General features: G+C 36.9%; 1 protein-coding gene across 3 annotated transcripts; it reads right to left on the bottom strand.

The window, feature by feature from the left end:
* Positions 1-54867: 54867 nt before the first annotated feature.
* On the bottom strand, positions 54868-114489 carry LOC131060162 (uncharacterized). Of its 3 annotated transcripts, none has more exons than XM_057993295.2 (9): positions 114102-114485; positions 95956-96002; positions 95764-95866; positions 94042-94128; positions 91990-92073; positions 90798-90851; positions 56127-56207; positions 55846-55891; positions 54868-55503 (listed from the first exon to the last, which is right to left on the bottom strand). In XM_057993295.2, the coding sequence occupies exons 1-9, from the start codon at positions 114339-114341 to the stop codon at positions 55436-55438; spliced, it is 810 nt and encodes a 269-aa protein (XP_057849278.2). In that variant the 5' UTR covers positions 114342-114485; the 3' UTR covers positions 54868-55435. The 3 variants fall into 3 exon arrangements, with proteins under 3 accessions (XP_057849278.2, XP_057849291.2, XP_057849282.2); XM_057993299.2 differs by having other exon boundaries at positions 55368-55503; positions 55801-55891; positions 114102-114489; XM_057993308.2 differs by lacking the exon at positions 91990-92073 and having other exon boundaries at positions 114102-114487.
* Positions 114490-144179: the final 29690 nt, after the last annotated feature.

Genomic DNA, 144179 nt, shown 5'->3' with positions numbered 1-144179 from the left:
GTGGTCACAATCAGCAGCGTTTTACACTCTGTTAAGGGAGGTCTCCCAGTCTGTAGAGGTTATGCTCTATATATTTTAACGTACTGTATAGGAATTGAGGGAGGCATAACGTCATTGTGACAACATGTAACACTTTTCGCACATGATTTTCATCACATATGCATTTATTTATAGTGGCTTGGATTACTTGGCTTTAGTCGTTGTCACTTAGGTTGTTCCCCTCTCACCGGCCTTAATGGCGCCCTAAGGGAAACTCAGGAGGGTGGGCCTTCTAAAGGTTTTAATGCATGAAATTGAAAGAAAGCATAAAAGAGATGATTCTTACTTTTTGATCACCCATTGAAAGGGAGAGCATATACCTATCACCTCACAAACACACAAAACAATATTCTCTTTAACCTCAATTGCAAAAAAAAATTAGTCTAAATGGAGATATTGCTCCATGAAAACATGGTATTCATTTTATCCTTCATAACAATTGTGAAGCAAAAAGGCAGATTGTTTGTGGTTTATTATAAATGCACCAAAATGAAAGATTTTCTAAGCTACCCATGCAAGGAAACCAAAAAAGGTTAGTTGACACATGGTGGGCTTTCCAGCCTAAATGTCTTCTCAATTACAACTTTTTTGTTTGCAGAAACAGAATGAAATCTGACAAAAAATGACAGAAAAATCAAAACAGAATCTATCTAACCTATTCTAGCAATTATGAATTAACCTTTATTCAAGTGTGAATTACTATCTAATCAAATGTGAATTAACATAATAGCAATTATAAATTTTTGTATAAGCAATTGTGAATTTTTGTATAAGAAATTGTGAATTGTTGTCAGGTCAATTGCGCATTATTTAAACCTGCAACTTTGAAAAAAAATTAAACAATAGAAAAAGATGGAAGAGAGAAGTTTTCGCTTTCAGTGAAGTCATTCCAAATGAGGTTTCCCATTACTTCGATATCATCATAAATGTCGAATTTTTCTAGGATTTTGTTTATGGTTTGATGATACGAAGCCATAGCATCTCCCTCTTCAAATGCTCAAAGTTGTCTTTCTACTTTTGTAAGCCTGTGATAGGCTTTTAGCTGTCTGTTGTGTTGTTTCCTCCTCCTTGCACTTGAAATCTTGAATGTTTCCTTTCTTTCCATGGAGTTAGAAATATTTTATGCCTAAAAATTAACTTTTCTAGAATTAAAATATTTTAATGGGTTAATCTCGCAAACGGAAATAATTGAAAAGCAACAAACAAAATCTAATTTCTAGGATATCCTTGCAATTGTGATCATTTAGTGCAATTGTGAATTATAATGATAGCAATTGTGAATCAAAATGACCTTCTCATATTAGTTGTTCCATCTTCCTGCACCTTGCGAAGATTTTCGCTACTTATTTTGTCTTGCTCCTTGTGAACCTTTTTTTTTAGTTTTTTAGTAATTATTAATAGTTATTTTATTAACAATCCATTTTCGATGAAAACATGGCTTTGCATTTCGACGAACAACATATCCACAGGGGTTTTGACAAACATGATTCAGGGTTTCCCTCAACAACCGGTAGGGCTCCCCCTCTGCAGAATCAACCATGGCATATAGTGAAAAGTAGGCGAGCGTCTAAAGATGAAAGAAGGGAAGCAATGGTTTTTATGGATTTTTCTAAAGTTTGGGCGGTCTCCATTACATCTCGGATCCCAGACTGTGCTACAAAGGCAAATTGCATTCCCTTGAGAACTAGGGATGCTACATTAGATCAATGTCAATCCCTTCAAAGGCCCCTGTGCAATTCACAGTCGCGCTTTAATCATGCAGAGGGTTTTATAAAACCTACCAGAGTTGGAGGAGCAGCCCTGCAACAACAATGCCACAACTTCAGAGTCACCAAACCTGCTCCGGTGATTAGGAGTTCTTATAATTCTATGAATAATTCTACACCCAAGGCAAGAAGGAATCAATATGTCCTAAAGTCGATAATATCCAACCTGGATTGCATCAAAATCTCCACTCCCAGTGTCGCACTAGAGTTGAGGAATTACTGCGAAGAGCATGGGCTTTTTGCAAAATGGGGTGAAAATGGCCAACCCCTTGCAGAGCTTGCTAAATGGTGGAAAGATACATTCCATGGATAGATAAGTATCACTACCTTAGCTAATAATTTTCTGTATATTGAATGCCATAAGAAATTGCTGAAAATGAAGCTATTGTTTAAGGAATTTGTTTTCTACAATGGAGTAAATTTTAAATTCATGGACTAGCATTCTAAATTCGATGCTAATTAATTTGAATTCAAAACATCTTCTAAATGGATTGAAATTCGCAATGTTCCTATTGAGTTAATACATGTCAAAATCCTCATAGAAATTGGGGATAAATTAGGCAAATTCATAGCAGTAGAAGCAAATTGATCGAAAAAATCCTATATCAAAATTTTAATAGAAGTAGATAATAGCATGAAGAATTTAAAAATATATCCCTAGACATAGTATATGACAATTATATCTTATCTCTGGTATGGTATCTTAGTCCGATCTCAGATAAATTATCCTTTTGCAAAAGGATCAACCCTAGCACACAAAAACCTCAAGCCCCAAAACAGGACAAGCCTATAGAGTTGTGCAACAGAGTTAACATCCAACTTAACAACGATATTGGCAGATTCATCATCAATGCTTACCCTCAAGAGGAAAATAATCAAACAACCCCCCTCCTCCCTCGGATCCACAGACCGGAAATAGTCCAAATAAGACATAACAGAATAACAAATGTAGGCATGAGGATCAGATTCGGAGGGAATTAAGAAACGTCATCCATAACTTAATGGGTAAACTAGTAGAAGGAATTGTAGATATATACAACGATACTCCGGTAGATGTGGCAGACAATAATACCAATCTCAATTTAGAGTATGAGAAGACTCCTACCAGAGCCTGGACATTGGGCAATAACTCAACCCAGACGTCACTTGAGGAGAGCGCCTTAGACTCTCCCAATCTGGAGAACTCTTCTCCTACTGTGGAAGGGTTGAATGAAGGAGAGAGAGAATTCATAATCAAAGAACTTATCAATATGCAGGAAGGATAAAATAATTTAGTAATGAACAACAACCAAAATAATATGTGTAACAGAGGCATCCTCTAGGTGGTAGGCGATAAATTGATTCCAGACTGTGGAAAATTCACTGCCAAAAAAAGAGGTCGGAAGTCTTTTTTAGACAACATGAAAATGGATGAGGAAGCGGAGGGGAAGACCAAAATCACAACTCTAATGGGTCCGAGAAAGTCCCTCCCTCTCCCCACAGTGGAATAAACATACTAACGAGGAATGTTAGGGGCCTGGGGGCCCTAACAAACAGCACCTTATTAAGCATAGTATAATGAAATCTGCTATGGACCTAGTAATGCTACAAGAAACAAAATTGGGAAAGGTTGATATGACCAATTTTACTAGAAAATTCACCCAGTGGCAGGTGGAGATGGTGGACTCTATAGGGGCTTTAAGTGGGTTGGCAATAATGTGGAAAAGGAATTCAATCACTTTCACATGCTGCGCCAGAATGCAGAATTGGCTGGCTAGCAAAGTAAGATCTCTCAGCCTAAACCTTGAATTTATCATCCTGAATGTCTATGGCCCAATCCCAATAGACAAGAAAATGGTAGTTTGGCAAGAAATAGAGCACTTCCTAAGAAATCGGGATACTAAGCACATCATCATAGGAGGTGATTTTAACACCATTCTACACACAACAGACAAAAGTGGGGAGATAAGGTCCATTAAACAGCCACAAATAGACTTCGCTAATTGGATAAGTGAAAACAATCTCTTGGAAATCAGGACTGGGTTGGGCTTGCATACATGGAATAATAGAAGAAAAGGATTCTGCAACATTGTTGAAACTCTGGATAGATTTTTTTTCAAAGGAGACCTGTCTTACTTTAACTCCAAGTTAAAAGCCATTGTATTACCATGATCAGACTCTGACCACTACCCGGTGCTATTAGAGTTATTAGGGGAAGCAAATACATCTGGGTACCCATTCAAGTTCGAACTGATGTGGTTTAAACATGAGTTTCTCCCTAATATCCAAAATGGTGGAATGAAGGTGCCTTTGTTGGATCCAAATTGTATTGCCTTGTCTCAAAGTTGAAAGACATTAAACATAAACTGCTAGATTAGAACAAAAAGAAATTCAAAAACATCTTCGAGGAGAAAATAAGATTTGAAAATGAACTGGAACTTGTGAATAATGATGTTATGCAACACGGGATGACCCAAACAACATATGAGGAAGAGAAAAATCTTATATGTGAGTATGAGGATATTTTGACCAAGGAAGAGATATTTTGGAAACAAAAATCTAGAGAAACTTGGCTAAAGGATGGAGACAGAAATACCAAATTTTTCCACAACAGTGTCAAACTGAAAAGGGCAAGAAACGGAATTACTCAGATCATCAACGCCGATGGGAAGACCATTACAGAACAAAATCTAATTATGGAATATGCAACCCAGTATTTTAAAAATATTCTCAACAACTGGGAGCACTCGGACCTCCTTAACAATAGGGCCTTATTGAAAAACATACCTAAACTAATAACAAATGACGACAATCATATGTTGAATTCCAAAATCACTCATGAAGAAGTTAAAACTGCTCTATCCCAATTCCAAGGGGACAAGGCCCCTGGGCCGGATGGTTTCCTCGCAGGTTTTTTTCATAAATGTTGGCACATTTTAGGAGATGAGGTGACCTATGCTCTGGAATATGCCTGAAATGCGGGGAAATTCTTGAAAGAAATCAAAAACACCTTCCTAGACTTTCTCTTGAAGAAGGAGAATCCCTCAAAATGGGAAGAGTTCAGACCCATTTCTTTGTGCAACATGAATTATAAATTATTATCAAAGATCATTGCCAATAGGTTGAAAAAATAACTGTCAGCCATCATCTCAAAAGAGCAAACTAGTTTTGTTCCCAATAGATCAATTTTGGATGGGATAGTCATAGTCTGGGAAGCTCTCCACTCCATTCAGGCCTAGAGCTAGCCAAACATGATGATAAAACTAGATATTAAAAAGGCATATGACAAAGTGGACTGGTATTTCCTTTGTAGTTGCATTAGAGCCTTTGGCTTTAACAAACAATGGGTAAATTGGATCTATTTCTGCATCTCAAACCCAAGGTTTTCAATCCTATTGAATGGGAAGCCAGAAGGGTTTTTTGGAGCAACTAGGGGCCTAAGGCAGGGAGACCCACTCTCCCCATTTTTATTCATTATTATGTGTGAAGCCCTAGGAAGATGCTTTGATGCATCTCGGAGAGCAGGAAGGCATGTGGGTATCCAAATCACAGTAGGTGTAGATCCGTGCACTCACCAACAATTTGTTGATGATACAATGATTCTGGGGAAAGGTAAGTTGAATGAAGCCAAGGAAATAAATAGAATATTGCACTCTTATGGGTTGGCATCTGACAAAAAGGTCAATGGGGAAAAATCTAAAATGTCTTTTTTTAACATGACAGCACAGAAGGAATCTAGAATTGCATCATTTTTAGGTTACAGAATTGGTCAATTACCATTTACATATCTAGGGATGCCTTTGGACAAAGGCATCAGGACTAATAATCTCTGGGATCCCTTGAATGAGAAGGTTAGGAAAAGGTTGTCTTCCTAGAAAGGCTTATAGCTGACTGGGACATGAAGATTAACACTTATTAAGACAGTCTTGGAGATGATGCCCATCTACCTACTTTCATGTATCCCACTTTAGAAAGGAGCCCACAAGAAATTGACTCAAACAATCAAAAATTTATATTGGCAAGGCACAGAGGACAGGAACAAACTTAAATTGATATCATGGGACAAAATATGTCGAGAGAGATGTGATAGGGGTACAGGGATTAGGAAAACTCTTTGGCAAAATAAAGCCTTAGGGGCAAAACTGGTATAGAGGTTATACACCTCCTCAAAAGCCAAGTGGGTCAGAATCCTTAGGAACAAGTATCTTACGAGTAATCATAGGGAGGCATTATTCAAAGATATGGAACCAACCAAGGGTTAGAGAATCTAGAATTTCATAAAGGAATGTCACACACTCATATCCAACTTCCTATCTTGGGACATTCGCGATGGCAAAATTGCTTTGTTCTGGGAAGACTCTTGGGGGGACATCCTCTGATAGACAAGCTTATGAACACTACTAGTATAAAGGAACAATTGAAAAGCCTATGGGGTAATTGTGTAAGGGAATATATAATAATGGAACCAAACTCAGCAATTGGGTGGAAATGGAAAGACATGCATCCTTTCATGATTGATAACAAATTTCAAGAACAACATCAAATACTCATTTGTAGAAGGATAATCTTCAAACATGGGTCAGATGAACTAATATGGTCTAAATATAAGGACGGGCATTACAACTACAGAGATGGATTCAGAACCATATACGATGAGGAAAAGGTCTGCAAGGATTACATCCCGACTATACTATGTTGGGACAAATTTTGTCTCCCAAAAGCCGGTCTCTTTGCCTCGGCTGCAATCCAAGAAAGGGTTCTCACTATAGAACAATTTAAACTTATAGGTTATGAAGGGCCTTCAATCTGTGTAGTACCCCTACCCTAATCAATTTCTAATCTCGGTTTAACCTTGGTTAGCTTATCATAATATAATGATTATAGTCAGATGTTTTGATTTTAGTGCATATCGGTTTATGTGGTCATCACACCAATTTGTATGCAAGTTAATTAATTCTCCTATTTCATGTTATTATCTCAGGCTAACACTTTCATTAAGTTTATATATGTATGCATGTATGACTCTTGGTTGTAGGAGATTACAGGTACAGTACCGCATGAGTGCGAGGTTCATCTTCACCTGGATTCGCAGGTTTGAGTGTACCTCTTTAATCCTTCGAGTTGGATTAGGTGGTCGTGTTATCCTCGTTTGACCATAGTTGTGCTCAAGTGAGCATCATCAGTCGTCATCGGTATTCCCTTGGGTTGGGTTTGCGGGTCGTCTGTTTATGTGGCTTTCTTGGGTTGCATGTTTTGTGTGTATGGTTAAATTGAGCAATTAGTCCTTAGTTTTTAATTTAATTAAATATGTGTTTGTGCATTAAAAACTAATGGACTAAATTAAACAGGATTTCTTTATGTGATTAATCGTTAATTTGAATTGCTCGATTTAAATTGGGAGCCAGTTCAATTAAATGGTTAAATTTAAATATTAAATGCATTATGTTTATGCTTATGAAATGAAAGATCGAAATTTAATTGAAATAGAATTAATTTTATCTTCTTGGCATTTTGGAAATAGAAAGGTTAAATTCAGTTATTTGGAAAAATCGATTTTTAAATTGAAAAGCAAGTTAAATTATTAATATAGTTGGAAAAGAATGATTTTTGTGAATTATTTTAAATAAAAATATTTTAATTCCAAAAATAATATTTTGGTCAACTTCTCCCATTTAACCTGGACTTTTGGAAAATATTGGGGATTGAATTTCTTTTGGGGAAAAATATTTTTGGAAAATATTTTGGATGAAAAATTTGGGGATTTTGGGAGGAGAAGGATTTCTTGAGCTGCAGGTTGGGGGCTCTCCATCATATCCTTTCCAGGAATGCTTATTGAGGTAGGAATTTTGTTTATCAATTTAGTTATTGTTTAAATTCAAAAAAAAAAGGGCTTGAATGTTCTTCATGCAATTTTTTTGATTTCAAATCCTCCATTGATTGCCCAAAGATTAAGAATTAGCGTGGAAATTGGTTAAGATTGGCTGATTGCTTGTTCTTGTATGAAAAATGAGCTTCCTAATGCCCAAAAGATTATTTATTTGGTTGGTTATTCCAACAAATTCTTTCAATTATAGAAAACCTCTTCTTGCTAGAAATTTTTATTTTAAGTCTCATTATGAAACTATTAAAAAAAAAAAAAAATTGGGTTTGTCTTTTTGAAAAGAAAAATATATTTAAATCGAAATTATATCATAAAATCAATTTGTTTTGTTAAAAATCGAATTCAATGTTTTTTTAAAATAAAGATTTGGGGTTGGAGGGCGGGGAGCAGAGCTCTACTCGCGCCTCCTCCCCCTGCGCAGGCCACAGCAAGTTGCGACCCCCGCGGTGGCCGCGTAGGTGTCGCGGGACCTGCGTCCCCTACAGTAGCACCGCCCGCAGTTAGGGCACGGCAGTGGCCGCCCAACCCCCACGTAAGGGAGGTGGGTCCAGCCCTCGCCGCCCCCTTTTTGCTTTTTTATTTTTTATTTTTTAGTTAAAAAAAAATATAAATAAATAAGTTTATTAATTTAAAAGTATTTTTTTAAAAAAAATTTAATTAATTATTAATTAATATTAATATATATTTATTAATAGAAATAAATATATATATGTTAATTAATATTTAATGTGAAAGTTGTACACTATTAAATTATTAATAATATATATTTTATTAATGAAAATTAATATATATATATATATTAATTAATATTTAATTGGATTATTATGCATTATTAATTATTAATTGTGTATATTTTATTAACCATGGGTTAATAATATATATGAATTAATATTTAATCCTTTTGGACCTGTAATATTAGGGAAGCATCTTTTTGGAAAAAGATAGAATATTATTTAAATTGGAAAAAATTTCAAGATAAAATATACATTATTCAGGAGTATATATTATTTGAAGATTTGAATGTTATAGGCCATTTGGAAATGTTAGAAATGAATATTTTATCATTGGACATTATGAATTTAAATGATATGTTTTTGGAAATTTAATTAAGTATCATTTGGAAAAATTGTTAAGTTACAGATATTCTCAATTAGTAAAATAAATGGTTTAATTACATTTTTCCTTTGTTTGAGAAATAGACAATGGTACTGTTGCAATTGTGGTATTGTATTCACCTTGCAATGATGTTTTTCCTGTTAGTGTATTTTGGAAAACTTAGATCATGTAGAAAACTTGATCGACCTTTATTGATTAAATCAATGGGAAAGAAAATTGTCCTTCTTGGTTATTGCCTATGCGAGTTTAATTTCTGTATTCGCTTTTGCTTAAATAATGGCAAGCCTTGCTTTGTTTGATTGGACCCTATCGTATGGTTGATTTGGGTACCTGTTTCTGTCCTCAGACTCGAGTTGACTGTTATTTTGTTGTGGTGTTGTATTGATCATATCCTTTATGTGGGTGTCGAATGATGGTTTGTGGTTGACCATAATTGGTCAAGTCTCTGGTTAGAGTACCGTCAGTAAGTGTACCTCTTTGAGTCGTGTTTGACCAGATGGATGTTCTCTCCTTTTTGAACTCCGTTTGCTTGACCATGTGTATTCCTTGGTTTCTGAGGTCACTTGAGTACAGTCTAGTGCCATATGGGAAGGTGGCTTTCGATTGGGGGTCGCGCCCAAAGTGGTTGCTAGGTAACCCATCGGGAGTGAGTCTAATAAGTGAAAACCTAATAGTAGATTAGAATGTTAATTTCTAAGTAAGATAATTGTGCCTCACACATGGGACAGGTGCTAACACAGACTCGACATGCTATGAGAAGGCCTGAAATTGGCAAACCATCATCCTTGTCTTCACGAAAGGATGTGTGGGTCCACATGAAGTTGGATGGGCCGAAGGTTCGGATTAGGTTGCTAGGGTAACCCAATGTATGGGGTCGGAACCTACGAAGACCTACCATGGTAACCACACCAGGTTGTGTGATGACACTTGTCCCTACGTTCACTAGTGTGTGGTTGTATGGTCTTGATAGGAGCACCATTTATGGATTCGTCCTATTATCTATGCCCTTGTGAGAACCTGATTTCATGCTAGACCTTGGGTTATGATGACTCAGTTTTGTGGATGCTCTAGTGGACCTTTGTATTAGCTTCGATTATGTTTAGCTAGATCCTTTCCTTTTTAGGGATCGTTTATGTATTTATTGACCAATGTGGTCATTTGTATATTGATTATATTTCGCCTTGATGGCAGGATTGTAAATTATGAGAACCTCATGTATTCTTAACTTTATTAATTATCAAAGGGGTCTTGCAATTGAGCAGACCCAGAGATGTAGCCCTTTAGGGGTGAACTCCGAGATCATCTTGGTGTCATGTGATGCTTTTATTCTTATGTTTCATGTTTAGTGTTAGCATGTATGAATTGACATTTTGATAGAATGTATAAGTGGATAAGATGAAATTAATTTTAATGCATGTATGCAGTCCTCTCTTAGATGTTGTAAATTGGATCATGAATGAATGTAGCTTAGTCTAATGGAAAACATTTAGTTATTGTTAAAGAAATTAAGTATGCATGGAAAGAACTCAATAGTTTATGATGAAATTCAAGTGTGTTGTTAAATTAGATCCATGGCTTAAATTCTAAATGAAAAATATGAATGAAGGATATAGATAAATCTTAATGGATGAACCTTATGTTGTGAACTATATTTTCATCTATCTGAAAGAAATTATCCTTGTTTAAGAATTATCTCGTTATAAGATAATCAGCTTATTGGATTTATTAGTATGAGTTAAGTTAAATGTGTAATTAGTAATCACGTTGGGAAACTCTTTAGGTGTTAGTTGATGTCTTCCGCTATGTAATTTGAATCTTTGATATCTTGATGTATCTTAATGTTGTGTATCTTTAAAAAAAAAAATTATTGCACTCTATTCTTGTGTTATGGCTTAATCCCTTCGGGGTTTCCTGGCAAGGCATTACATTTGGTATCAAAGCGCATGTTGCAAACACTGGGATCTCTAATGTCGTGTGTGCCCTTTGTTGGTGTGAGGTGTATCGACCTTAGGTGCATGCTTGTCCTCCTTTTTGTATGTGAGTGATTGAGCAGACCTTAACTTGTGTGTAACGTGTGTGTTCACACCTTGTTTTCACCTTCTTGATGTTGGTGTTTTGAGTGTTTATATGTGCATTATGTGCTTATTGATGTCTTGGTCTATGATTACTTAAATTCTGAAAGAGAGTCATATGTACTTTCCTCATTGAGTGTTGTACTCTTTGGACTAATCCATTTGGGTTGGTCAGTGCTTGTCTGGAATCTAAAAGTAAGATATGTGCTTGTTTAAGATTATGATCTAGTTTAGTGTTGTCCACTTGAAGGACTAGTATGGTAAATATTGAATGCTTATTTTGTAGCAAATTGAATGATTATAACCCTTCCTCCTCTCTCTAGAAATTAAAATGTTTGGGATATGTGTAATTGTCTCTGATTTGAGTTTTCTTTGTGCGAGAGAAAGGTTATGACTTCTTGAACCCTTGTGTGAACCCTATGACGCTTATGTGTTTAGATAATAAAAGGGTTTCGGGTTGAAAGTTCATTTTGGTTATTGGGAGAAAACTGCATGTTTACATTAAAGAATTCTCCATGTATTTTGTAGGAGTAACATAATTAAATTCTATCTTATGTAATGTGCATTAATATACGGATAGTTGTTATGTGAAATTGCTTTGTTTGTAAAAGAAGTATAAAAAGGGGAACATGTTATAGTAGGTTCGAGAATATATTAATGTGTTCCATGAAAGATTGTTTTATGTGTTTCATTAAACGAGTTTGATCGAGAATTTATTTTAGCAATGCTCCATTGAACTTGCTTTTGGGTATATGTAATTACCTTATTATGTTTAGAAAGTGCAAATGAAAAGCTTGTTTGATGTGCATGCATTAACATGTATTATTTTGTTGATAGCTCCTCGCTTACCTTCTGATCATAAATTGGTTTTCAATAATAGGTTGCAAATTATGATATGTGTATGTATTGTATTAGAGTAGTGAGTGTTCTCAAGAGACCTTGCATCATCAAAAAGATTGCCTGTTTTGATCTCTGTTGTTTGGAAAACTAGAACATTCTGTTGCAACCATAATTATTGGAAATGTCTTGTAGGCTGATTGCCATCCTTCTAAAACGATAGCAAAATGATAACCATGCAATTGAAATGATAGGCTTAGAGTGAAAAATTTTAGCATGTAGTGTGATTTTGTTGATCCTGTGTCTTTGTAGGAAATAGTTGGATTATCAAACCCTCTTTTCCTTCTCTTTGCCTAGATTATAAGATTTCTAGAAATGCTACGAAGAATGCTTTGTTTTAAATAGAATGTTTACTAAGCATGTGAATACGGATGCTTAGTGAAATTTGAGAAAGATATAGGAATGATGTTGTTTCCTTATGTAATTGTGAACTATTAATCATTTCAGTACTTGTATCTAGAGTAAAATTTATTCAGTTATTCATGTGGAAAGCATAATTAAAATCTTCCTTGAGTAGATGGCAGCGTACTAAAAAGTACTCCCTGTAAATGTGACTAAACCAGTACTAGTGTATTCGTGTGTATTGTAAGAAACTAGTGCTTATTATATGTGCCCATGGGTTGGTGAAGTAATCAACCATGGAGGATATGTTGCTTATGAGTATGGGAAACCATACTATTTATGTGATGTTGCTTATTTGTTTCCCTACTGAGTACCAAACCTCGGGTTGTGGGTAATTCAGTATATTAAGGGGTAGTATTCGGAGTCACCATTCCTTGAAAAGTATGGATTGGCGTACGAGTAATGTCGGCGCGAAGCAACTTTAGCTTCTCTATTTCGAGGAATGATATAGTTATACTATAAAACTGTATCAATGGTGTACTCAATACTTTCCCTTTTTGATGAATCTAGTTATAGGTTTATGTGTGGCAGCCCATTCCTTCCTTTATTTAAGCATTTTGATGGTGATTCTTGTGTATAGTGATGGTGCATTTTGGAGGATCCTTTGCCTTGTCTTCATGAAAGGTAGGCTTATCCACATGAGCTTCCAGTTAGTATGTGTGGGTGGGCATGTGGGTGGACCTTAGTCATGTATACCTCTGGCTTACGGCGAGTATCCTTCTAGATACGTCGCTATGTGGGACGTGACCTGAGCGTGCTTGTTTCTGCGAGGTACACTACCACGCGGGATACGTCCATTGCATGTCTTCTCCGCTCGGATTCTTGTGTATAGTAATGGTGCATTTTGGAGGATCCTTTGCCTTGTCTTCATGAAAGGTAGGTTTATCCACATGAGCTTCCAGTTAATATGTGTGGGTGGGCATGTGGGTGGACCTTATTCATGTATACCTCTGGCTTACAGCGAGTATCCTTCTAGATACGTCGTTATGTGGGACGTGACCTGAGCGTGCTTGTTTCCGTGAGGTACACTACCATGCGGGATACATCCATTGCATGTCTTCTCCGCTCAGGGTATTGCCATGCCGCGTGATGACGTGATACGGGGTGATGTCGAGGTGCACACCGCCATGCCATGTGGGTAGTGTGACTATGTCACACAACATGATGAGCTACTGCAATAGCTAGACGATTGTTCCTTCCTCATTGGTGGCTAGATGCTAGTCACATAGTGATGTTATGTGCAGTTATGATATTCTTTATATTTCTTTGGGGACCAACAATTTATTTTACTTTGACTTTGAAGGTTTAGCCATGATCTTGTGATCTTTTGCATTCTTGATTTGGTGTTGCAAATTCCAGATTATTTTATTACCTTACTATTGGAATTGATGATTTATTACCTTTATTCATCTATACTTTGGTGGCTAAATTGGTTTATCCTTATTTTTTTCTTATGTTGGTCTTATGTTGAAATGTGAAATTCCTCTCCAAGGACATATGAGACGGTCTTGGTAGAGTGTGTACGAGGAAGTAGACGTAAGGAACCTTGAGGATGGGGGTATGTGAGGTTGTGATGCAGCTAGGATCCACTACCTACCTATGTGTGGTGACTATCTCTTGGAGGCTAACCACCTTACTCAACAAGGGATGTTCACAAAGGTCTTGTATGGAAGGTAGCACCGCTATGGTGTACCTAGCACCATCGAGCCTTTGAGTGAGATATTGGATATTTATGATCATATTGCTATTATGAGATCAGGCATAGAGATGTTGGTCGTGCATGTTATCTTTGACTGAGCATTAGACATTCTCACATGTGGCCTTTTGAGTTATGCATTCCAATTTGTGGATGGTTGTTATGTGTATCATGGAGTAGATTGTGTTAACTTGTCACTATGTTATGGGACATAGTCATTGGAAAGGTTTTCTTATGCCTGGCAATTGTAAACAATTGAGTTATTTATGTTGCTCTTATTTCTTGAAAGTTAACCTAGTTGTAGAAATTGAATTTTGAAGCTAGTTCTATGTGATAAAGTTTTATGAAAAAGATGGATTGGTAAAAGAAATTGATCTCGATGGCATGTTTTCTTGTCATGTTTGATAGATGATTATGGTAATTGTTGCTTACCTCTTTGTAATGCATTAATTTAGTGTAATGAAAGGGAGAAAATTCATGTTTCTCTGCTATGATTGTGGATAATTCCTAGAATGTTAAAAGAAATGTATGGATTTAGATGTATCTTGCCAATGGGTAATGGCATTCGTAAAGGATTTAGTAATAATGTTTCATTTATTTATGGAAAGATTCCTATGTGCAATTTAATATTTGTTGAATGAGTTTCAGGGCTTATGCATGCGACATGTTCTCCATCTAGCCTTATGACTTCCAGCAGTAAGTCGGAACCTAGGAGGGAAGAATGTAGTACCCCTACCCTAATCAATTTCTAATCTCGGTTTAACCTTGGTTAGCTTATCATAATATAATGATTATAGTCAAATGTTTTGATTTTAGTGCATATCGATTTATGTGGTCTTCACACCGATTTGTATGCAAGTTAATTAATTCTCCTATTTCGTGTTATTATCTTGGGCTAACACTTTCATTAAGTTTATATATGTATGCATGTATGACTCTTGGTTGCAGGAGATTACAGGTACAGTACCGCAAGAGTGTGAGGTTTGTCTTCACTTGGATTCACAAGTTTGAGTGTACCTCTTTAATCCTTAGAGTTGGATTAGGTTGTCGTGTTATCCTTGTTTGACCATAGTCGTGCTCAAGTGAGCATCGTCAATCGTCATCGGTATTCCCTTCGGTTGGGTTTGCGGGTCATCTGTCTGTGTGGCTTTCTTGGGTTGTGTGTTTTGTGTGTATGGTTAAATTGAGCAATTAGTCCTTAGTATTTAATTTGATTAAATATGTGTTTGTGTATTAAAGACTAATGGACTAAATTAAACAGGATTTCTTTATGTGATTAATCGTTAATTTGAATTGCTCGATTTAAATTGGGAGCAAGTTCAATTAAATGGTTAAATTTAAATATTAAATGCATTATGTTTATGCTTATGAAATGAAAGATCGAAATTTAATTGAAATAGAATTAATTTTATCTTCTTGGCATTTTGGAAATAGAAAGGTTAAATTCAGTTATTTGGAAAAATCAATTTTTAAATTGAAAAGCAAGTTAAATTATTGATATAGTTGGAAAAGAATGATTTTTGTGAATTATTTTAAATAAAATTTTGGTCAACTTCTCCCATTTAACCTAGACTTTTGGAAAATATTGGGGATTGAATTTCTTTTGGGAAAAAATATTTTTGGAAAATATTTTGGATGAAAAATTTGGGGATTTTGGGAGAAGGATTTCTTGAGCTGTAGGTTGGGGGCTCTCCATTAGATACTTTCGAGGAATGCTTATTGAGGTAGGAATTTTGTTTATCAATTTAGTTATTGTTTAAATTCAAAAAAAAAAAAGGGCTTGAATGTTCTTCATGCAATTTTTTTGGTTTCAAATCCTCCATTGACTGCCCAAAGATTAAGAATTAGTGTGGAAATTGGTTAAGATTGGTTGATTGCTTGTTCTTGTATGAAAAATGAGCTTCCTTATGCCCAAAATATTATTTATTTGGTTGGTTATTCCAACAAATTCTTTCAATTATAGAAAACCTCTTCTTGCTGGAAATTTTTATTTTAAGTCTCATTATGAGACTGTTAAAAAAGACAAAAGAAAATGGGGTTTGTCTTTTTGAAAACAAAAATATATTTAAATCGAAATTATATATCATAAAATCGATTTTTTTGGTTTAAAAATCGAATTGAATGTTAACAAAAAAAAAAAAATTGGTTTGGGGTTGGAGGGCGGGGAGCGGAGCTCTACCCGCGCCTCCTCCCCCTGCGCAGGCTGCAGCAAGCTGCGACCCCCACGGTGGCCGCAGGGTGTTGCGTACCCCGCGGTGGCTGCGGGACCTGCGTCCCCCGCGATGGCACTGCCCATGGTTAGGGCACGGCAATGGCTGCCCAACCCTCGCATAAGGGAGGTGAGTCTGACCCTCACCGCCCCCTTTTTGCTTTTTTATTATTTCTTTTTTAGTTAAAAAAATATATAAATAAATAAGTTTATTAATTTAAAAGCATTTTTTTTATAAAGTTTTAATTAATTATTAATTAATATTAATATATATTTATTAATAGAAATAAATATATATATGTTAATATAATATTTAGTGTGAAAGTTATACATTATTAAATTATTAATAATATATATTTTATTAATGAATATATATATATATATATATATATATATATATATATATATATATATATATATATATATATATATATATATATATATATATATATATATATTAATATTTAATTGGATTATTATGCATTATTAATTATTAATTGTGTATATTTTATTAACCATGGGTTAATAAATATATATGAATTAATATTTAATCCTTTTGGACCTGTAATATTAGGGAAGCATCTTTTTGGAAAAAGATAGAATATTATTTAAATTGGAAAAAATTTCAAGATAAAATATACATTATTCAGGAGTATATATTATTTGAAGATTTGAATGTTATAGGCCATCTGGAAATGTTAGAAATGAATATTTTATCATTGGACATTATGAATTTAAACGATATGTTTTTGGAAATTTAATTAAGTATCATTTGGAAAAATTGTTAAGTTACTGATATTCTCAATTAGTAAAATAAATGGTTTAATTATATTTTTCCTTTGTTTGAGAAATAGACAATGGTACTATTGCAATTGTGGTATTGTATTCACCTTGCAATGATGTTTTTCCTGTTAGTGTATTTTGGAAAACTTAGATCATGTAGAAAACTTGATCAACCTTTATTGATTAAATCAATGGGAAATAAAATTGTCCTTCCTGGAAATTGCCTATGCAAGTTTAATTTTTGTATTAGCTTTTGCTTAAATAATGGCAAGCCTTGCTTTGTTTGATTGGACCCTATCGTATGGTTGATTTGGGTACCTGGTTCTGTCATCGGACTCGAGTTGACTATTATTTTGTTGTGGTGTTGTATTGATCATATCCTTTATGTGGGTGTCGAATGATGGTTTGTGGTTGACCATAATTGGTCAGGTCTCTGGTTAGAGTACCATCAGTAAGTGTACCTCTTTGAGTCGTGTTTGATGAGATGGATGTTCTCTCCTTTTTGAACTCTGTTTGCTTGACCATGTGTATTCCTTGGTTTCTGAGGTCGCTTGAGTACAATCTAGTGTTGTATGGGAAGGTGGCTTTCGATTGGGGGCCGCACCCAAAGTGGTTGTTGGGTAACCCATCGGAAGTGAGTCTAATAAGTGATAACCTCACAGTAGATTAGAATGTTAATCTCTAAGTAAGATAATTGTGCCTCACACATGGGACGAGTGCTAACACAGACTCGACATGATGTGAGAAGGCCTGAAATTGGCAAACCATCATCCTTGTCTTCACGAAAGGATGTGTGGGTCCACATGAAGCTAGATGGGTCGGAGGTTCAGATTAGGTTGTCAGGGTAACCCAGTGTATGGGGCCGGAACCTACGAAGACCTACCATGGTAACCATACTAGGTTGTGTGATGACACTTGTCCCTACATTCGCTAGTGTGTGGTTGTATGGTCTTGCTAGGAGCACCGTTTGTGGATTCGTCCTATTGTCTATGCCCTTGTGAGAACCTGATTTCATGCTAGACCTTGGGTTACGATGACTCAGTTTTGTGGATGCTCTAGTGGACCTTTGTATTAGCTTTGATTATGTTCAGCTGGATCCTTTCCTTTTTAGGGATCGTTTATGTATTTATTGACCGATGTGGTCGTTTGTATATTGATTATGTTTCACCTTGATGGCAGGATTGTAAATTATGAGAACCTCATGTATTCTTAACTTTATTAGTTATCAGAGGGGTCTTGCAGTTGAGAAACCCCGGAGATGTAGCCCTTTAGGGGTGAACTCCGAGATCATCTTGGTGTCATGTGATGCTTTTATTCTTATGTTTCATGTTTAGTGTTAGCATGTATGAATTGACATTTTGATAGAATGTATAAGTGGATAAGATGAAATTAATTTTAATGCATGTATGCAGTCCTCTCTTAGATGTCGTAAATTGGATCATGAATGAATGTAGCTTAGTCTAATGGAAAATATTTAGTTATTGTTAAAGAAATTAAGTATGCATGGAAAGAACTCAATAGTTTATGATGAAATTCAAGTGTGTTGTTAAATTAGATCCATGGCTTAAATTCTAAATGAAAAGTATGAATGAAGGATATAGATAAATCTTAATGGATGAACCTTATGTTGTGAACTATATTTTCATCTATCTGAAAGAAATTATCCTTGTTTAAGAATTATCTCGTTATAAGATAATCAGCTTATTAATCTGAATCTTTGATATCTTGATGTATCTTAATGTTGTGTATCTTTAAAAAATAAATTATTGCACTCTATTCTTGTGTTATGGCTTAATCCCTTCGGGGTTTCCTTGCAGGGCATTACAATCTGCCTCCTATGTAAGGAAAATGAGGAAACATATGACCATATCTTTACAACCTGCAATTACTCACAGAAACGCTGGAACTGGCTGGTCACCCAACTAGGATGGCCAGGTTCTCTTATCCCCTCCCTGATGGAGTGGTTCAAAGGATTGTTGATCATCAATAGAAATAATGTGTTCCACAACTTATGGATTTGCAGTCCAGCCATAGTCGTCTAGTAAATATGGAAGGAGAGGAATAGGAGAATATTTAAGGATACAGAAATGTTGATGGAGAAACTTATAGAAAATATAGAAGCCTCCATCACTGAAATAACCAATAGCAAGAACTTGTCTATCCCACAACATGACAAGATATTTACAGATTAGGACAACTTTATGAGAAAGCAATGGAAGGGGATCAAGATTCTCACCTTTGTCAGGAAGGAAGGCATAGATAAAAGTGTGGTGAGGAGAGCATGTAAATGGTTACCCCTGGGGAATGGGTGGTATATACTCAACTTTGATGGAGCATCTAGAGGAAACCTAGCGTTGGCAGGTGCGGGTTGTATAATGCATTCGGATAATGGTAGTTGCATTGGTTCAAAATCCATACATTTAAGACAATTCACTAACAACATTACAGAAATGTTTGGCCTAATAGAAGGATTAAACCTATGTAGGCAATTGAAAATATCCAAATTAGAAATTGAAGGTGACTTAGCCATTATAATTAATGCAATCAGAACTAGAACAATGCCAAATTGGGAACTTAGAAGCCTTTTGGACATAACTCTATCATTACTAGAAAGCTTCTCAGATTACACAATAAACCATATATACAAGGAAGCTAACTCGATGGTGGATAATCTAGCCAATATAGGAGCAGATGGAATGACTGAAATCATGTCCTTCATCCCCATTCACTCAGATTAGTCAATTCACGGGCAATCAGAGGCATCTTGCAATAACACCCAGGTCTTAGTACTAATTTGTACTCATTCCCTACTCTCATATTTTCATATTTTCAGCCTTATATATATATATATATATATATATATATATATATATATATATATATATATATATATATATATATATATATATATATATATATATACATATATATATATATATACATATATATATATATGCATATACATATACACACTTATATCTGCATATGCATATATACAGATATATATGTGTGTGTGTGTGTGTGTGTGTGTGTGTGTGTACTTATATATTTGCATGTGGATATGTACATATATATACATTTATATACATACATATATATAGATATCTAATTTATATATATATACACACACACACACACATATATAGACATATATGTATATATGTAGACATATTATCTTCTATGATAAACATAGACCCTTAGGATATCCAGATCATATTTTCATATGCTATCCTCAATTGACATAGTATATGAATAAAAAATTGTATTAATTTTTTATTTAAGTTCAATTTAGTTTAATATATATAGATATGTATACATGAGCATATATATATATTCTTTCATAGCCTTCTCTTCTATTTTCATTTAAAACCTCTATTCTAGCAACATCTATGGAGGCATTGGTATGACCTTCCTTGTCTCGTGCGCTAGTTGTGATCAGTACACAGAGAGTTCAATTGAGGTCGTCAATATTAATTACCTTGATCTCAGAGATTGTCCTTCATCATTTTCTTTACATCGTGACCCTTCATCCCTCCCACTCTGACACTCTTAAGCGATTAAATAGGTCCTTTTTCAAGATAGCAAAGTTGTCTTTTACAGTGCTTTTCTAAGCGCGATTACTAAAGTAGTGGTTTCTTATATCTTTCTCTATAGAGCAGTCGGTCCTTCCAGTGTAATCTGGGTTTTCCAATGATCTGAGTGAGTTGCGCTCATTATGGACACACCACTGAGGATAGTTGGGCTTAAGAGAAAAATGGCATTTACAAGGAACATCAAAGAAGATAGATTGAAAGGTATTCTTGTCTTCCCTAATGTCCTGGTTATTCGGGTGGTAAAGAAAATATTAGGGGAAGAGTATATCAAGAATGATGACCAAACTAGGGCCAACTCTGATATAGTTGCAATGTTTCTAGCGGTGGTCGTGCACTTTGAGAAGGATAGGGAGGTGGTTATGAAATTATGCCAAAGTGTCTTCAAGAAGGAACTATTGGGTGAATTGGATAGGGTTTTCAAGAATGTGGATGAGGATTTAACTGTCCCTAAGCCTCGAAACTATGACAGGTTCATACAGAAGAACAGGTCGGTGCCAAGATTTCCAATCTTGGAAATAGAAGATGAGGCTGCCTTTGCGGCCTACAATCCAATGAGGCAGCGAAATTTCTTCTTCTTCATGTGGCTTCTACATGTTAAAAAACCACCTTATAATAGATGGCTTGCTAACTATCTCGAGGCAGAAGACATTGAAGTAGTCCCTGACGATGTAGAGATCCCTTCTGCCCCTACCTCTAGACCAAGAGAATCCTCTGTTAATCCAGGGCCGTCAACAAGCAAGGCTCGGTTGAAAAGGATTCGAACTTCTCCTGAGTCCTAGGACTTACTATCTTTCTGCAAGGCAGTTTTTTGCTTTTCTTTTGGTTTACTCTTGACTATATCGTCTCTCTTGGCTCTGACAGGACACCTTTGATACCTAATGACTACTTTTGCTTTAAGTTTTGTTGAAAGTAATATAGACATATGGATGTTTATGCTAATATTATATTTAGCTTAGTTGTGTTTTTAGTTTGTTTATTGTTCAGCTATGTGTTTCTTCCACCTCAAATTTAATTAATTGTCTTCTCTGATTTGGGTGCATTCTCAAAGTTTTGCATATATATATATGGTTGATATAGCCGGCCCTACTTTTGGGTTTAAGTGGATGTTTTTGTGAATATATAGAGTCATGTAGAGATATTCAAAATGTGGTTTATCCACCCTCTCGGTGCTTTCTCTGGCGTGATCCCCTACATGCATGTCTTTGCTCTTAATCAAGTTCTTTTTCTTATATATATATATATATATCTTTTGTTTTGTATATATATTTGTCTATATCCTCTCGTCCTTGTAGGTAGATGTAGGTTGGAATTCTCGCTTCCTTTATTAATTTTTTGTGGCTAGGTCTCCTAAATGTGTCTACGATTGTCACGACCCTGGACTAGGTTATGCTATGGATACTTAGATTTGGCATGTAAATCTTGCTTTGGGTCTTGCTTACCTTGATTTCTCTTCGATGCATCGGTAAGTTTTTATCAAGCAAGTTTGAGAGTATATTGATCTATCTTGTTTTGAAATCTTCGGGTATGTTCTCACAGTGGAAATCTATGGAAATGTTGGTATTAAGATAAAACAGGGGAATTAATCAATTTTGGGTTACAGTTGCTCGTAATTCTTAATTGAAACTAGCCTAACAGTGTGTAGGAAAAATGTGGTTTATGTTTTGGCAACCTGACTCTGTAGGATTCAGGTGGAGGTCTTTGTCATTTCTTACTCAAAACAACACCATTTCAATATGAGCATAATATGACTCCATTGTAATTAAATATCCATCAGCGATCGAACAAGTATGGTGTTCTCGACAGGAATTATCAATTGTAATTTTTTGTATTGGCATTTGACCATTTATTATATTACCTAATTATTTCCAGGAATTATTTTTCCTTGGGCAAGACCGGAGGTTTTCTTCGCCCGATTCTTTCCTATCGGTGCCCACACTGAACCGGGTTGTAAACTTTCATGTATTTTCATTTTATTAATACAATTATTTGACCACAGCCTATTATCCATCAAAAAAAAAATGTGAATCAAAATGATAGCAATTACGCATCAAAATGTGCAATTGCAAATTTCTATCAAGGCAATTGCACATTCAATTTCCTATACGGCCCTCCAAATCAACCAAAAAAAAAAGTCAAATCAATAAGCGTGTTTCACGTTGGGTTCACCAAATGTTTTCATGCTTGAAATCATCAATCTAATATGCTTAATCAGGAAATAAGGATGATCACATATCCTTAGCTAATTTAAAAAAATCAAATATAAACCAATAGAATGAATGTAAATATGGAAGAATTAAACAATTAAATAATTGAAAAACCCCCTCAATTGCATTGTAGCTTCCATTGTTTTTCTCCAAAATTGCATTTTCCATTATGTGGCAAGTCATTTCATGATACAAAGATATGAAAAATTAGATTTGAGGGATTGATGCATGAAGAACTTATAGCCACCCTAGTCCAACAAATCAATACACTTGAGGTTGGATGCACTGATTAATGTTAGAAACTAGGATCTTAGGATACTAATCATTATAAACAAGATCATAAAGTAAATGAAATGAGAAACATACATGCATAAATGTACACATTACAAGAGATATGCATGGGGAAAACCCTTTCAGGTAAAAAACTCCGTAAAGCATCATTTAATTAAAACACTTACAAATATAGTCTATCATAAAATAGACATGAAGCTAGGGACACTCCTCCAATACTTCCACATGGCCAATAATACCTCATGTGCATAGTGATACAACTCAACATAAAGCTCCAAATTCATACACCTCTCAAACGAGAGAGAACCTCCTTAAATATAGGAGGAAGGGTGACTTCACTAGTCACACCTTTTCAATAAACTCCACTCATAAATAATTAATAATCTAATAATTATTAGATTATAATTATTTCAAATGGGATATGCTTGTAAAGCATATAATATATAAGGTTTTATAACCTTATATTAGAACATTATAGATAAATGTTATAAGGATGTAATCCCTAATATCATTATGTTCTAACACTCCCCTTAATGTTAATAGGGGATCACATGTCAAAGAAAAAAAAGAAAAAAAAAAAGTACCCCAGTAATGTAGGTCTTCTTTGATAGTGATAAACAGGGACACAAATATATGCCGACATGAAGATCATGCATTCCGGACTACATGAAAGTCATCTTGTCATAATTTATAATCCCAATGTTATAAAAATGATGTTGTGAGATCTTAAATAAATTATATTGGAGTTGCAGTCTCCTCAAATTAGCCTCTCCCCACATTCATTACATAGTGCCCATAGGTCTTAATACAATGCTTTTACAAGTGGAAGATTTACAAGGAGAAGAATTTACAATATGCCCATAGGACTTAATACAATGTGCCTGTAGGACTTAAAAACAGTTGCCCGTAGGTCTTATGATAATGTGCCCGTAGGACTTAAAAATAAAGGATTTAGTCACTAGGTGGTGTCATTGACATGCACACTCCCCCTCAATGGCATCACCTAAGGCCAAGCATTATTTGAATTTGGAGCATATAATGCCTAAAGGTCTTATGCCTATTAGGTCTTAAATCTAGGATTTAGCCACTACGTGGTGTCATGTACGCTCCCCCTTAATGGCATCACCTAAAATCAATCACTGCACAAAGGATTTCAAAGTGATGGCTAAAATTCCAATACATATCATGTGCCCATGATCTTCAAAGTGTCTTTATTATAGAATGATTTTACTTGAGTGAGGTTCCCATGATCTTCAATGTTCATTTTGATCTTAGAAATGATATTCTCTAGAAAGGGTAAAGTAACTTCAAGTAAGATGGTACTTTTATATGTATCCAAATGAAACTCTTCCATAAATCTTGAAGGCCATATTGATTCTATGGGAGCTACATTCATATTTTGCCTATTTGATTCAAAGACACATAGAAGATATTCTTCTTATCAAAGTATTGCACCATCCTTGTAATAGCACTTGCACCATATGTTTTGAATAACCTCGCCATAGAAGACACAATATAGTTAGTATCATAGTAATAATTAAACTTGACTTTTGGTGCAAAGAAAGAACATAATATTATGCATTTGTCATTTGCGAAAGATCATATAATATTTCTCATAAATATAAAATATAGTCCAATGATTGATAGAAAGGAGATCAACATATATTTTCATGAAAATAAGAATGAATAATTAGTTGTCTTGTTTAAAATACAAAATAAACATGCTACTACATATAGTAATGATCCATAAAAAATTAGGCAACGGGTGAACTATCCTTTCTAGGTTAGCTCCCCAGACAGTTTATAAGGGTGATAGCCACCCATTATAAGATCAGTATAAGGTGTTTAATTTTTATAATAGAACACTTAAAAAGTATATCTTGAATACAAATTGAAACAACAAAATTTTCTACTCTCCAAAAATAATGGTAAGTAGAAATTTATCAATTTTTTATTCACTTATGAATATTTACTAGACTACATTCCAAAGAGTAAATGTTTTGTCCTCTATTCATGGATAAATATATGCTTTCATGTTTATCATTTTGATAGTAAAACATGTGTTTATCAAATATACTACAATTAGGAATATTCTTAATGCAATATAACACATATCCTCAAAAAAATATCCTTAATGAAATATAAGGCATATTCTCAATGTAATATAAGACATATTCTTAACCAAAAAAATAATTTGAGTAATACATGATGTTCCTTCCCTTTATTCCTACTAGTTCACATGTGACTTTTTGTAATGCAACTCAATGCACTAATATAGATCATAACAATATAAGTAGTTTGGAAGGGCCACTTGAAGATAGGATTTAAGACAGTAAGCAATTCCATTTTATGTATGGATATGTAAGAGCTTAAAAAAAAATCACCTTTTGATTTCCCTTGTCATTCTTTAGGCAACAAATTTATCCATTTCAATATGAAAAATAATGAGAATTCTTTCTAGCTTTCAGTATTGACCCTGAATGGACTTCTCTTTTCTATGACATATAAAATATCTAATATCAAGTTTTTGTCAATCCCTAGCCATGAATACTCATATGAAGTTCCTATTAAATTATTCACATGCAAGGTAATCGCCTAAACTTGGAACCTTTTTCATGAATCAATTAGGAAACAACTCTAATATCATATTTTTTATTTTAGGGTCCAAGTTGTTTCATACTAAAGGAAACTTCATATGTATGATATATGAGTGAAAAAAATGAGTATTTTCTAAAGATGTATGAGATTTTATTGACATTAAAGTCAAGGATTTGAAAGGAATTAAAATCATTTGATTATAAGAATACAAATATTTCAATCTTCAATATTTTTTTGAAAGAGACATGATTATATCGATATCATAAATTATTTGGGACAAAAGAATTTAGAATTCCAATATGTTCCATCAAGAAAGTATAATAGACCCATAAAAATATATCTAAATTTTATACAAGTAGGCTTGTTCTATGAATTCAAAGCTCACATATTGGCCAACCTTCAACCCTAATCAAATCAATAAAAAATTATGAAGCTATGTAGAATGCAACTCTTGAAGGAAATAATACAATTTCCTTATAATTAAGTGTGGGAGTCTAAAGGGAAAAGTAAATGTAAAGCAGTATTACAGTGAAGACGCCAAGATCTTGTATTAATGTGGAACTCATGGAAATGTATATTAATGTAAGGCAATGTCTACCCAGCCCCTACGATGCACCGGCATGCAGGCATGCAGTTATTTAAATATGTAACATGTAAAGTATGGGTAACATGTATTGTATGCATAGGATGTGGTAGACGTTGCCATGTAGTTATATGTATGTGTAACATGTAATGTATGTATAACATGTATTGTATGCATAAGATGTCGGTGCATCGTAGGAGCTAGGTAGACGTTGCCTTAATGTAATAGCTCCTCTTTGACCAGGCTTAATTGTAAGAAATTAGGCTCACTACGGCAAATCTATGCACTGGTCAAGACAAAGCGTGTCGGCTAGCAACAAGGAAAAAACTTATTTGGAAGAGGGGGCCACGACATTGATAAATGATATTCAACGTGTGAATTTAATGATCTTCCTCAAGCAAAGATCAATAATTGCTTGTTTACCTCTAGGGAAAGAGAGATTTAATGAAGATATGACTCCCTGAGTAAGATGTTTGTGAAATTTGTTTGACTTGTTTAGTCCTAAGGGACTGTCACCCTTTTTCCATTCATCTGCCCTACCCTACTTAGCAATATGAAGGTTCAATGCTTGGGCATGTTATGTTTCAGAGATGCCACTCACATAATAGATTTGTTTGATTTAAAAAACTTTCAAGGAAATCCAATTTGTAGGCATAAAGTCAAATGTGATGACCTTTGTCATCACAATCACATGGGAGTTTTGAAGAAGAGTAGGGACAACTTTGAAGCATAAAGGATTGAGAAGTATTTCATATTTTCAAGATACAGGGAAAAATTCCAAGGGTGAAACCTCATATGTGGACCTTTTTACCATTCTATAAATTTATAAGGAAGTCGCTAATAAATGATACGTCCTTTAAGAGTAGGATGTGATCATTTAACACTATTTGGTCGAAGATGTGGAAGGTCGCGACCTTTTTAAAATAACACTTAGTCGAAAAAGAGGTGATTGGTGATTGATATATGGTGAGGATAAGCACAAACATGGTTACATGTCGTCCTTAGTGAAGTAATATGAGGCACTTAAAATGATGTATGGATATAATTTATTAATAAAAAAATCAAAATCTATAATCATTTTTGTAATTTTAGACATATAAAAATTTATTTTAAAAAAAATCAAAATATCACGCGTCTGTATAATGCACGGCTCTTCTAAAAGTAGGTTTTGGTTAAATAATATGGTTATTAATAATAGGTGTGTTATCTTTTGTAGATTTTAGGATTCACAAGCTATTAATTTTTTTACGTCACTTAATAGTTAGATGGTTGGTAAGCATAATCTTATACTACATGAGTATTTAAGAGAAAATGTGAATTTTTTTCAAGATATAACTTTTGTAAAAAAATTGATGGAATCTCCTAACTTGACTTTCATGAAATGATTTTAAAATTCAAGAAAAAGAATATTAGATACATTACAAAAATGGCCTTGCATATGTGTTGATTGAGCATAAGGAGGTTTCTCACAAAGTCCTTTATATATTCTAGTATAACCTATAAAAATGATTAGTATAGCCTAACCTGCTATGATACCATGTTAGAAATTAGGATCTTAGGATACTAATCATTATAAACAAGATCATAAAGTAAATGAAATGAGAATCAAACATGCATAAATGTATACATTACACAAGATATGCATGGGGAAAACCCTTTCAGGTAAAAAACCCCATAAAGCGTCATTTAATTAAAACACTTAAAAATATAGTCTATCGTAAAATAGACATGAACCTGGGGACACTCCTCCAATACTTCCACATGGCCAATAATGCCTCATGTGCATATGATACAACTCATCATAAAGCTCCAAATTCATACACCTCTCAAATGAGAGAGAACCTCCTTAAATATAGGAAGAAGGGTGGCTTCACTAGTCACACCTTTTCAATAACCCCCACTCATAAATAATTAATAATCAAATAATTATTAGATTATAATTATTTCAAATGGGATATGCTTGTAAAGCATATAATATATAAGGTTTTATAACCTTATATTAGAACATTATATATAAATGTTATAAGGATGTGATCCCTAATAACATTATGTCCTAACAATTAATCTCTCCCAAATACAGTCAATGAAAGGCCTAGACCACCAAGGTGGTGGTTACATGCTAACCCATTCACCACCACTATAAATAATCTTGAAGATAGGGAACAACTCAACTACCCCTTACCTCAAATTTTACTTTTGTAATGCAAGAAATGGTGAATTTATGCTTTCTCAATGACAAACATAATTTCCATCCTAGTGAGATGCCTAGTTGATGCAAAAATGTGACACCATTAGGAATGTCACCATTAAACATGCAGCAAGACTATCTAATCATGCCCATATATCAAATTTATGTTTCTTTACATGCCCAATTCAGTTAGTAAGTCCCTCCCATGAGGATTATGTTTGTAGGAACACCCCTCGATATAAAATTATTTGTAAGATGTATCTTAAATACTATTGTGTCCTCTCCAAGATCTTCCAAAATTCAAGGGGCAAGGAGACCAAAATTGTCATATAAAAGCATACACAATAGGTGTGAAGGAACTCCTCCCTTGGGACAAAGATGAAGTCATTGCTAGAATCTTTCCTAAGACCTTAGAGAGGATTATTTAGGTTGATACTATTTTCTTTCCAAAATCTCAATCATTTTGTTTAATAGTTCATCGGTGAGCTACTCATGGACTTTGACATGAGTAAGCTTTCCAAAGTAGTAATTTGGGAATTCCTAAGCACAAAAAATGGTGCCAATGAATCAAGTTCACTCTATCACACATTGGAGGAAAGTCCTCTACTTGTCTACAAGTGCGTCCCATATGGTTCTTATGGAATTATGTGGCATCTTCCTACATACTCTTAATAGGGAAAAGAGAAAGGAGGTCCAAAATTTGCCTTACACGCCTTATGAAGAGGCTTTAGAAAAAAAATTGAGAATTGACCAAGTTGTCATTGATAGAAGGAGAAAGTTTTATAAAGTCAACAAAAGGATTATCACTCAAATGTTATTGTGAAAAATAACACCAATAATGGAAACAATCTATTATCTCTAGAAATTATAAAGAATAATTGAAACATAACAATATACTGGGTCATAGACATTCCCCCACCAAAAAACAATAATAATAATGAGGGGTAGAATAACAACTATGGAAAGAATAATTATCCTATCAAAATAATATAATCGTTAATATTATAGATTATCCTTGCAATAACAATAGTTTTTACCAAAGGAAAAACCAATATCACAAGAGAAGGGGTGTGATACATAGACATGTTATAATTACAACAAAACCATCTCAAAAAGTCCCAAGGAACAACAAAAAATATTCATGGACACTCGTACATTCAAGTGATAAAGAACATAAGCTAGCTAATTATCAACAAAATCATCAAATTCAACACACTTTTGATCAAAATGTGTTAATAATTGTGAAATTGGATAGAGACCAATAAGTTTGCACCACCTATGAAATTGGACAACCTAACCACAACCCTAATGAGTTTCATAACTTATGGAAGTGGTTCTTTGATTCCCTAGGTTTAGGCCCTGTGACACAGAAAAGGGTTTAACCCCTCATGTTAATAATTTTATATGTAACCCTCATCCACCTAGCCTTCCTCACAAAGTAACCACTTTCACATTTGATTTAAACAAATTTCCTTAGATGATGATATAAGTAGGCAAGATAACCCCACTCTTTACCTATAAGCTCAAGTTTATGATTATTGTATTGAGTGTTTCATGATAATGATGGATCCATAATCAATGTTGTCCCTCTTTCCCTCTTCCAAATGATGAGTTATGATGAATCCTACATTACTCAAACTAATAATTACCTCAAAAGTGGTGATAATCTTCAAACCACTATAATTGAAAAGGTTAATCTCCATATTGCTATTTATCCTAATACCCTGCCTAGAATGTTCATAGACAAAGAGACTAGCTACAACATGATTTTGGGATTACCTTGCATTCATAAGGTGAAGGTGATTCCCTCTACCTTATTTCAAGAGACAATTAATCCATCTTGTTCAAGTACACATCATTAAGGGAAATGTCAATCCTTTTAATCTATATAGAGACAAACAAACTAAGAAGAAAGATGAGTTAAATCAAACTAATGAGCACTCTACAAGAAAAATTTAAGCTAGTATAAAACAACCTTAATTCAAAAATTATGAACCTTTTCTTAAATCTAAACATAAGACTAAAACCCGAAGAGTGAAACCCCCTGTTGATGCCTAAAGTTTCTCTTAGGACAACAGCCTTATTGGAAGTTTAGCGAATGGGGAACCTATTGCGCTCCACTGAACAACCTCTGAGGTTTTAGAAGTTGACTCTTTATCGTAAAAGGGAAAAGAGGAAGAGATAAAACTAACAAAACTATCTAAACTAAGGTGATGCACCAAAGATTCAAATATTTAAAACATTTTGAGCACAGAGAATCATACATGAATATATAGATAAAAGGCTCAACAATAGTATGCTAATCAAACATATTTATCTCATAAGTTCATTCATAAGCATAATAGAATTCCAAAACGCCATCATTGATTAGGAGTATCAAACATGATTTTAACCAGTAGAAATTATATTGAAATCTCAAAAGCTATCACAAATTACAAATCTCCAATCCTTACTCAAAATGACATAAAACATAATTCAACATGAAAATAAACACACATAAAGGCCATAAATCGGCAAAGTCTGAGCGCCTATTTGCATAAACTAAGAAATGTGAAAGTCTGAGTAGAACATAAAATTGTTTATGAGAATGAACCCCCTTAAATAAATAACAATTGCCTTTTTATAGCCCCCTTTGTTACAAAATGAGATACCTAAGGAAACATAAACAAATTCCTCCTCACAGCCATGTGGCTACCCACCTTCAAAATGTCATCATTTCTTCTGCACGAAAATTATCGCATCACCCTAGATCATGATTTCAGCTTAACCGCTTCAACAAACTAGTTCTTTGTATCGGCCTGCACAATTTTCCAACCAGACGCTTTCCTTCCTCAAGAAAATTCCGCCAGTGCGGACTCGGCGTGAAGGATTCAATTTGCTCAAGAGCTTGGGCAAGAACGCAGAAAAAGGACACGTGGTGGCATAGCGGAGCTTGGCGAGGCTTAGGCGAGGGCGCAAATCTAAAAAACGTACCTTGTTGAAACGTGGCGCAAGCAAACTAAATCCCTTCAATAAACTGGGGCACCCAAAAGAAAACAAGAGAATGGGCCCGAAGGGAGGCTAAGGATTTTAATCGATTTTAATCCACACCCCCCCAAAAGGTCTTGACACAATTGCTACAATTTCCTATAAGATCTCCACTTCTAAAACTATTTAATTATAAATGGAGGATTAGTCTTTCATCTTTCCTTTTGATCCTCATTTGATAAGAACGCATGCATCTACATGTCTTATGCTATTCCTATCTAGGATACTCAAGGTACTTGTGTAGTTGGGACTTTAACATTTGAGAGCTCTCCCCATCAAAGGGATAATCATCATCTCTCTACAAACCCCACCTTAGATCAATAGGGAAAACATCCTAATGACATGAGATCGACTACTCAAAAATTGTTCCTCAATCTTTTGACCCATGTGGACTTAACTCTAGTCCTAGTTAGATAGGCCCACATAAACTAACAATAAAATAAGAGAAAGTCATCCATAGACCAATCAAGGTCAAAGAACTCATACTTAAAATTGATCATCTCATCTATAAAATTACTGACAAAGCTAAAAGTTTAGATCACATTAGAAAGGTCCATACTTAGTTAAAGATAGTATCATCAACAATGCCTATCTCTTGTGCGTCATGGAGGGAGAAGAGTTTGAAAAAATGGTTGAATTCTTGTATCTTAAAAAATAAAATATCTAGAAAACATAAAAACGAAAACAAACTTAAATTTTTTAAAAATAAATTAAAATATATCAAAAGAATCATAAAGAGTGTATATTTCAAAAGAAAAAAGTGCATTGCATTCTATTCACCTTGTTTGATTTTTGTCCTAGCAAAAAGTATAGAAGTTGTTAGTATGTGTCACCCTTATTCAACCACATATCTCTAAGTCACTATTACTATGTCTTACATACATTCTCAACAATTATAAATATGTTATTAGAATCCATTGGTATCGGTTCATTGATCTTACTTTTGCAAATTATAAATGAGTGATGACAATGAATGAAAAAGGTAGTATTTCTCAAATTTTGTACCAAGCTTAAGTTCTCTTGTCGTTTTTTATTGTCACTTTCTCCATTATCATATTACACTTGATTAACCAATTCATCTTTTAGGTCCAAATGCAAGACAACAATAGAGATACATAAAGTGTGGGCCTCAAAATACCATTTTTTTAGAATAGTACATATCTCCTATGAAGACAATTGTACTCAAGGGAGACAAATATGTAAACATCCAAAATCATACAACCCAACATGATAGTTCAAGAATAACATGTGGTCTAGCACATGATCTATATGACAAGAAATATGACTCTTCTTGACATTTGTTAACTTGATAGCAGTCTTTATATGTTTCCAATGTACTCTCTAGCCTCATTTCCACCTTTTCCAATCACGGGCTTCACTCCCAAGTCTTTACACATATTTGAGAGCATTTTGTAGGCCTTAAGCTATAAGGTCACTTTTGTGACATATTTTTAAGTTATAAGGTTACATGAGTGACTTTCCCTAGAAAAAGGGGTCACCCAAACCCTCAAGAGGTGACCTTATCGTTTCTGGAGGATGCACAATTTATTCATTTTCGACCATTTTTTCATCCTTCTTTGCTTTTGATTATGAGTTGATTCCAATATTGATTGAACCTCTTCTTCGCCTAATAGAATCTAATTTCCTCTTCATCTACAATCATATCTCTTCTCATCTCCCAATCATCTGTCATGTTTGTGAAGCTTCTACACATGTTTGTAATTCTTTGTCCCTGGCATCTAGGAGGTTGTTTATTTATACATTCTTGACAAATTCTCTACAAGAAGCTCTCTCTCCCTCTCTATCAAGGAGTCCTAGGCTGCCCTTTCCTTTAGCAAACCCCACAACCTATTTGTGCTCAATACAAGACATAAGTGCCTTTTCCAATTTTCTATACTTTAAGCTTCAAGGCTTCTATTTGCCTTCTAAGTAATTTTCCAATTTTCCTAGATCCAAAGCATCAATGTTTTCCCATTGTCATCAAGGAGGAGCACCCCATTGTTATATAAGAAGATAGAGGAGTTGGACAACTTGAGGACACATGCCAACAAAAAGCTTCTTCATAGCTTCAAGATTTTTATAGGTTCCACATTTTAAACTCAATTTATTTTTTCCAAAAGCTTTATTTATGGATAATTATCAGTTCCTAGGAGAAGTAACATTCATTTATATTTTCTTGGATTAGATTCAAACATTTTATTTATTTTAGTATGATTAGATTTAGAATAATTGCTTTTCTGGTGCAGGAGGATAAGAAAAAGAAGAGACAAGAAGAAAAAGAGAGGAAGAGGAAAGAGGAAATGATGAGGAAAAAAGAGTTTGAGGAAGAGATAAGAGAAATAAGGCAAGCTATGGAGCAAATGAGAAAAGCCATAGAAGAATTGGACAAAAGAATTGAGATGCAGCAGCAAAGTTGGCATTTGACAGTTAAAAAGAAAGTTGTGTGGCCTATTCAAATGCTAATTAAACAAAGAAGATAAACAAGGACAACAACAATAAAGGAGGTAAGCAATGGAAGGGTAGGTATACCGAGAACTACTTTGGCATCATCAAGCATTGAAGAAGTTAAAAAGGATAAGGTAGATATAGTTGTGGATGAATCCCTATGTCATTTTCAGTTGTTTGAGTCTAATGATTAGATTGAACAAGATTTTGTTGTTGAGGTTGATGATAAGGATGTTGATGTTGTTGATAAAGTTGTTGTTGATCAGTTTGGAGGAGTTTGGAATAAAACTTCCATAGATGTTAATGTTCAAATTGGTATTGATACTCAAGTTATTGAAGAAGAGTTGCAGACCAAAAGGTTTCAATTGGTTGTTGTTATGTTGCAGGGATCACAAAGGGAGTATGAGAAGCAAAGTAAAGAATGCATTGTTGGTATTGGTACTGACCAAGTTGTTTTGGTAAATGAAGTTGTTATTGTCCAAGTGCAAGTATTCATAGATGCAAATTGCAAGAATTTATTTCCATTTGAAAGGCCTAAACATCTTAGCAAGAAGATGGGAAGACCCAAGATCAAGATGAAATCGATCATGAAGGGTAGCAAGGTAGATGGGTGCCAAGTTTGCATGGATAATATGAAGCCAAAGGTGAAAATGAAGTTGCTTCGAAGAAGACATGGAAAAGAACATCAAAGAGGAGCATTCAAAGATGGAGACTTGTTACTTCATTCACTCCAAGAGGACTTGGAGATTTCATTTGGTTGGGTGTATGGTGCAAGAGCACCTAATGCAAAATTGGGTCAATAATGCAAATAAGGGTCTAACCATATGTTTTCAATTTATATCATGCAATAAGGTCATATTATGACCATTTTTTGTGATTTTGTGTCATGTGTAGTCATTTTTTATCAAATATGCAAAATTTGTTAAAATATTGTAAAAAGTTGCTTCAACAACTTTACAACTTTTGGAAGTTGAAGAGTCATGAGTTGTGAATAGGTAGTTGAGTGGTTGCAAGGTGGAAAAACAGTTGGGAAACATTGTAAATGGTATATATAAACCTTGTATGGCCGAACTTTTGGAGGGGGGTTGGAGGGGGGTTGGAGTTTTGAAGATCAAGTCATAAAATAAACTTCACTTTCTTACATTTTTTCCAGAATTTTCTCTATTGCAGCGAATTGTATGTTGTTTTATGAACTGATAAAGGATTGAATCCCATTGAAGATGATAATTAAATGAATATAGTTTTTTTTCCTTTTTTTTGAGTAATTTTTATTGAGATTTGCAAAAGATATGGCCATTTTGGTGAGTGCAAGTCTGAACGCTGCCTAGTGTTCCCAGTCTTAGGAAAAACACCATAACTATTTATTTAACTGTTGGATCTTCATAAAACTTTCAGGAAATGTCTATAACTAAGTTATCTAAACCAAATATCAGCGATTTCGAGCATGCTTTCATTAGCCGGGTAACCTCCACTAAACCAAATTTTTTCATTATGTGTTATGCAAAACTTATGAGTGACTGTTCGTCTGATTTCTTCATGAATTTCAAAAGTTTAGACCAAATTGCATAAGTATAGTCATTATTTGAGAGGTTTGGTCCAAAACAACCCTACCTAATTTTTTGATATGTTTTAAAGAAGACAAATGGGTACTCAAATATGTTTTTACAATTGGTATATCATGTTTTATTTAAAAGTTATGATTGGCAGTCCGAAATGGAAGGGTTACTAGCTTCTAGGACAAGTTATGTGGAAATTGTGACAATTAGAGGAGTATGTGTTTGTGGGAGTTTATAAAGTGTTGAAATTTTGTGTTTTGAAGGACTTGAGGTTTTCCTAAAGTATATTGAGTCTGTGAACATTAAATCCCTCATTTTCTATTTGTAACCTATAGGGCAAGGTGTCTTTGTGAAGAGAAAACATGAAGTTGTGAAGTGTGTCTATATGTTGTTGAGTTGAACCCCACATGTCTTACATCATTTTCATTATTCTTGAATTACATAGAAAACTTGAAACTCGAGAGATCTCAACATTCTTCTTATAAGCTAGTAAACACATCAAGAGATTCTTTCACTCTCACAAGAAAATACAGAAACTAGAACATAGCAAGTGCATCCAGGAAACTTCATTTAGTTGCATTCATCAAAAAACTCAAAAAATAATTTTGCTTGCTAGTATTTTAACTAGATCACATTTGGTTTCTAGAAAATATGAAAAAATTGAGTAGATTTACTTTTCATACATCTAGTTCATTTAGATAAATCTTCATCAAACTATGAAAACACAATAGAATAAAACAAACTAAAGCCCTTGGTAACACCACAAGGCACCCAATGAACATCTAATTGACTAAACCAAATCAAACACCCCTTTTAATTTTCCTTTTTTATCACTAGGCATCTCACACTCGATGTGTCCTAGAATCAAGAAAGATTAGATTGAGGTAAATGTTCAATAAAACAAGAACAAATTTACCAATTCAAGAAGCAACCATTAAAGGGCAAGCTTGAGGACAAAAAGAAATTCTAAAGGATATCCAACAAGTCAAAGAGCAATTATACAAGGAAAGAGTTTTGTGCAAGAGAACTTGCAGTCTTAGAGGAATTAATAGAATTAGAGGAGTGAAGGCTCAATGCCTTTCATCTTTTCGTGGCAAATGAACTTATAGTTAGTGATACACTAGTCACATGAGAATTACAAAGAACTCTTATTCAACAATTCATAAGACAACATCCAAACACACCTCAATGAACAAACACTATACTTAACTAGCAAGATCTCCTCCTTCATCAAATGAGAAAACCTATGAATGCAATTTCCACTCCACAAACCATTTTACTACCATCTACAATATTTTTTCTTCCATGTGAAGAGAATAATCCACTAGTTCCTACATCACTTGATTCAATTTTGCCAAAAAAGTAGTGTTATGCTCTGCATAATCTTCCCCTTCATTTTGGCCTTAGAAATGTGGGTCCCCCTTTCTTTTTCCTTTGTTTTCCTCTTCTTTCCTCTCTTTTGTTTTGCCTCTCCAGGATTTTGGATTATTGAAGTCTCAGAGTTCTCTGTTCTTCCCCAAAACTTTGGAACACTGCATTCTCGGGATCCCGAGGTGCATTGTTTTCCCTTTGTTTGTTTTTCGGTCCGCTTCGAAATTCCATAACCCTAGAATCTCAAAGTTCTCCTCTGGTTTGGCATTTTGATTTCGGAACTCCAGAATCCATGAGTCGCAAGGTCTTTCTCTTTGTCGTGTTCTGGTTTCATAATTTCGGAGTCCCGAAATCCCACCTTTCTGCTTTGTTCCGCTCCGGAACCTCAGAGTCCCGGAGCTGATTTCATTCTTCGTGCCCAGGGAGACAATAAATTGCCTTCTAATGTCGATTTAGGCTCATTTGCATGCAATGTCCTATTGAAATCATCTCTGCTTTTCGGTGATCTAGGCTTCCTTTGGTTCACTTTCATCCTCCATGTTCCTCTTCCTTCAGGTTGGTTTTCCCATTTCTTTTCTTGTTTCTTGTTTTGTTCCTTGTCTTTTCGTTTTTCATGTGCGTGTTTGTGGGTTCTAGGTTTTAGTTTTTCAAAATAATTTGATTTTTCGACATTAGGGTTTTCTTTTCAAATTCGTCGAAGTCCTAAAGCCCCTCCTTTGGCCTTCCTACAAACTTTGGGACCTCGGGTTTTCGAGATCCCGGAGTTTGCCTTGTTATCCTCCTATTTGCCCCGACTTTGAAACTTTGGAACCTTGGAGTCTTGGAGTTGTTTTTATTGCTTTCTCAAGTGTTTCGAGACCTTGGGCTCCCGGAGCCCCGAAACCCTGTCTTTGTTGCCTTATCCTAGCTTCGGGATTTCAAAATCTCAGATTCCCGAAGATTTAATCCCCTTGTTTTTCTCCTACTCTGGGATTTTGGAACCCCAGTATCCCGAACCGTGTTGTCTTGAGTGCTTAATCCATTTTGGGATCCCGGAACTCTGGAACCCCAAAATGTATTCCTTGTGCAAGCTTTCGAGCTCCGAGATTCCAAAGCCTCGGAATTCCAGAGTGCTCCCCCTTTTGAAATTTTAAGCTCCAGAACCCTGGAATCTCGGAATCATGCATAAACTATCTATTAACGTCTTCAGAACCTCAGAATTCTGAAGTATTTGATTTAAATCAATATTTTAAGGTACTAATTGCAGGTATTCTTTCGTGCAGATTAGGCAAACCTTATGGAAGCATCAACCACACCCCAAAAGAAGACGAGAATCAAAATCAAACTTGAGACGAATCCCCCAACCATGAAATACCAGTATCAGGGACAAACTTTGGTTTCAAAGTTTGACAATGAAATCCAATGGGTCATCGACACTGAAATTGGCTACATTGAAATTAAAGAAATCAGAAAAGAGGTAGCTTAGCCAAACCTTGAGGCATCGTACAAAAGAATTAAAAGATCAAGGCTAGTTGAGGCAACCATCTTTCCTCAAGTGTGGCAGTCCCATGAACTAATCCTTACTATAGCACAGAACTATGATAAAAACACCAAACAATGCGAGGATGCTAATGGAAATGTAGTAGCAGACCTATCACCAGATATGTTGGGCATGACTTTTGGGATTCCCCAGTTTGATAAAGTCCTTTAGACCATCGAGAACAAAATTGTCCAAATATTCAATCAAAATGCCACAACTCACAGAAGACACATCAATGAAGCATGGCTCAAGGAGCCCGAGGTATCAGGATTGAAGGCCTCCGACAATATTTTGAGGGCAGATTTTAAGGTTACACAAATGGACCTAATTATTATGCTCAGTCATGCCTTCGAGAAGACAAATTACAGACATTATCACTTATGGATGTACCATTACATTCATACTATATTTATTGGAAAAGAGTACTTTGATTGGGCTCAGATAGTTTCCGATAATATTTATAACCAATTGTGCACAGTTTTAGAAATGAGGAAGTTCTTTATGACTTCTTATATCATATGGGTGGTGGCACAAAGTGGAAAATATCCCAGGTTGAACACAACAGGCAGGTTGGGAGAAGAGCCAAGCCAGAAGAGAGTATGGGAACATTACACCCAGCTTCGGATCCAACATGACAAATTCCATTTCAAAAGAATAAATGATGCTTTCATTTTTGTAGTGATTTGTAAATTAACAGGTGATGTGGGCTACCGCCTCTCTCCAGAGGCCATGAAAGTAGTGCAGGAGTGGGCTACCTGATTCTTACAAAACCAACGCTCTACCTACATCTGAGTAAGTGGGTTCATAGGAAAACCCTTCCTCCTTCCCAGGTATTGCAGTGGTCGGGTTATCATTCTTGAGTATTCAAGGCAAATTGTTGGACTCCAATCTCTTTTAACTCTTAAGAACAAAACTGGAGTTATATTTCCAATTGTCATTGGGCATTACACTTGCCAAAATATACAAGCTACCAAGTCAACCATACATGAATTACAGGATCTCAGCTTAAAAGAATTTGATTATGCTAGGGAGAGATATGATCTGTTTGGCAAGTTGAAGGATATGATACCAGTAGCATTCTTGGGACACATCCCAGCTTTAGAAGACTTTTGCGCAAACATGCAAGACTATTTTGAGGCAAGAGAAAGAGGATATCACAGACTAATGGTTCCTAAAATCAGAAATTTCAAAGTTGAAACAAATCTACCCAATGACCTCAAAGATGATGGAGAAGTACTTGATCCAGTCTACAAGGAAACTAGGATTGATAAGAAGCCTCTTTCTCCGATGAGGTAGTCCAAACAAGAAAAGGTTCATATTAATACAGAAACTGAGGTGGTGGTAGAAAGGACAATGCAATGGCTTAGTTTGAGGATTTGTCCCATTACTGCTAGGGACAAGAAGAAGGCAAAGGCTTCCGACAATCCTCAATCAAGAACCACCAAGGAGTATGTTAGGAGATTTAGATCTGAATCAAGGAAGAATACTCTCGTAGACCCTGAAGCCGCTGCCCTAAACATTGGCAAGGAGGAACTGATGCAGCAACTTTATGCAAAAATGTAGGATCCCAACTCCTAAAAATGGCAGCAGAACATGGAATAACTACTGGATTACAAGCAGTGCTGCAGGCCTCACTCACTCCTATTGTGCCTACTGTAGACATATAAAAATGACCATATTCCTAAATGAATATTTTATGTTCATTTCTCTATTTAACTAAATCCAATTTAATTAAATTACCCGCATTCCTCTATTTAATTAAGTAAATTACTCAATTTATTTAAATTAAATTCACTATACCATTTAATTAATAAATCATTTTATTCAATTAAATCCCCCCTATCCACTTTTAATTAAATTCAAATTTAATTAAATAGTTATCCTAAATTGAATAAATCTAATTTATTTAATTTCCCCAAATAGCAACCAAATTCAATTAAATCCTATTATCCCTCCATCCACTTGCAAAATCCTACATCTCCCACTTGCCTTCCTAAACCCCTTTCTAATCCCTTCTAGACTCTTCTAATCGCTTCTAATTAGCCTAACCCATCTTCTAAACTTTGTCACATCCCTAAGCAAAGGGAAGACACTTCTCAAAGCCTTAAAGTCTTTGATAACCATTAAAGGCTTCAAGCCTTCAACCGCTAAATTCCCCAAAGTCTTCATAACCATTAATGGTTAACTCAAACCCTCTTACATGGTTAAAGAATTTCTTTTAACTCAACCTTTATCCAACCCAAGGGTCTCATCAAGCCTTTAATGCTTTGACCATGATTATCTCTTAATCATTTGCACAAGGGTTTATCCTTGGATTAACTCTTAATCCAATGAGTAATCCTAACTTAAGCTTAACCCTTATCTCTAGATAACCATAAGGTCTTCTCAGGCATTTAATACCTCCAACCCCTTCTCTCAACCCAACCCTATGTTGACATTTGTCACCATTTCATTGGTGCAAATTGCAAACATGGATCCCCAACTTTCAAAACTCAACCCTTGATTGAATCTTTCAATCCTGACCATCCATTGCCCTGTTTTTGTTATAAATAGAGCTCTCATTCCTCCATTTTAGATATCCTCCAAATCTGTAGCATCACACTTATGCTCAAATACATTCAAACTTTCATATCTCATTTTATGCTCATCATTTAGCCTCTCTTTTAACTAAAAATTAGTCTAAATATGCATGTTTAGAATACTTTCTTTATCATTTAGCTCAATCATAGACTAATATAGTATGCTAGGATAGTTTGTTTACTAACCTTGTCATCTTATAGTTAGTTTATTGCATTTCTAGAATCATGCATAGCTTAGGATGCATTTCATTCTAAAATCTATCAAAAGCATCCCTCGTTCTTGCATTTGCCATCCCTAAACCATTTTGCTCAGTGATCTGAGAGCAAAAACATTGGTTTGAGGGACATTGTAAGATAGAGAACCATGGGACCAACCTTGGGAAGCTGAGTAATACTTCATTACTCCATAGCTTGCACCAAGAAGTCTTGTGTGTGTGTGTGGACAAGTCCTTTTAGAATATTTTCACATATTGAGTTCTATCGACCTACTTTTCCCGCATACATTTCTGGCGCCCACCGTGGGGCTAGACCCCATATATCAAATCGGTTTTTGAATTTAACCACTTTTGCAGGTCCGCAGAAAATGAAAATCAGCATGTGGGAAACATTCCCTAGCGCATCCGGTTAACAGTTTAGCGCATCTCGCTTACTGTTTAGCGCGTGGGGTCTATACTCTAGCGTGTGAAGTCCTTTCTTTAGCGCATGACTTCCACTAATCTTTTCCTGTAGGTATCAACGCGGGAGAAAAATAGAGTAGCGCATCTCAAAAATAGTTTGGCGCATCGGGTCTGTCAGATAGCGCATCCGGCTCACTGTTTAGCGCGTGCAATCTATTCTATGGCACATAAAGTCTTTTCCTTAGTGCATCATATTTCTAATAGTTTTCTGTAGGTATCAACACGAGAGAAAAATAGAATAGCGCATCGGGAAAACAGCTTAGCGCATTGGGGGCACATAATAGCACGTAGGTGCTTTTTCTTAGCGCATAGAGTTGGCAGAGCCAAAAATTTATGACAGAGTCAAAAATTAGGCTTGTGTGAGGCATAATATATATGGAATATAACATTCTTTTTTCTCTTTCTTATACTTTAAGTTATATTCCATATATATATTGTCAGGATGTTTGAGAGGGGTTTCGGACCTCTAGGAGTTATAATGCAAAATCTAGTTTTTGGAAGATCTTCCAAATTTCAGACTTAGTCAAATTTCAGGGCATTTCAGGATCAGGATTGTAAAATTTGTAACCAAGATCAGAATTTAGGCTTGTGTAAGCCCACACTAACATTTGATCACTGACTATGTGCAGGTTCTAATCTTTTTTGTGCAGGGGAAGGAGTTAGTTTAGAGGCTTCAAGTTTCTTTTTTTACTTTCTTTCAACAAAAGTTGGTTAAAAAGAACTCACTCTCCTTTTTGCAAAAGTTAAAATAAACTTCATCATTTCATTTGGATGCATAAAATGAACTTCATGCTTTCCTTTTGGGTGTTTTAAAAGAAAATTCATCTTTCTTTATTGCATGGTAAAAAGAACAACAAAGCAAACCTTTCATTCCTGCAAGTTAGGAAAAACACTTCATTTTTGGAAGCTCTAAAAAGAACCAACAATCTTTACTTTGGCAAAAATTTTATAAAGAACCTCACCATCCTTTGGTGTTTAAAAGGATTCACTTCATTTTTCAAAGTAAAAGAACCTCATCTTCATTTTGTACAAGGCAAAGAGGGAAAGTTTTTCCCTATCGACTTTAATTTTGCTAACCAAACATCACGATTTACTTTGTTGACCAGGCTTGTTTTACAAAAGTTTTGGAAATACACACTTTGCTATTAAAGGTTAAAAAGAACATCATGCTTGTTGGAGCAACATCTCCAAATAGAAGTTAGCAAATCATTGTCTTGAAGGCTAAAAAGAACAACTTGATTGCCTTGTCTCGAAAGCGGAAGGTATATGCTCTCCCCATAACTGGGTGACCAAAAAGCCAAACCACTCTTAAGCTTTCTGTACTTCAAGCATTTAAATCCTTTAGCAGGCCTGCCTTCCCGAGGGGTTGAAAAACTCTTAAAGCCATTCCTTGGCCGGTGTTAAGGGAACGACCTAAGTGGGAAACGGCTTTGATGCCAAGTGTTCCAACCCACTATAATCAAAAGTGGAGGGTGACGAAAGTCCCTTTCAACGGTTGCGCGCAGCGATTAGCCTTCCCCCAGTATCTTTACGATACGTAAAGCCTTTGTTCTAAAAGTTAGGAAGCCTCCTGAGGGAGTTTATCACTGACGACCGAACAGGAAGCCTGATTACGAACCTTAGCATTAGAAACTTTGAGCTGAGTCAGTCGCCAAACATTGGCAATATCATAGTGCAAGGGTGGGGAAGAATCCGCCCCCAAGATTACTTACCATGTATCTCCTAAGATAACTACTCAATTGTGAAGCAATTCACTTTGAGTTAATTTCTGGCAAAAGGCAAAAAAATGGGCACCCTCTAGGGGGTGACAAGGTTGTTTGAGCTGACGGAGTATCGAGACTAGTGGGCTATGATATTGTCAATGACCTTTGAATAAAGAGTCTATCTGATGTGTCTTTTGTTGTAAATCAAACCAGTGATAACATCGGGGATTTGAACACATCCTCAAAAGAATATGCACTCAATGTTTAGCATTAGGATGATCATTGTCTTCATGTGTGCTATGTATTCTTGTCACAAATGTTAAAATATCTTGCAAAATATCCAACAATCAAACTCAAAAGTCAGTTCAAACAAGGAAAAATCATAAAGTGGAGAAGATTTCCATATCCAACAAAGCATCTTTTGAGATGGTTATCAACATTTCAACTATCTTTAGGAAAGACTTTCATCCAACAAAATTAGGGGAATACCAAACCAAGTAATCAAGAGTTTATCTATTCGACTTAGTAAGCTTGAGTATCCAAAAAGAAATCATCCATCAAAATCACAAGTGTTAAAAATTCCAAAAATCACAGAAAAACAACCAAGTCAAAATATATCAGAGCAGTTTAGCACGTGAGAGCAACTTCTTAGCGCGTGGGGACCATCTTTTAGAGCATTAGACCTTCACCTTAGCGCATTAAGTCTTAACATTAGCGCTTCATAGATTTCCAATTCTAGCAGTTTCAAGTAGCGCGTTTTGAAAACAGTTTAGCGCGTTGAAGCATCAACTTAGCGTGTGGAAGCCAAACTTGAACGCGTAGGGTTTAACAGTTAGTGCATTGGTGGCCCATATTGGTGCATGAACTTTTTGAACCAAGGCAAAAGCAAAATAAACCAGTTAGCGCATATCAGGGGGCAGTGTAGCGCATGGAGTCTTTTCTCTAGCGCGTTGAGAATTTTTTTAGCGCATCTAGTCTCTAGCTTAGCGCATGGTCAAAACTCAAAAAACCAGAGAACAAAACAAGCCTTTCTAGAAAAAGTTTTCAAACTTCTTGAGTATCCTTTCAGGTCCAATATCAAACATGATCACAAGAAATCAAATCAAAACACCAGAGAAATCATTTCCAAATCAAACAAGTCAGTCTTAAAACAAAAGTTGTCAAATCCAAAACTAGCTAAAGATAAGACTTTATCCTATCAAAATCGGGTATTATCATCACCTTGATCAAAAGGTCCATCATCTAAAGGATTCTATCAAACAACATACCAAGTTTAAACCTTAAGTTGTCAAATCAAGTTTCCATATCGGGAGACTTTATCCATATCGTTTGACACACTTTGTCGTGAGGGGGCATCTAAACCTTCATTTGATAAAAGTTGACTTAAGTTTCCAAACGAAGTATCTCAATCCAATCATCGAAGGAAACCATTGATCATTCGTGTATGACCACTCCTCATATTTTGAGACGAACAAGTCTTTATCAAAAAACTAAGTTAAAGAAGAGACAACCTAGTCCTAGGACCCTTATCAACAGGAGTAAATTTCTGTAAGTCAAACTATCAAAAACATCAACTTTGATCATTCATATGACCATTCATTATCAAACCAAAAAAAAGAAAAAGGAAACTCAGTCAAAGGAAATGAGTCCTAACATAAATCAAGATCACAATATCATGGCTCTCCAATCTAATCCCATTTTTGATCAAGATCCCACCTGTCAAGAATCTTATGATGATCCCCTAAAATTTTGGTATTCCATCCATGATGACCCTCTTTCATCTCAAGAGTAGAGTCCCATTCAACATCCATCTCTTAAGCAAAATCATGATATTCCTTCCATATCCTCCACTATTCTAATTCAAAATCAAGAGAAAAGCACAAACTCAAATGATCCTACTCCAAGTCAAGATCAAGATCAAGGAATCTCTTCATCCTCCAAATCTATCTTAGGTCCTTTCATTCCAAAGTCAATCTCTTCATCCTCCAAATCTATCTTAGGTCCTTTCATTCCAAAGTCAATCTCTTCTTCCAAATCTATCTTAGGTCCTTTCATTCCAAGCTCAATCTCTTCATCCTCCAAATCTTTCATTCCAAAGCCAATCTCTTCTTTCAAATCTAGCTTAGGTCCTTTCATTCCACAATCAAACTCTTCATCCCTTCCATCCATCTTGGGTCCTTACCTCCCTCCATCCACAAATCCATCACCTCAAATGATCCATAAGCAAGATCAACAAAGGCACACATCTTTGAACTTCTTTCAACCCTCTATCTAAACATCTTTCCAAAACTATTCTTCTATCATTTCCTCTATCTATTTTGGGTCCTTCTGTCTCAAAATTCAATTTTCCTCCATCTCTTCATCACTTCTCAAGTACCAACACTCATCCTGAAAACATTTCTATCTATCCTTGCACAAATCTTCAAACATTCTATCTATTATCCAACACCTCTTTTCTATCCTTCCATCCCTTTCATTCAATCCTTTGCATAAATCCTTCATCTGTGAAATAGGAATTTGTGTCATTTTGTCACATACATGCCCATGCTCGAATCTAATGTTCAGTCCTTTTCCTAGATATCTATTCATGAAATGCTTCAGAATCCGAGGTTGTTCCTCTTTAACATTTTCTTTTGGTTGGGATACACACTCAATCCAGAAAAGAACCACTTATCATATCTTGGTACCAACATCTTTTGATTACTATATCTCATACACTTAATCGATTGCTCTAAATCATTATGATCTCTTAAATTGAAGACATGGCAAGTGAAAAATCTAAAATCTTGCTTCAGCGCCACTGTAATTATCAGACCCATGTAAGTTTCATCACTTACAAGCCAATGCAAGAAAAATAAAGAGAAAAAAGAAATATCAAAAGCATGAGCAAGAAAATGAATATCAAGAAAAGCAAAATGCAATGAAATGCAATATCAAAATGATTGGTTATGGGAACATGCAAGTAACTCCATCGGGGCTATGGACGCCTGGCTGGCAATGGAGCAATATTTGTGAGATTACAGCGATAACCTTGTCGGGGCTATGGACGCTCGCTGGCAACGAGGCTCTATCCAGGATGCTTTTGAAGTCAAGGTAACTCATGTAGCTCGCCATGCTGGATTCTGAAGATTACAATGATCATATGAGCCAGAATAAACCCACTTGCACACACATGGGTAATCAAAGACTAAGTACCTTGATCCAGTTTGGGATTCTTCTTCCCTTTTGAGTCTACTTCCTAGTTGCTAGAAATGTTCAGTTGAATTTTCCAGAGGTTCTAAGTGTGGGTTGGGTCTATATCTTTGAAAAGTTCGCGAACACTTATTCAGATGGTGCTAAATACTATGACAATCTTACATATCACCTCTTTGCAAATGGAAACCTCTATGCTTGAGGGCAAAGTTCATCCACTCTATTCTTCCTACCATATCTCCCATGTCCTCTAATCCATATCCCTTATCCTATCTATTCATATCTTCTATCATCCAATTCTTTCTACAATCTTGCTTCACTTTAATCCATATCCCTCATCCTATCTATTCATATCTTCTATCATCCAATTCTTTCTACAATCTTGCTTCACTCTAATTCATATCTATCTATCCTATGTATTCATTGCTTCCATCATCCAGTGCTATCCATATCCTATCTCTATCCAATCCCCTTTTCCATACATGATCTTGATCAAAACTATGGACAATAAAAAAAAAAAAATCTATTTCCACCTCAATGGTTCAATCATCCATTCATCCATTCCTTGTCTTGATATACATTGGGGCAACCAAATACATCTTTCTTCTAATCCAAAAAATCAAAAAAATCAAAATATCCAAAAACTCAAAAAAATCAAAATATCCAAAAACTCAAAAAAAATCAAAATATCCAAAAACTAAAAATCAACAAAATCAAAAAAAATCAAAGCATGAACACATGGACCATCCATCAAATTAGATCAACAACAGGAAAACTCTCAAAGTCTACAATCAAACTTATCACATGTCTTGTTAATCAATTCATTACTTGAAATCAACATCAACATCAAACATGTCTTATATAGGGATAGGTACACTCGAAACCAGACAGATCGGTCTTATACGGGGTACTCACTCTTTGAAACTAGACATTCCTATCAATCATCAAGTCTTGATAATCAATCCATCTATCAACATCAACATCAACATGTCTTATACAAGGATAGGTACACTCGAAACCAGACAGATCGGTCTTATATGGGGTACTCACTCTTTGAAACCAGACATTCTTATCAATCATCAACCAAATCATAACAATGACATCAATTAGTATGACTGCTGGATTTTATTATAGTAAGTCTTATCTTTATCAATTGATGGAAATACATGTTTCACAAATCATATTGTACATATCATATCCACCCATCTGAGGCATCACCAGAAATTCACAAATGCTTATCAATCCTGGACATACTTAGTGTAGTCACTGTCCTTGGTTTATTTGAATCCATTATCCAAATCATATCCCACCATGGCTTGGTGATCAGTGTACATATCCATATCAAAGTAGTATCAATAACAAGAGGCAAAATCTTAGCCTCGCTAGGGGCATCTCGCCTTCAGGGTTTTCAACATTAGACCAAAAATGTAGCAAGACAATAAGGATCAAAACAACCAACAAATACCAAACGACAATGCGAGAAGGTTAAACATCACAGACTTGAACTAATTTCAACTAAACAAAGATCTATTTGCAAGATGTTTTAATTGACAAGAATACATTCCAAATAGCATGCATGCTTACTTATGGTTGTTAATTTTTGCTTATCATATCTCCTAAGTGACTCAAGGATGTCTTACGACTAGAGAAGCAAGGAAGGAATGTGATGTTTTATTTGTCTTCTATCTGTGAGTGAAGTCTTTTACCATGCAAATTTGTCCTATGAAGAAATCAGGTGGCATATCACTAAGGACATTTCGAATTTGTATGGGACAAAGGTTAACTCTTGTATGTTTACGCAATCCGCACTCTGGTCGTCCTGGTTCAATTATACCTTGACGCTTGTGCTATCTTGCAAAATCAAAAATCATGTAAATTTTTCTCAAGTCATTATGGTTCAATTATACCATTGTGCTTGTATAAATTTTCAACATATCCAAAACTCAATAAATGCTCAATGATGATACCTACAAAGAAAGAAAACAACATATGGCTATATCGGATGACAAATGCAGAATGAGGATGCTAAAAAACAAATAGTTACATATCATTTTACAATTAGTTGCATATCATATCATACATCTCATTTTCAAAATATCATTCATCATTCATCATTGCATCCCTCGCATGCATATCTATCACATCATCATGGAATCTTTCTTCACTTTCATATCTCTATCATTCTTCTAAACTATCTTCTATCATTCTTCCAAACTATCTTCTATCATGTCTTATACAGGATGTATCTTTCCTGAAACCAGATGTTTTGATCAGCTCTTATACAGGATATATCGTTCCTAAAACTAGATGTTTTGATCAACTCTTATACAGGATATATCGTTCCTGAAACCAGATGTTTTGATCAGCTCTTATACAGGTGTATCTTTCCTGAAACCAGATGTTTTGATCAACTCTTATACAGGATATATTGTTCCTGAAACCAGGCGTTTTGATCGGTCTTATACAGGATATATCGTTCCTAAAACCAGATGCTCGATCATCCATGTCTTATACAGGCGGTATCATTCTTGAAACCAGACGCTCGATCATCCATGTCTTATACAGGCGGTATCATTCTTGAAACCAGATGCTCAATCATCCATGTCTTATACAGGCGGTATCATTCCTGAAACCAGATGCTCAATCATCCATGTCTTATACAGGAGGTGTCATACCTGAAACCAAACTTGCTCTCATTCCAATCAATCCAATCAATCTTATCAAACCCATGCATGCCATCACTATCTACTCTTCTATCTTTCAAACAACATTCTTCTTCTTTCGAGAGATCATTCATGCCTTGTGTGCACGAACGATCTCCCGAGGGGGCATTACCATATCAAATCTCAACATCAATTTCATATCAGTTTCATATCAAATTTTCATATCAAATCAATTCTTCATATCTGGGGCATCATCAATATCGCTCATCAAATCTGGGGCATCATATCGACTTTTCATATCAAATCAATTTTTCATATCCACGGCATCATATCGACTTTTCATATCAAATCAATTTTTCATATCCACAACATCATATCGATCAAATTTTGACAGCATATCCGACAAATTTTCTTTGAAATAACATGTGCACACACGTCACTGCAAAGAGGGGCAAAATGTAGACGTATAAAAATGACCATATTCTTAAATGAATATTTTATGTTCATTTCTCTATTTAATTAAATTACCCGCATTCCTCTATTTAATTAAGTAAATTACTCAATTTATTTAAATTAAATTCACTATACCATTTAATGAATAAATCATTTTATTCAATTAAATCCCCCCTATCCACTTTTAATTAAATTCAAATTTAATTAAATAGTTATCCTAAATTGAATAAATCTAATTTATTTAATTTCCCCAAATAGCAACCAAATTCAATTAAATCCTATTATCCCTCCATCCACTTGCAAAATCCTACATCTCCCACTTGCCTTCCTAAACCCCTTTCTAATCCCTTCTAGACTCTTCTAATCGCTTCTAATTAGCCTAACCCATCTTCTAAACTTTGTCACATCCCTAAGCAAAGGGAAGTCACTTCTCAAAGCCTTAAAGTCTTTGATAACCATTAAAGGCTTCAAGCCTTCAACCACTAAATTCCCCAAAGTCTTCATAACCATTAATGGTTAACTCAAACCCTCTTACATGGTTAAAGAATTTCTTTTAACTCAACCTTTATCCAACCCAAGGGTCTCATCAAGCCTTTAATGCTTTGACCATGATTATCTCTTAATCATTTGCACAAGGGTTTATCCTTGGATTAACTCTTAATCCAATGAGTAATCCTAACTTAAGCTTAACCCTTATCTCTAGATAACCATAAGGTCTTCTCAGGCATTTAATACCTCCAACCCCTTCTCTCAACCCAACCCTATGTTGACATTTGTCACCATTTCATTGGTGCAAATTGCAAACATGGATCCCCAACTTTCAAAACTCAATCCTTGATTGAATCTTTCAATCCTGACCATCCATTGCCCTGTTTTTGTTATAAATAGAGCTCTCATTCCTCCATTTTAGATATCCTCCAAATCTGTAGCATCACACTTATGCTCAAATACATTCAAACTTTCATATCTCATTTTATGCTCATCATTTAGCCTCTCTTTTAACTAAAAATTAGTCTAAATATGCATGTTTAGAATACTTTCTTTATCATTTAGCTCAATCATAGACTAATATAGTATGCTAGGATAGTTTGTTTACTAACCTTGTCATCTTATAGTTAGTTTATTGCATTTCTAGAATCATGCATAGCTTAGGATGCATTTCATTCTAAAATCTATCAAAAGCATCCCTCGTTCTTGCATTTGCCATCCCTAAACCATTTTGCTCAGTGATCTGAGAGCAAAAACATTGGTTTGAGGGACATTGTAAGATAGAGAACCATGGGACCAACCTTGGGAAGCTGAGTAATACTTCATTACTCCATAGCTTGCACCAAGAAGTCTTGTGTGTGTGTGTGGACAAGTCCTTTTAGAATATTTTCACATATTGAGTTCTATCGACCCACTTTTCCCGCATACACCTACCATTGGGATTGTGTCGGGAGAGGGAACATCACAACCAAAGGAAGTTGAGTAGTGAACCCCTCCTCCCTCTAAAGCACCTACACCAACTATAGCCACACACCAAGAGCAGGTTATCATTCACAATATTCAAACTGGTTCAGATGAGAATGACAAACCTATTGCAGTGATAGCCCATCGGAAGAAAAGTGAACCAATGCAGAAACAACAAGCCTCCAAACAGGATCAAGAAGCACCATTAATGCAGCAAGTAGACCCACCTAAAGACCATGAGGAACATATTGATCGGGAATAAGAAGGCGGCGAACATGATCAAGCTATGGATATAGATGAGCAAGATGAATGCTTGGTATTGACCCCTCAAGATCTAGAGATGCTCCTCAAACAGTTGGAGGGAGATAAGCAGAAGCCAAGAAGGAAGCCTTTGAACATGAAGTTCGCAAAAAATTGGAAGAGTTTGCTCAACAACAAAATATTGAACAAGTACTCTCAGCAAACCTTGCCCAACAAGTCTCTTCAACACATCTACAACAAGAGGATCCTGCATCCCAACAGATACATGAGCGGATTCGTGAGGAGGAGCAACGGGAAGATGATGGGCAAGAGCAACATGTACAATCACACATGGTTACAACCGAAGTAACAACTCAGGCTGAGGATCATGATGAAAGCATGCCCCAATGGTTAACTTTTTTATTTCAAAAGAAGAAGAAGATAGTTCTTCCCAGCATTGCCCTACAAGATGCAGTTATTGAATCACCAAGGCAGGTCAAGAAGGCCAAAAATCTTCATCATTTGTCAAGAAGTGAGTCGAGTGATGTTATAGCTAGTGTTGCAACTCCGGCATAGGAAAAACAGGAAGGCGCTCAAGGATCCCCAAGGTACCACATTTCGCAAGTGAATCTTGGCAAACAAACTAAATGGGGGGAGATAGCCTCTTTGGATGCAGCAACTGCCTCAATCAAGACAAGGATAGAGAAGGAGTATAAATCTAAGAGTGAGGTTAAAGCACAGTTGCAGCTGTATAAGCAACTCCTCATTGAAATGTCTTGGCCCTTGGACTCAAGGTTCGGAGATACTCTTCCTTCCACTTCTTCGCTCCCGCAAGAAGAAGTGAAAACAGTATATGAAATGAGGAGAGTTGTCTCATTTCTCAAGACTTGGACTGCCAAGCAACTTAGTATGGTGAGGGGGTTCCTTCAAGATACCATGGAAATATATGAGGATACTCACCTTCTAGAGAATGCTCTCATCCTCCATAGCAAACAATGGGTAAATGCAGTCAAATTGTTGAAGAAAATCAAAGGATTAGGCGAACATGTGATAAAGCAAGAAGACATACTGGGAGGAGAAGATGTCAGCAACCTGCAAAGGTGCGTTGATATCTTCGAAATGAAAGTGGACACAATAGATCAATGCCAAACAAACATACCGAAAGAGCATCCACCCCTCCTAGATCTGTTGGAGTGTTATGAGTGGTATGTAGTTGAACTATTGGGCAAGTATGGAACGAAGTTAATGCAGGCCAAAACGCTTAAGTCTAAAGAAGTCACCAAGCAATGGGAGGCATATGTTGCAAAATACTTTTCCTCGACAGTTGAGTTCATCACAACAATCATGGATAGGTATATGTACATGATCTTCCAATCCTACCAAGCACCCCAACTAGTTGATAACCTGGTTGACAAAGTGGAGGAAGTGAGGGAAGCACTAAGGGTGGCGAAATTCCGCATTGAGTTCATACTTGACCCACCATTCACTTCCATTGAGTGCTACATAAGCAACCATCGCAGTTATAGGAGAAGCAAGAAACAAACAAGTAGTTGGCATGCAGATGCATGTGTAAGGAGGTGCCACCTAGGGAGATCACTACAGTTCACTCACAGTCTTCCATTACACTTGTCCTGCACCAGCGCCGCCAACAAGAGGTACTGCATACGTGGAGATTGCAAAGTCACAAAACCTGGGAGGCAACTTTTGATGACACTAGTTGAGTAGTAGTAAAGTGGAGTTCTAAAGGCAACGACTTGCATGTCGACTACGGCTCCCACCATTTTTGTAACTAGGTCATAGGCATATTTTGTTTCTAGAAAGCAGGAGGCACTACACTATAAATATAATGAATTGGACCATTTGAAGAGTCTAAAAATTGAAGATTCGAGGCCCTAGCTTAGGATTTATTTTTCAGCATTTACTTTTAGACTTTGTTGAACTTCCTAAGTACCAATGCTCAACGTTACACTTATTCTTTCATAAATAATCATTACAAGCTACTATTTTGGATCCCATGTTCCATGAACAATGTTGAATTGAGATAGTATTTCTTCTATTATGGTGTCTTCTCTCAATTTGAAAGGCATGAATGTTCTAAATATTATGAATTTCATTGCTCTGCACCTAAGATTGCTTAACTAGCTTTTCATGCACGTGAGATCGTAGACCTCACATGTGGATGGAAGTTTTATGTGATGCTATCTGAATTGTTATTGATAATATCTAATTGTTGAAATTCCTTTTCTTTGATGCAACAAGTTTGTGTGGTTATTATCTCTCTTTAACCCTTATATCTTTTGAGTTTTGTTTATAAGTGATTCGTGTGAGCACCTTTTGCAACCAACAATACCGCCTTGACGAACAAGTTGCATAGACCCTAAGTTACCCAGGCATTGTTGTGACCCAACTAACAGGACCTTGGGGAGCACGGTCTTCGTAATCTTTGCTCTTTTCAGGAGAGGTTCCGCATCTGCAAAGCCTGAATGTAGGTGAGAATAAAAGGCCCGTCAACAAGTAGGAGTAGCTTGATTGACGTCATTAGCAAGGATGCAATACATGTGCCATCCTAGGCCTAACTCATTCATGTTGTGTTGTGTCAATTCGAGATATCACATGGAACCATGAAGAGTTTCATTAAGGTGTTTGTGGTCTTGTATATTTGGCAAACAAAACAAGTCTCAAGCCTATTAAAAAAGGAATTGTTTCACCCAAGTTGCCCAAACTTCCAAATTTGTAGTTTATATATTGTATCTTCCTCAATTGTGATGTAACTTGCAACTAGTATTGATTCCACAAGTCCATTTCATTTTATTAGATGGACAAGTGGTAGTCAAAAAGAAATCAAATGATCAAATTGCATTTACTTGTTATTGGAAAGAGAGAAAATTAATAAAACTGAAATATGGTTCTACTATTTCCAAAAGTGTTGCTTATATTATTGAAGAAACTAATCTTTCTATTAGTCTTTTTATGCCATGCAAGATTTGAGCATGTTAATTATGATAGGATTTGAATCATGCAAAAGAATGGTGTTGAAGGTTTGCTCACTTTGCCCAAGATACTTGAAACATGTGAAGCTTGTATTCTAGCAGAATAAAGCAGAGATTCTTTCCCTCACTCAACTTGGCGAGCACAAAGAAAATTACAACTCATCATAATAATTTGTGTGGTTCCTTACTAATAACTTTTGCTTGAGGATGGAACTATTTTATGTTTTTCACTGATGATCATAGTTGAATGACTTGGATTTATTTTCTCACAGAATTGAAGCCTTTGAAACTTTCAGGAAGTTTCCCATTAAGATTGAAAATGAAGCTCAACCTTGAATTGGTACTCTTCGAACAAACAATGGTGGAGAGTTTACATCAGAAGTTTTTGAGGATTACCCCGTCGACATGGTATTGAACATCATCTCACTGTACTAGGAACTTCTCAACAAAATGATGTCAGTTGAAAAAAATGAATAGAACTATCATGCATATAGTTAGGGTGTTTTAGGGCAGAAGCAGCAAAAAACAGCAGTTTATCCACGAAGTATATCTCCTTCCTCCACTCTTCATCATTTCCTCTTTTACTTGATTTTGGCATTTAAGCTGTTCCTTCACTGCCTATAAATCAGAATGTAAAACTTTATTTGTTTAATAATAAAAGTTACACCATTTTGCCTGCATTTAAATCCTGGCGAGAAAACAGTGAATGAAATTAATTCCATTTTCCAATTTTTGAAAGTATATCTTACAGCAAGCCAAAGAAACAGGATTATCACGTCATCTGGGAATCAAGTTGCAAGAAATTCCTCTTCTTAAGAATTGAAGAAAAGCCATCTGTGCCTTCTTGATTAATTTTACAACTCTATATTGTCATGGCCATCTGTCTCGGCAGTCCCAAATATCTTATTTGCTTTAGCAGGGACATGGTCTTCATTTTGCACCTTAATAGCTTTATTGTGCATTTTGAACTAAACTTATTTCATTTTCTAATTGATATTTTATGCCCAGCTTAATTTTAGCCGTTATAATACAGTTTCTTTTGGATAATAGAAGCAGTGACAAGAAAAAATGTATGTCATGTCTTGTCCAGGCATAACAACTGAAGATGCGAAATCACACATCTCTAGGGCAATTTTGGTCATCATCTTGTGGCAATTTGGAGCTTGAATTAATTGTACAAGAGATTGCTCCCCTAGTATCTTCTTATAATCTCAAGATACACTCATTCATTAGAAATATTGTCAGCCATAAACCTCAAGCATACTTTCAGATCAAGTAGCTGGTTGTGTAGTTCCCTCAGATATTAGCCTAACTTCATACAAATTCTCTCCACCTTCTCCTGCACTCAAAAAATATTAATGTAAACATGCAGTAGAGTGTGGATCATATAATCAACAATCAATGCATAGATTTTGATCAATCAAGCTTGCAAAATAGTCAATCAATGCATAGATGTTTGTACCTATGCAAAATATACAACCATCTGTCTTAAGTTCTTATTTTTTACTACATTCAAATTTCCACTAACATTCTCAATTAAAACTGAGTATTGTTGAATCAGATAAAATGAACTTAGATATATGCTAATCCACACATTTTAATAGCGAAATCAAAGAATCTTTTGTGTTCCACTGACCTTTAGGAAATCTAGCTCATGCAGAAAGGGAAGTAGAAAACATACCAACTTGCGCAGTGATACCAGGCCCAAAAAAGGATGCAAATTTGGCCTGCAACAACCATTTTCATTCAGAAACATTTGACTTTCTGCAATCCAAAATAAGAACTTTACTAGAATTTATGTATTCCCAAGGGCATCTTATCACTGAGAGCCAGATGTCATGTTGACCAAAACCCTAAACCCCAAACCCTATATTACGTATATACATATATGTATGTATACTACACACACGCACATAAACTTGCAAGAGAATGTTTTAAATGCTTCAAGTGACAAAAGCATGCCTGTCTTTGCTCAAAATCTGTCAGCTGCAATGCCTTAGACTCAAACACTAGTGCCAGAGAGTAATTTCCTTCTGTGGTCACCTGTGACACTGAAATATTCAGTCAGTAATTTTACATTCTATTAACAGTAATGCAAATATGTTGATAGAAAAGCTAATAAACTCAATGATGATATCCAGGGAACAATACTTAGAATGGCTAGGACTCATAACTTCTGAATATACATTTTTCAATATTTGGAAGTGTAAATCAAGAGAAAATTGAAACCTAATATCTTTGACCTAATAAGGTACATGTTAGTAGTATCCAAATTAAAGAGCTGAGAAATGTAAAAGGAATAACTCAACAAATGATTTTGACAACATCTTGAAAGATCAAAGAAATAACAGAACTTTTGGATACGATGAATGGTTAATTTGCTACAATAAAGAAGATTTTAAATTGTGCAAGAGTCTCTCTTGATAATTGCAATAACCTCAAAAATCCTGGGAATTGATGGTACTGGGTGGCTACCAAACTCAAAATGTTTGTTAATGTGATAAGACAATTTCAGTTTTCTTGTCCATTCTTAGGACTATTATCTGAATTTATGCATAAGAGCCACAACATGTTACATCTTTACTATTTCTCCTTCAAAGCCTTCTTCACATGGAATTCTTTTGTCCTCAGGAATGATCTTTTCTGATCCGTAACACTGAAAGCATCTTTTTCAATTTCCTATTAAATTGAATACCACACGCCAGATAATTGTTTCTAAAGATCCTTCACCCTCTCAAATTTATTGTAATGATTTCTTGAAAGTTCTAACAGTTAGCCAAACTGATGTAAACTAAAACTTCAGCCAGTAATAAGAGAATCATTACTCATTGCAAGGGAAGAAAATTAAAAAGGGGAATAAATGAATTCATTGTACTTGTAGTTGCAGCTGTCTAATTCAGGTACATGACGAACCTGCATATAGACAAACCAGTGGTCAAAATGGAAAGGAGAGAACACATTATTATGTAAACAGCTCAGATTTTATGCATATCCAACTAAGACATCATCAGGCAAGATTCCCTGAGCTAGTTCATAATGCAATGTGGCCTCAGCTCCAATTTCTACATTCAAATTTTAACCTTGGAGTAATGGAAAATTAAGATCAGCTGGACAGTATTTTGTATCAATATTCCATATTGAAGGGGTTGCCATATGCTAGAAATTCTATTGGCCATAGGACCAGAAAGTTGCAAAACTCTAAGTATCGTGTCACCGCATTTGCATTGAGGATCTGCCTAAGCATAAAACTGCAAGGTCAGTCATGAAGAACCTTTGTAGGCATTCTTTCAATGCACAAGTCATAGGAGAAAGCTGCGATGGCATTAATCTGCATATCTATAAATTATGCAACCTTGCAGTAAAGCAAAGAGGCAGTAAGGTCATGAGGATGCAAACAGAGATTACACTTTCTGAATTTATGAGCACAAAAGTGGCAAAGTAGCACACAGAAGCACAATTAATTGAATTTGCAGCTAAAGCATTAAAAAAAGCACAACAACGCTACACAATGAGGCCATAATTTCTAGTCAAGTGACTCCTGAACAGGAACAATCCCCACCACATCATGGTACAGTGCTAGATATTTTGTTTTTATCCAACTCAATGTATTCCACTGAACCTGGAAGGGGTACTGATTACAATTCACCCACAAGAAACAGGGATACCTCTCATGTGTTGAAGTTATAGCTATGGTCGGATCCTTCCCTTGGCCGACATAGCAAACATGATTGTCTAATTGGCCTATCGGCCTTAGACAATCATGAACCCGTGTATACTCTAGAAAAAGCGGATAATATACATTATGAAGCGGTTTTGTTTTTAAGTCCTTAACTAAGCATCGGTTAAGAGACACACCCATCACCCATGGTTAGACATGTCTCCTCATTGATATTGTCCGCCACCCCTTGATGAAGGATCACGTTGCCCTTGAAGAAGCCGACTCTTCATGAAGAGTCACCATGGCATGTATAAGAGGGATGCTACCTCTTTCATTTGGTGAATTTTGGAACATACTTCAATCGTGTGGAAGATTTCCTATATGCAGTTCGTGTTTATCATCAGCAAGTTCGTTCATCTACCACAGCCGATCAACTTTCATAGCAGATCGACTTTCATATATCTCAGATCGAATTAAATTATCATCAGCGAAATCATTCCTTGGGAGAGCAAATACGCTACTTGGCAGATCATATTCTTCCTTGGCTGATCGAACACATTCTTCATAGGTTAGATACATTAATGCAGTGCGGACTGCATACACAGCTGTGCATTGTAAATTGATCTGAGCATATAGCTTCAAGGAGTGAAGCGATTCACATTGGCCTTTGTACTTGATCATTGTAAAAGCATCTTGTTGTTCATATTTGATATATATAGAGAGAGATAATTTCGTGCTCGGGGGAGGCAATAGCCGTATATATCGTCTATGGTTGGGAGGGCAACAATGATCTGAATCATTGCCCATGGTTAATCGAGCACACCCTATGATTATTGTGCATGGTCATCTTCTTGTGACCCTAGTATTGTAATGAAATTCAACATGGTATCAAAGCAGGTTCTTGAAGAGCCATTGCCACAGTTAGTGCATCTCCTCTGTCTTGAGGAGGAGCTTGAGCTTAAGAGTGGAATGATATGACAAGGGATAGAGTTCATCTTTAGATTGAGTAGAGAGAGATTCTTGGATACAGGTTATAATTGAGGACAATGCCAAGAATAATGAGAAGGAAGTTGGGGCCACTTCTTTCCAGCGAGACTTTGATAATTCTCTTCATAGAAGTGACATTTCTATCTTCAGCCTTGGAAACTTTGCAGATCTGCATCTGTCAATGGCGACTGAAATACGAGATCAGGACCTTCATTGGATGATAGGACCAAACTGATCAGATAAGTCTTCTCCCTACTACCACATCTATCTGATAGTATATGGTGCATTGCTTATGCTCGTGTTATTTGTCTATTGTATGCATTGGACTAATGGTTGCCTTCTTGTTCATGAGACTAGAACCGCCCATGTGTAAGGTTGAGTCCTATAGCCCTTAGCTATGATTACATACTATTTAAGACATCTAATTTATCATTATAATTTTTTGTTATGAGCTATGTTTAACAGCAGATTATTACAAGTGTATGTGCAAGTGTATGTGTGATTGCAGGGGACACTTGAAGACCTTAGTAGTTAAGGTTGGCCTGTTGTTATGCTACTTGCAAGGGTTGCAAGTTTATCCAAAGCCAAATGGAGCTTGGATAATGAGATAAGTATTTATCTTGATTATTATCTCTTGAGTTTCTTTTTGCTTGTCGTAGTCAGCCTCTTATTTGTATTCCCATATGTACTATAAGAGTTATTTGCCTCGTTATGCTCTTGTTCTTTTCCTTGGCCCTCGGAATGGGTTTTGCAGGAAAAGAAGTATGATGCATTAGGACTCCTGCCGAGGCATTTGTGCAGGGATCGATCTTATGAGATTGATGATTCGAAAGGGAAGCCTATACAGCTTGTCGGGATGCTCAACCCAAGCATTGATATCTTCTTATGATAGCTCTGACATCGGAAACTTGCCGTTGTGCCCGTCTTGAGGAAGATAGCTACAGATCTTTCTAAGAGCACAAGTGCATTTACAGAAGTTGTGCACTTGACAGGAGTGTCAAGAGTTCCTTGTCGAGTTGTGACAGTAGGTCCAAGGTGGTCTTGAATCTAGCACATTCAGCCATGTGTGGATCATGCCAAATGATGTTATGAGTTGAGATACTCAGAGACATGGGAGTCTCTTGGAGCAATATGTCTTCCATAATTGGGAGCATGTGAGCATGGTATGCTTTTGTGACAGAGGGAGCAGCTAGAGGATCTACTTCAATTGACTTCCGAGGATCTTGGTCATATTTGTTCAGAGGTAGTGGACCATGTCGAGATGATTTCTCTAGTGATCAAGTTGGAAGGTTTTATGTTGTCATCTAGGTTGTGATATTCCTAGATAGATGAATACTCGGTGAGCATGGGATTCACCAAGAATGATGGTGTAAACATAAAGGTGGTTGATAAAGAGGCATTGATTTTGGTCCTTCATGTTGATGACTTATTTCTCACTGGGACAGAGAAGCTCATCACTCAGTGTCAGAGGGAGTTAGCCTCTAAATTTGAGATCTTGGCCTTATGCACTACTTCCTGGGACTGGAAGTTTGGCAAAGACTGCATGAGATATTCTTGAGTCGAGGGAAGTACACTATAGTCATCCTGAAGAGATTTGGCATGATGGACTATAAGTCCATGTCTACGCTGATGGATATATAATCTAGAAAAGTTGAGCGAGTCAGCTTCCAATTCAGATCTGGTAGATCCCACTATGTATTGTCAATTGATTAGATCACTAATGTATTTGGTCAACACCAGACCACATATCTTCTTTGCAATGAGTACTCTCAATCAGTTCATGTGTGAACCGAGACAGATTCATTGGGTTGCAGCAAAGCATGTGCTGAGGTACTTACGTGGCACAGTTGGATATGGCCTGAGATATTCTTCTGATATGAACTTGAAGCTGCATGGATATACTGATTCCGATTGGGTAGGATGTGTCACTGACCGAAAGAGCACCTCTGGTTGTTGTTTCAGTTTGGGTTCAGCTATGATTTCTTGGTGCACCAGAAAACAGTCTTCAGTAGCACTGTAGCACTGAGCTCCACAGAAGCCGAGTATATTGCAACATGTGTGGGAGCATGAGAAGCAATGTGGCTTCGGAAGCTTCTAGCAGGATTGTTTGGATAGTCCTTAGAACCTACAATTATCCATTGTAATAATCAAAGTTGTGTAAAGCCTTCTGTCAATCCTGTATTTCATGACAGAACGAAGCATGTGGAGATCAAGTATCGCTATGTTAGAGACATGGTGGAAAGGAATGCTATTCAGTTGAGATACATTAGTACTGATGAGCAAACAACAGACATTCTCACCAAGACTCTCTCCAGAGTAAAGTTTGTGTACTTTCGAGGTAAGCTTGGTGTGGTGGAGAGTGAAGCCCTAGCCGAGATGGAGTCTCAGCTTCATTGATTTGTTTATATTTGTTTATATATATATTAATGTATTCTTATCTTCAAAAGATGTTTAAAGTGTAAACTCTTGTTAATGCATTTCTCCTTGAGAGAGATTTAAGGTGTAAGCCCTCATCTCCACCCTCTGATATGGTCCATGGTGGATGTCATGTGTGTGATGCCATGACAACACCACGTGAGAGAGTCTGTGGTGATCTTCTTGTACTGTGTGTTTACCCTCTGGATGAGCCATGGTGAATATCATTGTGAGGTGATGATCTCACAATGTTGAACACTTGTGCATCTTACCATCATTGTGAGATGACGATCTCACAATAATGGTTGATATCTCGTGAGGTGATATCTATGGATAAGCCATAATGGTGGATATCATGTGAGGTGATATCTATGGATAAGCCATAATGGTGGATATTAAGTGAGGAGATATCTATATATAAAAGTGGATATCACGTGAGGTGATATCTATGGATAAGCCATGATGGTTGATATCACGGTGAGGTGATATCTATTCTTCACCATCCATGTGAGAAGCCATGATGGTTGATATCACGGTGAGGTGATATCTAGTCTTCACCATCCATGGGAGAAGCCATGATGGTTGATATCATGGTGAGGTGATATCTTTCCGTTCCACATATGGGAGTAGAAATTGTGGTCAAACATCATGATGAGGTGATATGCTATCACAATGAGATGATAAGCTTCTTTCATACACATGAGTGTAGTCATTGTGTTAGTCATCACAATGAGGTGATGTGACTTATAGACATCTAGAAGGATTCCTCCCTAGCTAAGAGGGAGTGTTGAAGATATAGCTATGGTCGGATACTTCCCTTGGCCGACATAGCAAACATGATTGTCTAATTGGCCTATCGGCCTCAGACAATCATGAACCCGTGTATACTCTAGAGAAAGTGGGTAATATACATTATGAAGTGGTTTTGTTTTTAAGTCCTTAACTAAGCATCGGTTAAGACACGGACCCGTCACCCATGGTTAGACACGTCTCCTCGTTGATATTGTCTGCCACCCCTTGATGAAGGATCACGTTGCCCTTGAAGAAGTCGACTCTTCATGAAGAGTCACCATGGTGTGTATAAGAGGGATGCTACCTCTTTCATTTGGTTAATTTTGGAACATACTTCAATCGTGTGGAAGATTTCCTATATGCAGTTAGTGTTTATCATCAGCAAGTTCGTTCATCATCCACAGCAGATTGACTTTCATATGTCTTAGATCGAATTAAATTATCATTAGCGAAATCATTCCTTGGGAGAGCGAATACACTACTTGGCAGATAGTATTCTTCCTTGGCTGATCGAAGATATTCTTCATAGGTTGGATACATTAATGCAGTGCCGACTGCATACACAGCTATGCATTGTAAATTGATCTGAGCATATAGCTTCAAGGAGTGAAGCGATTCACATTGGCCTTTGTACTTGATCATTGTAAAAGCATCTTGTTGTTCATATTTGATATATATATAGAGAAAGATAATTTCGTGCTCGGGGGAGACGATAGCCATATATATCGTCTATGGTTGGGAGGGCAACAATGATCTGAATCATTGCCCGTGGTTAATCGAGCACACCCTATGATTACTGTGCATGGTCATCTTCTTGTGATCCTAGTATTGTAATGAAATTCAACATCACGAACAAGTGCACTTACATGCTTCCTATTGAACCTATCTTACCCCAAGTATCCAAGACGGGGACGGCAAGAGACAGGGGGATGTGTTTCGAAGTCCCAGATTTTTTGGCCCAATTTTGGGGATGGCTAGGAGACGGCAAAGGCGACAGCTATATAAAAAATAGGGAAAGTTTTAAATATATAGGAAATTTTTAAATATTCATATGATAGCATTGATACAGCATTAATTAATACATTACATTTGTGTTAAATTGAGAGTTCACATAAGAGTCAAAGTTAAAAAAAAATAGCAAATGTCAAGCCTTAATTCAAATTGCTTTCATAAGTGATTGTCAATATGCATGTGACATTAGAAAATAACATACAAGTTACAAACTTACAACAAAATTCCCAAAGGCTACAAGTTCCACTTTCAATTACAATATGAAAATACCAAAAAAGAAAGTAAATTGCTGCCCCTTATCTGCATCACTCAACATTGCATCAAAATCGGAATCGTCTGAGTTTTTGCCACTGTGAGGGTCCAACTCATCCAACAAAATCCCAACCAATCCCTCTCTGGTGTAACAACCACTAATCTATATATAAGAAAACAGTGAACTATCTCATAGATTCAAATATGAGTTTGCAACCAACTTACACTTTCAGCTGAAAAGGAAATTAACTAACCATCTAACTGCTTTCATTGAAATATGAAACTAATTATTTCAACTGAAAAGTAGTTAAATTTAAATTAAGCAGTTAAAAGAAACATACATCATTGCTAATAACAAGAAAGAGAATTCAATAAATAATTTTCTTTTTCAAAGGAAAAGATAAAAGTTTAGAGATTACAATCATTTAGCTTTCCTTCTGATTTCTTTGTAACAAGCCTCGGTATAGTCTAGAAGAGGGAGAACATCACAAAGGGCTTTTCCACCCAGCCATAGACCTGGCAGTCTCCCGCACACCTTCCAACTGGAAGAGGCCCTATTTTTCATGAGGGTAGTAGACTAAGGACTAGACCTAGTTGCCATCTTGCCATCTAAGCCTAGTGTTTAGAACCTACACGAACCTAGTTGGTCACACACTATAGGTACCCCCTAACTAGTATGACCATCTAACTAGTAGGTGTATCTGGTTCTTGTGAATTGACGGTCGCATGCTTTAAGCAGTGCCACCTTGGCCAAGGTTTCTTTTAACATGCACACAAGAGCTATGAGACTTCACCACCCTTACTTGACTTGTTCACACTGGAGTTCATTTCCATATATAGGTTTTTCAACAATAGGTACAACTGACCCACAGAATTGCAACAATAAAACCTTTAGTTTCTTGACAGATGTCATTAACATTCCGTATGACATTTAAGGAAAAATGACACATAGCACAACCTCTGCTGTAAATCCGACTCATACTGACCCACGGTCAACAAAGGTTCTACTAAATACTTCTCAATTGAAACAAAGAATCATTTCCCACTGAGTTACTTTTAAACTAAAGAATAGTTCATTAATAATCAAATTAGGCATCTTCATCTTTATACCTTAAGAGCCATACCTACTCAAGCATTCAATTGAACTATACGTAAAGATATTAATGCAACAAATGATCCGCTTAGAAGTTATATAGATATATACTTTTTGAGTAAGTTTTTTTTAATTAATAAAAAGACCACAAATTCACTGCTCTGTCATACCATTAACAGGGTATACAGACAGATCTTCATTCTACTCTCAAAACTTTTCTTAAGAAGATGGAATAATCTCTATCAATGCACTAAACATGATTAAACACATTCAAACATTCACATCATTATTAACCAAATGCTGGAACAAAAACAATGCTAACATATTTATTTAGACTGAAAGGAATTTAACATGCCTAGAGTTCGGCAATGCTAATAATGTATCGCCTCCTCTTAATGGACGGTCCCTTCTACTCTTTGCTTATCACCTCAAAGACAAAGCCACATTTCTTCTAAACCTTGCTGTGATATTTTAATATCGTACTTATATGGAAACAGATGTTGACAGTATTGAGAAGAGAGAGAGTCAATGATTAATGGCACTGAGATGGTATAATATCTTATGAAAGCAAGCAGGGAAAAGCTGATGATACTAGCAAAAAATATTATGATTGAATAGCAGAAAGACTAGTATTTCCCGATCGCAGATATTGCCAATCATTTGATAGTGCTTCCTTGATGCAAGGTATGCAATGAGAATAATGAGGAGCCAAAGTTTTCTTTTCTCCATTAATCAATTCCCTTCAAGATCACCAAAACAAAGAAAACCGCCACAATGAAAATGTGATCCATCTTATCGGTGGTTCATGCATGCCAACCTCAAGTGATGGCGAGAATAAAGTCTCCGCCAAACTCTTATTATCATTAATAAACAAGCTTCGGCTTATTAGCCAATATCATATTTCCTTTTAATGCTTTAAACATAAAGAAATATATATGTAAATATACATTCACATATGAGTATATGTAATGTTCCCAAACTATTCAACACGAGCCGTACGGTGGTGCATCAGCAAGGCCGCACGAAGTCGAGTGGAGGGGGGCTGCTGTACGGTGGAGAGGTCGTACGGTGAAGAGGTCGTACGGTGGTGTGAGGTTGGATGACCGTACGGTGAAGGGAAGTCGTACGGTGGTGTGGAGTGGAGGGCGTACGGTGGAGAGGAAGGAGTGTACGGTGTGAGTGCCGTACGGGGAAGTGAGGGAGGGGCTGTACGATGTAAGGGTCATATGGTGATGCCAAACAGACCGTACGGTGGAACACAAGAGGGTCGTACAGTGGTGGGGAAGGTGTGCGGTGTGGCCAAAAGGAGGCTATACGGAGGTGACAAGAAGGTCTTTCGGTGGTGCAGAGGTACGGTGAGCTTGTGTGGTCACTTCCCGGAGAACCAGATCAACAGAGACGCAGCGGTAGAAGTAAACAATGATAAAATTCTAGATTTGCGAGATCCGGAACGATTACAATGACAAAATAGGGTGTGCGGTGATCCTCACCGAAACTGCAAATACCAAATAGGGAGGATCTTTCACCTCCGAAATGGCGGAAACAGAACTCCAACAGGAATTCGAACAAAAGAGAAAAGATACCAAAAATTTGCCTATCCCCAACAATGACTAACACGGCCAAATATATGGGCTCCGGGAAACTTCCCGAAGGGTTACAAACGGGCCGACATGACCAACCAAAACTTGCCTAATCTAATTAAATAAAAGGGCCCGAAATATTTGTTATTAAATTTGGGCCTTACAACAAAGTAATTAGATTTATTATTTAATTACATCGGGGATATCACAGTCCTCCCGGGCCAAAAATTGCTTGCCCTCAAGCAATTGCAGACTTGGATGCTCCAAAATTTGTTCGCCTTCCCAAGTGGCATCCTCAATGGGTAGATTCTTCCAGCGTATAAGGAACTCTTTGATTGTGCGTGTTCTCAACCTCTTTTCTCTGACATCAACGATCTCCGCTGGTTCCAAAATTAGTTTCCCTTCTTCGTCGATGGGTGGCAGATCCCTGGACACTGTGACGCGCTGCCCGACGGCTTTCTTCAAACATGACACGTGAAAAACATTGTGAATCCGACTTCCCTCAGGAAGCTCCAATTCGTAGGCAACTTCGCCCACTCTCCGAACCACCCTGTAGGGTCCATAGCAACGCGGCTTTAGCTTCTCTTTACCACTTGTCTTCAAGGAGGATTGTCTATGCGGTTGAAGTAGGAGGTAAACCAGATCACCAACTTCAAATTTTCACTCAATCCGGTGTCGGTCAGCATACATCTTTTGTTGGTTTTGTGCCCTCTGCAGGTTTTCTTTGAGAGATCTCAAGATGTCTAAACTCTCCTGAAGCCAATCTTTGGCTATTGGTGCACGACTATCTCCCAATGCCAGGTCAACAAATGAAGAAGGTTCATAACCGTACAGTGCTTTGAAAGGTGGCATGCCTATCGACATGTGATAAGTGGTGTTGTAACAATGTTCACCCAAATGTAACCAACGAACCCAAGCCCTCTGTTGCGTTGAGATGTAGTTCCTGAGATAACCCTCCAGCCATTTGTTCACAATCTCGGTCTGTCTGTCTATCTGCGGATGGTAGCTCGTGCTGGGCGACAGCTCGATTCCAGCCAACCGAAATAACTCCATCCAGAAGGTACTCAGGAAACAGCTATCCCTGTCACTGACTATGTTTCGCGGTAAACCATGTAGGCGGAACACCTCACGGAAGAACAACTCGGCTACTTGAACTGCTTGATATCTTGTGGGGATGGCAAAGAAATGTGCATACTTGGTCAATCGGTCAACTATGACAAAAATGCAATCCTTTCCTTGCACTCTGGGGAGTCCCATAATGAAATCCATCAAGATGCTATCCCATTTCTGGTCAAGAATTGGCAGTGGTTGCAATAGTCTGGCCAGCAGGTTATGCTCAGATTTGTTCTGCTGACAGGTGGAGCATTCCCGCACATACTGCAGAACGTCGTCCTTAAGCCCCTTCCAGGAAAACCTTTCACGGATTTGTCTGTAGGTTTTCAAGTATCCCGGGTGTCCAACCAAGGGGGAGTCGTGCAATTCCTTCAAAACCTTTTCCTTCATCTTGGATTCGGGTACCAAATAAATTTCGTCCTTGTAATAAATGATGTCGTCAACCACCTTCTATCGGTCATCCTGTACTCGACCATCCATCAATTCACAGGCAAAAGTGTTCTTAGAGTATTCAACCAACAAGTATTCCTTCTAGGTCTTGTTGTAGATGAGTATGTCATCGAAGAATACCAATAGGAACTTACACAGTTGCTTGTTGAAGATGTGGTTCATGCAAGACTGAAAAGTGGTCGAAGCATTGGTTAATCCAAACGGCATGACCAAGAACTCATAGTGTCCGTAATGGCAACGAAAGGCCGTCTTTTCCACATGTTGCTCCCTCATACGGATCTGATGGTAGCCAGAACAGAGATCAATCTTGGAGAAATAGATTGCGCCATGTAGTTCGTCCAGTAGCTCATCGATCCTGGGAATGGGGTACCTATTCTTGATAGTCTTCTTGTTTAGTGCACAATAATCGACACACATTCTGAGAGTCCCGTCCTTCTTCTTCACCAGTACCGCCGAGGACGCAAAGGGGCTAGAACTTGGCTTGATCCATCCCTTATCGAGGAGTTCCTGGATCGTTTTCTCTATCTCATCTTTGAACTTCTTCGGGTGGCGATAGGGTGTGGTGATAACGGGTTTTGCTCCCTCCTCCAACTCGATGGTGTGCCCAAGCCCTCTGTGTGGGGGTATACCAGGTGGAATATCAGCGAAGACCAAACTATGCCCATCCAGAACCAACTGAAGTTCCCCATCCTGATAGTGAATCGGTTGCCCTTTCACAGGTTTTGTTGAGATCAAGCAATGTGTTGCCCAGACTACGTCATCATGTCTGAAGATGGCTTCCATCCTTTTGGCAGAAATCTCCCTTGGGCCGCCATTCGACATTCCCCTGAGAACTACCTTCTTGCCATCAACCTCGAATGAGAACTCCATCCGTTTGAAGCTCTGTGTGTACTAGTCGAGGGTCTCCATCCATTGAATGCCCAATATGACATCCGTGTCATCCAGATCCACAACAAAAAAATCATCGGTCACCATGTAATTTCCCATGGTGATACTCAGTTGCAGAACCAGGTGAGTGCATGATAGGAGATTGCCTGCTGCCACCTTGACATTGAACCCTTCATGTTCCTTCGTACACAAGCCCCTACGGTTGACGAGTGACGAGTTTATGAAGTTGAGCGAGGCTCCACTGTCGAGCATAACAAGAACTCGTTGCCCTTGGAGTGTACCACGTACTCTAAATACACTGCACCTCGGGGTACCCGCCAGTGTGGCGATGACGCCCCCCCTCCGAACCAATGTGGAGATTCTCTCCGCCAGGCTGGTTTCTTCGGCCGATTCTTCCCTTGGGGTTTTGCTTTCTTCCTGCTCCTCTTCTCCATCAGACATTACTTCAATATAGTGAATCTTTCCTTTGCCCAAACATCGGTGGCCCGGTTCCCATGGTTCTTTGCAGGTGAAACACAGCTTCTTCCTTCTAAGTTCCTGTCTTGTGGCTTCATCAAGCGATGACCCCTTTGGATAAGGTTTATTATCCTTCTCCTTCGAAACAAAAGGTGGTTTGGTAGGTGCAAAACTTCTGGAAAAAGAGGATGTTGCCATGTTGCGGGCCTTTTTTATTGCTTCTGTGAGCGTGCTGGGGTTGAACCCTTTCACCCAACCTTTCAGTGGTTCCATCAATCCATCTATGAACAAGACCACCAATCTCCGCTCTGAGATGTCAGTCACCAACACAGATAGTCTCTGGAATTCTATGATGTAACTGTCCACAGATCCCGACTGCTTTAGTTGCGCCAACTCCTTGAAATTGAGTTCTGGGTCCTTCCCGTCAAATCGATCTATGAGCTTCTCTGTGAATTCAACATAGGAAGTTATCTGGTCACGGCCAAGAGTGACCATTCCATGATGCCACCATTCATGCGCGACCCCTTCCAGGTGGAGTGCTGCAAACTTGATAGCTTCATCTTCAGGCATCGGGTTGAGTTGGAAGTAAGTATCTGCCATTTGAACCCAGGCACATGCGAAGGTCGCTCCGGCCCCATCAAAGGATGACAGGTTGATCTTGCCAACCTTCCGTTTGATGTCATTGTTATAGTGTCCATAATGACCCCAACTTTTGTCGCCCGAGTATTTCATCTGGAGCTCTACATAATCCTTGAAGGATATGTCCCCTTCGAGATTTGCATCCCTCCAATCTTGACTCAACTGTGCTTGCATCTCCTGAAAGGTGGGTTCTGGCTCCCCCCGTGGTGCTTCGGATTTTTGAGGAAAAGTTGGCATCAGCAGCCGTGAATGTGAGCGTTGGACGTTTGACCTTCCCGTGACCGAATCATCGCCCTGTCCATTCTGTTCTCCATTCATTTTTCCCAAGGCCAATTGTCGTAAGGTTTCCTCCATGATTTGTTGTCGTTGCTCTCCTCTGGTTAGGGTGACGTTGACTTGAGCTTGGCTTTTGGTTAGCTCCCTTAATAGTGCCATGACTTCTCTTGTAGGGTCCTGTGGTTCGCCCATTCAATCGGCTGAAAAGTACCTCCTTCTGGTGTACACTTGCATCCGCTATACAACAGGCTGGCAAGATCACAAGCTCTGATACCACTATAATGTTCCCAAACTATTCAACACAAGCCGTACGGTGGTGCATCAGCAAGGCCGCACGAAGTGGAGTGGAGGGGGGCTGTTGTACGGTGGTGTGAGGTTGGATGACCGTACGGTGAAGGGAAGTCGTACGGTGGTGTGGGGTGGAGGGCGTACGGTGGAGAGGAAGGAGTGTACGGTGTGAGTGTCGTATGGGGAAGTGAGGGAGGGGCCGTACAGTGTAAGGGCCATATGGTGATGCCAAACAGACCGTACGGTGGAACACAAGAGGGTCGTACGGTGGTGGGGAAGGTGTGCGGTGTGGCCAAAAGGAGGCTATACGGAGGTGACAAGGAGGTCTTTCGGTGGTGCAGAGGTACGGTGAGCTTGTGTGGTGACTTCCCGGAGAACCAGATCAACAGAGACGCAGCGGTAGAAGTAAACAATGATAAAATTCTAGATTTGCGAGATCCGGAACGATTACAATGACAAAATAGGGTGTGCGGTGATCCTCACCGAAACTGCAAATACCAAATAGGGAGGATCTTTCACCTCCGAAATGGCGGAAACAGAACTCCAACAGGAATTTGCACAATAGAGAAAAGATACCAAAAATTTGCCTATCCCCAACAATGACTAACACGGCCAAATATATGGGCTCCGGGAAACTTCCCGAAGGGTTACAAACGGGCCGACATGACCAACCAACCAAAACTTGCCTAATCTAATTAAATAAAAGGGCCTGAAATATTTGTTATTAAATTTGGGCCTTACAACAAAGTAATTAGATTTATTATTTAATTACATCGGGGATATCACAGTATATATATCTGTGTGTGTGTGTGTGTGTGTATTGTAGACACCCAAATCTGTCCACTTAATTAAATGAATACTTAGTATTTATTTGACTATAACCATCGTTCAACTATTAATTAAATTAATATTTAATTAATTCACCCAATCCCTCCTCTCCTATTAATTAAATAAATTATTCAATTTATTTGATTTAAATCATTAAACCATATGCTGACAATTAATTAAATAAATAAAGCATATTTATTTAATTAATACCCTCTCTCACATTTAAATAAATTAATATTTATTTAAATCCCTAAAATCCCATCCCTCACATTTAAATAAATAAATATTTATTTAAATTCCTAAATCCCTCACCCACTTGCACTTTCTAGAAAATGCAAGTTGCAAGTTAAACCCTCTTTCTAATCATGTCTAAACCCCTATTATTAGCCTAATAACCCTCTAAGTGTTTGCACATTCCTAAACTAAGGGATTAGTGAATAGTCACTTCTCAAAATACCTAAGGCTCTTACAAAGCATTAAAAGGCCTTCTCCCTTCCACAAGCTAACCCACATGGGTCTTTGACCAGCCTAACCCACCTTTAACCCTTGCACATTCCCCCACTCCTTGGTTAAAGGCTTATTCCTTAACCCAACCATCCATGGTAACCCTCGAGTCCCCTCAAGCCTTAAAGGTTTTGATTAATCTAACCCTTTAACCCTTGCACATTCCTTTACCCTTTGGATAAAAGCTTTATCCATTAACCTAACCATCCATGGTAACCTTTATGTCTCTTCAAGCATTTAATGCTTTGTCCCCTTCTCCTCTCAAGCCTTCCCCTGTTGACACTTGTCAACGTGTGATTGGCTTGAAAGTGAGCACATGGATTGAGGATCAACACTTCCTCAAGCAATCCTAACCCTTCCTCAATCAACTCAATCTCAACCCTTCATTTGCCCTTTTTCTCTATAAAAAGAGCTCATTCCTTAATTGTTGAGGATGACACACACACATACACACAAGAGTTATCCATGCGTTGTTACTTTGCTTAGAATTTGAATGTTTCTTGTAGGAATGAGTCGTATTATGTTTTAGCTCTTCCACTAGTTGGAATTGCTATTTAACCTCTAAACTTCATTTGCATCCTCATTCCACACTTGACATAATCAACCATCTCCCATCCTCCATTTGACATCCTTTGTGCTAGTGCTCAAGCTAAGGGCATACTTCACATAGCAGCCGGATCTTGGAGAGGGAGACAAGGAAGAGTCATGGCATAGGGAGTATCATGAGGGAGTAATATTCATGTTTGTTAATTTATTTCCTAACTAAACCCTTGTGGTAATCTTCTTTGATAATGCTTTGGATGGATTTGTCTTCATGTTTTGCTTATGGTTGAAAGCTTGTTACTAACATGATTTCCTATTGGTTTATGCTAACCTCCATTTCTACAGCATTTCATATATAAATATATAAATGGCTATCCATTAGATAATTAACAACTCAAATTAAATAAATTAAATTTATTAAGCTCAATAAAAACAATACACACACAACTCACAAAGATGATAAAGGATAAGACCGACCGCCTACTGACTAACAAGGCAAGACAACCACCTAAAAAGCCAAGGTGACAGCCAACTTCTAACAACTTATCTTAAGACTCAGGGCTTGAAGGCAAGTTTGGTCTCTTCCAAAGTCTACAATCCTCTCCTTGATGATACCCTCCCTCCTTCCTAAGGCTTATCCTTCATCCACTTGGTTACATGAAAATGGTTAGACCAATCTTATCTTCTCATTATTCATATATATAAAGAAAAAAAATATTAACATTGTCAAAATAATGATTTATGTCTACCTACCAATTTATTCTTATGATTACTCATCCACATATGGTAGAAATAAAATATCAACGATTGGCCATACATTCAATTACATCATCAAAATAAAACCATTGTTGAAAGAGGGGTGTAACATCTGGTGCCTCTTCCTCATCAACCTAGGTGACATATTCAGGATCAATATCCCACTGTAAAGTTGGAGTTTGTCAATACTCTGGACTCTATCGATCTTGGAGTTGAAGTGCAATATGCACGACCACTAGCTTCTCCACTCGTCTAGAGGTAAGTCTATAAGAAATAGCAACTTGTGAAATGAGGCGAATGGAAAGCATCTTTAACTATAGTGTATCCTTCCTATGCCATGTCCACCATCCAATAGGGTCAATTTGAGCTAATGTAGCATTATCTATCTTTGCCTCTAGTTTACTGAATGTTGGAACACAAAGATTTTTGTGAAGGCAAGCCATTGTGTACGAAGTATTGAAGACTCCTCATCTGAATACATCTTTCAAAAGGCCTTCATTAGCCCTACTTTCACCTCTTCATCATCACAGAGAGGCAACCTTCCAGCCTTTGGTGCATGGTGCATACCATTTGGGATTTAGAGCAAAGGTTGTCATATGAACCAAGTTGTTTGTTGTGTTCCACCTTCGCATCACAATGGGCTTAATATGTTGCTCATATAATCCCAAAGTAGGATCTTTAGCCATAATTGTTTGCTTAATCTTTCCAAACATGTTGTCAAATGTCTCATATATCTCTCCAAGACTAGGAGAGTCCATATCAGCACATCTAATGACATCTAAAACATGTGAGATGAAAGAGCAAACATATCTGCAAAGTGCAAACAAAAAGTTCAAAAGAATTAAATGACAAGGTAATAACTTAATTGACATTTTCGAAACTTTGAAAGACGAAACATTGAACAATAAAATTAAAATATTAAAAACCAGAAATTTAATATGAAAATCAGCAATTTAAATTTTAACATTTAATAGAATCAGCAATGTCGTACCTCATAGTGGACCACCAATCGTCATCAAGGATCTTTTGTTTGATGGCTTTTCCTTCAAATGAGTTTGAATTAGGCCATCTACTCCACTTTGAATTTGCCATCATCAATTGTTGAGGCTCATGCACCTCAAGCATCCTCTAACAAAATGAAATAATTGGCATATCTTGTCTCAACAGGTTTGAGGAACTCCTTTGAAAATGTCTTAAGAGAGCAAGTGAGGTGTGGTGCTTGCAAATGAATATTTGAATGTCTTTAGCTTCTGCCACCACTTACTTCACCCAATCTATTTTCCCTATGTCTTTCAATGCATTGTTCAACAAATGAATACAACATAGGGTCCAAAAGATGTGTTTGTAAGCAACCTCCACCATCATACCAGCCAATTTGCACACGTGTAGAATCAATGACCACCTATACAACATTTGAGGCCCCAACCTCCGCTATGGCCTCTCTCAAAATGATAAATTGGGCGTCTACATCCTTACGCTTCCTTGAACAATTCATAGCTCTAAGAAAATAAGAGCCAGCTGAGCATGTGACTATGATATTGATGAGTGGCCGATGTCTAATATCAGTCCACCCATCCATCACAATAGAGCAACCTGTTTTGATCTATAATGTCCCCAAACCGGGATGTACTTCTTTTTGACTAAAATTAACAATTCCAACAATATAATTTAATTACCAATAGCATTCTAGAGTTAACTCATTTAAAGTTATTGAGTTTGAGAGTTAATGAACAATTAACATCATATGAAATGATAAATAAAATTGCTACTAGAACCTAAACCCTAGCTTATTCCCATAATCAACCATAGTAGAATTTGGAAAGGAAAACCTCGAAAGGGCACCCAAAGATTGTTCAGCCCAATTAAACCCAAGAGCATGGCGCATCCAACTATAACAGCCAGTCCCTTGGCCCACAAGTGGCAGAAACATCCAACTAAGACAATTCTATCACTTGGGGTGACCTACTTACTCGAGGGAACTGGTCTACTGCCTCTCCCTAACTTATTTCCTTCCATTCCACGTACAATTGTTTGTGGAAATAAGGAATAGATAAAGCTCATTAAATAAAGAAACATAATAGATTTACAAAGCTTATTAATATTTTAGTCAAATATATATTTAAAAGTATAGATGTCTAACCACATTGCATACCAATATGCATACACATCAAACACATTTACATTTCATGCATAACAATCTAAGTCAGAATTCTGCTATCGATTGTTGTATGTATATATATTTCCAATCTGATCTGGATTCCTTTTTCTTCTTCTCTTTTCAAGTCCTTGTATCAGACTTCTGCCTTGATTCCATTATTTCTCCAAAAGAGGTTCTTCCATATATATAGTCCTCAAGGAGGACGAATAGTCACATTCCTCACCACCTTTCTCAAATGAGGTGTCTTCTTGTTGGTATGCGTTTTATCATATACCGAACATTAGAATAAAATATCTAAGGATACTCTATCGTCTCCTGAACAAAATCACTACTTGTGCCAAGATTGTGAGCAAGACCACAAGGCGACTCCAAGGTCTATATGTGCGAACGGGCGTCTTTGTGTTGGATACCTTGGTTATGTATGCTGAAATACGAGGGGGGCTTACGCTTGGCCAGTTCAATTCACAATGAAGATTTATCGTTTGGGTTTGGATCATAGACTTCAAGGAAACTGAAAAGGAGATAAGGTTTAGAAATTCTAATCTATTCCTAAGAATTCAAGAGACGGTATTGACTAGGTGACTTCAATAACAACACTTTGCTTCGCCACTCTTGGGACAACTACACAAAATGAGTGCGATCTTCAAGGGATGTGCTTATGATTTTCATACTTATGAATAATACCAACAATTGAACAATATTACTCAAAGTAGAAGTTAAACCTCCACAAAATAGGCTCAGACTAACTTTACACAATGAACAAAAATTATCTGTTCATCAAAAGTATGAGCGAAAATTCACCATGAATCAATACTTATCAGATCTTGCATTCTTCTAACATACATGAAATAAAATTTAAACTATGATGAGGGATAAGAACCATGCCAACTCCAAAATAAGAGAGGTAATCACCATCAATTCGAACAATGCATTACTTATTGCTTTAGCAGTTGTAAGAAACAATTACTTATCTCAACATGTTTTGCAATGTGCTCCCATGATTTACAAATGAGGGGTGAGCTCAATTTATAGGCTCCCCAATTACAATTCAATGGCTAGGATTGATTTTCAATCAATGGTCGAGATTACAAAATAAAACCCTAATTAGGGTTTGTTACAACTAGCTACCTCTCGACCAATGAGAAAATTACATTTGAGGACACTTGTCCTTCTTGCTAAATATAAACCAATAGTAAAATAGAAGGTTGTTGCATTGTGAAGTGTGCCTTCTAGAAGCTTCTAGATAAGTCAAGTTCATTGAACCTGGACAAGCTGACTTGGAACAATCTGATTGTTGAATGTCCCCCTTGAATTTTCCAATTTGTGTCGAAAAATTGCCTAAGTATGGAAATTTGTTTGGAATAGTCTTCTTGCCACTATCTAATCTTGATTGGGAGCTTGTCTTTGACTCTTCAAGAGATGAAATCCTTCAAGAAGTCTGGAATTTTCGCCAAGCCTGTGGACTTTTCTTGATGCCTGGAAACTCTTTCAAGTGCCTTGAATTTTGGAGAAGAATTCCCCTATGCCTTCGCCACAATGAAGGAAATTGGAACTTTTTCTGTGAAGTATCCTTAGCCTTTGATTCTTTTGGTTGTGGAAAATTCCACACAACACCATTTTTCATGTGTCAAACTTTTATTTTCCAACCCGTTCGTTTGTTTGACCCTTGATTTTCATGTGCTGCTTTGTCAAATTTGTTTTTCCTCTAGCCGTTTTCTTCCTTTACCATGGCAAGTTGATCATCTTCATGTCTTATCCTTGAGCCATAGGCGAATTTTTATGTCTTGCTCGGGCATCTTCACATATTCCATTTATGCCTAGTCAACTTGTGCTTTATGCAATTTACCTTAGCAAATTTTATTTTCTTTTGTCATGTCAAAATTCTCCACCTTTCCTTGCCTAGGCGGACTTTGTCTTTGTTTGGACAATCTTACTTTCAAAATAATCTTTGCCAACCTTGGGCAGATTTTGAAAGCTCTTTGCCATGCTTTAATACTTTTATCTTTATCTCCTTAGACGTAGTTGGATTCACTTTGGACAAGTAAGAGTGTTTGATCATGCTTTCGTTCTTTTTCCAGCCTATCCTTGCTTTCATCTACTTGGGCGGAGTCTAGGCTTGTTTAGACATTCTTCATCTTGGGGGGAGTTCACCTTCCATTTGTCATCTTTCAATTTGCTTTCTTCTTTGGCGGACTCGGAGGAAGTCTTGCCAACTTTGCTTTGGGCGGAGTCTAGCTTGTGCCTGCCTTGGGCGGAGTTTGAGTTATGTTTACCATCCTCTAACACATGCTAGGCAGACTTTGGCTCTCATTGGACATGTCTCTTAGGCGGACTTGATACATTATTTGCCATCTTTCTCTAGTCCTTCCTTGGCAAACTTTAAGCTTGAGTGGGCATTTCTTCATAGGGCAGAGTTGGAGAGTGCTAGACCAAGGGCGGACTTGAACTTACCTTAGACATGGCGAACTTTGCCAACCTTTTGCCATTCCTCTCTTGCCTAAGTCGGACTTTACATCATGATGGGCAGTGCTGAGAAGGCAGTCTTGGAGGCCAACTTGCCAAGGCAGACTTGGTGCGTGCTTAGACATCTTTTCCATGGCGGAGTTCAAGGTTGTTTTGCCATATTTGTATGTCCTAGGGCGGACTTTGCCATGGTTTAGACGTTCCAACCTTTCATCTTCCTTGGCAGACTTCATACCTCCATTGGCTTGGGCGGACTTGATGATTCATGGGCCATCTACCTCTTGCTTTTTACCATCCAACCTGGGCGGACTTTGGTTCATGCCAACCATGTTTTGGGAGGGCGGACTTTGATGAAGTCATGCCATGAGTGGGCAGGGTTTCAGGTGTCTTGGACATGTTTGCTTGGGCAGAATTCATCCTTGTGCCATGTTCAACTTGTGCCTAGGCGGACTTCAAACAATGTTTGCCATGCCTTTATTCCTTGTTTTTTCAAGTTAGGCGGACTTCTAAGGTGCTTGGACAACTTCTAATATGTTGGGCGGAGTTGATGCTGCTTCGACATTGTCTTCTTATGTGCCTAGGCAGACTTCAAGAGGGTCTTGCCAAGAGTTGGCAGACTTTGCACAACCTTTGCCATCTTATACTAGGCAAGGCGGGGTTGGAAGTTTGTTTGCCAGCTTTGTCTTAGCTTTCACCATGTCATGCCTAGGCGAACTTTGATCATGTTAAGACATGTCCAAGGCGGGACTTAGGCTTCTCTTGCTATCTTTGCTTGCTGCCATTCTTACCTTGCTTTGTGCCATCTTTCCTAGGCAGAGTTTGGAGTGTCTTGGACATGGGCAGAGTTTGAAGACCATCAGCCAAGGGCAGGCTTGACCAATGTTTGGCCATGCTTGGTGTGGGCGAACTTTGTCTTCCGTTAGCCATCTTTGGCTTGGGTGGAGTTTGAAGATGTCTGGACAAGTCTCCTCATGCCTTGGGCGAACTTTACCCTTTGTCTGCCATTCTTTCATGTGCTTGGTTGGTCTTCCCTTGGACAAAATTTCATCTTCATGCCACTTTCCTTCCAAACATCTTCATTCAAATTGCCATGTCCATCTCCAACTTGCCATGTTCATGCCTGGATCATCTGGAACAAAAACCCTAGATTAGGGTTTTCACCCTGCTTTTTACACTTGAAGACATAATCTTTCAATTCTGACAACGTGGACAGTAATGATATGGCATGAGGATCAAAACCCTAATTCCACAAAAAAGCAAAAAAAAACATAACCCTGCTTTTTGTACTTAGAGGCAAAAATATTCGAATCTAAAGACATGGGCAATGACCAAATGACCTGAGGAACGAAACCCAGGTTCTACTTTCAAAAAAGCAGAAAAAAAGCAAAAAAGCAAGCAAAAAAATCTGCTTACCGAATTGTGCCCAAAGTGCCAAAAATAAAACTTTTTTATTTTTAGAAAAAAGCAAAAAAGCAAAAATTTCTAAAAATAGAAAGTTGTCAGAAATGACCCAAAGCAATTGTGATCCTTGTCCTTTAGACCTTCTAAGCATTTTGACAATGTTCAAACACTGATCTGACCATGAATTCTCTATTTGGGTCAGGATGATTTCTCAAAAACTCACTCATTGTAAAAAGACTGGTGATTAGCAATTGACACGCCAAAGCAAAATCCTAAAAAGCAAAAACAGAGGGTCCCCATCTGCAATGGGGCGATGTGTGAAAAAAGGTCACAACACTTCTCTAACCTAGTTGTTGCCTTTCTAAACTAACCACATGTGCTTGTAATCGATGGGAATTAAGGCTTTGTTTAGGTATTATCTTCATGCTCTATAGGTCACTGCTTGACAACGTTGTCCCTTGTGGGAATATTCAGATTGTGTGACATGTATATTTTATTTTATATATTTGCTTCTATGATATACAACTTCCTCATCCCCTTCCCTACTCTAATCAAATGGATCTTCTTTTTATATTCTTCATAGAGGGATGAATAATCACAACCCTTGTTGGCATCTACCCTTTCCAAAGGATGCAACTCTTCAAGGGAATCAATGCCTAAGACTAATTGTTGACCCTTACTTAATTCATGATTAATCCCCAGTCGGCACATAAGCAAATTACCATCATTAATATAGGTCAGCCTAATAATTAATTTAAGTTGGCCTCTTAAATGCCATCATCCAAGTTTAATAGGAAAATAGGTTGCAGTTAGCTTTACTATACGCTATGGATGGTTTTGTAAGGGAATAGTTTGTGATATCCCCATCTAAACAATCAAAATATGATAATGCCCGCTCTAAAATAGAATTTAATAATAAACAAAAATACAATTAAAATATAACAATATATATATATCCAAAGAAATGAATAACAAGAACTAAATAAAATCTTGATAATAATAAATAAACAAGATTTAATATATACCTTATTGGCATAACAATAAAGACTTATCATACGTGAAGGTAATTCCTATTAGGCTACATCCTATCAATTAAGCCATTAGCAAACACATTTAGTGGCAGACCAGATCTGATGCATGTCAGATCTGTCTGCCTTTGTAACCATTAATTATTAATACATGCATTAAAGAAAGACGGTGATTAAGATGCAATAGCAAGACCATATGATTCGACATACTAAGCCATTACCCATCCATTCATATGATTGATGTCATGCAAATATATATCGGCATGAATATTCTTAAATTATTTGAATTCATATATTATACGGAAGACATTCGGGACAGCATATACATTTTAAGGAATGGGATCATTCAAGAAGTCTTTCATCTGTATCCGCCATCAGACTTTTCTTGCAAGGTAATACAGCGATCTATTGTAAGAATTTATATGCAGTGTTGGAAGTGGTAGAAGTTGGTGGCTTATTTTATAATCCAGGTTGATCACTCTTGGTGGGAAATGCCGTAATCACAGTATCGGGTGCACAAGATGAATCATTTCACAAAGGAGACAGCCTCTAACATTGCAAGCATTCAAATTACCATCAGGAAAGGCAACCTTATCACTATCCAGTGATATCGAAGCCCTTATCTGTTTATATCATCGATAACATAGGCAAAACAGCTAATTTGCCAGTTCGGGTTCGGGTTCGAAGAACCAGTACGCCGGTACGGCAAAATTTTGAAAAGGGGTTTGGGTTCGTTAGTACAAAAACATGTAAATTATATATATATATATACATGCAGCCTATAAGCATGAATTAAGATTAGCATGTCACATAGCATCATATAAACAACAAAACCAACATAAATTTGTAATCATAGCATTGTGATCATACCATAACAGCATCATATACATCAAGTTTAATATCAAAATGATAAAATATTCAAGTATCATTGTTTCAACTTTCAACAATTTAAAGTTTGATCATCAAATGGATTCTCTAATTCATCATCCTCATTCTCCTCCTCATCATTGACATTGACATTAAATGAATCAATGCCAATGCCAAGGCCACTTACACTTGCACTTTAAGTTTGCTCGCTATCTGAGTCATAAATGCAACAAGCTGAGAAGTGAAAGCATCCAAATCAGTATGCTCTGGCTCTATATCCCACATCTTCATTTCCCCTTGCTTGTAGTCATGTTGCTTGTGTGAAATGAGCCAAGTTAATGTTTTAAAACTCACTTTTAGGGTTATATTTTAATTTTTTATGTGGTGGAATTCAAAAAAAATTAAATTTTGCAAAAAAAAACCATTTTTGGGCTGTCAAACCCCTGGGTTCGACCTGGGTCCTCTTGGGTTCGACCTGGTCCGAACCAAGCTTGTGAATCACGAACCCTATCCGGACCACAAGTGAACCAGACCAGAACCCCAGACCAGGACCAGACCGGACCAATACCAGGGGTCTAGGTGGCTGAACCCGGTAACCTAGCAAAACAGTGATCCATGATTTCAACGAACTCAAAGAAGAAATGAGACTGACAGGGGAACACTGGTCAACATTCCCCAAGGCATCCCGATTCTCTTAATCAGCGATAAGTTTCATACACAGTGACTTGAATAAAATAATTAATCATGAAGAACGGTAATTAGAACAAATGACAATTAATTATGAAGTAGTGTGATTCAGATTACACGTTGGTTAGCATAAGTAATGGAAGGGTGTGATTTGGAAGGAATATGTCTATCCCAATCAAAGGCTGCAACAATTCCACACCACAGGTATATTAAGGAGTGAAAATCAGAAACAACAGGGAGGTTCACACAGGGACAAAAAGGATCAAAATCGGACACAGTGAATAGGCTGAGGGATATCTATTCATCCACCCATCACATGGTGAAGAGAAACCACTCAGACATAGTAATCTGAGCATTAAAGAACCAAAGGCACATTTTGTATCAACCCTAAAAGGGAGTAAACAAGATAGTTATACATCAAGCTATCAATAAGGAGCATTACACGCAGAGGAGAAGATCCTTGCAAAGTTATAAAGAGAATGCTAGAAGTTCTACAGCAGACTTGTAAGGAGATGGTAATCAGTTTTGGGGGAGATTTATGATCGGCATAAGTTTCGTTATAAAATCAAACAAAACAATCAAGATAAGTTCTTCCTTCCAGAAAACTATTGTTAGCATTAAAATTAAATATTATGGTAAAATGCGTTCAGAATTATATTGGTGAAGGTATTACAATTCTCATAGTTAGAAATCTCGTTCCAGGTCGAAATCACGGTGAATCATGAATGCGGACATCACAGAGTTTTGGCAAAGCATGACATGATCCAGGTTTGCCTCATATCCTCCATTAGCAAATTAACCTTAGAATACTCTTTGTCTAAGAAGGTAGAGTATGGCTTACGATCTTCAAGGGGTACAAATGAGGGACCAATAGAGGCTACATATTTGATGATTTGTTTGAAATAAGAGGTACAGGCCACATGAAATGGGATAGCATGGGCATAAAAGAATTTAGCAATGGAAGACTCTGTTGCATCTCGTACTTGCACATTAAACATACCTTCAACTGTCCCTGGCCTCTAACCACCACTAATCTTCCTCTTTCCTTCTGTGGCAATTTCACTACTACTACTACCAACCATGCATGGCATAGGCATAGATGATTGTCCACTTGCAAAAGAATTTGTCAGCATCGTCACACCTTGCAACCACATTCCGCCTCCATCTCCAATCTATGAGCCTCTACCTTCTCATCCTCTTATTTTTGGACAAACTTTAACTCCATAACTTGTAACACCCAAAAAATGAGACCATACCCTAGTGTAGCTCCCTCTAAATTATTTCTTGCAAATGGGACAACACCATACCCTACTCCCCCCTGTATTTTTTCCTTTGGTATCTAGGGCTATCACAAGTTGGAGAAGAGAATTTTTTTGTTAAAAGGACCCTTTGCATAAGATTTTAAGACTATTAAAGGGCATTCAAATGGATTTGGTGGCTGCCCACCTCCACCCTCAACACTCCCACACTCTAATGAGGCTGAAACTCTTGCATTTGTTTCAATTTCTTCCACTTCATCATCACTAGTATCATTCTCACTGCTGCTCATGTTGGTTTCATGAGATTTAATGAAACTTTAAACTAAAAAATGAAAAAAAAAAATCAGACATTTCTTGCTTTAAGCTTTGAAAAATTTTGAAAAAAACAAAATAAAAGGATAAATGACTTACCTCTTTGAAGATATTATAGTCTCACTACTCATAATCCCTTGGATTCAATCTCTTTTGCAAATGTTCCCTCAATCCCTATTAAAAAAAATGCTCTTCCTTCAAACCCTGCTACAACTTTTTTCACAAACAAAATATGCAAATGAAATTAAATGAGGCACTTTTTCCTCGTCTAGGGTGAGTTGGCGTGTGGGAGCCCACAAATAAATAATATATATTTTTTTTCTTTTTTCTCAAGTGTTTGTATTGTGAAACTCTTAATTTTTGCAGGGGATAGTCGGTCATCCCCTGCAAACTTCTCCACATTTCAGGGACATTTCCTCTGATTTGCAAGATTTTGGGGACAGCCTAGGGATGTCCCCAAGACGTCTCGAAAACAGGGACGCCCCTAAAGTCCAAGGACACATCCCTGAGTTTCCTTGCATTGAACCAATCTACGAAGATAGATGTGATGTATGCTAGATTCAAACCAATAGATTGAGCCAAAGCTACATCTGGTTGTTAAATTCATGTGGAAACAACAGCCCAAATAATCATATATCATAAGCACCCAAGTGAGGTGGAAGCCCAGATTTTGGTTCTGAGAGTTTAAATCTATCTGAATGCAGCTAAACTTGATCGCACCATTGAGAGTGATGGAGAACCCAATGCTGATCATGATATGCTTTATGAACTGTGAGCCTGAGTGAGAATGTATTCAAGCTACTTTTGTATCTACTAAAGTAAATTTTCCTACACTATCTTGCTCTCATTGGAAAGTAGCTGAGACAAGTGTTTGGGTAGTGTAGGTGATGGCAATGGGTGATTGAGGCTAAAGACCAAGATAGATTTCAGAAAGACTGGCCAGTTGAGCTATGTTAGGTGTACTTGTAGTTACATTCTATAAAAGGAAATTTATTTTCCCAAGTGTTTGTAAAGTGTACAACCATGAACGTGCAACAATTAAACTAGAATCTAGCTGACAAATTTAGACACTAATCACTTTTTCAATGGAAAGTTGTGACCTTTCAAATTTGGTGTCAAAGCATTGCCTAAAAGACCTTTGAAAACTCAATGATGAATATGGAATCCTGGCCACTTTGATTAATGCGGCCAAGCCAAAATAACTTAAATGCAAGGTATAATGACTGTCATTTTCTATAATTGATCAATAGCCATGAACACATTATCATGATGCCATTTAGTGTGATTGAATTCATCAAAAGAACAGTGGAGATGGATTTGCAAGGGTGCGATGGAACTACATGAGGAGTGTATAATCTTTGTTTGGGGCTTCTGTGATTAGTTATTGTCCTAACTGCACAGACCTAAACATTAGCTCCAACATCTAATTTCAGTTGGAAAGAAATAATTTCTCAATTGAAACAATTTGTGGATATTAAAATGACCTGATGCCTAGGAGTAACATGCTCTCCAAGACTTTGGCATAGAACTCCCTACAGAACACCAAGGTTTCCACCATGTTAGAGTAAGGTATCCCAAGCATGATAAACTATTCCCTCTTGGTTGCAGAATGCAAGTACATAGGACCAATATGTAGGTCCACAACATAGAAGTCTGAGCAAGAGCAAGTTGCAGTGACTGTAATGGATTGAGCCAAATTGTTCTTATGATGAGCTAAGTATTGAACCTTACTAATATAGTCCTATTATTGGGCTAAACTTTGAGGTCTGCATCAATTTGTACCGAAACAACCATGTACTGCTTTATTGAGTGCTTGCTATGTTGACCACCAAATTCATACAATCCTGATATTGAGCCAAGCTTTGCATTGAACCATATTGATTTGTTATTCTTACTGGGCTAAGCTTTGCATTGAGCCATCCTGATTCAGTTGTGTTATGAGTCATTTGAGTTGTAATGATTTGGTCCTATTATTAGTAAAATGGTTTGCATTGAACTGTATTGATTTAGTTATGTTATTGTGCTAAATTCTGCATTTAGCTACATTAATTCAATCCTATTAGAGAATAAGAACTACATTGGGCAGTATCGTTCCAATATCGTTATGTTGGCAAATCTCTGCACTGAACTTTATTGCCTTGGTCCTACACTTTCCATGGTGTGAGTGGGTGGGTGGAAAAAATTACTTTCTTAAGATTGTTGCTATCATTCCAACTGAACAAAAGCAATATACTAGAGAATAATTATCTGGTGCAGGAGCACCTAAGTTGTCATCAAGCCTCTATGAGGCAAATTATGAAACCTTTGTGTTTTGAAGAGTGAAAAGTGATAAATAAGGTCTTGCAAGGCCATATGTGATGTAATAAGGTCATTAAGACCATTGAATGTTAGATTAAGTCCTAGTAGGGTCATGTTGTCAACATTGCTCAAAAATTGTCAAATTGTCAAAAGTTGTCATCTTGTGCGAAATAGGTCTCAATGGGTCAAAAATTGTTGTTTTATGGTATGTAAGGGTCTTTGTGGACTCTATTTGTACCTATTTGGATCAATATTGAGTCATGGGAGTCATGGATCAAGTCTAGGTGCAATTTGGAGCAAAATTGTCAAAATTGTCAACAAGTTGTCAAAGCAACTTTTGTGTTTGAAAAGGGTAATTAAGCAAAGTTGCATGGACACGGATACGGTATCAGATACGGATACGGTATTGGATACGGATATGGCCATTTTTTAAGACCCCCAATATGGATACGGCTGGATACGGCTGGATACATCATTCATTAAAAAGCAATATAGACACATAATTGCTACATAAATAATGATAAGTTGATTTAACATTTTACAATATGCAAAAATAGTAGAGTTGCATTGGAAGATAACCCAAAAAATGGGTCACTCAAATAGAAAAACATTTCATTTGTCTTTCTCATTGGGTGTAGGTTTTGTTTATACCAATTTTTTTTTTTTTAAAATGCATGAATGAAGTTTTATAAAACTGAATTTAGGAAGATTTCTGTCAATTTTTTAAAAAATCAAATCACATAGTATCTAGCATGATTGGAAATCAAGGTTTTTTGGGCACATGTGGGTACATTATTCAATGTGTATCCGAGCTGTATACGATACGTATTTGTTTCGGATAAGGGAACAAATACGGGGATACACGTTCCCAGGGAGGGACAAAGGAGTTTCCGGCTACTCTGTAATTAAGTGATTGTTAGTGAAGTTGGTTTCCAAGGTGGTTACAACCGATGGGAGGCCTGAAAATTGTTTAAAAAGCCCTTCCCACGTTGAGTTTGGGGTTGGTTGATGATCTCATTGAAGAAAATAATAAAAAGCTTGAAGTTCTCTGCAATTTTCTTGAATTTTCTGAATATTACAGTCTGTTCTCACGTGTTTTTCACCATTAATATTTATTCAACTGCCTTGATCATCCATAGGATATGAAAGAGAAGTGAATCTAGAACATTTCCCTTTTGGTTTCATTTAATTTTGTTTGGTTTTGAGAAAGTTCTAGCAATTTTAGTAAAAACTGTCCAAACCCTACCTAGGGCTGGCAGCAAGCATAAAAAAAATATAAAACTTTATTTCTATTCAATGTCAGACCCCCAAAATGGGTGGAAAACTGTATTATATTATGTTATTTCATGCAAATGCTTTTGCAGGGCTCCCTACTAGTTTTGGCACATGCTAAGGGTGAAAAAAATCTGATTTTTGTGTCTCAGTCTGAAAATGGCAGCAAATTGGTGATGTGTGGGTTGATATACATGCTAGATTGGGCTCCCAAAGGTTGGTTGAAGGCTTGGAGAGGTGTGAGGGGTTAGTGCAGACCCTAATCAAGTGTTTGTGAACCTTGATTGGCCAAAACATTCACCATTTTATGACTGTCCCAAAACTGGGTATGTTGCTGTCCTAAGGAACTAGTGGACTGAGATTTTGAAATTATGATGTAATGAGTGAGTTTGATGAGTGGAGGACAATTGGGGAAGGTGTGTGGGAGTCCTTAGTAACCCTTGGAAGTGTTAGGAAGCCCTGGAGAGAGGTGTTGGCTCAGGTTATTATGACTGTCCCTACACTTTGTATGACTGTCCAAAAAACAGTGAATCCACATTAAACCTTGTGATGTTCTCTTGGGTGGTTGGGGGGTAGAGAACCTTGAGGGAGTGTGTTGAGAAGTCCTCATAAGGATTTCAAGAGGGGTATATGTATTTGGGAGCATCCATTGCATGTTGTGAGTGGAGTTTAGGAATCCTAGAGAGGGATTGTTGTTGAGTAAGTGATTACCAAAAGGGTGTTGGTAGAGGTTAAGTGTTGGAAAGTTGGGATTGAGATCTGATCATGTTGTTTTGCCCTAGTTGAGTGTATGTCAAGGGTTGGAGGTGTGTTGAGAAGCATGGGTGTGTTGCTGGAGTGTTGAAGCCTTGTGAGTAACCTATAGCCTTGTGAGGGGTTTGTGAGTGAGTGAAGAGTTATCACCTAATAGGATAGGTGAGTTGGGAGAAACATTTCCCTAAGTTGATTGGTGTGTGGATGCTCTGCATCATTCTCAAAGATAATGGTGCATACATAATAACCACACAACTATAGTAATCCTATCTGAACCAATCTAAAGATAGATGAATACTATCACCAAACCATGTTCAAAGATAGATGTGCCTTGGCCCTTAACATTCATTTCCAATGTATCATTGAGTTAGGATTCCAACCAAGTTGTCTCCATTTTCTAGCCTGAAAAAATGTATCTCAATAATGTCAATAATTCATAAGTTAATTTCATTAACACATTGTTTTCATAAATGGCTTACAGGTGTCTTTGAGGGGACAATGCATCAAAAGTTCAAAACATCTCCATTAATTAATTGACAGGTGCTCACCTAAACTAGGGCAGCCACATACATACTTCAGAATTCCAGGGGTACATGGGGACGCGTCCTTAGGGGTTTTAGCCCCTCTCCCTATTCCAAGGACATCTTGGGGACAATGGATGCCTTGGGGACGTTTCCAAGGCATCCCTAAAAAAATTGAAAGTGAAATATCCCTGATTAGCAGGGACATCCCAGAAATGCAGTGGGGACAGTTGACCATCCCCAAGATACATTAGGGACGTCTAAACGTCCTGGGGATAGCCAGCCGTCTCCTCTTTTCCAAGTTTTATAAAAATTACATTTTTAAATGATGTATGTAGGCCCCACACCCTTCTAACCCTAACATGACTAAACATAACACTCCATGTATATCATTTGACTTCATTTTTACATTAAGAAAAATTGCACCCAAGTTAGAAAAAAAACAACAAGGTTTGAATGTGCTGTAGAAAAAAACAGCATCAATTAGAGGCAGCAATCATATTTTCCATCATTATGTTTTACAGTTTTTGACATTTGTGACTTAGTCATTTTGACATTTGTAGTGCAAACTTGTAGCCTTTGGGCATTTTGGTGTGTGGAATATTACTATTTTTCAACTTAATATATATGCACATTGACATGAATTATGGAAGCAATTAAATATTAATTTGTTCAACTCTCATGTAAACTCTATTGTTGTGTTTTAAGGATTCTATAATGTATATGTCAATATGATGAATACTTTATCAATGTCCCCTGTCGTCCCCGAAAATGGCCTCAAAAATCCCGTCTCCGAAACGTGTCTCTGCCTCCCGGAAACTTGGTGGAACATAGCAGAATTCTCTATATCCACATCAATATTCCATGCAATTTAGATGCCTTAACTGGATCAACAAAAGAAAATTCCAACTGAGATGAATCAATTAGAATCTCAATGGAACAACTTGAGCATCTTAATCACAATCAAACAAGTTAATATCTCCATAGGACAGCCTACACATCTCTTGAGTGGGGCCAAACCAACTCAAAAAAAGTGACAAATCATTTGTGACAATCAACCACTACATTTATTGCTTGGTCAAATTTATCATTTAATTCTTAGATCAAAGAACAGCAATCAAACTGAGTGGGGCCAAACCAACTCAAAAAAAGTGACAAATCATTTGTGACAATCAACCACTACATTTATTGCTTGGTCAAATTTATCATTTAATTCTTAGATCAAAGAACAGCAATAAAACAAAGGGTGCTGATGAGCTCTGGTGACTCATTTTCCCAGAAATAGTTGCATTGTTTTCAGCAGTATCATCTCCTTCAAAAAAATTTCTTTATCATTAAGTCTTTTCTGGTTCAACAGAGAAAAAAATTCCATTTGTGCCCGTGTTAATTGGCAAGTATTTATATGCATTAAATAAAGGTTTTCCATGTTAACAGGACAAAAGTCTGCCCTGTCAGCCAAACAACTTGAAATAATATTTGTTAATTATACCAGGTCAGCTTAGCGAGAGAGAGAGAGAGAGAGAGAGAGAGAGAGAGAGAGAGAGAGAGAGAGATCACAATAGTAAAAGATGATGTCATGGCAAGATCACGATACTAAATATGATGTAACAGTGAGATCATAATAGTAAATATGAAGTAATCCATGTTTTGTTCTAATTTGTAGATTATGCAATTATAAACCTCTCTTTGTAGTGAAGGCAAGTTTGAGGCTGTAACAGCAAACATATAATTAATATAAATAACTTTAGCAGTCATTATACAAATAGGATCTGGACAGAAACACTTCTAAAATAACCCAACTTGCATATTAGTATCTACAGAATAGAATTTGGCAATGGAAGAAACATCTACACACCATGTAAAGGACTTCCGCATAGATTGGAGATTTTTGGTACATAGCTTAATTCACCCATCGATTTGCATAAATTTTTCTTTGCCAAAACTAAAAGTAACAAAAAACATGTGCTTAATATGCATTGTGCACTAGATTGTCTTCCAAATACATTGATAGAAAAGTCACAAACAAGTCAAAGAAATATAATATTTACTTTGCAACTGTATATAAAAAAGGTCAATGTTTCAAACAACCCAACAAATTATCCTTTGAACAGTGATTTACTGGTAAGTTGAAGTGCTTGCAGCAACCAGAGATCAGGTTCAAGAACTGATGAACATGCTTCCCAAGTTAAGACGGTTGATGTGTACACAGTGGCAGTGCTAGCAATAATAATAATAAATAATGGATGTAGAGCCACCTCCCAAAACAAGGGGCTATTTTCAAATTGAAGTAAAAATAACTATTAAATGCCAAAAGCTAGTAATTAGTTTGCTCTCTTTGCACCCATTGCAACTGAAAAGTCATTTCGAGTTTGATTGTTAAACTTATCCATAACTCCTTGCGCTTATTGTAATGTTTCTTTAAAAGAAAAGGAGTTTTGTACAACTCAATTCGCTTATAGAAGAAAAATATCCCGTATTATTTCCAACACAGACAATTATTTCAATTTTCAAGAATGTATCCATACAGTAACATAAAGATCATAGCTGATTTCTCAACTGATATAAAAAAATCAGTTCACTAGGGGAGAACCAGTTATACAATCTTCTCCTTTCATAAGGTCCAACAATATTAATAAATTAATATGCAGATAATTTTATGAAGGTAGATGTCATCATAATCATTCAAATAATATAGACAACATAATTCTTAATAAATTTTGTGTGATTCTTTCCACATCAAGTATTTTTAAGACTTCAAAGAAAGTAATTGCTAAGTTCTTCTCTATGAAATTCATTATCTTGTCATGGGAAAGAAAAGTGATAATACTTGTTTTATGCTAGAAACTTGTGCTAAAAAAATTGAACAAGGTACTGTGCTCAACAAAAAAAGGGTTAAATTTGCAAACTTCTATTTTTCAACAAGTCTGGCTGATATGCTTAGTTTAATTGACAAGAACATATCTGCTATTTTGAAAAATGATGGATGTTTTCAACCATTGCTAAGAAAATGAAAGATGCAGAAACAGAAAACCATTTTAACAAAATTGAGATTTCCTGACAGGCATTCAATTATAGGGAAACATACTTCTTCACGAATCATATTTAGTCGGGGAGCATTACGCCGTTGGATGCCTCCTGCCTGTAGATGAATAAAATTAGAATATTTATTATTATTTTATAATGCAAACAGAAAACATACAAGACTAATGAGAAGTTCTCAAAAATATAACCACCTAGCTATACTTAACACCATAGCTAAGGGATTTTATGTATTGAATGTGATACAATTTAAGGTCCAACACTTAAACCTTCGTAAAAATTGAAATTAAAGGATGGTGTCTACTAGTTATCCTCTTATGAAATGAAGTTCATAAACATCAGAAGACAAATACATGATATTTTATGATAATGACAAATTGAATGCCTGAAAGTCTCACTGTGTGCTGGTATGCTTAAGAGCATACCATTTCATATTTATCATCCTTAAGTGCTGCAGAGACTACACGTGAAAACACAAATTTTACACCTATGAACACACATATGGACGGGTGTAACGATTTTCACCTCAAAAGTATACAAAATAAGTTGATCAATCACCATTGTGGGCATACATAAAACCTAATTCATTCACAGTATTTGAGCAATCACCAGCTCAGAATGTCTCAACTGTTTATGCATGTGTGCATATGTGCATGTCTACTTGCAAAAATCCATTCCTTAATTGGCTTCAAAAGGATATTTTTGACAGCACACTTTCTTATTTGACAAGGCGTAACAATCAGTGGAGACATTTTTACAAGTGTTTGCAAGACTTTTTACTACTGCAATGCGTTGATTGAAAAGTGAATGCCAGTTTAGTGTAAGGATGTTTATGCATTTCTATAACCAGGAATATATTTATTTCAGCTTATTATGGATAGTTGCAGACCTATTGACTCACAAGACACCATTGGGGTCTTAAGGACACAGATCTCATTCAACCTCATCTTTTCCATCCTGTGATATAATGTGATTTCTACATCTATGTAGAGAAAATTTCAAATCATAATCAAGCAAATTTAAAGACCAGGAAACGCTATAAAACCTACAAACTAAGAAACCTTGCATCATTTAGCATAACATGATACTAAACTGAACTATAAACAGATGTCTCAAGGGTAGTTTTGTGTGAAAATTTCAAAATAGTGATCAAACTGGAAGAAAGCTGTAAAATATTTGTAAAGATAAAAAAAGATACACCAAATGTTTCCTCTATGAGATACATGATCTCCACGTACCTGACCATACCGGAATATTCTTTTTAATGCTTCATCTAAATGTTGTTCATCTCCATATCGGAACCTGGTAACATCTTTTCGTACCTAAGAAATATTAAGGTATTGAGTTTTAGTCATGATGTGTGGTTTAAAAAACAGATCTAATCAACAAAACATTTGGATCTAATGTGTGCATCAAATCTGACTAAGAGATCATCATTTACTTATCAAATTATCCAAGAATTATGGATCTTGCAATTCTTCTTATATCGTATAGCCATTAAAGATTATGACAAAAGAATTATCATTGTCAGTCAGTGTACATTAGAAAAAAAAGAAAGAAAATAAAACATAATGTCCACAAATGAGCAAAAAATGATCAACAGAACTGGAACATACAGAAGGTACAAAAGCAAAGGACTAGGGCAAAAAAAGGATTAGGCTCAATACAATATCAGGAATTCAATGGTACAGTACGGCTATCATTTTAAGAACTGCTATTCTTTAAACAGTACATCAAAAGATCTAGGACAGGTTGATGGGTTCAATGACATCATGCTATATATGACATAGAATTAATAACATCTAACGGTGGTATGCCATCAGCCCAAAATACTTAATTGATCTAGTGAGCCCAATGTATTTCAATAACTCTTAACAAGAGAAAATTGCATGTGATCAAAGCATAATTTTATTCTAAAAAGATATGATATGGCAAAAGCATAATTACATTCTATAAATTTATAATTATAGGATGAAAATATGCATATATCTACTCTAGGAAAGTTTTGAAAGGAAAAAAAGAAATCCATGCAAAAGACAGATTGTTTTAGCCTTAGGAAGATAAGCAAAATTAAGCCATGCAAATACGTAGTTACTAGGAGACTCGTACTCTGACCATTGGTACTTGTCTCCAACATCGAAAATGCATCCCCATCTAGAAGATCCATATGGGAATGTCTCCAAACATTAGGAAACTTCAGATGAAGTTTCTTTGCATCTCTAGTCTTCTAGAAACATCCCCTTAAAATTGGGACACTTCCTACAGAGGATTCTTAGATGTATACTATAAATTACACCAAGTCTTCCAAAAGTGCTGATATGTGGTTGAAAAAAGTTAAACTTTACAAACTTTTTGTGGCAGAAAATTTTCTTATCAAGTCCCAAAGAGGTAATAATGTGAAGAGAAACAATAACAGAGATTAAGATATGTGCATGCATTGAGTGTTTATCAATTGATTGAAAATATAATCATCTCCGATTCTCTACAACCCCTGGACCATGCTACTAAAATAATGGCATTTCCTTACCCATCTCTGTCTGCCATTTCCAGGTAATTATGGTTTAAAACTTAAATCTTAACATCATGATGATGATTATGCAATATAATTAATCTATGCTTTCTTTCACATCGATTGCAAAACTTTAAAATGATAATTTTTGGTTTTTTAGAATCTTTGTATGTTACATCATTATAACTGCTATCCATTATATCATTATCTCTTTCTAAAATTAAATTCTATGTAAATATTCTTTCAATTTTTCCAACTCCAAGTACCCATCTGCAACTTTTTTGAAAATGCCCATCCATGTCTCACGTACCAGTTCCTGTCCCCATCTCCTGATAGCTGTGTGCAAATACAAGAATTCAATTAAAAGAGTTAAGCAATTACAGAGTTGTTTTGAAGAATTCTATGTGCAGGCCTTGTCTAAATATAGGAGAGTAGTTTGCTGTGTATTAGTACAGGACTTCTGTAATCAGGGGTTTTTCTTTATGCAAATTTGTGCAGTCTTTTGGATTAGCACTTGATATATTGAATATTGGTTTGTTTCACAAATGTGAGTGGCTAAATCGAGCACTTAAGCTTTACTGTTTATAAGTGGTCTCTATTAAACAAAGTTTTCTTGTTTTTATGATGAAAAGTTCATTAATCTAAGAGATTATTAGTTATGAGACAATCATATTTCATATTTTTCACATGATTTTTGTTTCCTGAATATTTAGATTATGATTTGATTCATTTAAAGAAATGTTTTCTAGTAGAGACTTGTTCCCCCATTTCTAAGACAAACCTGATTCAGAACTGGAGTGGCCTTTGTTTCACGTAATTTGACAGCATCAGAGTAGGAGATACAAGACACTGGCTTGAGCTCTGCATACTGTAAAACATTAGGAAAATGCAATTGACATTAGATAAATATATATTCTTCAGCCTTGTCACTCAAAAATTTAAGCATGCACATTTATAACACCCAAATGAAACAAATTGTTAAACTCTAGTTAATTAAAAATTTCAAAGGGGTAGAAACAATGCTTTCTGTAAGTATTAACCAGCACTAAGGGCTTAAAAATGAACACATAAACAACGAATTTGAAAATTTATCACAAAACAATACATCTAAATAGTCAGTAATTTCATTAGAATATATTCCTTGCTAATGCTTATCAATACCCAAGTAATTAAATACCCTGCCTCTATTCTCAAGATTGTGAACTTGCCAACTAACATATTTCATAAGATTCTATTGTTATGAATCGAACAATATCAAAGCTCAAGTTTAAAAACCATTGACTTTGGAGACTGGATCAGGGAAAAGATTCAAAAAAATCTTAAGTAAAAATATGCAGAGGAAATTGAACATTTTACAATTTGAAATGATAGAGAAGTATTGAAAACACCATGTATAAAAGATATTCAACAAGGATGTTGCATGAAATTGACAATTTGATGAAAATAAAGACTCCTGAGTATGAAACCATGAACAACATAACACAACCATTATCTATCTACTACTGTCATTGTAGAGTAGAAGAGAAAGATTGCCACTTAGAATAGGAAGACTTTAGAGAGAAACACAAAATTTTGTAAGCATTATGTGTGCCTTCGTAAAAATAGCATTTTCGATACTCCATTTAACAGATGTATATGAAAAAACAAACAAACTGAAAGCATTTTGCATTTCTAGAAGCTAACCATTATACAAAGACGGGAGACAGACCAGTGAATGTCCAACAAGACACATTAGAATGTTAGCCGATGTAGGAAGATAGGGCTTGTATTTAAAGACATGCAATTGATGATTGCTTCTATTTACCGGATTTCATAAGCAATCATTCTGGACAGAATCTAGTATATACACGCATGGTGCATTGTTCAAGTTAATAGCAATTATTTCCATTGAACAGGATAGGATGAATCATGGTTATGAACTTCACAGATTCATATATCAGAATACAATTTCATCTGCTGGTGATTGCAAACAGATTAAAATAACATCTGATTATTAGAAGACTTTTCTCCTAGTCAGGGAAACAGCCAACCAATTAAAAGCATTGTGATAGGCTCAACAATTGTTTGCATGGCATGATAGACTATAGATGTGTGTCTGTACATATATCATATAAGTATATATGTATATGTGCACATATGTGTGTGTGTATATTTGTCTATGTATAACATAGACACGCATTATAATAAAATTGATATTTACATCCAAATTCATGAAAAAATAATGCCCAAGTAAACAATGAATTTTGAGACACCCCATGGTTGAATGAAAAAGATACATGTCAGACAAATGGAGAGGACGAGAATGATTCCAACCAAACAAAGTTCAGTATTTTGTCTGGTCACAAAGTGAAATATCCAAGCTAAAGCGCAAAAGCTAAAAAAAAAAAGCAACAAATTTAGCTATGTTCTATATAGGATGAACAAAGTAAATTGAGATGAAGTAAATCGCTAGTTGCAAGGTTAGCATTGCATAATCATGCACAATCAAGTAAATAAGATCTACCTTTAGAGCCATGCCTATAATTGCCAATGGGAATCCATACGTAAGCATTAGTGCAGACCACTCTGATCCTGGTAATATGTTGAAGTAAGCTCCAAAGCCATACCTGAAATTTAATTTACAAAGTAGAAATGTAAAGCATCAAACACAATAGCATCTAAAAATAAAAGACTGAACTAAGCAAGGAGCACTTACGAAAGTAACGAAGTGCCTGCTATTAATCCAACAACACCAAAAGATACCTAGATATCAGAAAAAACAATTAGAAAATAACTTTGAATCCTTAAAATTGATCATGTCAGAAATCACATCAATTGCTAACTTTAAACACCAAAATAGTCAAAACTCATAGAAGTAGAAGGTAAGCAATGAAATTTGTCTATAGATCCAATTAAATTTGCTATTTATCTGCTATTTCTTTTATAGTTTCACATTGTTATTTATGAAGAAACCTCATATATCTGTGGCACTAATGTGCTATCCAGTTCATACACTGCACAGGCTAGACCTTGTGTAGATGCTACACAAACTAAATCAAGAAAATGCTTCTATTTTTATGGTTTTTCGTCAAGTTGCATGAATCACTACAAAATCTTTTCAGTAGCCTCAGGTTAAATTCATGTAGTTTCCACAGTCCATAAAGATTTGCAAGAAATTTCTGGAATACGCTGTGTAAAAAAATTTCATCCAACATTTTGGATCATACTCTGCTCTCTTCTTTCATCCTGATGATGGATCATGCAGTATGATCCAAAACGTTGATGAAAAAAATTTAAACAGAGCGTATTCCAGAAATCTCTTGCATAGCCTCAGGTTGACATTTTACTTGGTTATTGATATGGCCAGTCTTTAGAATTCAACATCACAAATGTGATATTTTAGTTTTAAATCCCTTGGACAAATAAATATAACGCCCATGATATCTGCAAAGCATAGAAAAGTATATTCTGCATGAAAAATACATAATTTTGCTAGGTCAGTGTACTTGCCTACTGAAGAATTAGTCTTGGACATGATAAGGTAAATGTTGTAATCAGTAAATATTATGTTACAAGGCTAACACCGTGATATAAATCCTACAATGGAAATAATAAAATAAAATTATGGCAAATTAATGCAAACCCTAAATACCCAAGCACAAGTACAACAAAGGACCATGACATAGTAAGTTGGGGAAGAAAATGATGCCACTTGTCTTTCTTTCAGATCAGCTCTTGCATTCAAACCATTATGTTACATGAATCTTTTGTTTTTCGGGATTTCTTGCCATTCTGTCAAGCAAGTATTTCAGGAGATAGAGTTCTGAGAAGAGTTACCAGCAAGTCTAATTCTTAATGTTTGGCTGCCAGTAGTGAACTAAAGAGGTCAAACCAGAGCTCAAGGAAGGAGTCGTGTGTAATGTCCCCTACTAGGAGGCTGCCAATTCCTGTAACTTAATAACAGTTCTGATCTGATTGGATCGATGGTCATGTCCCTGGATGCTTTTGATTCCTTCCATTTATATCTCTCAATGTGAGGAACAGGTAACAACTCTTCATCACGGATGCCCTTTGGCAAGAGACACACCCTTTCACCATTAGCACCCTTTGAAAGAGTGCAACTCTTCTTTATTTCTGTCCTTTGAAAGGGACACAACCTTTAAGTCAAAACTGCACTTCTAATTCCCAAATCATCCCCTCGCAAATGAGATACCCTTCTCCCTTTTATATCTCATGTTTGAGGGAGTCACAACTTTTCATTCCATGTCTTTTGACCATTCATTAACTTAATTAAATTTTAATTATATTTAATTATATTCTCTTATATTTTTATTTTAATTTTATTTTTATTCTTGTGAATTTAAAATTATTATTTGCTAAGTTGCCGGGTCCCCCTGTTTGAGGCCCCTAATACAGACTAGGTCCGTGTGGGTTCGTGCCTGGTCCAGCCGGCCGGCCCCAGGAGAACCCAGGTGCGAACCCAAGTGAACCCAGGCAACCAGCTGGTTAAGTTACATCAAAGTGACTTTTAAATAAAATTTTGCCTTTTTAAAGCAAAAAACCCTAATCCGCCCATTGCTAAATACATTTGAGACCTAAAACAACTTCATTTTCTCATCTATTCTCTCTTGGTTTCGTATTGGTATTTTGAAGGGCAAGGGATTATTTTCGAAGGAGATTGTTCTTGGAGTGCTTGACGAAGGTGGAGAGCTTGCACAAAGAAGATTCAAGCACTTAAGGTAAGCATTTATCCCTATTCTTTGATCTTTTGACGAATTTTTTCAAGTTTTTGAAGAATTTTTAAAAAATTTCAAGTTTTTTTTTTGTAATTCTGAAAAAGATAAACAAGTTCTATTATTTTTTATAATATTTTTTCATACTTATATTAGCTTTTACATTATATAATATTGCATTTTTTTTTTTTCTAATTTAAAAATGTTTAATTCCTTATGATAGTAAAAAAACAAAATGGCAACAAGTTTGAGTTCAGTGGGTGGGGGTTACAAGACTCAAAACCAAAAATTTAAAGTTGATAGAGGATCTCCTTTATGGAATTATATATACTACAATAAATCAACAACTTCCAGGAGGTGGGGGATATGAATGGACTTGTAATTTTTGTAAAACCAATTATAGGTGCTCGTATTATCGAGTGAGACGTCACTTTTGTGGCCCTTCTAGGAAAGGGATTAAAATGTGTGTAGAGCCAGATGAGAAAGGGTTGTCTGCAACACAAATAGCAGCATTAATTAGAGAACGGGTAGATGTTGATCAATCTATAACAAGAAAAAAACTAAGAGCTAATCCATCTGCAAGCAAAACACCAATGACTTTACTTGATGATCATACACTACCAGAAGAGGCCCCCCATCACCCTTTCTTGGAGATACCCGCTATGCAAGATGAAGTAGAAAATTCCTTTCTTTCCCGCAAAAGAGGCCCATTGGACAAAGCATTCAAAATGGAATCAAGAGATATTGCAGAGCAAAATATTGCATGTTGCCTCTATGCCAATGATCTTCCTTTCAACTTGGTAAGATCACCGAATTGGCGAGCGATGTTAACGGCAATCAATAATGCACCTACTAGTTTCACAAGTCCTGGGTATGAAAAGGTGCACACCACCTTATTGGCAAGAGAGGAGAATTTTGTAGACCAATCATTGAAACCGATTAGAGATTCTTGGGTTGAATTGGGTGTTTCTATTGTTTCTGATGGATGGAAGTGTTGATGTGATTTTCATGCACATGTGAACACAGAATAAAATACCCCAAAGTATCTTATCCTCTCTTGATCAAAGTTTCTCAAATGCTGAAGATTTGCATAAGGATCACTTGAGACAACTCCAAGGTTCTTATAAGTCAGGTCACGACGAGTGGATAACCTCGTTGGTTTGATGTGATTATGCTGGAATCACAAGGGAACTTACATTGAATTGTTGAATGCTTGAATCGCTGGAACTTAGATCCTATATACTTGATTGAAAAATAAATGGCAAAAGACATAGGGTTTGAGGGGTCTATTCTAATCCTAAGAATTCAAGAGCAATGAACAATTGGGTGAACTTCAACCAAGCTCTATCTCGCCATCAATGAACAACTCCACAAAGCTAGTGCAATCTTCTAGGGAGAGCGAAATAATGTTCAAATCACTATCACTAACAAGGATACCATCAAGGTGATGCATATCAAGGTACGAATAGCAATTGAATTTAAGCTCATTCAAGGATTCCAGTTGACCACATAAGGCAAACTTACAATCAGCAAATTGCTAGTGGTATGGATATATGAATTCCATCATCAATCATTCACAATTTCTTTCATTCATCTAATCAACACAAAAGCAAATGAGAAGTAGAGACCATGCAACTTGTTGGAATGACACATTAATTCACCATAACTTCAATGAAATCGTATGTTCTTTACAACAAGATCTTGGCAACAATCTTTGCCTTCTTCTAATCTAAACTTCTATTCTAATTGCCAACTAGCTATTATCTATTGACTATTCACCACTAACTATTCTACCATTCTATTCACTATTAACCTTTACAAAAGAGAATATTGAGCCTTATATAGATAGATCTTTACAATGAATGGCTCAAATCGATCTAAGATCAATGGCCGAGATTTTACAATAAAACCCTAATTAGGGTTTGTTACAACAAACTTCCTTCTGGCCAATAAGATTATTACAATGAATTGGACACGTGTCCATCTTGATTTCTTAGTGTTCCACGGAAACGCGTTTCCCCCCCCCCAAGGCCCAAGTCTTCCTGTCCCCAAAACTTTTTCCCTTTGTCCCCCGGTCTCCTCGTCCCCAACAGTCGTGGAACAATGTAAATTCTAACCAATGAGAATTGAGGTTAGGTACATAAAATAGTATTTGATGAGGCGTCATGTGTCACTTGCTCCACCATGAGATGAATCAGGTTCATTGAACTTGGACTTGCTGATGTGGAAGTAAATTGATTGGCTTGAATGCGAATAGGATGCCACCTCAGCTTCTTCTGAAACTATCTTTATTCCTTGATCACGTTCACTAACTTGGAAATTTTCGTCCTTGTGATGCATTCACAATCTCAACCTTAGAATCTTGAAATACTTTGTTCCTTAACCTTCTTTGATCTCGAACTTCTTTGCCTTGGACTTGGAGCATGTTGTTGTCTTGAAATGTGGACTTTATCCTTTGGAAACCATGTGACATGTATCCTCCTTCGTGCATCTTTGAAGTATCTTCTATCATGTTGATGACCTTCATGTTGCAATGTGAAGTACGTGCATCCCTTGGAATGTTGAGCTGGACTTCAATGTGTGGATCTCCTTGTTGACTTAGCTCAAATGTGTTGATGTTGTAGTACTCTTTAAGCTTTCAACCTTCTTTTATGATGACACTTCGCCTTCTCCAAGTTGCCTTGTGTATCTTTCCCTGACATGTTCATGCAAGAATCTTGAAGTTAGAATGCTTTAAAATTGAATTATGCTTATGTTGCTAAGTTCTGATATTTTATCAAATAGTATGAATACTTTTAACTGTATGAAATCAGAACTTAAATTAATCAAATTTTGGAGATATTATGATGATACATACAACTTATACCCCAAGACCTGAATGCTATAATCTTAAATCTGATTAATACTTATAAAATTCTGAGTCTTGCCTCTTGATTATTAAGTTCTGAAATTAGATTTCTGAGCAAAGAGATGACTGAATTTTTATTCAGACTCAGAAATCAAAGTTAAAACCCTTGAGTCTTTGGTCTTTGACCAGCCATTCAGCTCCTTCTTCCACAAGTTGATGTTCGAACTCCCCTCTTCAAGTAATGCTTCCCCAATGTAAATTCGCAACACTTGAAATTTTCAGTTTGTAGTGCATGAATTGCTGATGCTGATGAAGACGAATTTGAGGCCAGCAAACTCTTTTACCTTCAACAATGTTGCTATCTTCAAGCGATTTTCTCCCTTCCAATGTGCTGAGCGAACTTCTTCAAATGGAACCTGCTGGGCGATTTAATGATCAAAAGGTTTATGATTTGTACTTGCATTTGTGTGGTTCACAAAACCTTTCTCCTCTTACTTATACGATTTGGAGTTCAAGAGTCACATCTGTTCATGTTTCTAGGAAGGCCAACTTTGTTAATAAAAATAAAATGTTTTGCCACTTAACAAAGCCGCAATTTTTTTAAGCTTCCTTTGAAGAACGACTTAGCATATTAAAACTTTCAAAATCACCTTTATTCTCCTTCAATTTTGTCTTAATTGTTTAACTTGTATCCTTGGAGGTTTGATTTTTGAAATTAACAATTTCAAACCTCTAGCAATCTAAGTTGAAATTCATTTTATCATTGGGTTCAACTTGTTAGGATAACCGGTGGACAACTGAGAGGGGGGTGGGGACGGGGGGGGTGAATCAGTTGTCAACAGATTATAAAATTTTAAGCTTACAGATTCTTCTACCGGAATGCATAAACCATATACCGGAATAGCAGATGTAACAATTAAGCATAAACATAAATTACAGAATAATTAACCAACCATCCACAACACATGACACCAAGATTTGTACGTGGAAAACCCGATAAAGGGAAAAACCACGGTGGGAAGCCTACCCACAATTAGATAATACTCTTGCAGTAAGTATGTGATTACAATAAGGGCCTGCACATGCAGGAAGGCACACTACCTAGAGCACACTGCTCATCACAAAAGGAGCCTCACTGACTACAAAGAAATCCAGACTACAATCCAGAAATAAGAATGAACTACAAGAATAGCATCTCCTATGCCTGAGTACAGTTCCGGTTAAGCTCAATACCGGAGGTCTTAAACTTCTTTCACAAACCCAATTCAATCACCTATGATCGACCAAAACCTCTGCATATGATTACAACATTATTCGCACATAGATAATCCTCTATCCATAAACCCACATACCATGATCTACAAAGAGATCTTACATTATATTTATACCAACCCGGGACCTAAACAATTAGGTCGGCTGCCTAAAAGATAATACAATGGATCCGTTACATAATCCTACAAACCAATGATAAACCAAGTCGGCCTAAGACCGAAACAACATAATCCAAACAATAAATCCAACCGGTGATGCATCAAGAGCATCAACCAACACATTACCCAAACCAGTCCATAACCTAGCATAACACCGGACCCAAAATAGGTTGCCATAAGCCAAATGAAACGCTACGATCAACTGGAACACGAACATGATAACCATCAGCATCCTGATAACCTTCTAGAAGCCGCACCAACACCACTTATTGGATTCATCAAAAGATGCTTCCGGTAAAACCCTTACCGGTGACCAAAAGGCTTACTAGAACAAATGATAGCATCCAGATCATCAAATCCCGAACCAACTGAATGTGATATGCATCAGGAACACATGAATAACCAATCCAAGCCAATACCACAAACCGGACCACATCGGAGAATACCGGAGATGGTCTCCAGATCAATATCATAGTCCAACCACTCTACCGGAAGCTGGTAGACAGCAAAACTGCTAGTGTTGACATCAATGACAACACATAATCAATTCCTCCAAATTGCCAACAATCTCCCCCTTTGGCATTGATGGCAACACTAGATGTGAAAAACATCCAAGTGCCAAGAAAATGTCAAACAAGTCTCCCCCAATGGAAGACATCCAACAAACTCTTCAAGATGATATGACAATGAAGTTCTTAACCAAAAACCAAACTCCCCCTGAGAATGATATCACAGTAAAGCTCTGTTTTTCACATATATATCTCCCCTTTGACATCAATGCCAGAAATCTAACATAAACATCAAAGAAAAATCATAAAACCTCTGAACCACACAGCTGACTACTCCCCCTGAGTAGTAGCATCAACACATCAATCCGGAATGAATGATAGCACTGATAAATGCATACCGGATTGATGTCAATCAGCATCACTCAAGTCTCTACCGGAGGGGTAGAAACTCCCAATCTATCTCTGAAGTACTCAAATGATTCCTTAGGCAAAGGTTTAGTGAAGATATCTACAATCTTCTCTTTAGTGTTCACATAAACCAGTCTGACTTCATTTGCTTCCACCTTCTCCTTCAAAAAATTATACTTGATAGAAATGTGCTTATTCTTAAAATGAAATACCGGATTCTTTGATATATCAATAGCAGCAGAGTTATCACAGTGAATAACTACAGGTTCATTACAATCAACCCTTATATCCTTCAACATTTGCTTCATCCATAAAACTTGTGTACAGTTAGTAACAGCAGCAACATACTCAAATTCAGCAATAGATAAAGAAGTACATGATTGCTTCTTGTTGATCCATGAAACAAGTTTCTTTCCAAGAAAGAACGCTCCACCGGATGTGCTCTTCCAGACATCAACATCTCCAGCCCAATCAGCATCTATACATGCACAGTGTAAAGTCATCATCTTTAGAATACCACAAACCATACTCGGTTGTTCCTTGCAAATACCTAAAAATCCTTTTCACTGCACACTCATGATTCTCTCTAGGATCACTCTAATATCTTGATACAATACAAACAGCGTTCATTATATCCGGTCTAGTCTGAGTCAGATATAACAAACCTCCAATCATAGATTTGTACCTTGTAGGATTTACCAGAGCTGATACATCTTTCTTTGTCAATTTCTCACTTGTAACCATAGGGGTACCAACCGGTTTAGAATTTTCCATACCAAATTTCTTCAACAACTATCTAGCATACTTAGTTTGACAGATGAAAATACCTTTATCATTCTGAGTAATCTACAAACCTAAGAAGAATTTCATCTCCTCAATCATAGACATCTCAAATTCATTCTTCATATTTTCAGAGAATTCCATGCATAATTTATCCTCACCTTCAAAAATGATATCATCAACAAATACTTCAACAACCAATACGTCAACATCAGTGATCTTATAATATAAGTTACTGTCAGCATTACCTTTAGTGAAACCAAGCTTCAAAAGATATTTGTCCAATCTTGCATACCAAACTCTAGGGGCTTGTTTCAATCCATATAACGCTTTCCTTAACCTGCAAACCATGTTTTTATCATCTGAAAGCGAAAAACCATCAGGTTGCTCAATATAAACTTCCTCTTCAAGATCTCCATTCAAAAATGTACATTAAACATCCATCTGATAACCTTGTATTTCTTATGGGCAGCATAGGCAAGAAATAATCTTACAGCTTCAATCCTAGCTACCGGAGCAAAAGTCTCATCATAATCAATTCCTTCTTTCTAAGAATATCCTTTACATACCAATCTAGCCTTATTCCTCACAACTTGTCCATCTTCATTCAATTTGTTGCTAAAAACTCATTTAGTTCCAATAACATACTTATTTTTAGGTCGGGGAACTAAAGTCCATGTGTTGTTCTTTTCAATCTGATCTAATTTCTCTTCCATAGCTTTCATCCAACATTCATCTTTACAAGCTTCAATAACCGATGTCGGTTCAACTTGAGAAATTAAACATACCTCATCAATTGCCAACCTTCTTCTTGTCATTACTCCTTTATTCTTGTCTCCAATTATCTAATCTTCTGAATGATTTAACCTTACATAGCGAGGAGTCTTCTGACATTCTATTTCCCTGCTCTAATCTTCAGTCACTGTTGAATTTTCTGATGCTGCCGGAGTAACTAGTTCAACATCCTGCTTCGGTACAGGTGCTACCGGTTCAGTTATGATCATCTCCACTTCCGGTTCTCTCTCATAAGTTCTGATTTGACCTTTGTACAACTCATCCACCTTGACATTAGCACTCTCCACAATTCTCTGCAATCTCTTGATAAAATCTGTATGCTTTGCTTTCATTAGAATAACCAAGAAATATCCCTTCATCACATCTAGGATCAAACTTTCCAATGGAATCATCTCTTTTGATATAGCATTTACTACCAAAGATTCTAAAATACTTAACTGAAGGTGTATGACCAAACCATAACTCATAAGGTGTCTTACCGGTGTCTCATTTGATATGAACTCTGTTGAATGTGTATACCGTCGTGCTCACAGCTTCTCTCCAATAGATATGAGGCAGATTAGCTTCCATCATCATAGTTCTAGCCGCATCCAAGATAGTTTTGTTCTTTCTTTCCACAACACCATTCTGCTGAGGTGTCCCGGGAGCAAACAATTGTTTCCTTATCCCATGCTTCTCACAATAACTGTTAAATTCACTGGATGTGAATTCACCACCCTGATCTGACCTGAAGCATTTAATCTTCAACAATGTCTCTATCTCAACTTTAGCTTCAAAGATCTTAAACTTTTGAAAAGCTTCAGATTTTTCTTTCAGAAAAGCAACCCACATCATTCTAGAATAGTCATCAATGATTAGCATAAAATATCTATCACCCTAAAAACTCTTTATTCTAGCAGGACCACATAAATCAGTATGAATAAGATCAAGAACATCTTTAGATTTACCTTGAATACTCTTAAAAGAAGTTCTGACCTGCTTTCCCAATTGACATTCCTTACATACCGGATTATAGGGCTTCACAATCTTAGGTATATCTCTAACAACCTTAGTTGAACTGATCTTTACAATGCAATCAAAATTCACATGACACAACCTCTTATGCCATAGCCAACTCTCATCAATTTGTGCAATCAAACATGTCTTCTCACCGGAGTTCAAATGAAAGGTGTTACCTTTAGTCTGTGTATCGGTTGCACTCTCCAAACCAAATCTATTAATGATTTTGCATTTTCCATCCTTGAACTGTAATTGAAATCCCTTATCCACCAACTGTCCTACACTCAAAAGATTATGCCTTAAACCTTCAACATAATAAACATTATCAGTATTATGCTTACCATCCAATGATATAGTTCCTCTTTCTCTAATCATGCATGCTTTGTCATCTCCAAATCTAACCAGTCCACCATCAAATTATTGCAAAGATAAAAACTTCTTTTTATCTCCAGTCATATGATGTGAACAACAACTGTCCATGACCCATTCATCCTTGTCTTCAACTTTAGCAGCAAGGGCCTTTTCCTCATTTTGAATAACAGGTACCGAAGCATCTTCTTTAATAGCCAAAAATACCCATTCCTTACCACTACTGGATCCACTAGCAGAATCTTATGCCGATTCATCATCAGAATCAGTTACACCTTCCTCATCCGCATAGTAACATGATTTGTCTTTGTTTCTCTTGTACTTATGCTTGCTCTGATAATCATGGTTAGGCCTAAAAGATCTTCTCGCTTTCTCTTCAAATCTTGAATTCCTCTCAGGACATCTAGATGCAAAATGACCTATCTTATTACATGCAAAACATTTAAAAGGTGATTTTCCTTTATACTTACTTCTAGCATGACCTTTAGGTACTCTTCTAGCAAATAGGGCTTCCAGTTGCTCAAACTCTTCATCTTCTTTTTTCATTTCATCCAGTTCCTTCGCATATAAAGCTTTCCAATCACTCTTGTCGGTTGATGATGTAGGTGCATGAAAAGAAGATTCAATCTTTGCAGCTCCTTGAGGACCAAATTCTTCAAGCTCAAAAGCAGACAATTTTCCAACCAAAGTATCCCGATTAACAGAAGTGTTAGCCATTGTTCTCAGCTCATTAATGGCAGTAGCCTTCATCTTGTAAGCCAGTGGCAAAGCTCTCAAAACTTTAAAAACAATCTCATCTTCGCTCAGAGATCCACCACAGCACTGAATTCCCATTACAATTTCATTAACTCTTTCCATGAAAGCAGCAATCCTTTCATCTTCTTCCATCTTCGGGTTCTCATACCTTACCCGATAACCATCAAGTTTAGCAATTTTAACAATAGGGTCACCTTCATTCAAAGCTTCCAACTTATCCCATATAGCCTTCGCATTAGATTGGTCAGTTAATCCCATAATTTGTTGATCAGATAGTGCGCTCAAGAGTGCTTCTCTAGCTCTACAATCATTTTCAATGTCCTTATCCAGGCTTGCCGAAGGAGGATTGTCAGATGTCAGATTATAAGGAGTATAGCCTTTCTCCATGATCTCCCAGATTTCTTTCCCAATACATCTCAAATGAGTCTCCATCCGAATCTTCCATACTCTGTAATTTGTTAAATCAAGCTTAGGGGTTTCTCTCTGGAAAACAGAAGTAGTTGAATTATTAGTTGTCATAGGATCTTCCTCAAGCGATTAAGCTTCTGCAAAAGAGGACCAAGCTCTGATACCAATTGTTAGGATAACCGGTGGACAACTGAGAGGGGGAGGTGAATCAGTTGTCAACAGATTATAAAATTTTATGCTCACAGAACCTTCTACCGGAATGCATAAACCAAATACCGAAATAGCAGATGTAACAGTTAAGCATAAAAATAAATTACAGAATAATTAACCAACCATCCACAACACGACACCAAGATTTGTACGTAGAAAACCCGGTAAAGGGAAAAACCACAGTGGGAAGCCTACCCACAGTCAGATAATACTTCTGCAGTAAGTATTTGATTACAATAAGAGGGGCCTACACATGCAGAAAGGCACACTGCTCATCACAAAAGGAGCCTCACTGACTACAAAGAAATTCATACTACAATCCGGAAATAAGAATAAACTGCAAGAATAGCATCTCCTATGCCTGAGTACAGTTCTAGTTAAGCTCAATACCGAAGGTCTTAAACCTCTTTCACAAACCCAATTCGATCACCTATGATCGACCATAACCTCTGCATATGGTTACAACATTATTCGCACACAGATAATCCTCTATCCATAAACCCACATACCATGATCTACAAAGAGATCTTACATTATATTTATACCAACCTGGGACCTAAACAATTAGGTCGGCCACCTAAAAGATAATACAATAGATCCGTTACATAATCTTGCAAACCAATGATAAACCAAGTCGGCCTAAGACCGAAACAACATAATCCAAACAATAAATCCAACTGGTGACGCATCGGAAGCATCAACCAACACGTTACCCAAACCGGTCCATAACCTAGCATAACATCGGACCCAAAATAGGTCGCCATAAGCCAAATGAAACACCACGATCAACTGGAACACGAACATGATAACCATCAACATCCTGATAACCTTCTAGAAGCCGCACCAACACCACTAATCGGATTCATCAAAAGATGTTGCCGGTAAAACCCTTACCGGTGACCAAAAGGCTTACTAGAACAAATGATGGCATCCAAATCATCAAATCCCGAACAAACTGAATGTGATACGCATCAGGAACACATGAATAACCAATCCAAGCCAATACCACAAGCCGGACCAAATCGGAGAATACCGGAGATGGTCTCCAAATCAATATCATAGTCCAACCACTCTACCGAAAGCCGGTAGACAGCAAAACAGCTAGTGTTGACATCAATGACAAAACATCAATTTAACACATAATCAATTCCTCCAAATTGCCAACACAACACACATGTTTAGAAGTTCGATTTTGACTTAAATAATTTTCAACCTCTATCCCTCTAGGTTCGAATTTGATACTCAAGTGTTTTAATTTTCATGCTTGGAAGTTTGATTTTGTTTACTTAATTCAACCCTCACCGTTGTAACTTGGAAGTCTTATGCTTGGGAGATGTTATTTTTACTTCTTGATTTTGGCGAAATTCTCCCTTCATTCCAAACCTCATTTCTTTTGACTTACATCTTTTCAACTTCTATCCATCCAAGTTGAGATTCGCTTCATTTGTTTTAACCTATTTGCTTAGAGGTTCTTAATGACTTTTAACCCTCATCTTTGGAGGTTCAAACTTCCATCCTTAGTGGTTCGATTCTTATCTTAATGATTTTCAACTCCCATCCTTAGAGGTTCGATTCTTATCTTAATGATTTTCGACTCCCATCCTTGGAGGTTCGATCTTGCCATCTTCTTTGATCAGCAAACTCACCCTTCATCCTCTTTCCAGCGAACTCACCCTTCATCCTCTTTCTAGCGAACTTCATCTTTCTATCCATCACTCTTTCAACTTCAGCGATCTTCCTTGTAAAAATTCCTTGTGTTGATTTCAATTCGCACTACTTATCCTTTTAACAATCCCACCAACCTTACATGTCTAGAGGTTCGGATTTTGGGGCTTGATGATTTTGAACATCCATCTTTGTGACTTGTGAGGGTTATGTTCTCACTTTTGTGAAAAGGCCGATTTCATTCACTTCCCAGCTGTTTATGTTCAGATCTCTTTCAGATTCGCCTTACCCTTCATCCAACGCCTTCCCTTAGAGGTTCAATTTTGACTTGATGATTTTAACCTTGATGCTTGGAGGTTCGATCCTCTAAGACTTAGATTTTAACCTCCATCCATGTGAGTTGAAAGTCTCATCTTTCATCTTTTCAACCCTCATCCATGCGACTTGAGATTTTCACCTTAAGTTGGTTCGCTTTGTCATCTTTTGGGAAATTCGCCTTAGTTGTTTAGCTTGTCCTTTTGGAGGTTCGAGTTTTGATACTTAATGATTTCAACCTCTAGCTATGTAGGTTGGAATTTGTTTTAACTTGGCTTCAACTTGCTTGTTTAGAGGTTTGATTTTGATTTGATGATTTCCAACCCTTACCGTTACAACTTAGAAGTTTTACTCCTTTGCTTTAGCGTTCTTACCTCTCTTTCTTTCCCAGCGAACTTTATATCATGCAAGTTACATCTTTCAGCACCTAGGTTTCATCCTTCCAACGAACTTGGGTTGATGAACAGCTCTCCTTTACCAACTCTCATCTTTGGAAGTTAGATTTTGAATCTCCTTCTCATCATTAAGAGTTAAGTTTGAACTTAAGCAATTTGACTTCCTATCAACCTAGGTTGATCCACAAGAGACTTCCTATCCTCATTGACAACCTCTATCCTCAAGCAATTTTGCAACATGACCTCAACCTGACATCTCTTACTCATTAGCAAAGGTTAACAACTAAAGACACTAAGAAAACTAACACACCTAATCTAAGCAAAAGGTGGGGGTCCCCATTTGCAATGGGGCGATGTGTGAAAACGTCACAACATCAGGAAGGATGGCAAAAACCGTCCATTGATAAATGTTATTGCAGTGTCCCCCAAAGGGGCAATGTTTTTTAGGGCAGTTGATTGTGAGGGGCAGCTCAAAGATGTAGAATTCATTTCCGGAATCCTCTTTGATTGCATAGATATGATGGGACATGAAAATGTTATCCAAGTCATCATAAACAATGCAAAGGTTTGTAGGGCTGCAGGTGCTTTGGTTGAACAAGATATTCACACATTTTTTGGACACCATGCACCGTACACTCCCTCAACTTGGTGATGCAAGCAATTGGCATGCAAATAGAGTTGGTGAAGGATATCTACCAAGAGGGTGAGATCCAAATGTCACAAGCCATTTTCAGGAGCTTCTCGAGGTTGGAATTGCTGAAGGTAAATTTAATTTATCTATATAATTATAATATTTTATTTATGCCATGTTTAATTTTATTTTATATTTTTTTAAATGTGTTATTGACATTTTTTACATGAACCTAGGTTGCTGAGACCCGATTTGCATCACATACAATAATGTTGAGACGTCTTTTAAAGGTGAAAGAGGCATTGAGTGCCATGGTTATTAGTAACCAATGGAGTATTTGGAAGCAATCAAATTCACTGAGGGCCCAAAAGGTTAGGTAACTGATCTTGAATCTCAATTGGTGGAATAATGTGGAATATGTATTAAATTTCACCAAGCCTATCATGAGTATGCTCAGGTATACTGATACAGATGCAGCATGTTTGAGGGAAGTCTATGATGGCATGGACACCATGATTGAAAATATCTCAGTCATAATAGCAAAAAGAGACAAGGACCCCCAAGAAGCATTTTTCAAAAAAGTGGAACAAATCATTGATCATCGGTGGAACAAGATGACCACGCCATCCCCCTTGCACATGCTTTATCTCCCATGTACTATAGCAATGAAAAAATTTCTTTGCCAGGGAGAACTAAACCATATAGAGATTTTGAAGTTGCTACTGGGTACAAGCGGGCATTTGCTAGACTCTACAGTGATTTTGAAGTGGTGGACAATGTTAGTAAAGAGCTTGGTTTGTTTATCTCAAGAAGAAGTCATAGTCCTTGTGCCATTAATGACCAATAATGGATGGAGTTACATGGTGGTACCTCCATGGTCAAGATTTTATGCTCCTCCAACCTCTTGCAATCAAGATACTATCACAAGTAAGTTTTTTTACTTTTAAATATTAACATTTGTATTGTAGACTTTAGCTTTTAAGTTTTAACATTCTTTAATTTATTTTGCATTTTTTTAATTTAAGTTTTGTTGGTTTTCTCTCCAATTTCAACAGGTTGCAAGTTCTTCTGCTGCTGAACCAAATTGGAGTACATACTCCTTTATCCACTCAGTGAAGCGTAACCAGTTGGCTTCAAAAAGAGCAGAAGACTTGGTTTATATTCATTCCAATTTGCGTCTTCTAACACATAAGGGACAACAATATAAGGAAGGGGCAATGAAGCTTTGGGATGTAACCCCTAAGTGTACCAACTCGGATGCAACTGTTGATGATCTGGTTAGAGTCACTTTAAATGATGATGATGAGATACCTACATCTCATGGAGCTAGTGGGAGTGGCACTTGTTTGGGTTCAAATGATTTTGAATTTGAACTTGGAGCAAATGATGATGATCTTGATCTAGATCCTTTTGATGATTGATGAACATTGAAGATAGAAGACAATTATTATTTTTTATTGTCAATTTTGTAATTGTAATGATTTTCATTTGAATCGTGAACCTGGACATATGAATCTATGATACATTGATATATATTGTATGGTATATGAGTATATGACATAATATGATATTATTGAAATTCTGAACTATCAATTGAATTGGCATTTGGCATTGATCAATGATGAAGTAGCATACTATTAAATGTATTTAGATTTGTAATTTTGTATATTTCTTTAATTTTTTGCATATAATATATATGTGTGTGTGTGTGTATGTGTATGTGTATGTGTATGTGTATGTGTATGTGTGTGTGTGCGTATGTACGTATGTACAGACGAACCCAACCCATGAACCCAAAAGGCAAAAAAAAAATTGCCCAAACGCACGAACCTGGTTCACGTCTTCGAACCCGCTTCCGAACCCAAACCGGTAACTTAGATTATTTGCCATTAAATTCTATTTCAAAGTGGGGACATTACATCGTGTTTTCAAATTCGTCACATTCAGTCATTGGTAGAGGGCCTTTGATAGCAAGACAGATGGTCTTCTCTGTAGGCAGAGATAGAAAGTTTTAGTTTAAGGCATACTGGTAAGAGTTTATCGTGGCAATTATCCTGGTATATATATTTTTCATTTATAGTTGTATCCTTTTCATCATTGACATGCGATACACCTGGCACAGGGGAGTGGGTTTGAAGAGCACTGCAGCTTGGAGGTGAATTCTAAATAGAGCTGCAAGGCTTTCTCCTTAATTTGCCATAATCGTACTAAATCTGATGACAACTTGTGAGTTAAAGAATGATATTGTTTTATATCATCGTTATGTAATGCCACTCCTACTATTGTATAAATTAGTGTCAAGAAAGGAACGTATTAAAATCTGCTACATTCAAAAGGAACACTACTGTTGAGCTGTAAGGTTTTTACTTTCTATTGTTTCCTCAAGCCCCAGGCTGCCTGAGGAGACCTGGAAGAGTTAAAGATCGGTGTCAAAAGTTTGCTAAATAGACAGCGGGCTGTTGACACAGAGCTGTTGGATGAAAAGAAGAGCTTACTCCCAGAACAAAGAGCAGCAAATCCTCAATAGAACGATCTCAAAATAATAATGCCAACTCAAATCAGTGAAGCCCTAGGTGAAGAGGTTAGAAGCAGATCAAGGAAATAAGTAGTCCTCAAGCACTAATTATCGTGCAAGTTTATCTGAATTACACAATAAGAAGCAAGATGAAGCTAACGAGGCTGAAGATGGCTCTAACAAAAGGTGATTTTTTCCATTTTTCCAATTGGCTTCTACAGCGTTCTACTTTTCTTGCTAGCATTTTAGCTATTTCACAAGCTTATCATTTAAAGACATGAAATATCCAGAGTCCATGATATGTTCTTGACAATATTTCTGGATTTGACTGTGTGAAACTTTTTCTCATCGTCATTTCCCTTCTCTAGATGTGCATGATCCGAAACATTGATGAGAAAAATGCTTACACAGTCAAATCCAGAAATATTGTCAAGAAAAAAAGTTTATAATTATCAAGGTCTGAATAGCATTGTGGCACTATTAAATTTATAGTGAGATGCTGTTTTAGGATGGATAGTTTACCACAATCCTCTCACGAATTGATTATATTTAACTAAAGAGCAAGGTCTCTGTCTTAATTCTAAAGAATTAAACCTTGAAAATTAATATTTACAACTTCCTAAGCAGTTTTCCTATTATCTCGGTGTATCGAGATTAAAAATTTCCCCTGATTCTTACAATCTAAATATTGGGTGATTTAATGTCAGTACCATATTCATAAGAGGGCCATAAATTTCACATTGAAATCTGTAATTGAGCGCTTTCGAAATTTATGTGTCTAATTTCAAGAGAACTACGTTTCGGATGTTATACGGCTTAAAACTCGTTACTAGCATTAATCCTGGAATCCCTTGCTTGAAAATGTAGAGCCAGTTTCATCTCTTGTATCGATATAATGAATTCTCTAATATAAGTTTTGCAATATCCTCAATTCAATTAACTATAGCCTATTTACTCGATTTCATGAAATTGGACAAAACAACACCCAATGTCCTTAATGAGGGAGGTTCAGATATCACTGTTCCTCCAAACTCACTATGAAAGGCAAGATGTATATTGATTTAAAAATTCTCCAAACAGGGTTATAATTAATTACCTTTCCAATTGAAAATTCCGAATCTGTAACAATTTGTTTGTCCACCAATGTTGAAGGCTCGGGGCTTGCATCTACCTGACTGGCTGCCCTCACAGTCAGAGACCTTCCACAGCTTCTAGTCTTACCAAATTGATAGACACATTTACTATTGGCTCTGAGATTTAGTCGTGCACAATGTGACTGAATGTGTGATGGCTGTATCAGTGGTTTGTGTGGTAGAAGTAGAATGGAAGAAGCCATGGTATTTTGAGATGGTTTCCTGCGCCAGAACCAACAACTTTTACGAATTTGAGCTTCTAAAAGAAGTAGGATTATCTCAAATTCAAAGTTGAAAAACGTGGCTAAGCCACTCCCACATGATCCATGCCCTTTGATTTTACCTGCAAATGTGGACCTCAAAAAAGTCGAAATATAATAAGGGAATGGGCAAATTTGATTCGCTTGATTTTCTAAACCTTGACAGAGTTTGGCCTGAAAATTGAATTAATTTAATAAACTATTCAAAACTTTCATCAAATTCAAATTTGTGTTGTGCAATATGCTGATTTTTAATTGAAGTTTGAGTGAATGTTTTTTTTTTTTTAATAAAGTTTTTGATTAGAGGAAAAACAGGTTTTGAAGGGACCCGAAACCCCATACAACATGTTTTGGAGGGATCTAAAACTTAATAGATTTTATCGAGATCTAGAACCCAACAAAGCAGGCTGCTAAAAGAAATAAACAATGAAAAACTACAGCCAAAATCTAGCAAAGATGACTAAAACCAACAACAACCAGCATAGTCACGTCACACCCAACAAAGCTACAGCTCCAAACTATAGCACGAAACAATAATAATCGAGGGTATAACAAGCACCCTCAGCCAATTATCAGGGTTTTGAAAGGTACCCCTAACCTTCAATAACAACACCAGATTACAGTAGATATTCATACAATTTGAATCTGGCCAATAGGGGTTTTGAAAGGCTCCCTCAACCTTCAAACTGGGTTTTAAAATGGAACCCAAAACCAGCAACCAGGAGTTTTGCCAGGCACCCTCAACCTTAAATGATGAGCTCAGAACTCCAAAGCAGAAAGATAGACTAGGCCCTTTAAAACTATTAGCAACAGGCCTACCTATAGGATAAACCAGGAACCCACAACTAGAAAAAGGGGGAACAAAGACCCCAAAAACCAGAAGGAGAGAGGCCAAACCAAGAAACAACAAAAAGGAACCAGTCTAGGAGACAAGCTGGGAGTCTGGAAAAAAGAACTTCCAGACCCACCCAAGGAGACTCCCATTAGAGAAGAAACAGGCATCCATAGCTAGCAGCAAGAGGAGCACCAAAAGTCGAAAATCTTCAACATTCCATCTCTCCACCTCAATAGGAAAGAGCTCCACCTCTACAGGACGAAGAATGAAGTAGAAAGACAACAACCAGCACTCTCCAACAGCAAGCAGAAACCAACCCTTTCCCCTCCACCAAATGTCTACCTCCATAGGAAACATGGTCACCTCTAACAGACAAGGAGAGGAAAAGAACAAGAGCCAAGAAACCCCTCTCAAAGGTTCACACCAAAAACAACTCTCCACCTCCATAGGAGAGTAGCCTGACAAAGAAGAACCGAAAAAAGAAGCTCCTTCGAAAAACCAGAACAACAACAAATCCTCAGGACAAAGGAAAGGAGAGAACACATAGAACCTCTCCACAAGAGATCCACCAGGGTCCCAGATCTGCCCAGACACCATCCGAGACTTTTTTAAGTTATTATATAGTTTTTTAAGTTTTATTTAAGATATTTAGGTGAATCATATTAAATAGGTCTAACCAATAAATATGACTGATTCATTTTGGGTGTGGTTGAAAGATATGTCATCCTATACTAGCATACTTATATTTTGAAAAATCTAAGTAAAGTACGTAGAGAGATATCAAGTTAGTAAATATGCAATATTTATATATTCAATGATAAAGTATGAAGTGCAAATTAAGTCAATGATAGATGATTTTTTAATTTAATTTTGATTACATTTGAATTATTGATTGAAACGCTGTAAAAATGGAGATTAGCTTAAACCAATAGGAAATAATGTTAGTGAGAGCTTTCAACCATAAGCAAAACATGAAATCATATCCATCCAAAGCATTATCAAAGAAAATTAGTATAAGAAGCTAATTAGGAAATAAATAAACAAACATGAATACTAAACTTCCCCGTGATGCTCCCTATGACATGGCTCTTCCTTGTCCTCTTCTTCAAGATCTCGTTGTTATGTGAAGAATGCCCTCAGCATGAGCACTAGCACAAAAGGATGTCAAATAGAGGATGGGAGATGGTTGATTATATCAAGTGTAGAATAAGGATGTAAATGAAGTGTTAATATCAACTAGTGGAAGAGCTAAAACATAATACAAATCATTCAAAATCTAAGCAAAATAACGATGCATGGATAACTCATGTGTGACCCTCAAAAATGAAAGAATGAACTCTATTTATAGGAAAAATGGGCAAATGAAGGGTTGTGATTGAGTTGATCGAGGAAGACTTAGGATTGCTTGAGGAGGTGATGATCCTCAATCCATGTGCTCTCCTTCAAGCCAATCACATGTTGACAAAGTGTCAACAAGGGAAGGCTTGAAATGAGAGAGGAACAAAGTATTAAATGTTTGAAGACTTGAAGGAAGCCATTAAAGGCTTAAAAGGACTCTAGAAGGAAATCATTAAAGGCTTGAAGACTTTGAGAGAAAACAGGAAAGGCTTGAGAAGGCTCTAGAATGAAACCATTAAAGGCTTAAAAACTTTAAAAGAAGTCATTAAAGGCTTGAAGGTTTTGAAGGAAGTTATTAAAGGCTTAAGAAGACTTTAGAAGGAAACCATTAAAGGCTTAAAGACTTTAAAGAAAGTCATTAAAGGCTTGAAGACTCTAGAAGGAAACCATTGATGGCTTGAAGAGTTTAAAGGAAGTCATTTAAAGGTTTTGAGTTGATGGATTTTGAGTTAACCTTTAGTTTAAGAATGTGCAAACCACTAAAAGGTGATTAGGCTAATAATAGAGGTTTAGATATAATTAGAATGAGGGTTTGACTTGCAACTTGCATTTTCTAGAAAGTGCAAGTGGGTGAGAGATTTAGGAATTTAAATAAATATTTATTTATTTAAATGTGAGAGATGAGATTTAAATAACACTTATTTAATGTGAGAGATGGGTTTTTAAGATTTTAAATAAACATTGATTTATTTAAATGTGGAAAGGGGTTAATTAAACAAATATGCTTCATATATTTAATTAATTATCAAAACATGGTTTAATGATTAAATCAAATAATTTGAATAATTGATTAGTTCCTCCACCATACTTATGCATTCATTGCATCCAAATTTTCAATTACCTCAACCAATCATATCACAGAATTAAAAAATTTATACAAAATTTGTATAGTTTATATTTTTTTTTATTTTTTATGATTATATAAACACCATTAATCTTTTTTCTCATCGGTCTATATCACAGACAATCAGTGTAAAATTTAATTTTTTTAAAAAAATATTACATATTTCATTACATCAATCAAATCAAATTAAAATATATCATACAATTTACATCTGATATGTAACACAAATAATTATAAAAGGAAAAAAAACTATATAATATCTGGTACAATCAAATCAAATTAAATATATATCTGATATGTATCACAAATAATTATATAAAAAAGAAAGAAGCTATAATAGCGATTTTACCCATCGCAATTTTACGGACACCGATTACCCTCTCGTCTCTCAAATGCATTTAATGCATTCTAAAAAAACGCTTACCAATGCAAATAAAAGTTTATCATTGAGAAGAAGGCCGATTAGAAAATAGTTTTATGGAAGATATTTTTAACTAAAGAATTTTTAAATTTTTAGGCAATATTTGTTTAGGTTTTGAATGGGTGACATAATATTTATTTAATAATTTATTTATATTTTAATATTTTTTGGAAAAACTTAATCATGTTTTATTAAAAAATAATTTCTCTTAATTTAAGTTTTATTAATTTTTAATTACTAATTATTTTTTTCTTATTTTTAATATTTTCTAAAAACAAATCAATTATGAATAATTTATTACTCATAAATTAATTTTTAAAACTTTAAAAAAATTAAGCATTATAACTAATTTTAATAATTGATTTATTAAAATAATCATTAATCTTAAAATTCAATTTACAAATAATTACTTCTTAAATATACAGTATTCAACATTAAAAACTTATAATAGTTAATTTTTTTAATTTATTTTTAAAACTTGAAAATATAATAAACATAGTAACCACTTTTAATAATTGATTTATTAAAAGTGTTGTTAATCTTAAAATTTAATTTATGAGCAACTACTTTTGAAATATACAATTTTCAACACTACAAATTTATAATAGTAAATTAAGCTCTGTTAACTTATTTTTAAAATTTAAAAATAAAATAAACATTATAACTACTCTTAATAAAAAATTTATTAAAAGTAGTTATTAAGAGTAACTGTTTTTTTTTAAATACAATTTTCAACATTAAAAATTTAGAATCTTAAGTCAAAGTTTATTAATATAAATAAAAGGGGTCCCTTGCAATTTTAACCACACTTGAGGCCCTCACCTAGGTGACAGCATCTCTTCTCTCAATCAAAACCTCCTTTTTATGCACCTTCACCCCAAGTTCCTCCTGTTTCAACCCTAAGACTGCCTCGAGACCCAGTCCAGGCCCCAAGATAGGGCAAGACAAGCGTGATGCCCATGTCCCTCCCTCTTAGGGTGGCCCCAAGATAGGTCCCTCTAGCCCTATCTGCATTTCAAGATTTCAAATCTCCCCGATGTCAGCCTTTGGTGAGATGAATTAATTATCTGAGGCATGTATAAAAGGGAGTTAGTCTTCTCATTTCCAGATATGTGATACATGAAACACATGACAGGAAAAATTCAAGCGTTCAAGTCTTCAAGCAATCATCAAGTCTTCTCCTTCATGTGCCTTCTTCATTCATCTATTGGAGCAACATTACAACATTCATTTGCAAGCATGTGTGTGTGTGTTAGGGTTTTGTCATGCTACATGCCATTTCATACAACACTTGTGATAACATTCAAGAAGCAAAGCAATCATCATCAATCAATTGCAAATCTAGAAGGTATACATTTCTATCATTTACATTTAAGCATTTGCAATTACTTTCTTTCAAGGTTGATTCCTCAACCGAGGTTTGACTGAGGCAAACCCCTATCCACAACTCTTCTTTCATTCTTTTTTGTGTGTAGGTTGCAGGTGCGCAGCTATAATTGTAGCTTTGGACTCCATTTGTAGAGACAAAAAAACCCTTTTCGACACACGGATTTTTTGAAGGACTGTGTGCACTTTCAACACGGTCCCGACGGCTTTTCTCCAAATTTGTAGGGCAGATCCGTATTAGTCTGAATATCTCAGATCCGAAATTACAGCGCGATCCCAAACCGGTAGCTCCTCATTTCATCCATTTTATCTCTCTTTTTTCTACATAGTCAATATGTATATTTACAAAGAGGGAAAATCACATTCCAACCCTTGTAATCCAGTTGGAATTCACATCCTTATTCCCCTTGGATTTGGATCTAGTGGATTTACATCCCTCTTTTGAATGTAAAGTTTTTCCCAAGTGAAAATCATCCTACTGACTTCATTTCTCTCTCCTAGGTGGGGAGTCACTAGGATCCAATTTTCCACTTTACAAATATCAACACCAAAGATTATTTCCAACTCCTCACAATAAACAGGGGACAAATGCCCCCACTCCTCAATCCTCCAATCATTCTTCTTAGAAGCCTACCTATCCAAACAATCAGCAGATCTATTCCACTCACACAGAATGTGGACAAAGGACACAATCTCCATCCTACTACTAATATGCAAAATTTGTTGAACAGTCCAAGATAGTTGCGAGTTCACATCCTTCACCTTTTGACTAACCAACAAATTCACCATAACATGTGAATCATATTCACAAATAACCTTGCACCATCCTAAAGCATAAGCACGTTTCAAAGCAAAGAGGATCGCTAGTCCCTCCATAAAGTTAGTAGCCTACTACCCTTTATGGATAGAGAAAAGGAACACCACTTCTCCCAAACTATTTCTACCAACACCACCAATCCCAGTTGGTCCTGGATATCCACAAGATGAGTCATCTTTGTTGATCTTCAAAAAGTCCTCAGGGGAGGCTTCCATCTACCTTCTCTTTGAATCTTCCTCTCGGCATGCCTACCTCTTTTGACACAAGCCGAGGCAGAAGACAATACCTGAATACCCAGTCTCTCTGTTTATCTGCATCTATCTTGTCAAGCGAGAGAATTACCTTACATTTGGCCTCCATCGTCTCCCAGATCATCCCCATAATTATGTGTCATACTTGTTGATCCAATAACCTCTCCCCCCTAAAAATCCTATGATTCCTTTCCAACCAAAGCTGCCAAAGAATAGGCCCAATACACCACACAATTTCGAGAAAAGAAGATGTCATAAGAGGCTTACCCAAGCTATTCCAAAACTCCACTAGAGAAGTCACATGCACACAAGGATGTCGCCAAACCTCCCATTAGAAGTACCAAATTTGCATAGAGAAAGAGCATCAAAAGAACAAATGGGGAGAATCCTCTTCACTAGCTCCACAAAGAACACAAATAGAAGGGCCTTGAAAGCCCCGCTTTCGAATATTGTTTCAAAACATCTGTTCCAAGCCACAATCCACACAAAGCAATTATACTTTGGCCAAGAGAGCTTATTCCAAACATTCTTCCATCATTGAACCTCCTCTCCATTATGCTTACCAACCAACATTTCCTGATAACCACTCGCAACCATATAAACTCCCTTAGGACCTAGAAGCTAAGCAAGGCCATCTTTGTCCTTAAGGGAACTACAATGTCTACCTGATAATATATTATGGATCTCAACACATTCTTCCTCCAAAATAACTGCTAGCCACTCATTCGGGGCTTTCCATTTGCCCGCACAAGTATAATAATTTAAAATCACTCACCCTTGACCAATCCACCTCCAGGAACTGCTGGCAAAGGGTCATCAAATTAGGATACTGTGAAACAATGGGAGAAAAACCATCCCATGAGTCAACCAAAAGAGAGCTTCAGTCCCCCTCCTACATATCCAAAATAAACCTTCCTTAATCAAGGCAATCCCTTTCTTAAGAGTTCCCCAAATCACTGATCCTTTTCCCACCAGAGGGTAGCAAGGAACATCTTCCTTCAAAATCCCAGGAAGATACTTATGAGACAAAATTCTAGCCCAAATTTGATCTTGCTCCACACACCACCTCCAAACATCTTAGCAGCCAAGGCTAGCCCAGAGAAAGATGGTTGCCTCAACCCAAGACCACCATCTGTTTTGGACTACAAACAATATCCCATCTGACAAGGCTCCATTTAGAAGAAGACAAGTTTCTGGCCCATAATAATTGTCGTTCCATAGAATCCAACTCTCTAACAAATCCCATTGGAGCCACCTGGAGCATACCTCTATAGAGTGGGAGAGCCTGAATCATAGATTTAAGCAACTGAACCCGACCAACAAAGGACAACCATCTATGTGTCCAATGAGTAACCTTCATGCAGAATTTATCTAGGATATATTGTCAAGACTCTCTAGGAAGCCTACGAGAAGAGATCCAATCTGAAATCTCATGATTTGCACTATCCTCCTCTAAATAGCCTCTTGAGTGTTGAAGAAGAAAATGGAGAATTTATCTTCATTTATCAGCTGACTAGAAGCATTAAGATAAACATCCAGTGCCTTGCGCATGTTGGTATCCTCCCTAATCATATTCATGCCCGTCAAGGTTGTGTCATCCATAAACTACAAGTGGGATTGCGGAGGCAAACCCTCTCCCCACCGCCATCCCTAGATAAGACCCAAATACACATTATGATTCACCAATCTACCTAGACCCTCGGCCATAAGAAGGAAAAGATAAGAAGAGAGAGGGTCCCCTTGCTGAAGCAGCCGAGAAGCCCCAAAAATCTCAGTGTGATCCCCATCTAACAAAACTGAGAAAGAGGTCGATGTGACATAACTCATAACCCACTAAATCCACTCCTTCGCAAAGCCAAAAGCCCCCAATTTTTTTTGAAGAAAGGACCACCAAATTTTGTCATAAGCCTTTTCCATATCCAGCTTGATGAACATAGCCTTCTCTTTAGATGTTGCCATACAGTGGATGGTCTTCATAGCAACCACTACTCCATCCAAAATGTGTTGGTCAACCACAAAGCCACTTTGCTCCTCTGAGATAAGACTTTCAAGCCATTTCTTCAACCTTTCAACAATCAGCTTTTATATGATCTTATAAATAACATTACAAAGGGGAATGGGATGAAACTAACTTTACCTATCTGCCCCATCACATTTGGGGATGAGAGCGAGAAAGGTGGAGTTCAATGCCCTAAGAATTTGCTTGTTCTTATGAGATTCCCGAACCACCTTCCAATAAATATGTCTTAATAATATCCCAAAATTCCTGAAAAAATTCAATCAAAAATCAGTCTGGACCTGGAGCTTTCCCTTTTTTCATATTGAAGACAGTCTCCTCCAATTCCTCAATGGAGATATTGCTCATCAAATGCTCATTCATCTCACCAAAAACCAAATGGGGAATACAAGAAAGCACCGGAATTTTCTCTATTGAGCCTCCTTGAGAGTCCTCCCTAAATAAAGAAGCACAGTAATGCACAACCTCTCTAGACATATCTTGTAATGAAGAAAATTGCTCACCCCTTTCATTCACAAGGACTTGAATAGCATTACCATACATTCTGGCTTTCAACAAGTTGAAGAAGAAAGCAGTGTTTTTGTCTCCTTCTTGAAGCTAGTCCACTCGGGCTTTCTGTTTCCAATAAATTCCTCTCTCGGTTCTCATTCCTCAATGGATTTCAGAGCTTTGGCTTCCTCCTGCAACAAGGTCTCACACAAACCACATTCTCTAATTTCTCTAGTGATACCATCTAACTCATCTTGGGTTGCAGCTTTAGCATGATAAAATTTTCCAAAGCAATGATTATTCCATCTCTTAAGTTGGTACTCCACAAATTGCAAAAGTTTACCAAAGGTATACATAGCGGTACCATGTGCCGGCCTGCCACACCTTCGCCACTCTACAACATAATCTTGTAATGAAGTCTCACATAACCACATGAGTTGGAATTTAAAAGGGGGATAATGAGCCATCCTAATCGAGGAAATTGAAAGCTTAATAGGCCAATGGTCTGACCCATGCTAGTCTAAAATCTCAAAACTAGTGGACCATCTGCAACATACCAAAAACCAGGAAACCAAAAACCAATCCAAGCGCTCCACTATACCGAACTCCTAGTCCTCCAATTGTTCCAAGTAAATTGACCATTGTTGGGTTTGACGTCCACAAGGTTCAAGACAGTAATGTGCTCCCGCAATAGGAGGGCCGAAGGCTCAAATCTCACAATACTCCCATGCTTCTCAGCCAACTCCATAATAGCATTAAAGTCACCAACCATAATCCACGGATGCAAGGGAAATAGGCTTCGAATAGCCATAATATGGGTCCACAACAATTTCTTGCCCAAAAAATCAATAGGTGCATAAATGTTAGATAGGAGAATAGCTTCTCCTGTCTCAAGACTTGGAGCAACAATGGAGATGGAAGACTTAAAAGAAATCCACCAAAGAGGGCAAATCTTCAACGGGTTCCAAAAACAAGCCAATCCACTAGCAGTACCATGGGCCCCAATACATTGACACTCCCCATGACCCCACATCTTTGGGAACAAGCCAGTCATATTCTCAATAGACAACTTAGTCTCCTGTAAGAAAAGAATATCATGTTAATGAATTCTTACCAAATCTCAAACAACTTTTTGTCGAGGGCCATTGTTCAAGCCCCTTGCATTCCATGAGAGTGTGATCATTTTTTAGGATTCAAGAAGTGAGAATATAGCATCATTACACTGCCAGACTCCACCAAAGACTCCCCCATCAGCTTAATTTTCTCCACATCCTTCTTTCTTCGAACCTTGGAGGGCTTTTCGAAGGGCCCTTTTTTTGCTCTTTTTGTAATATCCCCAATGTCGGGGAAGATTTTCTACCTTTTGTGGAGTCAAGGGCTAATTTTATAGAAGTTAAATCAACTCCCCCTCCTCTTGTCACCATAATATCCAAACAACCAAGGGCTCCAAAGTCTGTCACACCAAGAGCCATGTCCATCTGTAAATCACCATCCATCTGCAAATTTTGCACACTATCTAGGGCCTTATCTTCTTGAACCACTTCCATAACTCCTTGATCCATTGTTATCAAACCAAGGTTCACCTCTTACTGGTTAAGTTCATTTAAGATATCAAACTGATTAAAGGTTTCCTCTTCCTATCGCTCCTTAAAAGTCCTCTTTTGTCCCCTGTTTTTATTACGGGTCTTGACTGGAATAAAACCCTTCCAGATGCAATCTCACTGGACATAGGAGCTTTGCCTTTATCATCCCTCATGGGGTTACAAGGAGTTTGAGGCATGGGATATTCAGAAGATTTTGACCTGGGACATCTCCTCTACAGATGCCCATATTCATGACAAAACTAGCAACAAAATGGCAAAGTTTCATAATCCAACTATTGAATCCATGAATAGGATCCCTCACGAATCTCTAAAGAATCTAGAAGAGGGTTATTTAAATCAGTTTCAACATAAATTCAAGCAAAGGTCATTACCTTTCTTTCCTGAGTTTGATGTGAAGCACCCACTGGTTTCCCCAGTATAGAAGCCACATTATATAGGATATCATTGTGCCAATATTCTACTGAAAAATCTAGGGAGACACACCCACATAGGAACCCGATTTGGGAGATCCTTGGATGAATTGAAGCCCACATGCCAAGGTTTCATAAACAAGCCAACTTGATTGTGGAAATAAGGTCCACCTTCAAAAACCCTAATGCAATCTTCCATGCAATTAAAAACTACCATGAACTAACAGTTCGCCAACAACATTATCTCCATTTCACCCTCAGGCGACCAAGTTTGTTACGTCCATGGTTATAGAAATTGGTATGAAACCCTCATCCCCATAGATTTGCAAAGAAAAGAACGCTTCAAAAAATACTCAACATCTTCAGCAATAGACTCCGGTTGAATCACCAAGACGGGTCTTTCCTTAGCCCGTTCAAGACACCCATTCACCTTTGGGATTTGAGGGCCTCCGGAAGGCATCAATCCTCCATCACTCCCTTCTTTTGCGAACAAGTTATTATCAAAGAATATTATTTTTTGAATTCAAGGGTGAAGCCCCAATCACAACACGAAAATCCATGGAAGCTTTAACCCCCAATGGATCTCTCGATGCCATACCCATTGAAGAAGGGTAGACCAACCATCACCCAAACACCCAACATGCAATACTCAAAGAAGAAAAGAAGCAAAAGGGTAGAACCAAGGATGCAGTCAAGAAAGAGATCTGGCTCCAACCCCAGCTAGCCACACCCAAAACACAACCCCCGCGCTTCAAAAACCCTCGTCTCTGCACTCAACCACCTCTGCAACATTCAAATCCACTGGATCAGGCCAGCCATGCACGAGTATGAGGCTAGTCATGCAAGTCGCGGCCTGCGTATGACCCTCCTTTTCCACACAACAGGCGCCATCCTCCGTCAAAATTTATTAATAGATTGTAAATTTAAAAGATTTATTTATTTGTTCAATTTTACTTTTCAAATGACAAGAATTTTACTTTATTACTTTTGAATATTTACTTGTTCATCTTGACTTGTTCAAAGGCAAATATCTACAATGTCACAATATATTTCAAATTATTTTATTACCAATAATAATTCTAGATTTTTGCGATATTTACTTGTTCATCTTCTACAATGTCACAATATATTTCAAATTAGTTTTTACTTATAATAATTCTAATTTTTTTCATGAACATCATGTTAGGCCCAATATGGAAAGCTAATGTACTGAGAGGGGAGGGGTGAATCAATACTTCAAATCCTTTTATCAACAATATCTTTACTGTTATGCATAAACCAAAAACTATTGTAACATAACATAAAGCTAAAACAAATGAGTAACAATCATACATGATTCACTCCATAACACATATATTTTGGTTACGCAAAAACTCTTGGTTAGAGAGAAAAAGTATGGTGGGGATGGCACCCACAACTTCACTACTACAATAATAAAGAGTGCTTAGTTAGAGCTACATATTTAGCTATTTATGATAGCTTACCCTATTAGGAGTAACAAGATTTGTTAGATCTACCTTGCTAAAGGATTTTACAACACTATATAAATGTTGCACCTGGTTAGAGGATTTACAATTTATAGACTTGATTAGAGTCTTTTACCCTGTTAAAGGTTTCTCTTACAATCTCAAAATATTACAATAAGATTTTACAAATATCTGCAACTTTACATCTGAAATGTTGTAGCAGATTCTATGTGCTCAAAATAAGATTACCTTGCCTATAGCATACCTCGGTAACTCATAAAGTAACTCGGTAAACCCTTCTATTTACTCTGTTCTTTGACTGTTCTCTGATAACCTTCTCGTTGACCTCTATGTCTCTGTAACAGTTATAATACTCTATGATTTCTAATGTATCACATAAGTCTTGCTTCATACACATATGCACACACATTTCTCTCATTCACATATATCTCTAACCCTAAATTCATGTTGTATAAATAGATTTCTTATGTCGGTGATCTGATTCATTGCTTTGATCTTACAAACATGATTTCTCAAATAAATAACCATGTAAAATATTTCATTGGTTAGATGACCTCAAAATTATACATAATCTATATGTGCAATTTCCAATGCGATAACGGTTCTATGTGCCTCGATCTTGTAACACGTTTTCATATGTGTGTCCAGGTTCAATGAATCTGGTAACACGTTTCACTCAGTGTATATCAGCTCGGTGTATTATCTTTACTGCTCGGTAGACATGAAATAACACTCGGTAGACAGCTCGGTGTATACTGGGCTTTGTGATTGTTTTCCTTCTATAACCGACTAGACTGTTCATACCGACTAAATATTTTGATAGTGGTAACCGACTAGTGTATATAGAATGACTTTGTATATAAAACTAATGGCAATTTGATAAGTAGTAACAATCTCCCCTTTTGACATTAGTTGAGATGTTTGACAAAACTACTTTCAAAGTCATTACTCAAAAATCTGTATACTTTACAAAATCTGACTAAACATACAGTATATACATTAGTCAATGAAATAGTATAATCAAATATACTCCCCTTATCAATATGCTGTACAAAACTATGATTATGTGTGTTCGGTGATCAATACTCTATAATCACTGTTCTTTCCTCTGTTCACTGCTCGGTTCACTGCTCTTGGATACTCTGCTTATTCTGCTCATTCTGCTCGGTATACTCCCCCTGTATACTACACTCTGGTTGTTTGATACTTTGAATACTATACACTCCCCCTCTGTACTTTGATGCTATATATACTTTGATGATATACTCCCCCCTTTTTGACAAACACCAAAATTTAGTTACCATTTGGAGGTGGCAACTGATCAAAAATGGATTTGTACTTTGTCTTGGCTTTGGTGGGAGCGACAGAGAGTGCATCCTTTACATTGTCCATTAAAGAATTATGTGCATTAATATCAGCCAATAATGAAATTAAGCCATCTAAAGTGCTTCCCTCTTGTGTAGTAGAGAGGTAAGTGGCTTGGTTTAGCTGTTCTCGAACGAATGAAAGATGAGGAAGGAATAATGTTTGAAGTGTCATTATGTCCATCTTGATGATGTGTCCTTCATTCCTCAGTTCCAATTGTTGGGCCATGAGCAGTTGTAGCTTAGTATAACAATTCTGAACTGAATTGGGCTCGGGGGTCAACTTATTTGAGAGATCGGTGATCTCTTTCTCAATTGCTTCTGTTTTATTCTTAATGTCCTTAAGGAATAAAGAAAATGTGCAGAGCTTCTGAAATAATGAAAGAATGTGCTTGAGTTGAGGGGACAACTCAGCAATAAATTTGACAAGTTTTACCTTGCCAACAACAATGGATTTCTGTACTTCCTCTATCATTTTGGTAGTTAGCTCCTTGTCTTTTAGTTTGCTCAAGTATTCAGTTGCATCTACTCCAAATGTCTCAATCTAATTTAGGAGTTCATCCAATTGAATATGGATGTTGATACCGTAGCTGAAGGTAGCATATCTAATAGTAAGGTCTTTACCTTCTGAAGTACTTTATTCTTCTTTTGTATGGCCAGTTGCTTCTCCTGTTTGGCCTTTGCTTTGCATAGTTCACCGGATTCAGTGAGTGCTTGCCCTTTCAATTTGGAGATGTCTACATTGGGCAACACTATCGGTTTCGATAAATCAATTTTGAAACTATGCTTTTTCAACTTCTTTTCTTTACCTTTCACCGGGTGAACCACTACAATAGCTTGAGAGGCTTGAGAACCCTCGGTAGGTTGCTTGGTAGAGACAACACTTTGGTCGGTTTCTTTAGCCTCGGTAGTGTCCTTCGATGTCTTGGTGCTTGGTGTCTCAGTTGTAACATTTTCCGTGCTAGAAGGTGTTGAGAGGTTTGTTCTTGTGAAGTACCTTCTGCTATAGACTTTTGACCTTTGGTGCCTTCACCTGTATCTTGAGGAGCTTCGGTTGTAGCAGGTTGATTGATCGGTGGGTAAGGTTGAACTTGTTCCAAAACAGATTCATTGGAGACAAGTTTTGCATAAGCATTGCCTTCTATCATTTCTTGTTCAGGTGCCTCTGCATCCATGATATCTTCATCTATTTGAATGGTGTCAGCAGGGTCTTGCTCGGTGACATCAGGCTCTTGGTCGGTGATATCGACTATTTCCACTGTAGATTGTTCAGCAGCATTCTTTCTTTGAAAGATGTCCTTCCATTGCTCTTTTATTTCCTTCTCCACTTCTATATACAGGCCATTCATCAATTTCAAGGCTTTTTGTTTTACTGTAAATTGTGTTTGGCTGTTTGTCAGATGTTCTTGTATTTCATCAACCGACATATCAGGAAAGAGATGCACCAGACTTCTTTCTCTGATTTGTTTCTCCGAGTCTAGGGCATATTGCCATCTAGTTTCAATATGTGCATATAATTCCTTAGGAATAGAATTACATACTTCTAATGGGACCACTCAGAATTTTAGAAGTGTGCAAATGACAGCTTCTTCAATTTACTTCTTTTCATCAGCAAATTTGGATTCATATGTGACAAATCTGAATCCACCATATTCCTTTAGATTATTACAAAAAAATTCTACACTATTTACATCTACCTTCTTGCTTTTCATAATCTAAAATTTACTTGCATCTTCAGATTCGGTATCACTTGACTCTTTTGGCAAAATGAGTCTCCGAGTAGATTTCTTGTAAGTTCTAGTTACCTTAGGAACGACAACAGTCTTTTGTTTCTTACTCGGTGATGCAGCAAATGCCCTTGTGTTAGGTCTCTTTGTTGGAGGGGTCGGTAGGGCCATTGAAGTGTCCTGTTTCTTTCTCTTCAACACTTTTCCCTTAGGCAATTCAGTGCTAAGTGTTATGGCTACTTCTTGGGCTTCTGTCTCCTCTTCGATGATGGCTAGAACGCCTTTGACAGGTGTGGAGGGAGACTCTTCTCCGAATTTCTCAGTTAATGCCTTAATCATCTTTGATGCCTTCCTTGTAGCTTTGGGTACTACAATGCTCATCTTTACTTTTTCTTTCACCTCTTCATAGGCTCCATACCTCAGCTCGGTAGCATGCCTTGGTAGTGTCATAAATGCATCAATTTGATGTTGTGTGGTATCAAAATCAATCTCGTAACCCATAGGTGACAAAGATTGAGTCCTTGGTTCCACAACATTCACATAACAGTAATCGGTGTCGACCTCAAAACATATTTCATCTTTGTATTTTTCTACCAGCTGTGGTGGAATCCGGTACCTGTTATGCATTTTCTCTTGGAACTTGTTGAAGTAATCATCCATTATATCATTAAAGTTATCACCTAACTTCTTGATGAAGTCATTGGTCTGATGGGTGATTGGTCGGTGTAGTTCCCAAACAACTTTACCGACTGTTGGAAAAAACTTCTCAAAGTAGAAAAACATATATACAAGTAGTGATCCAAATTTTAGCGTATTTGCCGAGTTGTTCTTCTTCGGCTTCCTGATTGTGTTCACGTTTTCAAACAAGTTCTTCAACAATACTTCACACAAGTCAATTTTCATGCCTTTCTTAACAATTTTGTATGCTAAGTCCACTGCTGCACAGGGTACACTGTTTTCCCTTGCCAATTGGAAGAAACAATAACCAATTACTCTAATGGCAAATTTGAGTTCAGGATCAATGACATTGTTCAACTTCAGACCTTTGCAATCAGATTCTACTCCAGTCAAACTGATCAATTCCTTCTGTGATATCATTTTCTATGCTAGAGCATGATCATAGATAGGATAACTGGTGATCAGATGAATGATTTCTTTAGTGATCTTAAATGGTTGCTCTTGTAGCCACATGAAATCATCATGCACTCGACTTAGTACAAACTTGACCCACTGGGGTTTGAACACACGGGGATAGGTTAGGACTTCAGTCAATCCCTTGATTTTGATATGCTCATACTTGCTATCCATTTTACCATCTGTGCACAATTCATCATATGTATCTTTGATCTCAACATGACCGAGTTCTTCAACACGGCATTTTGTGAAGAATCTCACATCCTTGACTAACAAGACTCGATTCGGGATGAGTGAAAAGGCAGTTTTGTCATCCGGTTCAGATGCAATTTTTGGGAGTCAAAGAGCATTTTAGTGAGGGCTTCTCTACATTCTTGACAACAATGGGGTCTTGGATCTTAGGTGCCATTTTTATTTCAGATAAAAATTGACACAGGAACCTTAGGGTTTGAGAACTTTAACAAACAACAGATGCTTCACACTCAGCAAATAATAACAACTTAATGAGTTTGGTAAACCAGCTTAGCAATGTGATGAGATTCCATGTAAATACCTTAGTTTTTACTTTGAAGATGGTTTGATCGCCTTGATTCGCTCTGCTCTTCTTCTTGAAAACTTGGTGAATGAAAATGACAGCAAAAAACCTTTAAGTACTCAAAAATACCTTATCGGGCCTTGTGCAAGTTAGGTCAAAGACATTAAATGCACTCAGTTCACTTAACTTTCTTTCCCTTTTTGCGCTTTAACCGAGTAACCAAATTTCCTTCACATACCGACTTGACAGGCTTCCTGAATTCACCGACTTGACAGATTTCCTGTAAAGTGCTCCAAAAGACTTTGATAGAATTTCAAACTTACTACTACATCTTACTATGCAGATTTTGAATTCAGTACATACTAAAATAGGAACTATTTAAGATTTAACCTTGTGAGAATGCAGTCCCTTCATACCTTTACCGATTAATTTGGAGTGGGAGCACCTAACTTGGTAGGTAAGGTGCTTTCTTTATTTGACACAATTTCCTTCTTTCTCCAAATCATCTTTAATTTCTCTTTTATTTCCTCAGTGTCTTCTCTAGGTTGATCTCTGCAATCTCCAGCCAAGTGTCCAACTTTGTGACAATGAAAACATGCCATACCAGGATTTCTCCATGATCTTTGGTTATTCATTCCAAACCTTATAAAGCAGTTGGCACTTATATGTCCATATCTTCCACAACATTCACACCATATCCTTGTATTGTAATCCCATGGTACTACAGAATATTGTCGGTAAGGATCTGTGTGAGTTTGGTAACCTCTAGTATTTGCTTGGTGTGCAGACCACATGTGGTTCTTTTGCTTAAACCAAGACTTCTCAGTCCTATGTCCATATCTATTGCAGTTTTTACAAAACCCTTTGAATTTTGCCTTCTGATAATTATTAACAGACTTTGTCCTACATTGATTAGATGTGTGACCATATTTATTGCAATTGTAGCAATAACCATTGGTCTTACTGGCATTCGGTTGCTTACCTTTTTTGGTTTAACACATGTTGGCAGTATGACCTTGATTTCCATAGTAGTAGCAAATAGGCTTCTTCCTTTTGATGTTATTCCTTTTTCCAGCTTGTTTGATGATTCTCCTTTCTCGGTAGTGCAGATTCCCTTCTCGGTAGAGTCTTTTCCTTTGTAACTGAGTCCTCCTTCTTTGTAGGGTCATATTGTGTTCAGTTGCTCATCCAACATCTTTGGTGCTTCATAACTCTTCTTCAGTGTTTCCTTGGATTTCTTCTCTGTTTCAAGTTCATTGCTCAACCTTGATACTTCAAGTTTCAATGCTTGATTCTCATCATCTTTCAGATTTGCTTCATGATGTGCATAACCTAGTTGATCTGTCATATTTTGTTGAATCCCAATCAACCTTATGATTTCATCATCCTTATCAGATACTAAAGCTTCAAGTTGTTGTTTCTCTCTTTATAGATCTCTTACTTTGTCCTCGGTTGTCCTCAATGCATCAAGATTTTCAGTCATCTGTGTACTGAAATGTTCATGTTCTCTTTTCATTGCTCTTAGTTGATCAGCCAGTGCTTTGTTCTTTTCTTTCAATTGTCCAATCATTTCTTCAATCTCTTCAGACATACTATTCTCAGATGATGTCTCAATTTGTTCCACTAACTCTTGAGAGTCTTGCAAATCATCAGATAATCTTCTTCCACTTTCAGAGATTTTTGCATTTGCCTTTGCATGTCTGCAATCACTTGATTAGCATGATCCAATTCTTCTTGTAGATACACAATCCTCCGAGATTGTTTGTAGCCTTCCATTGATAAGATCTTTCTCTTTAGGTAGTTAAACCCTTTTCCAAGATTCAAGCTCTGATACCAATTGTTCGGCCCAATATGGAAAGCTAATGTACTGAGAGGGGAGGGGCGAATCAGTACATCAAATCCTTTTATCAACAATATCTTTACTGTTATGCATAAACCAAAAACTATTGTAACATAACATAAAGCTAAAACAAATGAGTAACAATCATACATGATTCACTCCATAACACATATATTTTGGTTACGCAGAAACTCTTGGTTAGAGAGAAAAACTGTGGTGGGGATGGCACCCACAACTTCACTACTGCAATAATAAAGAGTGCTCGGTTAGAGCTACATATTTAGCTATTTCTGATAGCTTACCCTGTTAGGAGTAACAAGATCTGTTAGATCTACCTTGCTAAAGGATTTTACAACACTACATAAATGTGGCACTTGGTTAGAGGATTTACAATTTATGGACTTGATTAGAGTCTTTTACCCTGTTAAAGGTTTCTCTTACAATCTCAAAATATTACAATAAGATTTTACAAATATCTGCAACTTTACATCTAAAATGTTGTAGCAGATTCTATGTGCTCAAAATAAGATTACCTTGCCTATAGCATACCTCGGTAACTCATAAAGTAACTCAGTAAACCCTTTTGTTTACTCTTTTCTTTGACTGTTCTTTGATAACCTTCTCGGTGACCTTTGTGTCTCCGTAACAGTCATAATACTCTGTGATTTCTAATGGATCACATAAGTCTTGCTTCATACACATATGCACACACATTTCTCTCATTCACATATATCTCTAACCCTAAATTCATGTTGTATAAATAGATTTCTTATGTCGGTGATCTGATTCATTGCTTCGATCTTACAAACATGATTTATCGAATAAATAACCATGCAAAATATTTCATTGGTTAGATGACCTCAAAATTATACAAAATCTATATGTGCAATTTCCAATGCGATAATGGTTCTATGTGCCTCGATCTTGTAACACGTTTTCATATGTGTGTCCAGGTTCAATGAATCTGGTAACACATTTCACCTGATGTATTATCTTTACTGCTCGGTAGACATGAAATAACACTCGGTAGATAGCTCAGTGTATACTGGGCTTTGTGACTGTTTTCCTTCTGTAACCGACTAGACTGTTCATACCGACTAAATATTTCGGTAGTGGTAACTGACTAGAGTATATAGAATGACTTTGTATATAAAACTAATGGCAATTTGATAAGTAGTAACACATCATACCAAATGCTTTTCTTATTTTTACTTCAAAATAACAACACCATTGGCAGGAACTTGCATTACGTCTCTTGTTTAATTAATAGAAGAAAAGAGTTGAGGTGAATTAATTAAATATTAATTTAATCAATAGTTAAATGGTGGTTAAATAATCAAATAAATACCAAGTATTCATGTTTAATTAAGTGGATAGATTTGGGTGTCTACATTGATAATCAAAATGAGATAGTTTTTGGAGCTATGAGAACAACATTTGTAAAATGGTATGCAAATTAAAAATTTGGACTGATTTATCAAAATGATTTTTAAAAAGGAATTAAAATTACTTTGTTAATCATTCATGCAGTAGTAATAATTGTCAAACAACATATATACTATATTGCGGGCATTGAATTTAGTCAAAGATACAATATGTAAATAGTTTTTAAAAATTTGTAGTAATTTTTCACTTTGTTAACCATTTATGCACTAATAATATTATCTCTTCATTTTCAATATCATCAAGAAAGGCCCAAACTTTGATTGTTACATTGGACTTGACATCATATAATGTAGGTATCCCATAGTGTGCATGTGACAACCTAAATTATGGCATAACCCGATGCACTATGAATCTGATTGAATAATTAAACCTAAGAGTAGCAAGTAACCATTCTTCAAGTGGTCCTGTCTGGTAACTTATCTATGATTGTCCCTTAATAAATCACATAAACTTCATATTGAGTTGTTAAGATAGGTTATGTTTTTTGATTGTCACTATTGGGTTAATAGTGACCTTCCAAATGCATCCAACAAGGTAAAGATCTTGGAGCTTGTGGTATTGATAAATTGACCAAACACATAAATTTATAATGTCAATTTTTAGATTATAAAATTTTACATCTATCTTCATTTTGACCTTGGAACCATAGATGAAGTTAAAGTATAAAGCATAATTATCAAATTTACTTTGACTATATGTGTGTGTATACATACATACACATATGTATGTATGTATGTATGAATGTATGTATATGTGTGTGTGTGTACATATATATGTACATATATGTATGTATGTATGTATGTATGTATGTATACATATATGTATATATATGTATGTATGTATATATACATATGTATATATATCTATATATGTGTGTGTGTGTATGTACATATGTGTATATATATAAATATATGTATATATACATATGTGTACATACATATGTGTGTGTGTGTGTGTGTATACATACATACATGTATATGTGTGTGTGTGTGTAGTCACATAAATTTGTTCACTTAATTAAATGAATATTTACTATTTATTTGATTATCTAACCTTCAATAATCAGTTAATTAAATTAATATTTAATTAATTCATCATCAAACCCTTCTCCTATTAATTAAATAAATTATTCAATTTATTTAAATTAATTCATTTAGCCACACTCAAGATCAATTAACTGAATAAATCATATTTATTTAATTATAACTCCCTTTCCTCTTTTAAATAAATAATTAAAACATTTATTTAAATCCCTAAACTACCCCCCACTTGCATTCTCCTACAAATGCAAGTTGCAACCACAATTGAAATAAATTAATTTATTTTAAATAAAATCTTATTTGCCCTCACCCACCAAACCCACTTGCAATCCCAAATCCCCTTCTAGACTTTTCTAACCACTTTGTAAATTCTTCTAATCACTCCTGATGCCCTCCTAAATGGCACAAGGTTAGTCTAAGATCAAAGAACACAAAAACATACAAAACATTAGTGTTAGTCAATCTAAAACTAAACATATGAAGGCATTCCAAAAGAGACACAAAGAGACATGCTAATATATCTACTAAGTAAAACAAAGATCATGAGACATCTCCAACTGCCTCTTAGCATGGCCTTAGCTTCTTCTCCCTTGTTCCTCTCCTCTCCAAGTTCCAAAATAGTGTAGCTCTCAGCAGCTTTTTGCACTATGGATGCTTATGGAGGATTGAGATTGTAGTATAGTTCTAAATGTGAAATAAAAAGCTAATACTAATGCTAAAATGATGTATTTTAATCAAAAAGACAAGATGTTAGATTGCTTATGCTAAAATGCTCTCTAAAATGTCTATAGCTTAGATGCATACAAGTTTTCAGGATTTGGATTATGAAGGAATGGGCTCTATTTATAGGAAAAATGGAGCAATGGATGGCCAGGATTGAAAGGTTTAATCAAGGGTCAAGCTTGAAAGTTGGGGATCCATGTGCTCAATTGACACCAATAAAATGGTGACAAATGTCAACACAGGGTTGGGTTGAAAGAAGAGGTTGGAGGCATTAAAGGCCTGAGAAGACCTCATGGTTATCTAAAGGCTAAGGGTCAAACCTAAATTAAGATTATCCATTGGATTAGGAATTAATCCAAGAATAAACCTTTGTGCAAATGATTAAGAGATAATCATGGTCAAAGCATTAATGGCCTGATGAGACCCTTGGGTTGGGTAGAGGTTGAGTCAAAACAAATGTTTTAACCATGTGGAAGGGTTTGGGTTAACCATTAATGGTTTTTGGAGACTTTGGGGATTAAGTGGTTGAAGGCTGGAAGCCTTCAATGGTTTTCAAAGACTTTAAGGATTTTGGTGGTTGAAGGTTGAAAGCCTTTAATGGTTATCAAAGACTTTTAGGCTTTGAGAAGTGACTCCATTTTGCTTAGGAATGTGACAAAGTTTAGAGGATGGATTAGGCTAATTAGGAAGAGGTTAGAAGAATCTAGAAGGGGATTAGATTTGCAAGTGGAATTGGTGGGTGAGAGAAAATAGGATTTTATTAAAATAAAAATTCATTTATTTTAATAAATGTGTGCAAGTTGTATTTGTAGGAAAATGCAAGTGGGGTGAGGATAATGATTTAAATAAATGTTTTATTTAATTTATTTAAAAGAGGAAAAGGGGATTTTTAATTAAATAAATAGATTTTATTTATTTAATTGATTGAAATTTGATTTAATGAATTAATTAAAATAAATTGGATAATTTATTTAATTAATAGAAGAATGTTTGGAGATGAATTAATTAAATATTAATTTTAATTAACTGATGGCTAGTGGATTTTTAATCAAATAAATACAAAATATTCATTTAATTAAGCTGGACAGATTTGTGTGACTACATTTGCCCCTCTTTGAGACGGTGCAGTTTATCGCATCGTTTCAAAGAAAGAAAAACTGGTGTGAAGAAATGCCTCATAAAATGTAAATTTAATGGGTGGTATGCCCCCTCGAGAGATGGGCCAAAATTTTTTGAAAAAATCGGGCGATCTCTCGAAAAAGAATGAAAATTGGTAGGGTGATAGAAGAGAAGAAGTTAGGCATACTGGTAAAAAAATAGAAGAAATTAGGGGAAACATGGACAAATGGGGGGCTCGGGAAGTTCACGGGGACCACGGCGATGAGCGGGGCGAAGTTACGGTGACGGCGGGGGGTATAAATGGGGTGAAAGGGGTGAAAATAGGATCATTTGTGACCGCGACCAGTTGAAAACGAGAGCTCTTACAGTGACATTTGGAGGAGCAAGGAGGAGCGACTATGCCGATTCCGATCACTGAGCACAGATTCGAGCGAGTCCGACGGTTCCAGCGGCCAGACGACTACGGACCAACGGTACGCAAATTCGAAAACTTATTTTTCATGCATTTTTGATAGGTTTTTAGTTGAGTCCAAGTCAAGTCGGAGCAAGAGTGCTGAAACTCTGGTTTTGGCGCTTTTGCTCCATAAACTAGCGCTATTGTGTCGCAATAGTGCTATTGTGCTCTTGTTTGAGCGCTTTTGCCATGCATTAGCACTATTGTATGCAAGTTTCAGCGCGTTTGACCAAGTAGCGCTATTGCAGGGTTAATTGAGCGTTATTGACATGAATGAGCGCTATTGTATAGCTTTTTTAGCGCCTTTGAAATTTTAGCGCTTTTGCATAGTTGTTTGAGTGCTTTGGATAAGGTAGTAGCGCTATTGTGGACAACTAGCGCTTTTGTAGATAAAATAGCGCTTTTGCTTAGGATAAAGAGATGCCCCAGTGTTGGACAAAACGAATCTCCGGATGCCAATGATTGATGGATGGCGAGGTGAAGTGGGAGTTGTTTTGAACCATAGTAGCCCGATGAGACTTAGGTCATTTGTTAGAATAAATGCCTGTTGGAAGTCTAGGTGGCCATGATTGCTTACCTGTTGAGACCCGAAGATACTTGATCAAAGTATCTGATGATAGTCTAGGTTTAAACTTAAGAAAGTTTGAAAACAAAACAACTAATGGTGATTTGATGAATGTCTATGTGCAGGAGGATCTGCGCGTGTTGCAGTTACGCGAGCGTCATCCTGCGACACAGGGGTTGTGGGACCGGTTGACGCAGGCGGAGATAGACTGTATAGCAGCGACTGGGCTTTACGAGGTGATGCACATGCCCGTGATTCGGATGAATCACGGCTTGATCACAGCATTGGCAGAGCGATGGCACAGTGAGACGTGCACGTTTCATTTGGCATAGGGAGAGATGACTATGATGTTGGAGGATGTGTGGCGCATCCTTCGGATTCCGATTCGAGGGGAGCTGGTTACATATGATAGATCCTGGGGGACCGTGTCGTGTCAGAGGATTTTTGACGAGGATGTATATATTGACAATGGCTCGATCGCATGGGAGGATATAGCGGCACTATATGAGCCCCTTCCAGCAGTGTTGTCAGGGATTGTGGGAGGACTGTTGTGTCCAGACAGGCGGTCACATGGATTGGCGGTGGGATGGGGACAGGTGATAGAGATGATGATGACCGAGGGGACCCGATTTGCATGGGGGCCGTGCATGCTGGCGCACATGTATCAGGAGCTACACGAGGTAGTGTACCGAGGGAGGGGTTCTCTTGCAGTGGGCATGACGCTGCTACATGTTTGGGCATGGGAGCATCTTCCAGTGACTCGACCAGTGAGTCTCAGATTCTGACCGTGGACCAGCCATACATGTTTATGTACAGTGGCATGATGAGTCAGCCCCACTTGGGGAAGTTAGAGTGGTGGCGGCGGGCATTGGATGATTTAGATGCAGTGATATGGCGGCCATACTTGGAATGTGAGCCATGGGATGATGATGCGGAGGCACTGCCGTATGTGTTTATGACCCGATTCTTGATTGGGAGGACCTCCTATCATGTAGAGAGACAAGTGCCTGGCCGAGTGATGAGGCAGTTCTGACGGCAACATGGACTGCCTAGCAGATCAAGGGAGTATGCACGGGTGATTCGGGAGCGGTATGCATGGGGTCCAGTGCTACCGTATGATCAGGCACTGGCAGAGTTTCGGACACTGCAGGCGAGGCCATGGGACCTACGACCGAGATTCATTGATGCAGGGGTGACAGCGGAGTATACACAGTACCGAGCAGCACACCCGATCCGATGGATATCAGACCCAGCAGAGCCGATCCCAGCTTTTAAGGATGAGAGGGGACGAGGACGGAGAGGAGGAGATGGAGGTGGCGGAGGAGGTGGAGGAGATGGAGGTGGTGGAGGAGGTGGAGGAGGAGGGGGTGGGTTGGGGATGCCGAGGCAACGGAGAGGGAGAGGTGGACTACCTCTTCAGATATCAAAGGGACCTTTGATGCAGGGAGGAGTACAGCTGAGTGGGAGGGGGATGGAGAGAGAGATCCCAATGGATACAGGTGCAGGGGAGGGTGGTGCAGGGGAGGGACCTACTGGAGGGGGTGATACAGGTGCGGCAGCCATGGACACGGGAGAGGGAGCTACTGGGGATCTGCGGGATCATATGATAGGTTATTTGCAGACTCGGGTAGAGAGATTAGAGGAGGAGGTAGCAGCTAGGGATGTGCAGCTATTTGCACGTGAGTCAGAGCTGATGGTGGTGCTGCGAGAGAGAGATACTGCGGTGGAGAGATTGGCGGAGCTGCAGGAGAGAGTGCGGATTGGAGCACAGGGGCCTTCAGGGGAGGTGATGAGGGAGATGCGGAGAGCTCAGGCGGAGATAGAGTACTGGCGGGGGTTATATGAACAGGTGGTACCGGTTAGCCAACGAGCTCTCAGCTATTCACAGATGCGGCAGACCAGATCCGAGCGATCACAGAGGATGCAGAGCAGCGGGGGTGTGATGGGTCCTCTGCGACAGGAGAGATCAGGGGATGCAGGAGGGAGTGGGGGTTCGATGAGGCCTCCACGGAGAGATGGATCAGGTGGTGCAGGTACCAGTGGTGGAGCAGGTAGAGGTGGTGGTGGTACAGCATCTGGCCAGAGCGACATTTGAGAGAGCATTTTTGCATATATATATTGTATCATTGTCTATTTATGGACTGTATCTTGGATGGCTCTTGATAGCCGATTTTGTAGACTTCATTGTACTCTGATATATGAGATGATATATATGAGGAGAGCCCATATTGTGATGATATGCATTTGATTTATGTATGGATGTTTATGCATGATGATGATTTATTGCTTAGATGGATAGGTGTACATGTATGCATTTGATGAGATGTTTCCTATATGCATGTTTTTATGATGATTTATGATGTTGTATACTGACATATGAATGCAGGTTTATATATGTATTTGATTTTTGATGTAATGCTTTATGTAGGTAATGCCATGATGATATATATACTTATGCTTGATGTATGAATAGGATTTTGGTGTTTCCTATTGCGATGTAATGATGAGATAATGTTAATTCAAGGGTTGAATGAATGATGTTATGTATGGATATGCATCTAGATGTGTTTAGATGAATGTAATATGGAGAAACAAAATGTAAGATACACATGTTTATATGAGAATGTGTTTAAATGAATGCATACGGATAAACAAATGTAAAGTACAAATGTTTATATGATAATGTGTAAATGAATGTATTTATATAATGGATAGTTTTAATATGAACCAATGTTTTAGAAACAAATGGACTTATGAATCTAAAATGCTTAAAATATGAAAGTGTGATGATACTTATAACTAATATTTGTAATAACTGCACCTTAATGCAATTAAAAAGAGGATAATGAATGCGATGTGAATGACTCCTAAAATGAGCATAATAAAATACTTTAATAACTGGATGAATGAGTGCAATGTTTTAATTTATAAACGAATGGATGCAATGATATATGATAAAGGATAATGAAATGATGATGAATAATCAATACTATATGAATGCTGAGTAAAGGACTAAATATAATCAAAGACAATTTAATCCCCTAAATGGATCTATTTATTTATGATCAAATGTAATGATGCAAATAATGATTAATGAAAATTTAATGTCCAAAATGAACGATATGCAAAAAGTGACATGAATGTTTAATGCAAGATATAACTTAAATGTTTAATGCAAGATGCAACTAAATGTTTAATGCAAGATGCAACTAAAAATGTTTAATGCAAGATGCAACTTAAATGTTTAATGCAAGATGCAACTAAATGTGAGGATGATATGATCATGAGGAATGCAAGGTTTGTCAGACTTTGCGTGATGCATTGATGATGTATCAGAGTACTTGGTCGTGATTGTATCCAAGATCAGCTTTTATTGGTCATTTGTTGCGTGTAAATCCTTCATATGAATGAATGGGTGGGTGATATGCAACGGAATGCAATGTATAAACAGATGAGATGAGATGATGATCCATAGTGCTTTATTTTCATCATTGAGCTTTAAAATGTTGGAAGAGAATACAAGCATCTTGACACAATGATTCAAGATGACCTGAGTATTTCTTTCATGGATTTTAATATAGCAAGTTAATACAAACGACTTGATATAAGGGTCAAGTCGACCAGAGTATTGCTTGCGGAACAGACAAGGATTATCTCCTTTCGTGCATGACTTGGATCGTCCTCCTTGATCTTAGGCTGATCAGATCCTGAGACAAGTGCATACCGTACTAAGAAATAAAATCGTTATCCAATTTTGGAGGAAGAGGAACCAAAGGATGAGCATTGTATCTATAACCAAACAGTATATATACATAAAGAATAAAGAATAAGGATCCTTGGTAATGGTTCATGCCCATATGGTCGAGATATACGCTGTAGTCAGCAAGCCGTAGTGATCTATGACTACATTTGGCATAAGATCACGTAGCTTAGTGAACTTCCCACGTAGACACCATTAGTACATGCCCCAGAACTTCATCAGAATTAATGCACAAGCGATATAAAACAATGCTGAAAAGATCCCGATACAGATAAACAAAGGATTGTACTCACAAATCAACCAAGTATTTGATAGCTTTAACATAATTTTCTTGTCAAAGAAAACGTCACTTTTGTCTTTGTTTTGGTAAGGAAGGATACATCCTTGTTTAAAGACAGTTTGGATTGTTTATGTGGTTTGTTTTGGTCGATTGATAAGTGGTCATTGTGTGAGTATTGTGTCAATGTTTGTTTTGTATCTACGCGGATGAATATGTACAATGTGTTGCCATGTCTTTTTGTGATTTTCGATGGTTTTGCAATGTTTTTGGATTTTGATGAGACATTTTTGAATGTTTTTGTTATTTTGATGATTGCTCGAATGAAGAACGTAATGACACATAAGACAATGTAGAATCCACTTCCATCAATAGGTTAAGGGTATTGCCCCCAGTTTTTTTAGACCTAACTATGAAAAGGTGGGATGCTAGACGCATGGAGTACTTGCTTAATGACAGATGAATAACAAGCCATGGCTTTGGATGGATGTATGTATGAAATAAATGTGATCGCAACAAGTCTGAAATGATAATGGAGCCATTGCCTTTACGAGTGGCGCCTGTTTGCCAGGTTTTTACCATCGCACTTACCCAAGGTGCCACCGGAGTGGTTGTTCACCGTTTGGATGCATGATTTTTCTTTACTTTTTTGAATGTTTTTGTATTTCTTCAGGATATTTTTCTGAATGTTTTTGGTATTTTCTGATATGCAGGGGAGCCTGATGCTCTGTACAGCTTAGGTATAAAACCGTTTTAGGTGCATGCTGTTGATTGGATCTGCGAGCGGTTCTCCTTCTGATGTAGCCAACTGATATGCCCCGAACCCGAATACAGCAGTGACAACATATGGGCCCAGCCAGTTTGATTCAAACTTTCCCTGATGTTCTCTATTTGGTTGGTTGCAAGGATTTTCTCGAAGAACAAGATCACCTACCTCAAATGTACGAGATCTAACTCGGTGATTGTAGCTTCTGCTCATGCGCTGCTGATAGGCTTTGAGATGATTATATGCAGCTTGTCGCTTCTCATCAAGTAACTCTAAGTCCTGAAGGCGTGAGACTCTGTAGGCTTCATCATCAATGAGATTATGCAAGGAAACTCGTAATGATGGTATCTCAACCTCAATAGGTAAGATAGCTTCTGCACCATAGACCAATGAATAAGGAGTTGCACCTGTAGGGGTTCGAATGCTAGTTCGATATGCACATAATGCTGGATTCAATTGAACATGCCAATCACGACCGACATCATTGACTGTCTTCTTTAGGATTCTCAATATGTTTTTATTAGATGCTTCGGCCTGACCATTGCCTTGTGGGTAATAGGGAGTGGAAAAGCGGTGTTGGATATGAAATTTCTCACAAAGCTCACAGACATCCTGATTTTTGAAAGGAAGACCATTATCTGTGATGATGGACATGAGTACACCATACCGGCAGATGATGTAATTGAGGATGAATGAGGCGATCTGCTTTCCGGTGACTTGAGTAAGTGGAACAGCTTTGATCCACTTTGTGAAATATTCAGTGGCGGTAATAATGAATTTATGGCCATTGGATGAAGATGGATGAATCTTACCCACAAGGTCAAGGCCCCATTGACAAAAAGGCCATGGTGTTGTGATTGGTTGCAGTTCCTGGGCTGGTGCATGTATCAGGTCGCCATGAACTTGACATTTCTTACATTTCCTGACAAAGTAGTAGGAATCCTTTTCCATAGATGGCCGATAGTATCCAGCTCGCATGATCTTCTTGGCTAGTGATGGACCACTTGAGTGAGTCCCGCAAATTCCTTCATGTACCTCTTCCAAAACCTTTGTTATCTCATCCTGTTCCAGA

The sequence above is a fragment of the Cryptomeria japonica genome, chromosome 1 (assembly GCF_030272615.1).
Source record: "Cryptomeria japonica chromosome 1, Sugi_1.0, whole genome shotgun sequence".
Taxonomy (NCBI): domain Eukaryota; kingdom Viridiplantae; phylum Streptophyta; class Pinopsida; order Cupressales; family Cupressaceae; genus Cryptomeria; species Cryptomeria japonica.
The sequence above is the reverse complement of the archived record's forward strand: the minus strand, read 5'-3'. Positions and strand labels throughout refer to the sequence as shown.

Bases quoted from the DNA above. Each gene is read 5' to 3' on its own strand.
- LOC131060162 (XM_057993295.2), bottom strand. From the start codon at position 114,341: ATGGCTTCTTCCATTCTACTTCTACCACACAAACCACTGATACAGCCA. The intron at 55,892-56,126 runs GCATGCTTTTGT...TGGTTGTTGCAG, and splicing joins CAGATTTTGAGCAAAGACAG to GCCAAATTTGCATCCTTTTT. The intron at 55,504-55,845 runs GTATGTTTTCTA...TTTTGAGTGCAG, and splicing joins TGGTATCACTGCGCAAGTTG to GAGAAGGTGGAGAGAATTTG.